At 37.8% G+C, this 144179-nt stretch overlaps 1 protein-coding gene across 1 annotated transcript; it reads right to left on the reverse strand.

Annotated features, from left to right (window-relative positions):
* Positions 1-2748: 2748 nt before the first annotated feature.
* On the reverse strand, positions 2749-116717 carry COL21A1 (collagen type XXI alpha 1 chain). Its single transcript, XM_055811220.1, has 30 exons — positions 116604-116717; positions 86591-86710; positions 84110-84661; positions 79918-80086; positions 79549-79765; positions 77300-77473; positions 74585-74662; positions 72268-72276; positions 70790-70873; positions 68411-68473; positions 58080-58133; positions 57114-57167; positions 54508-54561; positions 53614-53667; positions 51980-52033; positions 51848-51901; positions 48058-48111; positions 29545-29589; positions 29112-29165; positions 20568-20621; positions 19244-19297; positions 18656-18727; positions 13776-13811; positions 13030-13074; positions 10892-10924; positions 7081-7227; positions 6929-6983; positions 6411-6611; positions 4840-4917; positions 2749-4135 (listed from the first exon to the last, which is right to left on the reverse strand). The coding sequence occupies exons 2-30, from the start codon at positions 86676-86678 to the stop codon at positions 3948-3950; spliced, it is 2874 nt and encodes a 957-aa protein (XP_055667195.1). The 5' UTR covers positions 86679-86710; positions 116604-116717; the 3' UTR covers positions 2749-3947.
* Positions 116718-144179: the final 27462 nt, after the last annotated feature.

Consider the following 144179-nt stretch of genomic DNA (forward strand, 5'->3'; position numbering starts at 1 on the left):
GTGGGGAACTGGCTGGCCGTGCCCAGAGCGGGGTGGTGAACAGCTCCTTTTCAAACTGGCAGCTTGTCACAACTCGGGTCCCCAGGGATCGGTAGTGGGCCTAACACCGTTAAATATCTGCATAAGTTATTGGGTGGTGGGATCAAGTGCACCCAAATGAAGTTTGCCAATGATACCTAACTGAGTGGGCAAGTGAGAGCCACCCTGCAGGAAGACCTGCACAGGCTGGAGGAGTGAGCTAACAAGAACCTTAAGAAGTTCAACAAAGACAGATCTAAGGTCTTGCACCTGGGAAAACATAATCCAGGAGTGCAGTGCAGGCTGGGGTCTACCTGACTGGGGAGCAGCTCTGTGGAAAGGGACCTGGGGGTCCTGGGGGACAACAAGCTCCATACGAGTGAACAGTGTGCTGCCAGGGCAAAGAGAGCAACAGGATGCTGGGTTGTGTCAACAAGGGCATCACCAGCAGAGATAAAGAAGTCAGTATCCCACCCTACTCAGCACTTGCCAGGCCACACCTGGAATACCATGTTCAGTTTTGGTCCCTGCCATACAGAAAAGATGTGGACAGGCTGGAGAGGGTCCAGAGAAGGGCCACAGAGATGATCCAAGGACTGGGAAGCCTGCCGCATGAGGAAAGGCTGAAAGAACTGGGTTTGTTCAGCCTTGAGAAAAAAAGGCTTACAGGAGACCTTACCACCATGTTCAGTATTTAAAGTGTGGCTGCAAAGAAGATGGAAACTCCCTTTTTACAAGGAGTCACATGGAAGAGATGAGGGATAATGGGTACAAGTTACTCCTGGGGAGACTCTGATTGGACACAAGAATAAATTTTTTCTCAATGGAAATACACATTTCCAATTAAGGGAACAATAAAATTAATATGAAAATAAGGTGGATGAGAGGTATTAAATGAAAATATTGGCATAGGCAACTGGCTTTTGGATTAACAACACTGTTTTCTGTAGTAACCTTGACAAAAAAAGCAGGAGCATGCTAATGAAGACTGGCTCAAAAAACCACAGAATGAGAGCAGAAGAATTTGTTTGAAGCTCATACAATAAAGAACTAATAAGCACAGCTACTTAAAGTTGAGGTCCTCTCCACTCTGATTTGCCCTATCCTACAGGAGCTCATCAGCTACATGATTGGAAAAAGCCACTATGGAGTTACCACGGGTAAAAAATAGAAGAAGGAATATATCTGGATAATACTAATTCATCAGAGAAGACCTACATGACTAGTGCATAACTTACCCAAGAATTAAGAAGACGAGAAGCTGAACAGAGCTACATGCTTTGAATAAGTATCAGCACTACCAAGGTATGACTGAGGTTCCTTACCTAGAATTATGGACATATTTCTAGAATCCCCCTCAAAAAAGTGAAGCAGAGAACTATAAGGATAAACAGGGAGTGGAGAGCCTTTCAAAGAGGTGGAAAACAACAGGTTTGCTTGTCTAACCTTGCAGATGAAAGGCTGCCAGGGAACACTGGTTTTCTAAAAAACGCCAAAAGAAAAGGAGTACACAAGCCAAAGACAATGTTAGCATAAGAACAAAAGTATATAAAATGGCTATTAATAGATGCAAAGTGGAAATTACATATAGATCCTCAGAGTTATTCAGAAATGACCCTTTAGTAGGACTAATGGGGTGACAAAACCACCACTACTTTTAAAATTGAAGCTTGTGTGGATTTGATCAAATGAAATCATAACCTAAGCTACCAATCAGACTGGCTGATAAAGCAAGACTTTTTTCCTGTCAAATGCACTACATCAAAATTTTTCTTCCTTTTGATAAAACTGAAATGTTTGGCTGTAGGAGAAAATGTTTTGCCTAAATGAATGCAAAAAAAAAAAAAAAAAAGAGTGGAATATTAGAAGTGTCCAACTTTTCCACCATGCTTCTGGTATGAAAGAATATATGTGTCTTATTTTAAATTATAAAGTAAACAAATACTGGGTTTTTCTACAAGTAAGGAATTTTTGTTTGTATTTGCTGCAGCTCTTTTTTTGTTTCTTTTTGCTTCCTGTGAGGCTTGCAGTCACACCATCATGTATCTTACTGAGAAAGAGGTCTTAAATGTGGATTTAAATTGGCATGCAGTGTGGACAGCTCGGAAAGGTTCTGCAAACATGCTGGGATCCTGATTCCTTCCTGATCTAGCGCCATATTTCACTTCCAGCTCTCAAAAAATGAGTGTGAGACTGAATGCAACAAAATAAGAGGTTTCTAGATTCTTTCTTCCACAGATTCTATCAATGCTTGTTCACATGAGCGAAGTCCTACAGTGTGTAGTGAGGAGCACTCCTCTGGGGAGAAAACTTCATGCCTAGCTTCATTTCTCAGGTCCATGTCAGTTATCTTTCAAGAATTGTCTTGGAGGTTTTTAGACTAGGTTTTATGAGATGCTAATGATTGCAGTCCGCTATAACCAAGACTGGGGTTTGGCTGAACTACTCAGTGCAAGCACCCTTCCGCAGGCCTCCGTGCTGGGTGGGCAGCAGCCACTGCGCCCAGTGCAGCTGGCTGCTCCAGCACACCCTGCCCCGCAGGCGGCGGGAGCCCAGTGGGAAAGTGCTGCTCCCAGGGATGGTGCTTTCTCCAGAAGAAATGGAAGGACATTGGGGGGAAAAAAGCACAGATGTAAGGTGGAACTATCCCTCCAGATATTACAGGCATCACTCTTTTCTGCAACGCAAGACACAGGCGACTCTTGAGATCACTCATTAAACTACCACTAGTTCTTTACAAAATTTTATTATACCTTGAATGTCAAGCATATTACCCATCTCTGATAGTAGGACAACAGAAAACCAACACATTAGAAAAAGCCACTTATAAAGCATTGGTTAAGTTCAATACAAGACTCTGCCTTAATTTAAGAAACAGGTTTTAAGTTCTTATGGGAACTGTGCCTTTCTTCCTTATGCAAAAACAAGCAATACACCTCATTAGCAAAGCATACAATGAGAATTACACATAGCTTGCTTAAAATGAAAAAAGAAACAGCATAACAAACATTGCAGCTAGTCAGCCAGCAGTTAGACCTTTCTCCTTGTAAACCTGCTTCTTCAGTTTGACAACTGCAGTCCTTGGGGAGAAACAGCAAAGGGTATATAACTTAATTACACAGAACTGTTACAATGGGGTTGTGTAAACATTTTTTAATTTTTATTTTTGTCAGATCATAGCTGCAAGCCAGCTATACCAGTTTTTTCTTATTTTTTAAATGCTATTTTCATATAAGCTGAATTGCCCACATGGAACCTTTTGACCTTCTGTAGCTGACAGTACAACCTGCAATAAAACCTTGGCTCTTCTTGAACCAGTAGTTCTACCCTTGCATTTCACGTTGGTTTTAAGCAAAGAATCACAAGGCAAAAAAGGTCATATTATTTCCAGATTTTTCTCTTAATTTTATAGAAATCTGATATATGCTTTTGCTCACAGAACACTTGGAGCTATGACATATGAAATGTACACAAGCCAATGAGATTCACACACACGTGAAGTCAAAGCCAGCCACATTCTTTCAAAATCAAATATGGTATGTGTTGACTGCATGTGAAAAATTTCACAGTAATTTATACCTGACCAATACCATTTAAGGCCTAATCCTGCTTCCAGTGGCATCTCCAGCAATTTTGCAGAAGAATTCAGTGGTAACAGGAGTATGATAGGACACTTAAATACTGAATATTGTATATTACAGTTAATCTTATTCCTATTAAAACTGATGATCTCTAAAATCAATGCAAGTTATAAAAAAATTATTGGAGTTTCTTTTCTAAAGGAATGTGTAACCTTTGGGATCGTTATTCATAATATCAGAGGTACTTTTGTTCCTGCTTATGGGATTATTGCTGGTCACCTTCCTGAGACTTGAAAGACCACAAAAGACAAGCACCATACCTATTCCTCTAAAGTACTGTATCACAAATTAGTAATTTGGTCCCTTTCTAAATGGATCTCTCCCCACAATTACACTAAAACATAATGATGGGTCACAAATTCCAGGGGGTCCAACCGGTCCTGGCATTCCTGGACTGCCACGATCTCCATCTTTACCAGGCTGCCCACGCTCTCCAGGACGTCCTTCCTTACTCATACCAGGTGGACCTTCAGGACCTTAATGGTACACAAGCAATAAACAAATACATTACAGAGTGTTCTTACTGAAATGAAAACAAGAGCAAGTAAGGACACACAAACTCCCTGCTCTTTGGTGAAGTATGCAGATAAAACTTCATTTTCTGAAAAAGACACTTCTTGTCTCATACTGCGTGCATATTTATATAAACCACATGGTACCTTATTAAGATTAAAAGGAAATATAAAAAATCTACTTTAGTATATTGTTTTACTTTATCATATAAACACGAACCACCATGGCATGAATCAGAGTCCTCCTCTTTCTATTCACTTCTCTTGCTTTGGATCAAGCCCTAATAGCTCTTCCAAAAGCTCAGCTTTGCGTTTTGCATGAATACGCTGCTGTTCAGAAAAATATTTTCCTTCACTAAGCAATGCTTACAAGTCACATGATTATATTAGGGCTCAGTTTTCAGTTAATGGTTGACTTGAAGATCTATCTATCAAGAAACAGCAGTCTCAGGTACCAATCTCTACAAGACCTGTCTTATAAAACAATGTATTATATGACATTTTACAAGGCATGCAAGAGACAGGCATTAGCCAGAAGACATACATGGTAATTAAGATGTGTAAAAACTATCTACATTTTTCCAAATTATATCAATATTTTTCCTAAACCACAGTTTTTTAGAAATTATTAGAATGTACTGAATCTGCATAGCTGAACCATCCCTCACCTGGAGGTCCTGGGGGGCCTTGGATGCCAGGAACCCCAATTCCTTGATTGCCTTTTGCACCATTTTTTCCTGGAAGTCCTGTGAATTAGCAAACATAAGTATATCTTTGCACACTAAGAAAAGAATATTTTCATCCAATGAATTAGGAATTCTACATCTGATAATATTTATTGAATAAAAAAATTTAATGCTTCAAAAGCAAATAATGGCATGTAAAAGAAGCATTTCCTTGTAACCTGCACAGAGTAGCAGGATTCTAAATTATCCCCATTTTTACTGAATTAAGAGCTGATGTAGCACCTGTTAAGCAGACAGCTACTATGATTTGTGGGAATAGATGATGGACAATTAAGAAATTTACTGTCATTACCTTTCCATTGGCAAAATTTTTAAGTTGTATGAAGGAAGTGTAAGTATTCACCACAGTTCCCATGTAATACAGAATAATAGACAATCTTCCGCAACATACGGCAGAACTACATCTCTACCAAAGAAATACTGAGAGGGGCAAGGTATGTGCTCTCTTACACTAGTAAAACCCAATAAATTCAGTTTCTTCATAGAAACAAGTATCTATTTTTCCAGCTCTTACAGAATAGCTGGAAAGGTTAATGTCCTCTCCAGAGTAAAACTGCACGTTCTTCTATTGGAGATGAAATTATAAAAGCACTATAGACAAATCATCATTACATCCAGAACAGATTTGATGTGCTAGGTCACAGTCAGTAAGTCACAAAGAAAATAAATATTTACCAATCGTTTGCCTACCTACCTACCCCTGGCAAGTTACCTATATTTCATACAGCTTTCCTGATTATTTTGATGCTATAGTTAACGGGCACTGCTGGAAGTAATTACCAAATTGTGGACTTCACCCAGTCTCTTGGTCTAGTTCCAGACCATATATACATACTTAGGTGTGCAAATACATCACAGAAATCAGTTGGAATGCTTAGGTGGATGAGTTACCTGAAAGCATAAATCTTAGCTTGCCTAGAATGAAACCAGAATGTTTAAGAAAAGCATAAAAAAAAGAAGAAGCAAAAATCCTTACGAGATAAAAACAAAAGGAGAAAACCCTAGGAAATCAGAGGGAGTATAGAGGTTATCACATTCCAAAAATAAGCCTAGAGGGTGGTAGATTGTAAATAGCCAGTGAATAAATACTGTTCTTCAAAACAGCAGAAACAAAGTTTGGAAGAAAAGAAACCACAAAACATATAAATACATTGAAATCCAGGCCTAAGCATATTTGATCTAAAAAAAAAATAATAATAAAATGCAGTTAAAAACATTTACATGAGACTAAGAACTCTCTAAAAAGATCAAACTGAAGTTTGACTACAGTAGAACTGAACACTAGCTGTCTTGCCGTGCTCCTGTATTTTCTCTTCTTCTGACATGGATTCCTCATAAGCAGGGAAATATTCATGTTGCACCGTGTCCCCAATTACACTCTGAGATACAAACCCAGCTATTCCCTTACTCCACCTGCACTGATCCCATTCAAAACTGGAAGCAGAAAACGAAGCCATAAAAGCCATTAGCATTGTGACAAACGCACGCAGTACCTCTTGTCCCACGAGCCCCAGGGCGACCGGGGATGCCTGTCAGCCCCGGAATGCCATCATTTCCTGGTAAACCAGGAAACCCTCTTGGGCCTTCAGGGCCTCTTGGACCTGGTGGTCCTGGAAGTCCTGGGGAAGCGCTTTGGGATTGACAGTGGTTACAGTTTTGTAGCCTTCCACTCTGGAGGATGGCAGGCAACTGGGCTGGGAGAATTCAAACAAAAAATTGTTTAGAGTGTTATAACAATAAAATAGAAAAATATTGCCCCCTAGCCACTAATACAAAAACTAACAAAAAAATATTCTTTAGAGAATATTATAACCTTTAGGAAAGAAGTTGGTAAAGTATGGAACCTTTTTGATGAAAGAAATAAATAAACATGGAAATACATTTCCACACCTGTAGGTGATAAATCAGCAACATCAATCTCGCTTTCAAGAAAGCATCTTTATAACTATCAAGAAACTTCTTTAGCACTTTAAACAAGGAAAGAACAGTCTAAAGAGGCTTTCAAACTTACTTCTCAGTACATCTGAACACACCTGTCGAATAAATTCTTCTGAAAATTCTCGAGCCTGAATTGAACAGAGAACAATTAAAAGAACAGAGAACATGCATTTGTTTGGGGTTTTTAAAGTACCCAAAATGACAAGTTTGAGGTCCTATACATACAGGTTTTCCATCTGATCCAGGTGGTCCTGGGGGTCCTCTATCTCCTGGCTGACCTCTGAGACCAGGAGGTCCAACCAAACCCTGGATACCGGATTCTCCTTTTTGCCCACTGATGCCTCGAATGCCCGGATCTCCTTTCTCACCTTTCTGGAATGAAAACCAATGAAAAACCAATTGTTTCTTCACAGCCAGTTTGGAAGCTGGGTAGCACCAAGTAAACATGTTCTGAGAAAATCTTCACTGATGATTTTCATAAAATGAATAGAAGTTGTCACTGAAAATTAACTTGATACTAATGAGGCCTATTTTACTAAAATATCCTGGAATTTTCAGGATTTCTTCTTTAGTAACTGTTTCCAGATACGATTATTTACCAAATATAATTAGAAATAAATTAGCTTTTTTTTTCTCTTTTAAAATTTAAGGACCCATTTTACTTATAATTAATAAAAAACAAAATAACCTTCCTTATTAAAATATGGAAGGAAAGGCTTTATTCACTTTTTTCAGGAGAATTTAATGATCTGTTACAGTACATTAAAACCCTTAGAAGGCTGGAAAAATTAGAAGTGAAATCCTGTCATCACTGAGGTTGGTGGCAAGCGTCTTATAATAATCAAGGCTTTTACCCTGTGTCTGTAGTGTAGAACGCAAAGGAAAAAAATAGTTTGATTTCAGTTAAGATTTTTTTTTGGGGGGGTGGGGGTGGGGGTGTCGTATGATTGATAAGAAGTGTATTCCATTTGTTTTACTGGAAATGGTTAAAACAATACTGGAAAATACTTTGACATATCTTCATCAAAGCAACGGTTCTTCTATGTATGGAATTATCTACTCCATTAGTTCATGTGGAACTTTCCTATGCTGGAGCCAACAAAACATCACTACAATGCAATTTGGTGCATGCCCAGGATTGAAGTATACTGTTTGCACCCTGATGAGCCTTTCCTTCCATTTTTGCACAGCTTCTGGATAATTTCACCAGTTGCTTCAAAATTTTCTTTTACTCTTTCCAACCGTTTTAGATGGAATTATGAAAACAAGGCAGCAGAATTACTATATATGACAAAACTTACTGGAGAAAATAATGCAAGTTTAGGAAGCACTCAGGCATACAGTCTTCATAGACTTACACTGAATTTTAAAGTATGGTTATTTATATTACTTTTTATCATTTTATATACTACTTACCAAAATTCTTTACAGCAAAAAAATTCAAAGCTGTCTGGCTTGGTCTGAAGCAGTAACACTGCCCAGAGCTCTCCACATGAATTATTAGAGTAGCAACCTTCAAATTCAGTATTGGATTACTCAGTTTGATGCAGGGGTTACTTGGTTGTATGCAGAGAGCCAGACACTAAAATGAGGCAGGTAGTTTTTCCTCTTAAAAAAGCCAGAGGAATTAGACAAAATGTGACAGATGTCTGTCAGGTGCCTAAGAGTACTGCTGGAAAGATGGTCCACCAGTAAGATGTCATGCGTGAACTGAACAGCAGTCCATACCCTCTTCCCACTTGAAAAGTTATACACCAATTCAGAACTGACTTTTTCCAAGGTTGTAATTGTATTTTATTTTCCAGATACTGTCAACTTGAACGTTGTAGACACTGAGAACTGATACTTAGTTACACCAGGTAGGCTTGTACTTGTTAATTTCTATTACATAATTACAAAAGTGGGGTTTTTTTTCATTAAATAGGGTCAGCAAAGCTCAGAGATAAATATACGGAGCGTGTGTAGCTGCCTGTGGCTATACTAGCAGCTCTGTGTGCTGGGATCTGAGAATCATGCTGTTTGTTCTCATAGCTAGAAGTTATTTGTTTCAGTTTTAATTACTTTTGCAGCTATGGGCTGTGTTTACTTGTGAGTTGATTTATTTGGACTAGATGTTAAAGGGGCTAGAAAGCATTAAGAACCAGTGAAATATTGGGAAAATGGCATCTACTGTAGGAAAACATCACAGGCAAGAAGCCAGTATGAAAACACCAGGACAAAACTATGGAAGCATCAGCACAACTGCCTGCAGAACATGCCAAAAAGCAAATGAAACTGCTGATGGAACATTTTCTGCTGTATATCTTGGTTTTGTAATGCTTAGCCACATCCCATGTGTGGCCTTGTTTGTAGACACTTGCTGTTGGAAAAGAAAATAATAAAAAATAAAAAAAAAAAAGGAAAAGAGCTTAATAAGTGCTGAGAATTACAGACTGAAAGGATTTTTTCTTGAGGACATAGTCTAACAAAAGACAGCATATTTTATAAAAATAGAAAATAAACTAATTTTATAGGTCTGATAAGTGAACACAATAACATCACTATATCTTAGCATATAACAAAAATATTATTAAAAGGATTTTCCAGAAGAAATATATGATGACCATGATGTACAATATTTAAAAAGGCTAGTTCAATAGTGTACAAGGAAGCTTTTGCCAATTTTGGCAATGATTTAGGAAAACACCTATAAGCCAAACTGTAGATTTAAGTATTTCATAGAACCACAGCAGCATATAGGGTGATTTATATGCATAAATATGTAAAGTTATTTAATTATCAGAATTGAGCTTCCAACTAATATGTCCAGTTACTGATATGCAACAATGCTTTCATGAAAAAGGGCTGAACAAAGAAATCTCTAGATAAAGTTGAAATATGTTAATGGGATGGTGTATACCCTGATTTAACAAAATATTGGGATAAAAAAAATAGCTGACAAAGTTAATCTTTTAAATACCAATTTTTAAACTACATGCAATACAAAAATTAAAAGGTTTGGTCATAAAGGTATCTACGTTTGCCAAACACAAAGGTTTGGTCATAAAGGTATCTACGTTTGCCAAACACAAGGGGAAAAAAAAAAAAAAAAAGACGGGACTTCTAAAAATATCAGAGAGTAACAAATGTGCAGCTTCTGACAGACCATGAGCAGTCCAAGCAGGCTTCCCTTTATGCCCAAGTTTCAGGCTGAGTTGAATTATTTCTGTATAAACTTAGTAGTAGAAAGAATGCTGCCTTGCATTTTCTGAGTCAGTCTCAAAGACAGAATTGTCTAACATTTTTTTTTTTATAAAGGCTTCACTACATTCCTTTTCATTAGCTTTGAACTAAAGGCACACAAAGAAATCTTACTGGTGAATGTTAAAACACACAACAGTTCAGCTGTGGAAGTCCTTCCTACAAACTTTTATGGAAGCTGAAAGTACAGTGTATCAGCACAGTTCAAAAGGAATTAGGCAAATTCAAGATTGACATTAAATGTGAGGGTCTTATCTCCAGCTTAAATGCCCCTTATTTCTTGACTGCGAAAAAAAGCAAAGGATTACAAGATCAAGGATCTTTTTTGTATATCCTGTTACATTTGTATCCTACCCTGCTATTACTGGCTGCTGCTGAACAACACAAAATTTTCTTATCAAGTATTCTGTATCTTTCCATTAATATATTTTTACTTTTCAATGAACTTAGAACCTCTAGATTTCTTTTATTTGCTCTCCAACCAGTTCCTTCCTTTGTTGTTTTTTTTTTCTTTACTTTGGTTTGTTGTTTTTTTAAATTCTCTTAAAGTATATACTTGGCTTTAATCTTTTTTTTTTAATGTTTCATTTCATAAAATATATATTTTCCTATGTCCCTAACTAAAACCTATACTTCTTTCTCTTTTCTGATGTTTCTTAAGTAACTTCTTTTCTGTTTCTTATAGAGATATGCGTAGAGAAATAAGACTATAAATACACATTTTACAGATCACATAATTTGCAGAAGCAGATGGAATAATTTTGTAATACTATACTTGCCATTACAAATTACTTACCTCTCCTTGTTCTCCACTCAATCCTTCTACTCCCTTCAGAAATTAATATGAAAAAAAAATTTAAAAAAGCAAGTTGAGCCAAATTACTTGGAATCAAAAGTTAATATTTTCGACCTTTGTTTCCAATAATTAATTACAAATGTAAACATTTAAATATTCTCTGATTGCTAATTGTACAAAAAAACAAACGGCATATAAGGATGAAAATTGTGTATCACGGAGAATTAACACTTTAATAATACTTTTAATATCATATACTGAAAGGGTAAATTGGGAATATATAATGAATATTAGAAACCTTAAATTTATTATAGACATATACACAAAACTGTATTCACTCTACAAAAGACAAAAGACATAAAATTTTATGTTCTAGCAAAAGGAAACTCCTGATTCTACCTGTTTAATACTGTCTTACTAGACAGAAATCAAGTTCAGAACCTTTGAAATACAAATTCAGTTTGTAAGCCAGACCTTGCATGTTGGCAAATGGTTTCAGTTTCATTTCTGCCAAATGGTTCAGTGGTTTTATATTGATTAAGTTCCATGGCAAGATGGCAGTTCAGTGCTGCCTTTTTCGCTTTTTTGATGGACTTTTATGGGGTAGGAAATCTGTATTGTATCTTGAGAAGTCCTGGAGGCTTTAGAAACCTTGGAATGATTTAGTGCTGTCTACCATAAGTATCTGAATGACTGTTTTTTTGGTTGCTGACCAAACTAGATAAGCATAGCAAACAATTTTAGACCAAGCCTGTATTATTTCTTCAGCTTTCTCAAAAAAAAAAAAAAAAAAAAGCAACTGCAATTCAGTTGCATCATCCTATCTGAAAAAGAAGTATCTTCTTTCACTATCACTTTATTTTATCGTATGATTAAAATAATAAATATATGAAAATTTGTCCATTATTTGAAAAACAAACAAACAGAAAACATCAAAAAAACCAAAACAAAACCAAATCAGAAAGTTTAATTCGTAAAATGTTAGAGTAAGGCATAACATTTGGTTAAAACCGATGACTGGCCTTCTAGTTTAAATTATTTCTTTTCAAAAATATCTGCTCAGCTCTACTACCAGACTCCTGCATGTCCCTGAGAGTGATAAAACTAGGCTAACATACAACCTAGATCTCCCGCCCATGCTCCTCTGGAATCAGCTCCTTCTGGCTAGACAGGCAGCTGTATTGGTGTCGTAATTCTGAAAAAAGCAACTGTGAGCTCCTTCCAAGTCTACTTTTAGATATGTACCTCTAACAAATACTTCTCTGTTCAGACACAACATAGATTATGACTTAACAAGTATTTATAAATACTAACAGTTATTTTCTGTGGTATAACAAGATAGCCAACTATGACACAATCAGAATACATTGGCCCAGAGTTAAAGAGAAACAACTGGATCTCACTGATTTGCAGCTGAAACAGGAAACATCTGTAATTTATGAGCACAGAATACGTCAATAAAGACCCCCAGTACAGTTTAGGAGGTAATGAACTACACGAAAGTGAAGCATGGCACATGCACAATCTTAACATTTCAAGTATCACTCTTATAACCTTTACAAAAAAGCCACTTTGTGCTGTTATCTGCATTTTATATTATGTATAATTGTTTCATGAAAATTTTCCATAATTAAGGATTTAATAAAACAATCCACAAAAATGTACTTCTGTACCATTTCTCAATATATAGTATCCCAGAACCACAGAAACATGTAGGTTGGAAGGGACCTCCACGGGTTAAACTTCCTTTTCAGAACAGATCCAGCTAGAGCAGGCTGCTCGGTGCCCTGTCATAATCTCTGTGAGCAGCCTGCTCCAGTGTTTGATCACCCTCAGCGCAAAATGCTTTTCCCATATATCAGGTTGGGATTTTCTGCATTCAAATTTGTGTCCATTTCCTCTCATCCTTCCACTGTGCACAGCTGAGAAAAGTGTGGTTCCATCTTCTCTATATGTGTTGTATTTCTTATTTTAAAAATACTAAGGTTCTTTAAGAGGTACTTTATATAACTATATAATCATGTTATACATAAATATATTTCACCTGATGCAAATAACTATCCATGTTGATGGAAGTAATCTTAAGAAACAGATATGAATCATGGCTCTCTTGAACTAGGATCACTTTATAAAAGTACCTGTAAGCCTGGATTTCCTTGTCTTCCTTTTTCTCCTTTCAGTCCCTTCAAAAAAGAAGCACATTTTCTTAAAATATACTTTTATCTGGGAGATGTAATTAAGCTACTGAAAATAACACAAAGAGATAAACCCTAAAATCTCATCCCAAACCAGGCCAAATCAATCTGAAAAGTTATTCTACGAGAGTTCAGAGCAGAAACTGCGCAGAAGGATATAATTCCTACTCTGAACACAGGGGAATCAAGTTAGGATTTGAGTAGTGACATGATACTCCTCTTTTTCTTGTAAGTGTTACCATGACTTTTTGATAACAAGGAGGAAAATCCCACTTGTTATAATCTAGTAAGTAGGCAGAGGCCAGGTGGCATTACTTTGACTATGTGCATTTACGTGATCCCACAGTGCCTGGTGCAGGCAGGGAGAGAAGCCACCCCTGGAAAGTGCTGGGTCATGTCCCAGTCCCCTAGGGCAGCAGCACAACCTACATCCCTGAGACCATGCCATTGCTAGGACCACACAGCTCTGCACCAAATGACAACAGCCTGCTCAGCCCCAGAAACACAGCCACAACTATGTCCTGGGCATACTGGGCAGTTTTCCTTGAAGAAGAGTTAGGGTGCACTGCTGCTAATTTTCAAGCAAACCTTCTGTGGAGCCCAGTCTTAAAAAAATCTCCTGAATTAACACCTAAGACTTGCATTAATAGTGTTGCCAGATGATCTCATTAGAAACAAAGTTGATATACCTGGATGCCACTTTCACCTTGGTTTCCTTTGTCCCCCTGTAAAAGAATTAAAGTCTCCATTGTAACATGATTAATCTCAAAGACATTTAGTCTGTCTTTTAATTCAACTCAGGAAATACAAGAGAAGCACCTTAATAGCTTTTATTTATACTGAATGAAAACAAATCACTTTATCCTCATGTACACAATCATTGAGAAAAGTACAGAAAGTTACATTAAGGAGTGAATCTGTCACAGAAAGAACTATCAAAAAGAAAAGCGGATACTTATCCAGCAAGTTAAAATTTAAAAAATGCAACATAATGAGATGGCAAATCCAGCAGGATTTTATCTACTCAGTGTATGGGAGTGGAGAAGATGTAGGTAGGTACTGGGGTAGTATTTCTGATGAGTTAAAATTCATCTGAATGCTAAGTATGCTTGCCTTCACCCACAGGGAACACAGTATAATTTCTGTAACACTATAAACCCATTGAATGTAAATAAACATCTGTGGAGTGACTGGTAAATGGTACTTAAAAGACAAGTATCTAAATTTATCAAGTTGTTTGAACACCACCTAACTGACACTGAAGAAAAACAAGCAGCTCTTGAAAACGATTCAAGCACATTAATGACAGGGGTATAAAATATGTACTCCCAGAATGTGCCTATCTCTCTTTCTTGACTGAAAAGGAAACTTAAAGTTATAGGAGATGGCTCCTGCCCTAACTTTGACCTCTTAAATCAGTGTGACTGTTTAAATAGAAATGAATCAAAGTGTTGGGCCAAGAACATAGCAACTCATTAAACAAAAGACAGATCTGTGGGGGGTTGTGCAAATCTGCATTTAATAAAGAGAAGAAAAAGGATGGATTTTTTTTTTATCTGTTTTGCCAGTTTTCTTGTAGGAGCCAAACGTGTGTGTGTGGTCATTTTTCAAAAAAGAGAATGTTTAATTAAATGCTAAACAGTAGTAAAGATGAGATTTTGACCATGGCAAATATTTGCCTGATAGAAAAACCCAGAACATAAAAGGTTATTTATGCCAGCTGTATTTGGTTATATTGTACTTGAATGTAAAATACACCGTTTGGTGTCAAGTTTTAAAATAAGTTATAGCTGAAAGGCTTCACTTTTACTGTTAGTTGCCCAAACTGCACTTTTTTTCCTGAATAGTTCAAAAATTTGTCGTACTTGTAATTCCAGTTAACCAGCAATATATGTTCTGACTTGCATCTTCATATAAAATGAATAATGACAAAGCTTCTTCAGTTTAAAATTTAGAGAGGTTGCACACATTTTAACAAAATCTTCCTTCTTAAAATCAGTAGTCTCAGTACATGTACCTTACATGACCCATAGATATTGAAACAATATATGGTGATAATGAAACTAATTAAACTATTGTTATGACACTGATTCAACTCAAGTCACTCTTCCATTTGGCTTCAATACATTCTGAAAGCCTTAAGCCAGGAAATCTTTGTCCTTATGCTCTTTGGGAATCACTGTTTTGAAACTGGTCAGAAGACTGATTTTTCTACATCTTGTCTTGGAAAATGGAACTCAGGTTCCATCATCTCATTTAGCTAAGAGAATCTCATCTAAATTTGGATCATTCTCTAGCCTCCATTGACAGGGACTTGCTTCAGTTGTCTAAACATAGACCATTTAAGATGCTGTAGGCAACACAAGGCATCCCCATACATGTCTACTGACATCTGAAATACTCTAGCGTACCTAAGCCATCCATACGTGGCTGGCATATATGACACTGGACATACAGGAAACCAGTGCCCTTCTGGAGCAGAAGGTGAAGTTTAGTAGAATTCCTCTCCATGGGGTTTTAATAAAACTTTAAATATACCACCACCCTTCTAACTTACTGCTTCTTTGCCCTTCAACCTTTCTTTCCATAGTGAAGTACCTGATTCAACTCTATTTCTGTAATGTCGTTACTGGGTCTGGCCGAGATGGAGTTAACATTCCCCATGGCAGCTCTCACAGCGCTGTGCTTGTATGGGTAGCTAGAAAGGTGTTGGTAACACACCAGTGTTCTGGCTGCTGCTGAGCAGCGCTCGCACAGCACCAAGCCTGTTTCTCCAACATTCCCCCCCTCACCACCAGCAGGGTGGTGGTGGGCAAGATCCTGGGAGGGAACATAGCCAGGACAGCTGGCCTAAAGTGACCAAACAGATATTCCATACCATATGGTATCTGCTCAGCAATAAAAGGTAAGAGAAAGGAGAGGGGGGTTGCACTTAGTATTAAAACATTTGTCTTCCAGATCAACTGCTACGTATATTGAAGCCCTACTTCCCAGAAAGTGGTTAGCCATCACCTGTTAATAGGAAGTAAAGAATAAATATTTTGTTTTCCTTTGTTTCTGTGTATGGCTTTTGCTTTATTAAACTACCTTTTAATATTGACTCACAATTCTTTTTACCCATTTTCTCCCCTCCCTGTCCTGCTGAGGAGGCGCTTGGTGGGCACCTGGTGTCAAGCCAAGGTCAGTTCCCACAGACTCCTTTAGATGAAGGGCTTCATCCTTCAGTGATCCTCTACATGGCTGGTAACACTGCACAGATGAATTTTGAGTTTTTACTGACTGTTTATTTCTATCTGACACCCTACCTGAGCTTCCTTTGCTTTTACAAGATTTCCTGTTTATTCTGAAATCGGTAATTTGAATATGTAATGGAGGAATTTTTGCCCTAGTTGGGACTTTAGTATTTCCCAGGAAACACTGCTAGATTTTCAACAGAAGTGTCAGATACATTACCTAAACACACTTAATTTATTTTTACATAATTTTTGCTATACATTTAAATTTTAAATTATTATTGAATCAGTTTAAATAAGATTTAAAATTTGATTTAACTTCATAATTTGTGTTAATTTAATTAAAGTAACACTGCACTTTTAAACTTAAAATTTAAATTTAAATATTGAATTTGGGCTGATAGCAAATATAGCAACATTTTTAGTCTTGACAACTTGCTCCTTGACTAAATACCTAGTTTGAATAGTTGCAGGTAAAGCTTGTTAGTTATAATAAACTATATCCTAAGGAAACAAGTCTATCTGTTACATGACATCAGATCACTTATATTGCTCCAAAGAAACAGTATAACAATTAAATAAGCTTTATACTTGTATATGCCAATGAAGAAACTCACCGCAAAAAAAAATATCGTCATGTTTTCCCATAAAAATACAATAAAAAAATGAAACATTATCTTACAAAGCAATGAAACATTTAAATTTTCAGGATGCACATATCATTGCTTTAAAAGTGCCCAGAATAAAGAAATCTTAATTAAAATTTAGACTAAAAATGTAATGGATACAAATCAGAGCTTTAATTATAATTAGAATTCTTTGATTTACAGCAATGGAAATAATTTTACTTTAACCACTTTCGAACCATGACAGCTGATAAGTGTTCAACCCTGAAATTCTCCTCAAATCATGTTATTGAAGATTACAGTAAATAGTTTCTCCCCAGCTGTTTCAAATAAACATGTAGCATTTCCTTCACATAAATTTAACTAATAGCATATGTAAAATATAAATTCTTGGTCTTGCTCTGTTTCTTCATTAAGTTACACAGAAGAAAGGGGCTTGCTGTCCTGAAAAAACATCATCTAGAATACACAACTCTGTTAAGTCCTTTGCAGATACCCACAGGTTACGAAGAGTAATGATTTTCAGGTTCTCAAATCCCATTCTGTATTCAAACCATAGCTTATTTTTCCACAACAGACTCAGTTCACTCCAATGAATTCTGTGAGTTGTAGCAAGATAAAAATAAGTCAATATTTTAAAACAAGAAATATTCTAGGGGCTTTCCAGTTTCCAGTCAAATAAAAAGTTCTGTCTTATAGGCTGAGACAAAGCTGAGAGGTTTCAACCACACAGGAGATTTTTAGTAGAATGCTGTCATCTTATAGAAGAAAATCTCTAGGAAACATTTAATATAATGTTAGTTACAGGTTTAAGTTATGCAAAAAGCTGCGTTCTTCAATTTCAAAACATATCAAAGAACAATATTGCCTATAATCTTTTCAGTCTGGGACTCCTTAAAGTCATGTGACTGTCAGAAAATCCTACATACCTTCACTTTAAAAATAAGGATGACTATCCTGGTAAGTCAAACACCAATATGAAATTTTACAGTGTGTTCACAAACAGTTCTTCAGCAACCACGTCTATACCAGTGTTTGATAAACGTGAGCCTGCACTAAGAGATGCTGAGATCCTTGAAAGCAAGATCTTTATGAGAACTCAGTTTGCAAGAGGAATAAACGTGGGTTCACCTGAAAGGAAGAAATTATTTTCAACCGGTACAGTAGAAGTAGGATCCATCTAACCTGACTTTTGCCATCTAGAATGTCAACATTTAATTTAGCTGCCTAGGCTTCAGTTACAGTCAAAGAAAGGTGTAGAGATGTGAATTAATGACTCCCCAGAATGCTCAGACTCTCTCAGCTAAATATGGAGAGAACCTGGACAGCTTGGTTAGATCAGGTAACTCTTAATGGCTGAGGCCAACTAAGCTGAATCTGCCTAGGGTCAACTGCTCCACAAAAGACTTTGTACAACAGACTTTATAGATGCAGCACTTGCTATAAGATATAAGAGTAAGTAAATATAGAATCATGGATCATATCATTACACACTGCAATTCATAATGGAAATTTCATTAATACCTTTGTCTCAGTATTTTATGTTAAGTTTCTCCTTTTTGGCCATTCTCTCCTCCCTATGGAAAATGATTGTTTTTCTAAAGAATGGGCATTCCAAAATATACCAACTATTCTCTAATAATAATGATCACTTATGGGAAAAGCACTTTTAAAAGATGCAATTAATGTAAAACTGGGGAAAATACTTACCTTTATACCCTGGGTACCAGGAATGCCTGGGTAGCCTGGTTCACCTGGAGCACCTGGTACTCCTAGTTCTCCCTGAGTAATACAATAGCTCTGTGTCAGTGATGTGCTGAAAAACATATACTGCATTTTTCTCAAGGTCACATGATATGCTTTGGCTACGGCATTTTGAAATTTTATAACTGAGGATGACTGAAAAGTCTGGAGAATTTGTGAAGAGGTGTTAAACACAGAGAACACACAAAAGGAACTCCTAATTCTTAATCTCATTTTTCCAGTATCCATCTTCTTTAATTGCCCTTTAATACAGATGACGCTGATTTTTCAAAATTACACAAATAAAACTGTCTGAAGTAATGGCAATGTTTGCAGTTTTGAACTTCATGAACAGTTGATTTACACTGCTTAAAATCTGGTATAAAATTAGTAAAAATAAGCTATCAAATGGATTCTGATGCAATTTTATGTTAACTACCACTTTATTTTGAAACTGTCTTGTGACTAATCATGGAAAATCATGGAAAATCAGCAAATCATGGAAAAGTAAAGCAGTCCCTTCTTTAACTAGAATACCTCCAGATTCATACTTACCTTGGCTCCTGATGATCCTGGTTTCCCCTGTATTCCAGGTTCACCTTTATCACCCTATATAACAATATAAAAGTGTGGCTGACATATCAGTATCTTTTGTCAGATGTTGTTTGACTAGCAAATGTAAACATAAACCGCTGGGAAATCGGTCCTTACGGGAAACCTGAAGTTTCAATTTCTCTAAGGAAAGAATAGATACTGATGACAAAGTGTGATTTGCCAGCCTCTGCTCACTTGTCCCTTCCCCACTTGCCAAATATCCCTTGCCCAGTCACACCATGTTTGTGCGTACCGATTTCATATTTCCACCATCTTACTTAATAAAACTCTGAGACTCCTTCAACCCGTCTGAGCCAATATATTTATTTATGGTTTGTTTTTTATTGTAGCCTATGGAATTAGGCATATATTCAGCATGAGGATTTTCATTAAAATTTAAGAATTATTATTTCATGGTGCTCTTCTGTAGGAATGAGCTTAAGAATGATTCTGTAAGAACCAACTTATATTCAGAATGACAGATAAATATACAAAACAACAGCACTTTTCACAAAGGAAAATAAAGCTAATTAATTTTAAGTCATTTCATAGGTATTCGATCTTCTTGACCATAGCAAACATCAACACGTTAAAAAATGTTACCTTCAGCATACAATTTTAAATCAATAGATACGTAATTTTGAATATAAAATAATGTATGGGTGGAAAAGCAGTTAAATGTACATACAAAGCTTGGGAAATGAATAAAATATTCCTAAATATTCTCTAGGACATACCATTGAGTGCTCACCGGCCAAAATTCCTCTGGGATTAAATTAAAAGGTTACACTAACAGATCTGGATTTTTAGTATCTATTTTAGTTTCTGAGAGCATGGGTCAAATTAATTCTTGCTGTAGCTGCAGTGTAATCAATAAAGTCACATCTGAAATAAATTTGGCTCCTCGGGTGGAAAAAGCAGCACGTAACATTATTTAACACAATTAAAATATAAATAAATATAACATGGGCAGAAAGTTCCGATGTATACTGAGAATTATCTGGCTCCCAGCACTGCAGAACATTTTCCAGAACTGCAAAGCTGAAACAAAGTCTCATGACTATTTCTGCAATTGTTCCAAACCTCATGGGATGACAGGCACCCTTTCCGGAGCTATATTACGCTTTATTAAGGCTGAACTATCATATAAGGTAATATAGGGAAAATGATACATCTACTCACCAATGTTCAATATATCAAAAAAATAGGTGCAAAATCCTGGCATTTTTTAATCCATAAAGCAGTCATTTAGCAAAATCACAAGGAAATAAACACAAACACTTACCTTAGGCCCAGGAGCTCCAGGCAGGCCAAATGAGCCTTCTGGTCCCATCAAACCCTATGTGTATTTGTGAAAAAGGCAGAGATATTTTTGTACTAAGCTAGAGAAATAATGGCTTCAGTATAGTGTATTAGCATTATTAGTATTATTAGTATCATATTTCTACAGTGAAATAAATAAGATAGGAAATATAATGTCTTCCATCACATTACTGTCCAGGCTGTAGCTCTGATACAGCACAGTGGGTTATTTAGATCTTCTATGGCCAAAGGAAGGGCTACTGTGCAATGGGAAAAAAAAGATGCAGGAAAAAAGCACAATGCTGACATGAAATGCTCCTGAGAGAAAAAATTCTGCAACTCAAAACCCCATCTGTGTGATCTAATCTTAAACTTATCTTTAATATGTCCTTAGCTATAATTGAAAGTGACACAAGAGTTTCTCAGTTTCCATTTAGGTTTTCCAAAACCAGCAAAAGTATATGTGGCATTTCATAATTCTCTTCCTTCTCTTCTGACTGTGTGTCCCTCAAAGGCTTCCATGCTTTGACTCCTTTTGCAAACTTTGTGGAGATCTATGGGGAGCGGTTAACTTTGAGGCCACATCTTTGCACCTTCTGCATAATCTTCAGGATCAAACTGTTCATTCAAGAATTCAATAGCTTCTGCCATTTCAGACCATGACACTTCGGCACATGTACAAAGCCAGATCACACAATTGCCAAAACAGTCCCTTGGTTTCCTCTCATGGAAATGTGTTGATAAAGGCATGTTTAGTTGTCTTTGTTCCACATCTTAAATAAGAGCTAAAGTCTGTTAAACCATCAAATGGCTGCTTTTCTTAATTTCTGTTTAAAGCTACTCTCAAGTATACATCAGAAAAAGATCTTTTTTCAAAAGTATATTTTCCAGGAAGGAATTCCCATTTATAGTATTTTCCACATCTGTTGTTAATATATGTCTTTCTCACCACTTCATCTCATTTCTCTTTGACTGTAGAACTGCATGCATCAATAAAAACAATATATAATTATTGTTTTATTTGGACTTGCATATATACTCTGAAATCAGATCTGCTACAAGAATGTACTGAAGACAGAGCATAAAATAAAAGCATAATAATACAGAAAGTCAAACAATGAAATAAGGCCTGGAAATCTAACTTGTCAGAGATTAAGTTTTATCAATGATTCTAACTGGTAGTATTTTCAGAAACTACTGTTGTTGTTGTTATTTAATCTTTGCTTTCATATAGATAAAAATGACCACATTACATTTAGTACTAAATGTTAGGAACTATTCAGTTCCATGACGTTATCTCAGACCTCCTTCAAAAGTTGTATGTGATCAAAAATAAATGTATGTCTACTGTGATATTTTACACAGACTGTAATTCAGTTTTGCCAAAGAAAATTTATAACTTTCTTTTCTAAAACTAAAAGGATGGCTTTGTTTTTGCAAATACAAGAGAAAATTCAGAATATTTGGAACAAGAAGCAATTCTCTGTACCCAGGGTTTTCAGCATTTCACCAATTTTCTGGTATTTCACCTGTGTTTTACTGTTAACCAAGGCAAGCACAGATTAACTTAGGTTTCTTTTCTGCTGTGTTGTAAGAAACTACTGGTCACCAAAACTTTCCATCAATAAATGTAACAACTTGCTCTTTAAGCCACAGTCACAGGTCTATGAATACAAATACATGGTATCAGTCACAAAACTAAACCTTGAGTAACTTTGCTGCCAATTTTCCTCAGCCTCAGACTTCTGCTGTTCAGTCAGTTGCACATGAAAATTCTTCTATTAAACTTCCATTTCTCTAAAATAGCTAATAATATCATATATTCTCTTTGCTGAACTTTGAAGATTAGCTCTGCTTGTTGTTAGCTAGATAGAAAACCAGACAGTTTACCAAAGATGATGCAGTTAATCTGGTGTAATCTATTAATTGGTAAATAAAGGTTTACTGTACCCTATGACATTTTTTTCATAATTTTGGAACAGAAATTACTAATTCCTCTCCAGATGGAGTGGAGTTTCTGAGATCTGCTTCCACTCATAACATAAGAGACAATGCATTCCCATTAACCATTTGCTTACGGCCTATGTTCAGCTTTGTTACAGCAAGAGTAAGAAAATATTAATTTGGTTTTGGAACCTAAACTTGGTTATATTAAGACTGTCTTAATTCACTTACACATCAGGTCTGCTTCACTTTTTCTCTTTTTATTTACATAGCAAAATAAGGTTTTATTAATTTTCATTTAACTGTAATGCTTAATTCAATTTGGTTGGTTTAAATCAAATTTCATGTTATCTATTGACCTCCTCACTTCTGAAATACAACTCTCTTCATTATGTGATCTCTTTTGCATTCCTTGAGGGCTACCTTCCTTTTCCAAAAACAATTGTGAAATTATTATTTTCTTCTCCTTGGATTCTTGTTCTGTGCTCATTACTAGCACGTTAATCAGTAGAGAAAAGCAAGCACAAGCTTTGGGAGGGATGGTGGGAAGGGATGAGAAATATGACTGGGGGATTTCTGGCTCCTTTCACATTGCCAGCTAAGCGTAGCCCTGTGTTTCAAGTCATGTAACATGCTGTGAGCCTACCCTCTACCAGCTCCACCCTAGATCCCTTCTAGTTTATGCCCACACCAGTCCTTGGATTGTAGAAGTGGTAATCATAAATCATCAGAAGTTCATCACAAATGTCCCTTATTCATTTTATCTTATACAAAGTGGAAATACTATGTGTACAGAAGAGCTTTTATTATTTTTTTTTAATCAGGTATTAGTACATATCCACATTGATATGCAAACATATACTAGAGAAGGCAAATCAGAACATAGGTTTAGTATAACTAAAGGTCAGGAATACATCTGCAGGAAAGGAAGAAATAAAATCCAGTTGTCCTGGCTTCCTTTCTTGCACTTTCATTATTAGTCCATATTTAACATATTTCATTTAAAAATTACAGGAAGATGACTACAAGAAAGGAGTACACTGCAAGAAGAAAACTTTCAGATGCAATACAGGAAAAGCTTGAGAACATAATCTGAAAACTATGGCATGTAAAATTAAAAGTAAAAGAACAATTCAAAGACAAAATGTAGCATTACTCTCTCATTTTCCAGAGCTGACACTATTTACGTGGCAGATAAATTATAGTAAATTACTGTTGTTGGCAATGTAATAGGGATAGTTATTACTGAAGAAGAACTTGTTACTGAGGAATTTTCCCAAGGTATTAATAGACTATCCACCAGCTTTCCATCTGTTTTTTCTGGAACAAACATATTCAGTGTGACTAATACAAGGAAAATCCCACTATCTTTTCTGGTTGAAATTCCCTAGTGCCATATAACGCATTCAAATATTCCATGCATCAATTTCCTACTTATTTTATCAGGTGACAAAAGATACATTAAATGAGTTGATAGGAAACATGAATAAATTATTTTCAAGTGTATCAAGTACCAGATGTTATTTATCTAAATATAATTTGAAGAAAACATGGTAGGTGAGTTACTGCAATAAATACGTACACTTTGGAATCCCACATGGCTTTATTATAGCTGACGTTACAGCTTTCCTGCCAGCATTTTGTTCAATTTTGCTCAGAAAGAAATGGAGAAAAAAAAATTCCATCAACAGGCACTAAAAATGATTAGAGGCACAGGTGAGAGACCAAATGTGCATGCATTACCTAGGAATAGGCACATCTGAACTTCCAGTTCAGGCAACGTTTCATCCAAATGTGATCTAAACAACTGCAGTAACTGGCTGTCAAGGAAATTTATTCTTTCCAGAGAAGATCTTTAGGTGGCTGAAAAAGTCCTTTAAGATCATGAAAAGAAAACCAACCAGTGTACTTATTTTATACAAAAGGGCGTAATGTAGTGGTCATGCCTGTGGTAGAGTCAGGCAAGGAGGAGCTGCTGGCTGGATGCAGGGTAGCTGCATATTGTGCAGGAAATTCTCAATGTATTGGGTGACAGAGTAGCCCAGAATTTGTAAACCCCAAAAACTGGTTTCAATCTTTCTCTCCAGGATCACATTGATTTTAATTGATCATATATTTTGTTAAGGAACTATAAACATGAAAAAAGATGTAAGGTCTTAAATACATTTATAGACATTCATATGCCTATATATAATCTTTATTATCTGGAAACCAGAGTAAAGGTATTTTAAACCTAACATTATTCAGAAAGCAAGACAGACACATAGCAAGCCTTGACTTACAGGGTATGTGGTCATTCCTCCCTTTGGAGGTCTAAACAAATTGATTGGAGGTCTAAACTGACTGATTACAAATGAAGTCTAGCACCTGATTTAAGTGCAATTCAGGTGCAAGAATAAATAGAAAGTTGGGAGTGGTCTGCAACAGATAAGTAAAGTTAGTCTACTATTCAGCCTTAAGCATTTGAAGTTCATCTACCTTCTGACTGGAGAGAAAAGGCAACCTTCACAGAAAAACTGAGAACAAATGGCCAGTGAAAACCAAGTCTTCCCACAATGGACATAACATTCTATTAAATCAGATTATCTCACCAAATAATCAACCAAAAAATCCCATACAAAATGACAAAATCCCAATAAATTTGGGGCAGAAAAAAATACAGACATACTTTCAGGGAGAGGACGGTGGGAAGTACAGAAACTGAAAGGACTTTAACTGAACTGATGCACATAATCAAAACTTCAACACTAAGACATAATAAAAACTAGCAAGGATAGAGAGGACTCATATTTAGATATGCCTTAGGCAAAGTCCAGGCTCCATTTAGCCAGGTAGGCACATAGTGTTCTTATTACCAGGAGAAACTGGAGAAGAACAGGCTCTTTCTAGAAATAAAGAGCCATCCAGCATTCACATGTGTTGTAACTGGAGCACGCAGTCTTCTCTAAATCCTTTTTTGTCAGGTCTGCTCGGTGTGAGAAAAGCATGGGACTCCTAATCACCAACCTCAGAAAATCCATAAACCAAAACTGTCTCAGCTGGCCAGATGTAGGCAAAATCTGGTAAACTACATCTGACTTTGTCTTTTGGTGGTCCTTATATAGCCATGGCAAAGACATAAAGCATTACCTCTCTGTGACTTCAACGCAAATGTGTAGAACTCTAAAGGAGAGCAGACTGTATGTCCAGTTGAAAGAAAAAGAGATATAATTTTGGAACCCCATTTACTAAAATGATAACATGAACAAATTTTCCAGTCCTGATTCGATATTCTGTGACTGAGAATGTCTGACATCATGTTCAAGACTCATATGTGACTCAGATATCTGACAAAATAACTGCTCTGTCTTCCATGAAAAGAAGAAAAACCCTTTCATTACTTTGCTTGGGGATGAAAACGATCATGTTTTCAGTCACTAGCGAGCTCTTAACCTGGGTTCCCCATAAATATACTCCTCCTAAATCTCTGAAATCCAATATGTCAATGTGTATTTTCTTTTTCTCTGGAGAAATAAAAGACTTCTGCTTTTGGGTACCCTTTCTGTCTTAGGAGGGAAACATGCACCAGTAACAATCTGGACAGAGAAGTGCCATACCCTGAGGAACATTCCATTCCAGCACTAGTATATGAATAACCCTTCGGATAGTAGTTATCTTCATACTCAGAAAGTTAATTTGGCATGCAGGAACATGCAGTTACACCAGACTGCATGAATCAAGACGTTCAGACATACTTGTTGCTAACCTCCATCTAAACAAGGATTGTCTTTAGAATGGGGAATGATACAGCGGGATGTAAGCCCCAAATAATTTTTATGCCACGTTCGCCCTTATGTACTCTAGAAGATGTTAACCTTAACTAGGATTTTAGAGGTATTCAGCAAGAAAGACAGAGGATCAAAGGGTCCACACGGAGATCCTTGGCATGCTCTTTCTTCCAAGGTTCCTGCCACCCACCAAAATGAGGCACAAGCTACCACAACAGCCTGGGTAAACGCCACTGGAGTCACTGAGAGCAGAAAAGAAAGGTCCCTTAAAAGACTATTCCTGTCCTGCAATGAGAGGTTGATACTGACAGTAAAATGGCCTTAGTGATGTGACAGTAGGCATCCTGATGACTGAGGAATGAACATCAAGCCCATTCTAGAGAGCTACTGCCTATTCTGTATTTGGCCTTGCAGATATAAGTATGGATTTCTTTAAGTTCAGAATGAGTCATCTCCTTTTCTTCCACTTTTAACACTACAAAGTGGCATTCGAAACCCCTTTGTCTTTTGGAATGGATGAAATCCAGCCTAATGGCTGGATATCAAGAGGAAGTTCACTACTGATGAAGCATTTTCATAGGGAAAGATCCTGAAAAGAGATGGGGTAGATAAATTGAGAGAGACAATTTATGAAACTGAACAATACAATCTGTTAACAATTGCCAAAATCCAAGAACCTACAGCAACGTTCTCTCACCTGCTGCCAAAATAACAAGAAGCTTAACACAACGGCAAGGGCAGCAGAGAAAACAGTTCACAGCTTTCATCCACAATTTGCACTCCTCAAATATGTCACTGGGCTGAAAACTTATATTTGCCATAGCCTCGTCTTTTGCTGCTGGTAGGAGAAATATCACAACTTCTAACCATACCTTCCCTATTTAGGAATAAAATGGTCAGCTCCAATTGTACCTACAATGCAGGCATCACTATCTAAGCTTCTTAGTCTCTTCTTCCATGTCATGAATGCCATCTGCTTGTTTCTAATGATTTTTCTGAAGCTCTATCCAGACCATTTCCTTCTTGCTGCTATTCCAATCCCTCAGCTTTGTCCCAATAATTTCATCTACTACTTCCTTTTATTCTCCCATTTCAGGCAGAATTAATTAGAAAGGGAATTATTGCTCTGAGATTATTTTTTTTAAAAAATTGTTTTTATGTTAGTCTCTTATTTATCAAAGCAATGCTATTAAAGCATTTGTAAGAATCTGATACTTCTTGCTTCAAATCTTAGAAAACTCATCCCTGTTATCAAAATCAAACTAACAGAGTTGGACTCAGTGAATATTTATCTTCAAAAATGGAGCAGTATCTTACAGTTCCCCATGTAATCATATTTATCCCAGTAGTAACACTACAGAAATGCTGAAATTTCCCAATATTTTCACTGAACTCCTTTTTGGCTTCCTGAGAAACTGAAGTTCCTTCTGTTTGGACTGGGCATGGACAAGACTGTTACACGCACAATATATAGTGAATCTCAAGATGAGGCAACAAGGCAAGAAAAAAGCATGTGATCATCTTCCCATTGTTGTCACACATTAAAAAATTTGCAAATGCCATTTAGCTACAAATCAAGAAGTATTATCTAATTTTTTCCCTAACAAGTGTTACTAATTCTGTAGCCTGAATACAATTGCATAAAATCTCTTATACTACCATATGGCTGTATACACTAAGAATAAACAACAAATTTTTTAGAAGGTTAAAACTTTTTGGTCATGTAGCGCTCCACTGTGCATAGAGATAATAGCATCAGTCTTCATTCTGTACTTAATTCTCTACAGTATTTATTTAAATCTAGTAGTAATAGTATATATTGATCTGCTTGAGGTCAAATACAGGGTGCAACATAAGTTCTTTAACTAAATGAAAAATCACTGTAAACAGCTTATTTATGAATGCTAAGCCAATGTGTTTCTCAGGAAAGTCAGAAGCATTTTAGTGAAGAAGATAAAATATCTCATGCATTAAATGAAAATTGCAAAAAGGCATATTAACAGTGAGGATGATTAATAATGAGACCATCTAAACATTGCTGAACTTTTCAAAAGAAAAATAATATTTTTTTAAGGCAGCATTATACATCAATGTGAATATATATACACATACCTGATGAATTTCCTACTAATTAATGAAAGCTCTGTAGTTTTAAACAGCTGTCCATTTGCCTTTAAAATTTCTGTGTTTTAAAAGTCTATATATACTTGCACCAACTTACAGAACAATTATTTTTCTACTGTGATTTCTAAGGGATTATAAACAACACAGAAACCACCCTACTCACACAGCCACAAAGATGTGGTAAGGTGGACTGTCCAAAAAGAATCAATTATTTTCAGTTTTCTATATTCCAAAATAAAAATCTCTCTTTAAGTAGTTTGGGAATTCAGTAACCTCAGCTATTCTCAGAGTGTTTGTCAAAAGAGCACCACCACAAAACCAACCTGAAATTCATCTTCAGAAATCCATTGCGTAGTGTGACAATATTTATGTCAGTCTTAGCTTTCAAAATAAATTTACATGAGTACTTTCAAAATTAATTCACAGTTAATTAATTCAGAGAGTAAATTCAGACTAACATATTTCCTGGATTTGTTTATCAAACATGCAGTCAGAAAATGATCAATATTAAAAGAAAAGTGGGTATATAATATTTCAGGGGGAAATCAGAGATTAGATTCAGTCTGATCATCTTCGCCAGTCTGAAAATGCTAGGTTGCTACTGTATTTGCCATTGCTTGTTTGCTTTTGAGAAGCAGAGAATGACAGTATCAGAATTATTTGTTCAAAATAACACCATTTTGCAAACTTACAGTATCCCCTGGTGACCCTTTTGCTCCTGGTTGACCCGGTGGTCCAATTTCACCCTATTTTTTACATAAAGAGAAGAATTCTGTGATTAATGTATGTTAACAATTTAAATATTCTTTATTTTTATGTTGTTAAATATCTTAAATTAAGCAGATTTATTTATTTAGGATTATTTCTCAAAGTATTATGAAGTTAACTTTGTTACTTTAAAATTATTAATTCCTTCTGGAATATTGAAATTAAACCTAATGAGAGATTTTTGAACATGACTCAAAGAATTTGGAGCATGTCTCCATTCATTTTGCAGCATTATTTGATGTCCTGAATCCCCACTGTGAAAACTCTTCTCTGAGCACAGACTGAACCCTTACTTTGGAATGGGTATATATATATATACGTACAGGTTTTAACTGTGGTTTGAACTGTTAATAATACCTTTTGTCCTTTTGCTCCTTGATTTCCAGGGATTCCAGGAATTCCCTGAGGGGGGAAAAGAAAACCTTTTAAATACATGGAATAGTTTCTCCAGAAAATAATATATAACACACACCCCCCCTTCATGTTCTCATAAATTTAGCATTTGCCATATGATTTGTGTTCAGAAATAGTCAGGAAATAGAAAATTTAAAAAAAAAAACCACAAGAGAAAAGAGCTTCAGCTGGAAACGAGAACTATTTGATCTGGGGATACAGTGAAACACTAATGTTCACTCACTCCCCAGTGCTTTCACGCCAGGAGTCCACGTCTGCTGCTGGGTAGGCTTACATACTCCCAGGTGCCCACCAAGGGCTTCAGTGCTTTACTGAAAACCCTGACACAGGGAAAGAAACCACTTTTCATTATCTGTAAGAATTTCCACATAAGTGAGAGCAAAAGTCCCGGTCAATAGAACTATGAGTATGACAAATTCTGTTTTCCTAAAATACAGCAATTGGAACAACACAAGAGAGAACTACGATTGTATTTGATGTATGCTAGCTTCCACCTCCATAAATACTTGAAGACCTCTTGTCATTTCCTCAGCATCATTGCACATTTAACTCTACAGTCTCCTCGGTTTTCATACAGTGATCAGTTAATTTAACACCATTCCATTTTAAAACAAAACTCCACATCTACTTGAAACTGTAGTCTACATTCAGTTAATCTATTTTTTTCTCTCAAGTAAAACTACCCAAATTTATTGGACAGACACTGTTCTTGTACCCTGATTAATCTGCAGCAAGATTGTGGCTTACAGACTTTGCGTTTTCATCTAATATTGAAATAAATATGCTGCAGTGAAAACCAGAGCACTGTTCTAGACACCACCAAAACAAATGCATTCTGTGGGAAAAAAATTTAACATGAACATAACAACCAGGAATAACCTGATAGTTTCCATATGGATTACATCTGTGCAATGCTGGCTTGGAAAAGATAGTTCCATTGTTTTGCACTTTACACCCAGCTTCTAGTTAATAATGAGCCCATCAAGCAGAAACAGTTCATTGGCCAATGGCACATGAGTTAACAATTACATCCTGAGCATTTTACAGATCATCAAAATTCCAATGTACCTATCATTAAAAGAAGAGATCAAAGAATATAACAAAAAAAACCCTGGAACACAATGCTTCACTCTGAGACTTCTACTCACATTGTATAGCATAACTCTTCTTGCTAAACTTATGTCCAAAACCACCTTAGATCTTTCGCACAAAGAGATGGGAAACAGGGATATTTATTTATCATCACATTTAGAAAATTCCAGACCTGTCCATGAGTTCTCAGTATAATTATTTAACAGTTAATTTCTGTAGCAGTAAAATATAAAACTGAATTATAAAGATCTGTATCTGTAATACAAAACAGGATTTCACACATGCTGAAAAACCTCCCACTAGGCAGCAACCCTCTTGTACTGAAGGGATATACCAAAGCCTTCCATGGTTACATTTCCATGCTATTTGCAGGGCTAAGAGAAGATGGTTTCACATAATTGTCCAACACAGCATTTGCATCCAACACAACAATTCACCATCATATAAGCATGCCTAAATGAAGAAACAATATCCCACTGCGCTGTGTTGAACTTCCTTGGCTAAAAGAAATTGTCGATACATTTAACTTTACATCAGTGGCAAAGAAAGATAAAACTCAAACAATAATTGTAAAACTAAGTCATATTTCCTTTTTTTTAAATCTGTCTTTTCTTCTGATTAACTCTGCACTACTGAAGTACATGGAACTTAGGCTCTTACTTCAGTGGAAGCTGGTCCAGACCCTTAACATCCTCTTAGAGCTCATTAACATTCACTCAGCTAAGAAAGAATCTATCACTTATGCTGATGTGAGTGATTCCCAGAGTGGAATATTTTCAGTTATTCTCCACACGTCAGTTGGCACAAGAGGAGAAGAATGAAGTGGCTAATTTGGTCATAAAGAATGAGTTTTTCCCATGGGATTTATTTTTATGTATAGCTTCCATGGTTCAGAAATTACAAAACCTAATTTCTGTAGGATCAGCTCCAGGACACCTAAAAAAATTAAATTTGGCTTCCTTCTCATTATCTATTCCCAATCTATTATTTCCTTTTACATGGATGGTCTCTGGTTATGCCAATTAGAATTATTTGCACTTTCCCAAAAGACAAGGTTAAAAAGTAGTATAAATATCCCGAGTTTCTTCCCTAAATTCTAGGTCAAAAGTCAAGCCAAGCTTTGGAAATGTGTCGTGTTCCTAAACAGAGCTTTCACATGCAGTACAAATCATCAGAATCTGACCTGTTTGTCCACTACGAGTAATAAGGCACTTTTAATAGGAAGTTATATTTAATAGGGTAACATAAAAGTAAACTATCAAAGAAACCTTACTCTAATTGTCAAAATTATCAAAAATGTATTCTTACTTTAAAGCATGAGGTGAAGCAACTAGTTTTACTCCCATTTGTACGATAAAAATGTAACTTTTGTGAAGAGTATATTGCAACTAAAGTTATCACAAATGTCTGTGTTTAATCAAAATTAATATGAAACAGATTCATCATGCAATTTTCTACCACTAAGGGAAACACAATGTTTGGAACTACTACAGATGGGAAAACTGCCACCCACTGGGAGTAATAGAATCAATGCTATGGAATAATTCATGAGTCACTGGCCTATGGAAAAAAATTTCCTTCGGGGATGTCCTTTGCAAAGCTATCAAGCAACATTTTGTTCATATTAAATAAGAAAAAAAATTGTAATTATAGATTTTCTTTGTCTTTCTAGAAACTTGTTTTAAATGGTTTGTATTTATCATATATGCAGTTATAATGCCAATGAAAAAGGATTACATTTCTAGCCAGAACAGCTAAAAATCAAAGTATCTACTGTGCTTTAGTCATCTCTGTCTTTACATGTTGGACCTTCTTACATTTCTGAATCAGTTAATTTTTTCTCCTTCTTTTATATCAAATTTCATGTAAGGTTTATTAATCATTTCTTCATATTTAAAAATGAAGTTTATTGCAAGCCTTACCATTGCCTTAGTTCTTTCAGCATCATCAGTCTGACTTTCTCAATTACCTTTATTTCATTCAAATGTCTTCCTCCTTTCACTGAAATCTTCCTTTAAACGGGAAGTTTTCCCTAACACCATAAAAGCCTGTAATACTATTTTTTTATCCTTAATCAGAAAATACTATAATCACATGAAATTTAAGGCCAGCAAGATAGCCTAGTAAACCTAATTCCTTGGTTGAAAATCATGTCTAATCTAAAGAGTCTCAACTGCAGTTTTATTACACGCTGCTGCTCTTGTGCCTAAAAACTAATGTGATCATGTATCAGTCCAGCAGCTAACCAAGATTTGTTACGTATTGAGTCCCTGCTGTCTCTGCACTTTATTCAGCCTCCTTTGCCTGTTTAACCCCTTCTCTTTCACCCTGTGTTACATATGTGTACCTAGAAGCCTGTCAGCTTTCTAAGCTCTTGCTACAGACCTGGGGAGGCTTTGCAGAGTACCCCCAAGATCTAAAGTGACACTTAAATGCCATGTAGGTAACTCAAATTGTCTCTGGCGCCACTGAAGGTGCTGTGGAATAGCTGATCTACCCTTTGAAAAAGATGGTGGTGTGCTCTAAGTACTGTGTTGTATGTGCCAGATGTTGCAGTTGCGCTCATACATCTCAAATGGCTCTCAGAGTCAATGCTTAGGCAACCAAATCCCACGTCTCATTCTCTGGAGCAAAACTTATCTCTTTTTCTTTGCTTTTCTTGTTAGTATATGCCTGGTGTGATAGACCTCTATAGGCTCATATAGCAAAAGCTTCTGACAGAGTCTTCACATTGGCTAGGAATCACAAGACGTATAGGTGTGAAGTAGGATATCCAAAGGTAAAGGGAGCTATGACTATGCTTTTCTTGCAAGAAATAGCAATGCTCAGCCATGGGTCTCACCACTTCATCACAGAATGAAGCTCATCTGGGTATGTAATTAAATCCCCCGCTGCAGTCTTCCTCAGCTGCAGCCCCCACAGCTGGGACTCCAGAACACCCAAAAGCACGAATTTGTTTCTATTGTGATGATGAGCTTCAATGATGACACTTAGAAAATTCTGTATAACTATTCTTCTTTATCCCAGTTCTAGCAATTTAAATAAATCTTCCATTCTTTGATAATATCTGGCAGATATAATGGACTTAACTATAAAAGGAACACGATTTCACAATCCCTGGAAAACCTTTCTTGTAGCTTTCATTAATCATAAAGTGTCTATTTTGTTTTGGATGATATTAAACAGCTGGATTTTTTTTCCATGCAGTCCCACAAAAAATCCATTAAGTAAATTGCCTGAGGCCTTATATACAGATCAACTAGGTGTAAGCATTTTTACTTCAGCCACAAGCTACATTTCTCAAAATATTTTTTCCCACTTTTCTAGCTAGTGTTATGGCTCATTTGTATCTCCCTCACATTTAACTTTACTCCTAAAATTAATAACTATTAGACTAATATATTCTTTATTTTCTGCTACTGTCTATAATATTCCCATCTCTTCAGTGCCTGGTAGGTCTTCATTCTTCAGTACGGGCTGATAGCCCTAGTATGGAAAGTAGGAGTTTCTAGACTACAGATATAACGGATCAGAAAACTCTGTCTCTGGAAGATGCAAAATTTCCAAAAGCTTCTCTGTTATGAGCAAACACTATTGCAGTCAATTTCCCAAGTAGATGGAGAGAACATGACTACAATTACCTTATTATCTTATTTTCTTAGGGTAGGTATACAAAATTGTACTCTTTCAACATACTGCTTTAAACAGGCTCCTCACTGAATACAGTATATCTGGATTTTTTAATGTGTCAAACATTTGATAAAAACTGTCTAGACAAATCACTACGGAAGAGTTTTTCAAACTATCCACTCTTCTTTCAACATCAAGACAAAAATAATTGAAATAATATAACATTTTTCTCTAGTAAAAATTTTAAGTTATAATAAAGCAATAGTTCCTGTTTAAAAAGTGAGACCTTCTGAAAAAATGAGAAAGTAGTAAAACATAAGATAAGCACAAACCCTTTAATTCAGAGGTCATCATCTGGGGGTGGGAAATCTACCAGCTTCTCTACTACTATTGTTGAATATTAGTAAATATTATAGTTTATTTTATGGCTTAAGATAGTATCTGCTTTTAGTTTATTTTTTTTAATGAGGATGATCGGTGAGCATATTTTGCTGTGACTCCACCTTGTTTAAATTATATTAATTTAAAAAAACTCATCCATTGAGTAAGATTTAGACAGTTTTGTTAAGAGATGGTCAACATTCTAGGCTGATGCACATTTACACAACAAAAATTCAAACTGTATCCCTAATGATTGCTTATAATTCAGACAGTGACACAAGCCTCACAAAAGGCTCCCACCAAGGCACTGAGAAATTGTTATCAGAGTTTCAGTCTTAAAAAATCCATAGGCATTTAAAGAAGATTGCTAGAATGGTGCTAATTTTTACCCTACTCTTCCTTCAACAGGGTAACAGTTAATCAGGGTCAGCTGAAGGGTCGGGTTTAAAGCAGATAACTACAGACAAAAAGATGGTTTTTCTAGTATATAAGATTTTTCTGAATTATGTTTCAATCAAATGGCTCCTTCCACTCTGAAAAAACTGCAGTTCTGATTCTAGGAAGACACTAAAGGACATTACATGAATTACAGCAACAGAAGAAGATTCACTAAAGATATCTATCTACCCAGATGTTCCCATGATCCCTTTAAACACTCAAAAAATATGACTGTTTATATATCCTTACTTGAAAAAGCATACTTGATGACACATGAGAGATTTACCAGAGGTATGTAAAAAGTACAAGTCAAGCCATAATTTGGATAAAAGTACAACAGTCAAGATACTTTTTAAAAGATTACAGCAAATCCTTGATAATCCTAATAGAATGAAAGATACAAACCAAATTTGGATAGTGGATAAAACTTTCCATTGGGGAAAATAGCAAAACATGTAAAAGAAATTCAATGAAGCTGCATCTGCCACTACAGAATAGTCAGAATTAGTGACAAAGAAAAATACAAAGAAGCTTTCCCAGAGACATAATGAGCATCCACTTCACTAGAACAGCAACTTTAAATTAAATGCAAGACAAGATCTTTGTGGTTTTAAGACCAGAGTTTGCAAACTTTTTTTTTTTTTTTTTTTTGGCAAATGAGTTATTAAAAATAAAATACACATATGTTAAATGTGGAACACAGTGACCCCTGTTGCATTGCCAACAATACAGACATTGGAAAAGTGCAACTTGAAAGCTGGAAATACTAACAGGAAACGAAAACTGTGTATATCCTTCTACAGGCTGCAACTGGTGTCACTGTTTCTTGTAAATACCCTTCAAAATAATGCATCAGACTTGTCTGATCTTTGTGGATCCAAAGCTAGCCAGAGCAAGCTCGAGCCCCCAGCCCAGCAGGTGATACTATGATGCCTTTCCTCTGCCTGACATGCCAGGCACCAGCCTTACAGACTGTGCAAACCAACATCTAATCTCTAAACTCTAAAGAGTTTACACTGACTTCTAACAGCTGACAAACTGACCCATCTTTGACACACATAAACACACTGATATTTAAGCAGTTAAATGCTTTCAAAATGTTTTAAAATTTATCCATTACTTAAATTATAGAGAAAAACTTGTGATGTGTCACACAATCTGAGTACCTTGCATATAAATAAGAGAGCAGGCTGAGGATGGCAGAGCTGCCTTGAAGGACACTGACAGCTGCTCTGCTCCTTGTACTCAACATGCCCAGCTGCCTGACGCTACAAAAATCGTAGTTCTGTTCACACAGGTCACATTGGTGTACAAGAATGCAATTTTCAGCCATCCCCCTCTCCTGTAGTAAAAAGCCACTCAGTTAATTTAGCAGTGAGTAGGTTTAACAACAAATCATGCACTTTTTTCCATATGGTGCATACTGTGAAATTTGTTACAGGATGTAGCAAATGAAAATAGTAAAACTGTGTTCCAAAAAGGATTGTAAAATTGCTAGGGAATTAGTCCATTGCTGGCTATTAAGTAGGATAAACCAGCATTCATTTTTGGCTAAGGAAGTCCCAAAAGCTCTGACAGACAGAATTTGGCAGTAAATTACAGGCAAAAAAAATCATTTTCTACATACTCCTATCCATTGTCAGAGAAAAAGTTCTGTGATAACTCTTTTAGCCTGAGTCTGCTTGGCAATTCTTATCTGTTTAAGAAAAAGCTAAGAAATCTTGGTGCAGAGACTGGGATCAAGCCCTTCCAGAGTGGAAAGAAGGAAAATCACACCTTGACTCACAAAGCAATCACTTAGACTAAATTTAATTACTAAAACCAATTTACTAAAGCAAAAATGAATTTGCACAATAAGAGTCAAAGGTTGTTTCTTAAATGGTTTAATATTTCTGTAGTACCTTTCTTTATTCTTGGTCTTAGTGGATCTAATAACCTTGATTTTGCTGGTCCTGTAGTAATTTATTCCATATTGGTCCACTATGAGTAAAATGTGTCAAAATCCTAAAGTCAGTCTTTTTTAACCATGACCTAAGAACAGGATCTGCATTCCTTCTGCTTCATCAGCCCAGAGTACTATTGATTTGTGATACATAACTTTTTTAGAACAATGGCTAAGCACAAATATACAATGTATTAACATTATCTATCTGAAAGATAAACAAATGCTGGTCATAACACACATAATAATGAAGACTTCCAATACAACATGATGTGGTACAAATGAAAAAATAAGTATTTTTGTCATATTCTTTTTTCATTTTGGGAAGGAGAGATCATGATATATTAATCTTAGCAGAAACATTAATTAAACCTTACAAATGGACTTAAATTCACTCTGATTAAATAGTTTTGGGTTTTGTTTCCTTATGGATAGCAAGCCAGCTTGTATTCTGACAAGACTTTCCATATCTTCAATTCACTGTAATTTTAATACATAAAGATTATAAAAATGAAAACATTAATTGCTCCAAATTTCCCCAAATTTGGCAGCACTGTATCCACTTGAGTGCCTGAGCCTTGAGTATCAACTTCACAATTTCAGGCTTAAAGCTCTTTGAGGACAGGGACTGTCTTTATGGTTTTCTTAGCAGAGATGAACCAATTATCTCAGTTACAAAACTATATCACAAGAATATTGAGCATAAGCAATACTAACATGGTTTCTCTGATGAAAGAACCTTTAAGACTCATGAATAGTGCAGATCTCCCTTATTTAACTTTACTACATCTTTTCCTGTTTCTAAACTATAAAGTATGTGACAATCTATATTAAGCAAAGAGCACGCTGTACAAGAATAACACAGTGCTACTAATCATGAAGGACACATGGAAGAAGCATAACAAGAAACTAGTTACTCTGACAGTCTGGCTACCACCTGACCACAAAAATAACAAAGAAACCTCGCTTTGTTTGCTTGGTTTTTTCTTTCACATTTTGTGGAAGGTTTCAATTCAAATAACTTTAATTTAAAAATCTAAACAGTCTAAGCCAGTTAAAAGAAACAGGCAACTTCAGAAAAAACGACCCCTTCTGTTTGAGACAAGTATTTCATGATGGGATGAATAATCCTATGCAAATATTAATTTTGTATCAGAGAAGAACCATAACAGAGAGATAGACTAAATATGTCTACTTGACTATACAAGGTGAAAACCATTCTGGATAATTATCAGAGTATAGACTGTAGATTAGATGCCCAGATACAGTACTTGGTGCCCCAAAGGAGTTATAGCTAGATTGCCTCATATCACTACCCTGACCACTGTTCTCAAGGAGGCTGTAACTCGGACCCTCTGAGGACACAGGTACAGCTCATCATTTCTCTGGCTTGTCCCACATGTCGAAGAATGATGACTAGCAACAAAACTAGTTACCCTGGTACTACCCTGCTGAAGTTGGATCAGAAAGAGGAAAGGCAAATATCCTTTTGCTAGTCCTCTTTGTACTTGTGGTTAAGTAACTCCCCATAAACATGCTGAGAAGCACAGGATAGAACAGCAATATGTAAATGAAATCAACTGAAATAATAAATATTTATGGCTGCTACATTCTAAGTGTCTTCTCCATTGATAGCCTACTGCCTATATTTGGTTTCTAAGTATAGCAATCAGCTGAGGGAATCTGTTTGGTCTCCAGAGATAGTTACCTAAGCTGTAAATCAAAATGCAAATTTCTAGTGTTCATAGTGTATTAGAAAAGGAAGACAGAAATATAGGGGGTGTGTTAAAGGCATTCAGATGTCTCTTATTTTGATTATTCTCTGGTATGATCATTAACAGAGAAACAATTCATACCAAGAAGAGGGCACTACCCCAGAAATCTGAAACACTATGTCCCTGTGTTCTGTAGAGCAACATTTTTTTGGTGTTTTTAGGAATTTGTCCTTGAGTCATACTACCAAGATTCAAATCTAATTTTATATTACTGTTGTATCAAAATGCAATGATACAAACCAGTGACAATCAATAATGTGTATGCCTAAAAATGAAATACAAAATTGCACACAGTCAGCAATTGCATTGCGAACCATTAGCTCCCACAGCATTGCCCTTGACTACAGCGAATTACCAATGTACAGTTTAAAAAGCTTTGCCTGAATTTTGCATTTATACACCATAATTGTGGGGGGTGGGGGGAACCCATACTTGCTCTGCTTTTATTCACAATAAATGATAATCTTAGAGCTAAAACTTTATTGTCTGACAAATATTTAAAGATTGAAAACATTTCCATTTTGCAGCACATGTTAAAACGACGCCAAAACGTCCAGATCCATCTTGGTTTTCTATAGCTGGCTTCTGAGATCAAACAAAATGAAAGACCATAGTAGTACAGTGTTCACTGACTTGCCACTTAGGACAGGCATATTTTAATTACATATTCATGCATTTTGCAGTCAAACATAGTCTAACATACATGACACTGTGTGGTTGAAGACAGTTGCTGAGCAATAATCTTGAACACAAGTACTGTGAATTACAGATGAGAGCAATGCAAAAATTACATTCTTATTTATAATCTGGTAAACAAAATTAATACGTTTTATGCCTTGTATTTTTTGCATAAAACCTACGGTCTAAATGACTGTTTATTGTTACAAAAAATATTTTTAATTCTATCAGCACAGATACTAGAAACTGAGGTATTTTATATACTACCTCTGCAATATGTGCGAGAGCAGAACATTAGCATAGACAAATACACAAATAATAAAGCTGGCATTGCTGCAAAATATTTGAACACAAAGAGAAAAGGGTATCTTGCCTATTATTTACTTGTAAATCCTCTGCCACAATCCACAAACGGGATCTTTACTCCAATGGCTGTCAAATATATTCTCCTTTAAAAAAGAACTTTTTTCTTTTTTCTTTTTTTTCTCTTTTTTCCCAATAAACTGCAAAAATGCTACTTCAATGAATTCAAATACTTTCTCATATCGTACTTTGGTTAAAAGGTGATGCATATACAGCTAAATCAGGCCAAAATCATGTGATGATACTGCCACCCAGTAGACACTGTTGGGTACTTTGGCCATCAGAAGTTCATCCAAATTTGTAAGTATTTCACTATGCATATATTTATTTTTCTGATCCTAGGCATAACGTGTTTGTTGAGGAATATACAAAATTAATTTTGTTAAAGATGTAATTTCTAACATGTTAGCTATATTACTGAAGGATTTGATGATGTCTTGCAGTGTTCCTTGAAAGCTGTGGGAGTTAAGAAGAAAACTGGGGGAAAAATAATGGACAGATGTTGCTGCTTCAAGATTAATCAGCACATGTGAAACGTTATTTACTGGAAGTATAAACACCAACTTTCCTGGCGCTTAAATGGCAGACATCAGCCCAATACACAACATCAGTCCAACATTCTCTTCAAGCATTTCCTACTTCAGAAAATTTTTTCTTGAATGTATGAAATTAGCACACGAGTTCAGGAATGCCCTAAGTATTACTATTGACATCAAGTGGATCCAAAAGAATGCAAATGAGTCCTTTTTTAAGTATCACATGTCAAAGGGAGTGAATGTTAATCACTTAATGCATACCTATTTTATTCCAGTTCTATAGTAAAATTTTCAAGAACTTTAGTGGTTATTCTCAGCGGGGTGAATTAACCCGTTAAGCCTAGAAAGTATTAGATCAGATCAAATTACATTAAACACTTAAGGAAACACACATACACTCTATAGTTTTAATTCTTTAATCTTAGTCAGTTCAGCAACCAATCACATTTTTAACTGAGATTTGGGAGTAAAGAAACTTCTAATAAAGAATACAGGATCAATTTAAAGTTGTGTGGATTTGCCTGTTCAGGTCCTCAAAAATCTCCACCTCATTAAGTTCAGTAATTTTTTAGAATGTCTTTTTTTTTTTCAGTCCAGGCAGTAACAAGTTAGCTAATATACTTTAATTGTATCTATATATCATTTGATCAAAATAACATAATACAACTCATGGAAATGCTTCTGAATGATAATCAGTTACATTAAACTGACTTTTTCCCACTTAAAAATACATTAAAGGTCAAATTGTATAGCTATAATGGTCAAATACTGATAAACCATCTCTATAGAAAGGACTACTGCAATATGAATACTAAGACAATCTAGTTTCTAGTAGTTATGTTTGTAAGCGTGTGCATATTGCAGTCTCTGCAACTGATGTGAAGGTCTCCAGTCTCTGAAATGCATAAGCATTTAAATGGGCAAACATTTATATGTATTTTTGAGTACTATTACCATGAGACAGAATATCTGATCTGTATTGTATAAATCCATACTGCCAATTTGTTTCACTTAGTTTCATAGCAGATCTCTAGACTCCATCTTAGCCAAGCTTAGAACATGACAGCTGAAGGCTGAAGCTGCAGTACGAAGTGAATATGATCATTCCCGCAGTGGGAAATACCACAAGTGGAACAATGTGTGTCACAGCTCTTACTCTACAGACAGTATAAGCTTATGCCAAAGCACTTCATCTGGGAATTAAAGCTCACTTTCAAGTACAGATAACTAAGAAGTATAATACCAAGTTTAAAATCTCTACATGAAAATTTCCAATATCAATGCATAGAAGAAATTACACTGTTCACAAGAGTTTGTGGGTTTGTGTATAAACAGGACTAGTTCACTGGAATCACTTACGGAATACAACAAAATAAGCACTACCACTACAACTTCCTGCTTAAAAGATAGTTACTGCAGTCTTTAATGAAGCTGCACCTTCAAGTGTTTGCTGCAGAACATTTATTTCAGAACCACACTGCTCTAACATATTTTTTAATTTATACAAGATGAACAAATTATTAAGAAACATTTTGACAAATTACAAGGATCTGGTTATTGTAATACAGCTCAGCAAGTCCACAGGGAGATTTCAAATTGCTCAGAGGTATTTCCATCACGATGTTTACAAACCAGATGCAGTGGAGGAGGAAGGCTGGTATGGAACTTCTATCACACATGAATTAGTAAGAAAAGCGCCAGCACAGCCATAAAAAGGTCAATATAGCATACAAGCATAAAACAGACTACTACGAGTATTGTTTATAACTATTTATAGCAGATGCCAATCATGTCCATAGCAGGCTTACAACTACAGCTCCTTTCATAATTCCTTACATCTTTTAAGAAATTGCCTTTGTTAACATTGCATCTATAAAATAGTCTTAAATAAATAGCAGCAAGGTATACCACCTATTCTCCACTTGATTTCCCAAAGTTATCTCATTGAAAATGGTAGTGACTGAAAACCCCCCAAAATAATACTTTTCTAAGTCTCTGTAGACAAAATAATAAAACAATATATACTATATAATTATAGAAAATTAATATAATTAATGTAATTGCATAGTGTGTGAAGACAGAAATTCAAAAATTAGAAATCATGAGGGACAGACAGAAAGTAAGAATTAGATGGGAAAGAACTGTTAGTTTTACAACTTAGAAAAGCAGGAATTATTTTCCAAGTTCCATTAGGTCAGTGGGTCCAAGTTTATTACAGCATCCATTGTGGCCCCAGTCCAGACTGAATTCAATGGGAATCTTTCCATATGCTTTGGATCAGCCACTATGCTGTCATGCCTTATATCATCTTTGTCAACTGGGAATAACAGAGTAGTTCGTTCAGACTAGTCTGCCTGAAGTTCCAGAAGTCTTTAATTACCTGTTTATTTATAAGACCATTCTTATATTTATCTTCTTAACAGAAATTAACTCTGCTGAAAATGTAGTATGGAATGAATTTAGTTAACTTGTCAGTCAGAATGAAGAAGATAACGCAGGTTGCAAATAAAGTCTGTTAAAAATACATACACCTAAAGTGGACATAAAATTTGTAGTTGACAGGAAAACCTGCATTCAGTCTAAAAAATATGGTTGAGCCTACAGCAAGCACTGTGTAATAAAGAATGATTATTGCAAGTCTTGTGCTGCCAAAGCTGTCATCTTCCTCTTCCTAAAGTGGGAACAAGACTAACAACATCTGTTATAGTAGCTACAGTAATCAGAAAGTCATCAGCAAGACTCTGCCCTTTCTACTCCAACTATTCAGAAATTAGAAGAAACAAAGAAACAATCACTAAAAAACTAATTCAACTAGCCAAACCTATTTGTAAAGAAATACGGATATATGGCATATGCCTACCAAAGTCTTACTGCATCAGCTGTTTATGTCGAAAAAACCACCCCACCTGAATAACCATTTCACCTTATTCATAAATTTATTTACAGGCGAAAGCCAGAATTTTCAACAAATGAATCAGGCATTCTTTTGAGACCCACAAGACATGATTTGCAGAACAAATACTAGTCCTTACTTCTCTTATGACTGTATGGTGACACCTTTGAAAAGCAGGCCATCAGTATTCAGAGTTCAGCTGCTACTATCAAGGCATCTCAGATTAGTGGAAAAGAATTAATATTAGAGTTGAAGCTAAGAGTTTTGATAGACTCACACCAACCAGTTTGCTGAGTCTCTTGATCACTTTTCTTTTAAAGAATGACGGGAAGTAATTTGTTCTAAATATATTACTTAGAAAGAGAGTGTTATTTCATAGCAGTGCCTACTTTAAGGCAATATAAAACTTGAATGAGAATGTAGTACTCGGCAACATTTTCACAAGTATTAAACCCATACAACACATGATCTTTTGAGCACTGGAAATCCAACAGGATTTTTATGCTAAGAGATTAAAAATAGAAATACAACAATAATCAGACTAGGCGCGTTAAAAAATAAACTGAAAACCACACATTTTTCAGAGAATGCATCGATCTAGATCTGGCATTCCTGATGCAGTTATAAGAGATCAACAGGCAAACCGGAAGTGTATAACAGTGGGAGTCAGGTCAGAAGCTGAAAGCCATGTTACGCTGTTATCACTGGCATAAATGAGGCCACATCTGAAGTCTTGTGATGTGACCTAAATATTAAGGACAACCTCTACCATTTTAAGTGTTTGCAGCTGTATTTCTGAAAAATAGGATTTCTGGAGAGTAAACATGAACAGTTGCAAACATTTAGACATACTACCTGTGGCAGGACAGCATATGTTAGGCCTAGAAGAGTACTATAAGCATCCTGCCAGCTTCACCCACAAGCACTCACTTCAGAGTTCCCATCTGCATAACTGTAAACACAAGAAGTCGTCTAACACAGCTTCCACTGAAACCAAACTCTGACAAAATTCTACCTATGTTAAAAAGGATAGCCAGGTTGAAACTAAGCTCAAACAAATATTGATTTATTGTATCCTTGAGACAGTTACCCCCTCAAAAAACTGTATTTATCAAAACTGTCATCAGCAAGACAGATGACTAGTCATTAAACTGCTCAAGTGACAGCATGGCCTATTTTTGTCATCAGTAAAATGAGCCTGATTAGTGGCTTTATTAAATGCTATCTAAATTATTCTGTCCATACTGTCAAACTTTATTCTTACACAGAGTGGGTAGAATTGGATGGTCTGACTATTTAGGGAAAACAACCACATCAGTTGGAATTATTTACTTAACTTTATAACCTACTTTTTCCTGTTCATAAATTTGGGGATTAATAAGAGTAACAATATACCAGAAAGTATGTTGTCCAGAAAACAACCACACCTCCCAGAGGCTGGAGGCAAAGGGAGTTTAGTTCAACTGGGCTCTTCATCCTAGACAGTTGCTGCTTCTTAGATGCTGTCTCAAGATGCATTCATTTTGCAACCAAGCTCTCTTTATTTGCTAAAGCCAGAGGGATCATAAGATGGCTATTTCTAAAAAGACCAACCTAACAAATTAGGACATGCCTAATGCTATTGTGGCTGAATGGAAGAAATAAAGGCTGTTTGCATGTATGTTTGTGTGGGTGGGGTATCCTTGCGACCTGCTGAGCCGTCCCAGGGCCGCAGTTGCCTCTGGCTGGTTAATGATACAGTCACACAGTTTAAATAGTATTATCCAAGGCCTGTCTTGAGCTTAGCCAGCCTATTTGGTGATCACAGGGAGAGCACAGCAGAGTCCAGTCCCTCTGTTCCACATCACTGCCCTAACTACTAGGGTATCCCACCAGAGAAGATCACACTGAATTGCACAGAACAGGAGCAGAGAGGAGGTGTTTACACATTATAGATCAAATACACATTGGAGGAACAACAGAAACAACAGAAGCAGTAAGTTGCACAAGACATCCCTCACAGCCCCCACAATCCATCTTACTTTCCAGCAGATGGAAATCCAGCTACCCTCTACGTCAATAGGGGAGCCCACATATCCCATAGCTGAGGATAGTGTTCATTTTGCACAGCCGAAGTACACTTTTACCACAAAGTTGCTGCACAGAAATGCCCTTTGCTCCTCCTCCAGGCTCTAAATAGATGGGAGTACCATGTCTGCACACACAGTCTGGTGCTACAACATTAATAGAGGTAGACAAGCAGGTATGACTAGGTGTTGTGGTTTCCAGCAACTAAGTACTACACAGCTATTCACTCACCCCCACCCCATCCCTGCCCAGTTGGATGAAGAGGAGAATTAGAAAAAGGTAAAACCTGTCAAAAGAACAGTTTAATAATTGAAATAAAGTAAATAATAACAACAACAACAATCATTGTAATGAAGAGGAGAGAAAGAGACAGAAATAAAACCCAAGGGGAAAAAAAAGGTGATACACAACACAATTGCTCACCATGCACTGACTGATATCCAGCCAGTCCCTGAGCAGTAATTGGCAGCTCCCAGCCAATTCCCCCCAGTCTATACACTGAGCGTAAGGTTCTAAGGTATGAAATATCCCTGTGGCTAGTTCAGATCAGCTGTCCTGGCTATGCTCCCTCCTGGCTTCTTGTGAACCTCCTCACAGGCAGAGCCCAGGAAACTGAAAAGTCCCTGACGTTGGGTATGCACTACTTAGCAAAACTAAAACATCAGCGTGTTATCGACATTTTTCTCACACTAAATCCAAAACACAGCACTGTACCTGCTACTAAGAAAAGTAATCCTATCCCAGCTGAACTCAGGACACTAGATGTCTGACACTTCCTACTGGTTACCTTGAGGCAATTTCCTGGTCAGCATGTAGACTTTCAGATCTTCAGAAGAATTTCCTCTGATTATAAACAAAGCATATAGTGCAGTCTGGTTTGCCCTTGTTAGGACTGTGTAAATCTTTTGTAGTTGTTTATATATTGGAAGTCTTCCTCTATATTATGTTGTGGTGATTTTAAAAGACTTAGTGATTTTAATGTCTTACATCTGCCACTTCATTTCTTTTTAAAGCAAAAGTATGGGACTTAAGTGATGGGTTTAAATTGCTGTTTAAGTTGTTATATTGTGAAGCATTTACATTAATTTTAAACAAAATTATATTTCTTTAGTAGGTACAGGTCAGACTTAACCAAAGCTATCAGATCAGAAAGACAGCTATTAAAGTATTAAATACTTAGTTTTCCCTAAGTCAGAAAGGCCCTCTCCTTGTTATTTTTTAGATTATTTTTTAAGAAAATCACGACTAGCTAACATTTTTTTCTAAAAATGAAAAGAGATAAAAAAAGGCTAGAGACAACAGAAGAAGTCTTTTTACTATCTCAACACATTTGTTATGGCATACTAATAATATACCAAAACCTTTTCACTTTTATTTTATGTTTTTTAATTAATATGCACTTTCAGCCTTTCTTACATATGAAGATACCATAGATCATAAAAGGTTAATACATCTCACAGTTATCTGCAGCAGAAAAAGAGGAAAAAATAAAGCCAAGTAAGGAATTATGTGCGTTCTTCACTTAAGCCAGCCAAGTAGGAAAAAAGTCTCTTGGGAGTGATTGTCCAGCTTTTTTCAGTCTAGTCACAAAGTTTTATGAGGTTTTGGTGAATATATAAAACACTTAAATGAAAAAGCTTGAGAACTTTTCAGCCGGGAGTGTTATTTCCATCTCCTAGATGTCAAAACTCTCTACCAAATTTCAGTACCACGTAACACATACTGCCTCTCATTATATTCAATACCACAAAATTTTCAGAATTTATAAATCTGTACCTCCTTATCTTACAATTGAAAAGGTAATTCAAAATGTAATTCATCTGGAAGGCAGCATTCCACCAACTGAGCTCCATTTACTGATCTTGGCCTACAGAAGAATTACTGATGGTTTGAAGACAGCTGTCTCTCTCTCGGCACTCAAGGCTTTCAGCTGTTTCTACAGATATCTTGGCTCCTCTGCTTCAAGCAAAGTCTGGTGGCCTTCAAGAGCCAAACAAGGAAACAAGGAGGAGAAAGCCTAGCTATCACATATAAAAAGAAGGAAAAATCAGCTGCCCTGAGGAGTTGCCCAAATGTCAGTAGAGGAACAATGTCTTTGGGAACAAGCAAAGCAAAAATGCAGCAGCATGTACCCCAGCTAAGCAAGAAGAAGAGAGATACAGATAACATGGACAGTGTCACAAGATGCAAGGAATTAAAAGGCCAATAAAACTTAACAAAGGAGAGGGGGAGACAGTGAAAAATAAACCTTTAAAAGCACAATTAACAAATATATGAAAAAACATATAACATTTGCAGAAATTAGAGTTAAAAACACCCAAAATCTTTCCTTATATAAGTAACTATCAATATTTAACCACACCATTCTAATAATAGGAAAGAAGTCAATAATAAGACCATTTTATAAAATATATACAAATTGGCATATAACAGCAAAATAGTTAAGGTATCTTTGACTTTAAAGGCTTCTTTATTTCTTTTACTAAATCCAAATTTAAAGATGAACACCAGAAAATAAAAAAGCACTTTTTCAAAAATGTATGTATCAACCAATTCAAATCAACATGGATGAAACATGATGTACAGCATCTATTAACTAAAAAAAACCCACAAACCAAACAAATCAGTACATAAGGATATGTCAGCTATTTAACCACTTACGGGCTCTCCCCGATGTCCTTCTAGGCCTGGAGATCCAGGCTGTCCGGCTTCTCCCTTTAAAATAAAAAAGGCTGTTAAATACTTTATTATTAAAAAAAAAAATCTTCCTTAGGATAATAAAAATAATTATTACAAATAGTATATTATAAGTAAAATGTAAACCCAATAAAAATGATCAGGCTTCATCAACAAACATCTCTTAAAAACAGCCTCAAATACATAAGTGTTGTCAATCTGATATTCCCTCATGCTGCATCCTACAGACAGCTGTCAGTTTGCAAAAGGAGAGACAATTGTCTTTTGAATCAGAATAGCAATTACTGGTTGAAGAAGCACGTAAAACAGTAATAAATTGCTGTTGTCTAATTGTTAGTACAATAGTCTGAAAACTATTCCAAAGCACTTCAGAACATAACAGTACCAGACGTGATCAAACCTTTATGTCCTTACTCAAAACATGTATAACAGTAAAAATATTGTGAAAAACTGAAAAATAATTCCAGAAATAAAAGCACATAAAACAAATTCAAAGATAATTGCATATATATATATATAAATAATATGGTAATAATTAACTTAAAATTACAAGAACTGGACTTGACATAACAATGGGTAGCATCTGGGTTTAAGCTATGCTTTTTTTCCACATTCTTTCCCAGAATGAATATTGTAAGAAAACAGGAAAGCTCCAGCAGAAATTTCCTTCAAAGACAGCCTGTTTGGTAAGGCTCTGAATTTGATTACAGACATAGAATAAAACATTGTTTTATAGCAAGCAGATGGTGACGTCAAGCTGACAAAATGTTTGAATGAAGACTATGGCTTCTGTTAACTACTATAACATAAAATTAATAAATCTAATGAGTATGTCATATTTCTGTACTATAATACTTAAGAAAATAGTCAAGAAAATGTCTTTCAGTTTAAATGTACACAGGTTGACACAACTAATATACCGAATTATCTGTATACTGTTTACAAGTGTAAAACCAGATTAAAATACTCTCCAAATTCATGCTTTATTAACATAATACTTCACTTCAAAGGGCCACCAGTGACACTTAAAATTTTATGTTAAACAACTGCAACTATTACTTGTCCATGTTATTAAATACCAGAGAGGAAAAAAATCTATTTTTTTTTCTACTTTCTATAGCACCAGAAAAGGAATTTCTCCACCAACTCATCAGAGAGAGAGGGGGGGGGGGGGGGGGGGCGGGGGGGGATGTCTGTGTGTCTGTCTGTCTGTCTGTCTGTCTGTCTGTCTGTGTGTTTTAATAAATTCATGTAGGCAACTAAGCTCCTATCACAGAAGGCAAGACAATTGATGAAGACTTGATTCAGCTGACCAGCCATCAGGAGCTCAATTTCATTGCCTGCACACAGAGATTTGCTCATATTTCAGATACCCAAGGGTGTCTTGTTTGGATTCCTACTCCCACTCCAGAAAGGCATTTGCTTTCCATACAATCTATGACATATTTGTCAGCTCCCTTAGGATGCTTTGTACACTAATGCATCTCAAATGCACCAGACACTTTTATATACACAACTAAACTGGCGGTACCTACAAGTTTGCCTTGTTTGATCTGTATTACTCTCCAGGCTCCACTGGCATTACATTGACATTAATGGCAACATAAGTAGCTACTACATCCATAGACGCAAACTCAGCTGAGTGTTTTCAGAATGTCTGTTAAATTCTCTTTGCTTGATATATTGCAAATGTCAGTGATAAATGCTCTTGTAGATATATATTAATAATGACAATTTGTAGGCAGGTACCAATGAGATTTGAAGATCAAAATGGAATTAATCTAGCAGTAGTTAAAACTAAATCAAGTAACACATAAAGAAGTCCTCCAGGATCATAAAAATAATCTGCTGACGGTTGCTGAAGGTAACTTCAGAAAAATGAGCAATAAGAAAATATTTTTTTCCATAATTAAGATTTACAACTTCTTTTGCTAACATATTTTAAGGGTGTAAACTTCAGGGCAGTTAAAAAAAAACAGTACACCAATTTGACATAAAATAAAGTTACGCCATTACCTTTAAGCACAGTCTCATTTGGCCTTCCAAAGAGAACAAATAAAACAAGAAATATTCAGTTTACCTACATTAAAAGGTAAAATTTTATACATACTTTTAAAGGCTGTTATTTTAGATGAGTTTTCCTAATAAATTTTTCAATTGCTTAGTTATACATTGAAGTTGGGCAATTTTTAGAATAACAGTGCTGTAGTGTTGCATGTAAGTTTTAAGTTCCCCCTGTAATTTCAAATTAAGATACCTATGTGTGTTTTTCTACCTGAAGTTGTCTAGAGATATGTTAGGGATCTAAGATCCCATTACAGTGAACAGGGCCTTGATTCAGATACCTAATCACAAATGCCTGGTGCTGTCTGAGGTGCTCTAGGGCAGCCAAGGCTTTCACATTCAGCTGGCAGGTACCACCTACAGGAAACCTGTGTCCTTCTGAAATGGCACTTACAGGTCACCTGGGGTACCCAAAACCAGCAAATAGGACTGCAAACTTATGAGTGGTCTCGCAAAAGTTATAGCAGCTAATAGTCAGCAACTTTATAGAATTACTTTAGAGGCTCCATTTATTATATTTACTAAAAGCTTGGTTCAGTTGTTGACACATGGATGTGTAGAGTTATTTGCTGCTGCAAATTAGGGTGAAAAATTCTTCACCATGAAGACAGTCAAGGATGGAATGAGCTGCCCAGTTGTGCAGCCTCCATCCTTGGAGGTTTCAAGACCCAGCTGAGCAACCTGGTATGGATTTAGTGCTGTCCTGTCTGTGAGATGCCCCAAAGTCCCCTCCAGCCTGAGTGAGGCTGGGATACTTCTGGATCCACCTTGTTGTCAGCTGCTGCCTGGAAGGGTTTAGGTCTCATAGGTCTTGTGTCATATCTCCTTGCTGCAGCAGGTGTCACAGATATGCCATGGTATCCCCAACTGCTCCAGACAAGCATAGTCACAAAATGGAAGACCCAGATCTCCAACAGCAGCAATAGGAATTCAGACAAATGCACTTAAAAGTACACTTGCATTTTTGGACACTGAAGCAACGTTAATCTTGAGCAGCCCTACATAATTTATTATTATTGTTGTTGTTGTTGTTAAAATATTATAGGAACAAAGCTGCTGTTGAAAAGCTTCTTTAGAACAATTCAACTGAACATTTACATCTCATATTAATATTTTTTTTCTGTGAACTTAAAACTCATACTGTTAAAGTCCATCTTTTCACAGATTAGAACAGTGCAAACAACTGGGTACACAAAAAAATACCTGATCCTGTAGTCTTTTCTACAGTAGAAAGACACTTAGAACACTTCAAAACTGTTCTAAATTAAATATAAAGGGCACTGCACCGTGAAGAGAATACAAACATAAATATGAATGCAACACTGAAGATGTTTTCCCCTATCTTTCATCCAGCTCCCTTCAAAAGCAATAATAATAATTAGATTACTTCCTTCTTAACTTTCCGCAGCGTATGCTTGTATATAAATCTCATTAACAGATTCACAGAGCTAAACACAAACAGGCTAAGGGACATGAAGTATAAACAATCTCTGATAATCACTAATACACTCTTAATAAAAGCTTTGCACCTATGCACAATCCAACAGAAGTCTGCCTATGGAGGGCAGTAACCTTTGGCGTTGCCCAGTAACACACATTATTTTAACCTCACAGAATAAAGTGGGTATATTTAGACCAATAGAGATGCTATTGAAGACTTTGCCAAGATATGAATATACATTGTACATACCTTGAAACCAGGACTTCCCGGTAATCCATCTTTCCCACTTCTGCCAGGGTCTCCCTGTGGGAACAGTTAACAGTCATCAGTAGGTGAATTAACAAGCAAAAGTTAAAGCTAAATTGTCTTTGCAAAACTTACGGATCGCCCAGGCATTCCTGGAAACCCCGTATCACCTTTCTCTCCTTTTGAACCCTGAGAAATACAGCAAACAAAAACTAAGTAGTGCTGCAAATTCAGTGTATTTAACCTATTAATCATGTATATTATTTCTTATTTTGAAAATATGGAAGATCTGTTTCTTTTTCAATTCAGGCAGTGGTCAATTAATAACTACACCCTGTTACAGAAACGTAAATGTGCTCTAAAATTACAGAAATGTGAAGACAGACCCTCTACCAAATTGCTTAAAACTCTAGACCAATAAATAGATGAAGAAAACATAAGGATAGGTGAAAACTGTTAACATTGGATGACCAAAATATGCTCTCTGAAACACAAACATTTACATACAAGCACACCCTGCTTTATATAAATTACATGTTAAAACAACATCTCTCTTCCAGGCCACTATCTGTCTCAATCCATTCGTGTGCTCCTCTCCTCACTCCCCATACTCCTCTCCCTCTTCCCCTTTGGTTAAGTGGTTCATGTACATTTCTATGTATTAAAAAGCACAGGCTTCTTTTCAATGTAAGTATTACATATACCCCATATTAAAAGCACAGACACATTTGCAAATAATATAAGCATTTTGTATTCTGTTAAAATGAATTACATCGATCCATTAACAGAAGGATGAACAGAGTTCTCAGAATATCCAAATAAGCAGAGCATGAGCTGAATGTTACTAGACATAAGTATATCCAGCAAACTTCAGTGGAAATTTTTCTGAGTTAGGACTGCAGAATTAAGTTCTTTGTGAATACACATATTAAAAAAATATAAATAATATTGTATGAGGTGCAGGCACCCTGCACTGGCGGGGGCTGCAGGGCCCCGTGAGGGGTGGCCAGGGCTGCCCCAGGCCAGGCACAACCGGTTCCAGCCGGCTCCAACCAGCCCCCGCAGGGCTGGGTGGTGGTGCCTCGAGGGGAATGTATTTAAGAAAGGGCAAAACCATGACACAGGCAAAGTAAGGAGTGAGGGGAAAAGTGAGAAACACAGCCCTGCAGACACCCAGGTCAGTGCAGAAGGACAGGAGGAGGTGCTCCAGGTGCTGGAGCAGAGATTCTCCTGCAGCCCGTGGGGAGAACCATGGTGGAGCTGTGGTAATCGAGCTGCAGCCCTCAGGGGCCCCACGCAGGAGCATGTTTATCCTGAAGGACTGCAGCCTGCGGGAAGGACCCATGCTGGAGCAGGGGAGAAGTGCGAGGAGGAAGGAAAGCAGAGAGGAACTGTTATGGGCTGGCCATCCCACCTTGCTGCCTGTTCCCCACCCCATCAAGGAGTGAAGTTGAGCCTGGGAAAAAGCAGGGTGGAGGCGAAGGTGTTTTAGTCTTTGTCCTTTGTTTCTCACTATCCAAACCTATTTTAGTTGGCAATAAATTTAACTTTTCCCCAAGTCAAGTCTGTTTTGCCTAAGACTGTAGTCAGTAGGTGATCTCCCTGTCCTTATCTGGACCCACAAGCTTTTCCATCTTATTTTCTCCCCCATACTGTGGACGAGGGGGAATGAGAGAGTGGCTGGGAGGGCATGAGCTGGCCAGCCAAGGTCACTGCACAACAGATACCAATAATATTTTGCTTTATTTTATGATTATAAATTGACTTGCCTTTTTGCCATATATCCCTGGCACTCCTTGATCTCCTTTAGGACCCCTTTCTCCCTAGACAAAATGTGTGTGAATAAATTAATTTTTAAAATAGAAGTCGTTACATACAGATATGTATACAAAGTGTACACGTATAGCAGACACCAAATGAGGAAGGCAAAGAGCTCCATCTGATATATAAAAGAATATGCTTAAGACAGTAAATGCAAATCTTGAATTTCCCAATCTCTCCTAGGGGAGAAGCCCAGAATGTCCAACACTGCTGATGAGACAATCCACACTTTGCAGGCTTAATGCTTCTATTTTCAATGGAGAAGGCACTTTGACTTTCTTATCGCGTCAATATAGGTATGTACCTACATGAAAATTCAGCTCTTTCAAAAGTGCTGCACTCTTCTGAAGACCTTATTTGAAAAGTTTAAAACACAGATTTGGAAAAACTAAGAAGTAAATTCAGTTGTGTACTAACACAGAAGAGCAAAAGATATTGTTGATATTTTAGGAAACATACAAGTGGAATAAACTCATTGGGTTAGACCAGAACTATCCATCAAGATACTGTCACTTGAATGGCTTCAAGAAAATTATGTATTTTTTGACATATTATTTGCCATGAAGAGGATTCTAAGTAGTAGTAAAATCAAAGTTCAAAGTTAATATAGAATCCCATAGAACAGAACAAAAATGAAAAAAACAGGCAGCTTCCATTGCTTAATATGTATGTAATGAAGTCCCATGGCCTATATCTTCCTTCAATTTCAGCATCACATCTATTCATTTTATGTAGTTTATCAAATGCACTGGCATAATATTGCATATAAACTTGTTTTCCCTCTAAACTATAGAGCAAGCTGAAACACACGAGTATTGTAACAAGAAATATTTAATTGGAACCTTTGGTGCTGGCATCCCATGTAATCCAGGAAAACCAGGTAGTCCACGGTCACCCTAGAAGAGCAAACATATTTTAATTCCTTATACCTAAAACAGTAGTAATATACTATAATAAAACTCATCTTTTCAATGATCAACAAATACTTGAAAGACATTTATACATCAACATATCAGCTACCTAACATCAGTATGCTGACTGATGAGTTTGTTGATCTTTAAAAAAGATTCAACATATAAAAGCAAAAAAATACACAATCACTAATTTTTTTAGAATACATTTTACTGTAATCTCTCAATAAGGCTTTATGGAGGTTCAAAAGTTGCAATTTAGCTCTGACAAGAGGAAAAAAAATCTTTGAAAGGAGCTTTTAAAATCTCTGTAGGACCTGTAATAATTCTACCATCCATTCCTAATTCCCAAAGAATAAGGAAATTCCCTAAATCTGCGAAGGCTTTGCTCCTACATTTTACTGAAAAGATCAAAGACCTGCTGACCTTGTCAAATTTCTCACCAGCTTACTTTGGATGAGTGAAGTACTGAAAAATAAGGTATTAAGTACTTTTTCTAAACAAACAAAGTTAAACCAAAACACGCTGATAAAACAACTCTGGCACTTTGACAAATGAGTTCTTATTTCGCAGTTAGCAATTAAAAGCAAAAGCCAAAACATCAGTTCTTTTTATTTTCCTCACAGGTGTCAGATACCAGGAATTCAAAAACTTTTGCTATTGATACTCAAGTAATTTGTCTGACAATTTGTCTGCAAGCTCCCTTGAGCAACTACAACAAAAGGCTAAATTATAATTTGGTACTATCTGATTTGAAACAATAAAATCAAGATTGAGTTATTGTCTCAGTAGACGAGATCTACTTCACTCATGACAAAAAGCCTACCACCAAACACTTTTTGGACCATCATAGTATTTTCTCTCTGTCAATATCTAACTTTATATTGAGCAATATATTTCCATTTGTTTAATAAATTATATAATAAGTAATTATTTATATCAGTATTATTTAATAAGTAATATATTCTTTGTAAGTAAATTATGCTCAGGAAGTTAGGTCTTGGTACTCTCCAAGACAAAGGGTAAAAAAACATGTCTCAGTTGTATTTATCAAAACCATTCATCTCTAATCAGATTTGGAGAGGTCTGTCACATATTCACAGAAGACAGGAACATGACCACAGTAACGACAGCTTGTGGGTTAATGCTATCAAAATATCTCTCAACAAATAAGTATTCAAAACAGGCAATGGAATGGGGTTCAAAAAATCAGCAAAACTTGTAAAATAAATTCATACATCCATCGCTCCTTGATGAAAAAAAAACGCAGCCTCAATTTCTGCTCGTAAGCAGTGATTCAATTATTGGATAACCTAAAACATTTGGCAATGGAAACAGTTTTAAATTAGTTGCTACAGAAACATTACAAGTAATGGGATGAAATTAAGAGATGAAAATTTGGGCTGAATCATCAGGAAAATAATTCTAATTGCAAGACCTATTTTACAATGGAAGAAGTTTTAGAAAATGGTGGTGGAAGCCCTATTTTTTGGCACATTTTAAACAAGGCTGGACTGAGCATTAGGAAATATTCTGTCTGTCACAACCCTGCACTGCCAGGAGAATAGTTTTTCATCATCAGTATCTCACTTTCTGCACATGATCCAATATCGACTGATCAATTAGATTAACATCTAAGATCTATTAGATTAAGATGCCTAAAGCACAGAACACATAAGCACATTTTTGAGTTCTAATCGTGCATTTGAGAATTCTGCTGAATAGTGATGAATTTAAGGACCTGCTTTTAATATTGGAAACTTGAAAAGAAGGAAATTCTACAGTAAAATCTATTTATAAAACAAGTGTTTGTTTTACAGGAAAGGCCTTGAAGTTTTAATAACCCCAAACCAAACCACTTTTTTGTCACAATAAACTTAGAACTTTTCTAAACACAGGGCAAAATTATGACAGAAGGGTGGACACAGATGTTTACAGATCAATTGGATCTGCCAATAGCCAATGGCTAGTTTATTCATGGTATGTATAGGAGATCCAGATTCAAGATTACCCTGATTACCAAAAGGGAATTATATACAAGCTTCCACATTTGTCTGGAGCTCCAAGCTACTAGCTACACCTCGGACAGAATTTTTCCACAAAAATCTTTGGTTTCAATTAGTCAGTGTTTTTTGATAAAAAGTGCCATCCAAAAATTCCTACCTAGCTCATCTGGTTGCTCGCTAAAGGGAAAAAGGTTGAAGAGACAGAAAGAAATCATTCTGGCAGGTGTCTGTATTATGCTTTCAGGTATGTATATTTAGATATGCTTTCCAAATATAAATTATTCAGTGCAATAAAGTTGTTACTGGCAGTGGTAAAGCATATATAAACTTTATTAAATAAAGCAGACCAGATTCAGAAATGAACTAACATTCTAAATTTAGGATTCCTATTCCTCCTTTATTACCTTTTTAGTAAACAATTCTCACAGAAGCTTCATGTGAAAATATTGATACTATTAACTGTACAACCAAAAATGAGAAATGCTAATAGTAAAATCTTCTTATCTATTACATTTATTATTTTTTTTTTACCTTAGCCCCATTTTTCCCTGGCTCTCCCTTGATACCTGGTAAGCCACGTGGTCCCTAAGAGAGAAAAAATGAAAACCAGCTTAAATAGTAATACAATCTGATACAGAATGAGACACAGAAATGTAATACAATGTGACCTGGGGACTGATGAGTCAGCTGGCTGACCATAACATTTTAGTAACTGGATAGAAAACCAGAACCAAGCATAAAATATATTAACATGTACAAATAAGGCACACTACCATAACTCATGACTGGGAACAACAAAACAATTCTTTGCTTTAACCAAGGACCACCCCAGGAAAAAAGGACATCACACAGCCTGTACTAGTCCAGAGATATCCCCTTCCTTTCAAATGTCCATCAGACAAGCCTTCACATATGCCATGTTGGAGGCTCACTCTTCACCCCAGCACGCTCTCAGATATTTAATTCAACAAATTACTAAGTCCTCAACTATCCAGCCAGACTGGATAAAGCAAAATACAGCACTGGTTTCCAGTAACTGTCCCAGGAAGGGCTACTAAATTAATAAAGTGAAGACAGAAAAATAATTCTCCTCCATCAGTCTGGGATTTATCTGAAACCTACTTTTGGATGTGTGAATTGTAGGTAATCAATCACCATGACAAGATCACTGTTACTAATACATAGAAAAATGGAAGAAACTACTGTTTGGCTTCTGGATCAGGATGAAAATATCTAAGCCCCAGGTGAATTCTGCTCCTACAGGCCTTACCTAGGAATGATTAGGTTTGGGAGCCTAATTGTCAGCCTAACTGCAAACCTCAAAGCCGCGTGAGTTCCAAAGAAATTCACCCAAGCATGGCCCCTGACTTCATGCCATCCACTAAGCCCTTTTCATTCCCCAGATCTCAACTCTCAGTGACAAACAATGGATATTGGGAGAGAGTTGGTGGGATTTGTCTCAGATTTTAAAATTCTAGGAATGAAACAGAAACTTACTTGAACCCCCGGAGTTCCTGGAATACCTGGAGTTCCTGCTGATCCCTGATATCCCTAAGGAAAAGAAACTAAGACTTGTGACTTTTCCTAAGTTACATTTACAAATTTCCAAACAGCTATTTAAGGAAAAAACAATCTTCCTGATTACTAGAAAACTGCTGTCACATCTCTGTCATTTTAGGTCACAAATTTTAGTAACTGCTGTAAAAATCACACATTTGAGATTTAGATAGCAGCTTTCAGAAGCTTTCACCTCTGCATGTGAAGTTTGTGGCCACCAGACTTTATGCTAAAATCTGTTATTTTAGAATTGTTACATGAGAATGTAACAAATATATTGTTTTGTTCCCCACTGGGGAAAGAAAAAACAAAACAACAACAAATGAACCCATATACATAGACATTTTCTCTCTCTCTAAAGAAAAATAGCTCAAAGATGCCAGGACTTTTAAAGGCTTATTTCCAGTTACAGGAATAAGCTTTAACAAACAAGGCATGTTCTAATACATTATGCAGCTAGTTTTATAATATCTCTAAATAATAAAAATTCCATTCTCAATACTAAGCACTCCACTGTGAGCTCCAAGGTATATAACAGGCTATGCAAGTAAAAGAATAATTTGAATGACTGGAACTACGAAAAGAAATACTAAATAATTCATGAGTTGAAAAGAGAATTTCAGGAATGCTTTACTAGAAATCAACATTGGCAGAACAAGAGAACCTTTGCAGAACCCCAAATATATGCCTGAGGTGTTTTGGTAGATTGGATTCAATGAGTACAGCAAAGTTAGCCATTTTTAATGCAAAATTAAAAAGTGCTTTAGAAGAATCCTTTAACAGAGGCAAGTAACTGAAGAATAGGACTTTTACTTAGCTCCATTAAACCCAAGTCATTCCAACAGACAAAATGAGTTACAAAGAAGTTTGGGTTTGTTTTTTTTGAAAACATACAAAACAAGAAGAGAAATTGTCCTATAAAACTGTGAGGCTATTTGGCTCAGACCTTTTAACAGGCATCCCAAATTAAACTTGATAAATCCTATAAAATGGGCTATCCAATTTCAAATACCCAAAATTTGATCTTGATTTGAACTGAAAGGACTAATAATCCTATTTCTAAATGAGTTTCAGTCTTAAAAACTTAGGACAAAATTTAATGAGGGGATTTTGACACTGGTAAAAAGGAGCTAATAAAACCTTTTCAATACAAGGAAGGCAATGTGTATGTCTGATTTCTTCTTTCAATCAGTGAGAATTTCCTAACAGAGCTAAAATTATTTGCTGGGTTAGATACAAGAGAGTACTTGCTGTGCCCTCTTCTCAAAAGACATTTGAGCAGATGTCCGACGAGCCAGCTGGTAATGTTTAGTGTAGAAGTAAACAGAATTCTAGGTCTCTGTCATACATGGATCCTTTATCAAGCATTTCACTTTTAGTGCTCAAGGCAGTTCTAGCAATATCAGCTTTAACTGTAAATGGTGTAGCATTCCCAGATTGCTTATAGGCCTCCTGGGCAGCTGAAACAATTCACCAAGTCAAAAAATGCCTTTAAAAGTTTATCATTTTAGTTCTTCCCCATAAAAAGCAAAGTTTGTATGACTTCCTGCAGGATGTAATTCTATATCAATAAAACTTACTTTCATATTTTAGATGTCTGAAATGCAATTTCCCTTCCTTCTCCTTCTAACTGAGTAGGGGAAGCATTAGAGGAGGACAATTTCCTGGATGAACTGAATTTCAAAATTCACGAGATGAGTTCAGGATGACAAAAATATTTTCAGCTCACAAAACTGTATTTAGCTCAGAGCTAGATCTTGTAATGTGATTTCCAAGCAAATCAAATGCATTGACGTGTTTTTTTAATGGAAAGACAGAACACAGAAGATTCAAAAGGACATTCACAGAAAGTCAGAAAAATGAGAATCACTGCCTGGTACAAATAACATAGCAATTGTTTGAACAAGTTTAAAACGCCTTCTATAAATTATGAAAAACAGCCTTCATAAAAACTGAGCATGTATTTGTATCATTACTCCTTCTGCAGTATGGATCATCAGTCTGCATCCCATAATCATAGAATCATAGAATGGTTGGGGTTGGAAGGGACCTTAAAGGTCTTCTAGTTCCAACCCCCCTGCCAGGGGCAGGGACACTTTCCACCAGACCAGGCTGCTCAAAGCCCCATCCAGCCTGGCCTTGAACACTTCCAGGGATGGGGCATCCACAGCTTCTCTGAGCAACCTGTGCCAATGTCTCACCACCCTCACAGTAAAGAATTTCTTCCTAATATCTAACCTAAATCTACCCTCTTTCAGCTTAAAATAATTCCCCCTTGTCCTATCACTACATGGCCTAGTAAAAAGTCCCTCTCCAGCTTTCTTGCAGGCCTCCTTTAGGTACTGTATGCTACCTCTATATACATAGTACCCTTATATCTATATTTATATATAATATTGTGTGTATATATATACAGTACCTTTAGGTATTATATGCAAACATATACATTTTTTTTTTGCACTAAAGTCAGCACAAGCCCTCTTTTCCTAACCTCAAAGCCCTCAATAAGAGTAGGTATGTGACATACATACATACGCTCCAAGAACTGCTGTGCAATAGCTGACATCTTATGTAAAAGGGACAGAAGAGAAAATTCCCTTTTCAATTGACACAGACAAGTTCAGGACTGACGGTTCACTTTCAAATAAGGTGAAAACGCTAATTTTGCCACCAAAAAGAATTTCTCACAAACTTTACAGAAGACACACAAATGCTGTAGAAAGTACTCTAGCTAACCCTGAATTTGATACTGTTTTGAATGCAGTTGCCTAAACATAGGCAGCTCCTGCCTTTTGACATTTCCTAGATACCCACCCAGTGCACAAAAATGTTTGGGAGGAATTCATCCTTTTGAAGCAGCAGCATGGGCTAGACAAAATACCTTACAGCATAGGAATCCCATACCTCTTGAAGTATATTAGTTCAATATCTGTTGACTAATATGGAAATTTAGACATCCAGTGTCTCTGTACACATGTAAGCACTAAATGTAGGTGTCTTAAACCCCACCTATAATGTTTCATGAATGTTGTCCATCAGCACTCCTCCACAGCACTTTGTTTATATTCTCATTCATTATTTTACATCAGTGCAACTGAAATCAGGATTGTACAAAATCTCTCTCTCAATTTGTTGTGGGTGGGAACAGTATTGATAAATTTATAGTGCCTGAAAAATCTGTAAAGGCAAAGTGATAAGCAGAAAGATACTGAGATGCTTAGTTTTGTACCGGATGGCTGGGTAATTACAATAATCACAGATAAACTGTAACTTTGGAATTTAAGGAAAACAGCAATAATTTACAAATAATTCTAAGGGAAAATGTTGAACAGACTTCTTAGGCCAAATGACTTACATAAAGGACACAGACAAATTAGCTATACTGTCATTATCAGTGAATTAAGAGCCTTGCTGGAAAATGAATGTTAGTTTACCTGTAAGGAAAAAAAAAATGTGCAAGAAGGACTTATGACAAGCATTAATTCCAAAGAACTTTTAGATGCAATAGCAGAGTAAACCTCAGAAGTATATCTTCAATGCACTTGCACGCCTAAAGGACAAAAGTTCAGACAGCATTCACAGGTGTATCACATCAGACAAACATAAAATAAAAATAAAAGTAAATAAAAGTACATACTGATAAGGCAATGACAACTGCAGTGCATGCCTCCTCATTGAAAAACTTTTGGAGTGACCGAACAACATAAATGTCAAAAGCATGACAACAGGACTACTTCGGAAAGACAAGGGAGAAGTAAACAAGCTCAATTTGGCTGAGAAATACGCAAGTATCAACAGTAATGGTCTAAAGATATTTAAGGACTGTAAACACTAAGTAAACAGAACTATTTAGAGTGATGTAGCTAACCATAATGGAATTCAACTGCAAAATAAGAATTTGACTTGGTGTTAAGAAAACCTCCTGACAGAGAGGTCTGCAGACCTCTTGTGGAAGTCTCTTGCAAGAATCTTTAGTACATCTAAAGCACAAACATCTAAAGCATTACAAAAGAAGTTTTCAAAACCTTTTTCATAAAATATATTACATCTTAAAGGACAGAAATTCTCATAGCTATTCAGACATGTATCCACACCAACACTCAAATTCGCAGTAATGCTATGACCTCCCTCACCGTCAGTATCAGTAACTAAAAACCTGCAAGGTAACAGAAATGTTAGAAAGTACTTGATGTTTTTGAATTCAGTGGTTTAGTCTTTCCCTGAGAAGTTGTTTATCACCTAATGTTTTTGCCTCAGGTCCTTCTTCCTCCTTTTCTTAAGATGCTTTTTTTCCCATCCCACTCCCACCTAACCTTCTCTAACACCTCACTATGCATGTACTCATCTGCCCCCTGCTTTTCTTTTTCCTGCCCCTTTGGACATGTCCTCTCCAGCAGGTTTGTGTATAGCCTGTGCCTTACACCTTTCTCTGGAACTTTCTTGAGCAGTGGTAACTCCAGAGCTAGAACAAGTGTAATCTCCTCTCTCCTCCCTCTGTTAAATAGCAAGGCCCTGCAGAAGGACTTTTCATGACATCTGTTTCTGCAGGCTACCAAACTGTCTGCAGTGAAGCCCCTGTGTCTACACATACCAAAACATGAAAATGAAGGGCAGATACAGCATTAGATCACAAAGGTAACTAAATGCAGCTTTTACCCTCCAACATAGACTTGGGGATGACCCCTGATCAAAGATTTGTAATCACATGAGCATTATTATGGGAGAAGTACAGAAAAGAGTTTTTGTTGCCTGGTCTGTTGCCTTTTTTTGCTTTGTTTTGTTTTGGCTTGTTTAAGCCTTTCTCCATTTTTTTAACACTTCCTTCCACTGGCTACTCCATCATCTTCCAAGGCTTTCATAGCTCAGAGCCCCTAGCAATATATTTTAACAGAGCATGATGTTCTGGGCTCAAATACCACAGAGGGGGAAAAAAAATATCCATCAAGATTATTAAATACAAGGTCATGAATCCAGCTTTAAAAGTTCCAGAACCTCAGACTTCTGGGATACAGGATGATGTACCAAGGGAGTACAACTTCCTGCTTTCTGGTTAGATGGTCGTCCTTATCATCTGCCCTTAGCCACTGCTGAAGATAGTCATATGGTTTTCTGTCTAAAATGTTCAGCTGTATTCAACACGTCAGCATCAGGCATCGCCCTGATATCAAAGTAGGAGGTCTCACTGAAGCTATTACATGACTCCATTAGTCAGAACGGAGCAAACATACTTCCTCTAAGAATAACAAGCTCACAGTGTTACTGAGCAATATGTATTTTTCTGGAATTGAGAGCAGCATTTTACAGCTGAATTATGAACTATGTCTTTGAAAGTTTCCTGAGAAAATTATCTGCAAAGTTCATATGAACTTAAGCCCCCAGGAAAACCATCCGATAGCACAGGTAATCCTATGTATACATGAAACTATTATCCATTTTTATTCCAAAAGTACTGTTGAAATAGCTGGCCATTGCCATTATACGAAGTTCATCATAAAAGATTAGGCCTTAAGTTGGTCACAAATTATTATTATACTCTAGGTAATATTACAGCTGTAATAACGTTCTGTAGGGGTTTTTTTTAAATAAATATTGGAATGATCAGAAATTACTTATTATGTGAGGTTTTTGATACCTTATGAACTCTGTATCTGGGTATATCAGTAGAGACAGTCCCATCAGATTATTTTTAAACTGCTTATTTCTTGTGGACACTGTAAAGACAAGGCAAATGGTTCCAAACTTCCATGAATGAAACTAGATGGAATACTGGAAAATTGTCCAAATTTGCCAGCTGTGTGGTTCAAGGTTCAAAATTGACAAATAATTGTATTTTTAAATTTCTTTCAGCAGACCAATAACTTAACACCTCTGTTAGCCACAAGTGATCACCACACGGAGTCCGTTCATTTATTTTTCCTCTGAATTTGAGTTTTTCCCCAGTATGTGTAAAATGTCCTCTGGAATAAAAAATGGCTTTGTGATTGCACAGTCAGGCCAATGAGCATTCTCAGGGCCAGGAACCACTCCAGCTGCTTCGTTCTGATGACTAATGCCCAATAAAATGAGTTCCAGTTGAGATTCAAATACTATTTTTACCCTTGTACTTATTTACCAGTGCTATTTCTCCTGACAAGACAATTAAATCATTTCAGGTCCCAAATGACATTTTTTATTGAAAAAAATGTTGGGTTTTTTTATTTTTCTTTATTATTATGCTTCTTTTGTGCTTTTCTTCAGTTACTTCACTTGCTTCTTTCTGTATGTAGCAGAGTATGGAAAATAAACAGAGGTGTCAATTAAAGGGAAAAAACAAAGAACCTATAAAAAAAGCTGTTTTAAAAAAAAACAACAAAAGAATGATTGAAAATGAGTCATGTTTATATTCCCTTCCCCAAATATTACAGCAAACAATTCTACTGGGCAACACCAGGTTAACAATTATTTTTGAGTAATACTGAAGATATTCATGGGAATTGTTTTGATTTTTTCTGCACTAAAAATAACTTTGCATATTACAACAGTCCAGCTAGCCCACAACTAATAAACTAAACTTTCTTCAATGTTTTACTTTAAAAATCAGTTACACATATTAATATAAATGCACGCCTAAAACCTTTCTGAGAGGAAGAAACATTTTGTTGATCAGTTCAAAGAAAATGAATACCAGATAGGCAAATTGGAATAACTTTAGAGAAGAACATAAAAATGTGTTTGGGAACAGAAAAGACTGACTTTCCAGGAAAAGCTTTTCATGCAAAATCCATTTGATTAAACACTGACTGCACAACTACCTGTAAGCCTATTGTGCTGCTTGAATTAAGAGCTTGCTTTTCAGAGTTCCCCACGGTATACAGCTAAAAGATTCATATGAGCAAAGATATCTCAAACAAGGAAAACCACTGACAGCACAGAAAATATGCAAGTTTTGTTAGCAAATAAATAAATAAAATGAAAAGAAAAAGACAGAGACAGGAATCTGTTGTCATGCATAGTGTATGTAAAGGGTCTCCCATTTTTCGTGGCTAAAAGCTAGCCTGGAAAGCACTCAATAATCCACTGTAAGGAACAATAATGTACTGGCCAGAGCTGCAGATGATCTAATAGGTTTGCAATTATATCCTTACAAAGAACAAGTGCAAAAAGCTACAGCTGATATTTCAAAAAAATTAGTCAGTTAATAAAGCTATAGGATTTAACTGTAAGCACTTCCAATAACACATGAACTTCAATTCAGCAAAATGGTAAAATTTCTCCTTTAGCAAGGCTTTTTGATTCTCTTTGGATTGTCTGAGATACTTTTATTAATCTTTTTTGTGTTCAGACAATGCCCATCTACTATCTATGTATGTTATGACTCACTCTCAGGAAAAAACTGTTGCAGAAACAAAGTCTCAGGAACAAAGTTGCAGAAAGACTACAGTACCAATTTATTTTTCCTTCATGATTCACACTGTTACAAATTTCAGTACTGGAAAGATACATAACACTGAAGTAGAAATCTGTTAATAAAAGTATGAAAAAGTCATAACAAATTGTTTCTAAAACAATACTGTTGAAATTGACTGGACACTTTAGAAATAGTGTCTTAATCTATTTTCTAAAAGAGAGAATGGAAACTGACGGTTCCCTACCAATTTCCAGTCCATTCTGGCTTCTCTAAAGCTTACACAATATCACTTTATTTTTTGAAATATCAGAGTTATCTGGATTAAAGACAGCTCTGCTATGTTTATCCATACTGCAAGTCTACTTCTAGCAATTGGCATGGTCAAACTGTGATGGACAACTCCGGGTTGAGACAGTTTGTGTACCTTTGTATAGAACAGGCCTGCTCTTCAGAAGCTTAAGCACCATCAAAAATTAACTGAAAACTTATTCTGACTCGATCACACTTCCCCAGCTCAGAATCCACCTATTCCTATTTTAAAACTCGTATTTCCACCATTGTCTGGAACCAAAATCTATTTTATAGCACTGAATTTCCATTCAGATTGTTTTCTCTATTCCTAGTTCAAAAAAACTCCAAAGATAATAGCTATCAAAAACTGCTTAAGACAAAAGCAAAAGGATAAAATTTTTTCTTATATCACAAAGGAAATGAGGATCTTTGCTTTTGGAACTAATGAAAAATTCCTGTACTCAGTGCTCTGCTGGGTCATCAGGGCTACCACGGCCAGGTCTTAATATCCCAAGTGCCACATTTTAAAGCTGCCATTTTCAATTGTTAGAAACAATTGCTTTTCTTGTTTTCAGTGCCAATTTTTCTGCTATCAAAGTAAATCTGCTTCCAAAAGGAATCACCACAGTTGATGCACACAAATGAACCATATGCTATCCCTACGAAAAGGCCAACGCACAACTAAGCAACAACATTTTGTAATGTGTGTAGCACAGAGCTTTCTCTTTGTAACTGGTAGTATTTATTACTGTTACAACATACGCACTTCCAAGTAAGTATCAATCTCACTGTTTCCATCTTTAGCTGACATAGAAATGAAATGTATTACTAGTATTAAAAATTATTAACAAAAATTGAACATTAGGTGTTTTTATAAAGCTATCCTTTGTAGGATGCGCCTCTTCAATAGGAGTAAGATTCTAGAGGTACTAAATTTAATAAGCAAGATTAGATTTGGGAAAGACCTTTGATAAGTCACAATATCCTCATGAATCTTTCCATAGGACAGTAGATTACTAAAAAGGTGAAGTTGAAAGGTCCAGTCCAGCCCTTCTCTTAAGTCTCTCTAGTTTGTCAAGTGTGGAACAAAGTGGTCCAAAATAACTTAATATCCTTCTAAGTCTTAACCAAACCCATATATTATTAGTTCCCCAGTCCATAATCCAATGTTTCTTTCATAAACCATTTTGTCTTCTCTGCACTCATCCACCTGTATTTTCAAAAGTTTTGGGACACGTTCTTATATTTTTATTCTCAATAGTATTTGGGACTCCTCCCTAATTGTATTTCCTGTGATTTCAAGACATGATGCTTACCTCCTCTTCTGCTTCACCACGGAGACTTCAAAATAACACTACAACCTAGGTACTCAACCATAAAACTCAGTCCTCACAATAAGAATGAAAAACTACAATGAATTAATTTCCGGTATGTGCATGCACTTTATTTTCCTGCTTTTGGTATCCAAGCAGAGAAATAATCTTCTTTTCAGAAGCAGATTATTTGTAATGCTCCCAGCTGCCTTTTACCTTTTTTTTTTTTCTTATTTTATTTTTAAATATAAATAAAACAGCTTCTAGTGAATAGTAAGAAACATCAGAGGCCACGTTCTTAGAAAGGAAACATGGGTGGTCGAGTCTCCCAGCTTTTGGCCTGCTCTCTCTTAACACAAGAGGCACAGGACCACCACCACTTTGGTGATACAGAGACTGCAGGCTGTTAACAAAACCTTGCTCAACAGATAAGCTTGGCCGTCAATATCTTAGAAGCTTCTAATTACATTCAAAGTTGTAATATATTTTTTCAATGAAACCTTAAACTATTTTTATATATTTATTTGCTTTCATTACAATAAAAAATGTTAACCATGAAGGCCAGACAAGCCATTGCCAAACCCGTCATTTTTATTTTAGGGATGTATATTATTAATATACTTTCTTTCAGTCTTTACCATCCATATTAATGGAATGCCAGATTAAAAAGTAAAATGTAGAGTAAGAGAAAAATGCAGGTATTTTTTATGATGTAACGATTAGGACTGCACAATATTTGTATATTTAACATTCTATACACATATCTACTTGTATATCTGTGTATATGTATATGTATTTTCTAGAACTATATATGCATATCTACTATTTGGTGGACTACTTGAGGCATCCTAAAAAGAAATTAAATTAACTAAGCTTAAACATGAGAAGCAATCCCTAAAACAAAATAGACAAAATAGAATTTTAGCTCCCTAAAGTGCTTTCTAATGCAAAAAGTTCTTAAGCAGTAAAGACTGAAGGTCAGAAGGTGTTAACTGATGCAGACTGATGCAAAGACCAACAGGAGCAGTCATAGCCTGCTTATTATTATTATATACATATAATAGTGCCTAACTCATGCTATCATATATACAATATTTTAGCCTGAAACAAAAATACTATGATTAACATATATGAACATTCAGATAGCACTTAAGTGACATTCACATTTTCAAAGAATGGAGACAAAATCATCTAAATTTGAAAATCTGATCTCAGTAGTATGTGTTTTTTCTCCTGTTAGTTTTGCATTTACAATATATGACTAAGTTTTCAGTACTCACAGGCTTACCATCTGGACCAGGCTGACCAGGATAACCATGATTCCCAGGCTGCCCAGGGTCACCCTATAGAGAAGCAACATGTTAACACACAAAAGATATGAAAGAGCATTTTAATATTAGCACAGAGCAACCTTAAGCCTAACACATTCCATGAAACAGTGGCTGCAAGCCCAGATACCTGCTATTGAGGAATAATTCCTATAGCAAAAAAGAAATTATCTTGTAACTCCCTCCCCAGGAAAATTCTCCCCAACTTCTTGTGCAGAACTTGGAGAAGTGAGCCCACACTCAGTTACAGCACAAATTTAACCCGTCATCTCAAAAGCTTTCAAGCTTTTCAATACCTTAATCACAGAAAAAAAAAACCCACCCAAAACAAACCTTTCTTTTCATCAAATAGATGAATAAAAATCTTTATGAAAACCTTCTTAACCTAGTAGTACTACTCTGAAGAAAACTCTCACCTGCTTTGGCTGAGTCTACTTCTTAAAACAAAAGGACCAAAAAGGCAGGAGCCAGGATTAAAACCTACTAAATACTAAACTCCTCTCCACACACTGCTGTTTAAAGAAGATATTATTTTAGATTTCTTCTTATAAGGCCTTTGCAATTATTCTGACAATTTCTGTTACAACCATAACATTGAAGGGAAAATTGGTTCCCTGGGCTTCATGTTTATGGTAAGAAAGCAGGAAATTAACTTCCTAATCAATATATCCTTACTACTGGATTTGATTTGAGCCCAGCAAAATCCTGTAAGACTTGATCTATAAAATCGTTTTACTTTTACAAGACCTTTAAGCAGGTACCACTTTCTTCAGCTTGAACCATCAACAGACCTGTGGGTCAGTTACAACTGCAGAATTGTTAATAAACTGGGAGGACATTAGGAGGGAAATAGGAAACTAGCTTTCAATGTGACTTTAAAAAAACATCTTTTCATATATCAACCATAGAAATGTGATGCTGAACTAAATGGGAAAAGATATAGGATAATATCTCTAGAAAAGCATAACTGTCATAATTTGCTACATTCATAATAGGTTTATCCAGAATTATTATTGTCCAAATTAAGAAGTCCAGGTTTGAGATCTGAGTGAAAATAAATTTGTTTTCAAATATGCTATCTAAACTATGAAATTTTACACCTTTAACTTGAAAAGGCTAAAACATGTTACCTCTATTTTTAAATTGGTTTAATTTAATTAATTTTATTGTACTCCATTAATATCATAAACACACAAATTACATTTAAATTTATATGGTTCCGAAGCCCAATATTCAAAAATTAAGAAATACCATAACTAAGATAACCTATACAATGTTAACTTGGCTTCCTTTTCACTCTTTCTGCAATCTTTTGTGTTAGGCATCATCTTGTTACCTGTATTATTCAATTACCCCCAAACAAATACTATACTGCAATATAATGGAAAGACTGCACATGAAGCCAGGATCTAAATAAAATCCTGTAAGTCACCCTAATTCTGACATTTCATACTCTTTCATACTTTACAGGATATGGCTTTCCATTTTTACAAATTATAAATACTTTCTTCTCTTTTTTTTTTTTTCCTAATATGCTAAAGAGAAAAAAAAAAAGACCAGAAAAATTCTATTACATGAAATAATAATGATCTCCTACTTGTGGATTCCAATTCCCTGATTAGAAACCTTTACCACAGTAGCAAAAATGCCCTTTGACTTGAGGTAGCTGCAGCACGCTGTTAACCCGTTATATGATGACAGTAGAGTTTTTTTAATCATCTGCTTAATGAAAGACAAAAGGTTTGGGCTTTTCTTGTCTACCCTTATAAGGCAAGCTAGTAACTAGAAGCACTGCTCAGCACAATTATTGAGAAAGGTACTACAGCAAAACATTAGGGATTTGAATTTGCCATATTTAGACATCTGAGACTCAAGTCTGCTTCTCATATTAATCTTTCACCAACACTGGGTGGAGGCCATCGGAACAGCTAAGGTGGAACTCTCCCCGTAAGCATCTTGTCCATTCTTTAACAAAAAAAAAAAATAAAAATCTCTCCATTAAAAGACTTCCATTATCAAAGCAATTCACTCTCAAAAAATTAACAGTGCGAGATCATTTGCTGAAGAGTAGCAAGGAAACATAGTTTTATATCCATGAGCGTTTTTCTTAAAAAAATAAAAGCTATTTTAGTGTCATTAGGAGTTGTGGCACCAAAATCTGGCCTTGAAGATCCTATCACTGCATTAATGCACTGGAAACCAGAACTAGGAAAACTTGTCTCCTACTTTTTTAATCTGCTTGACTATGACTGGAGAACATAAGATCTGCAAAAAAAAGAAAAATGAAAAAAGGAAGTCGTATACACTCAATAAGACAGAATGGAAACTTACTTTGGGGCCTGGAGGTCCTTGCTTTCCTGGTGGGCAAATGCAGGGGGCAGGTGTTGAGCCAACATCACTAGGACCATTCATGCACTACCAAGAGTAAAACCAGCCATCAATGCACATGCCAAAAGCATTCAACAAACATATCATAGCATTATATGAATCTGATTTTCCTTAGATTGCATAGGTCCTGGCTTTCACTCTCTTGTTCAGCTGGAACTTCTGCTTACCTGAACATTGCCCTCCAGCTACTTTGCATGCATGAGTTCATCATTTTACCCAGAAGAAAAATAAATAAAAAATTAAATACCAATACTGGGCTGATACATGAAACTATTTGCTTTTCCACAAATATTTCGCCATATAGTTTGATAATTTTAAATAATTTTAATATAATTTTAAATAATTTCAAATCTGGCAATATGCAAAACTCTTCTTAAAAACTAACTGATATTCACTATTTGAAGTGTGATCAGTTATCAAATATAACTATTTAATTGAAGTTTGTGAAAAGAATGTAATAAATATTATGTTTAGTATAATAACCACAACTCATGGGCATGCTATCATGTGTAGCAAGCCTGAAAAGAACATAAAGCCCAAGCCTCCTACCTCCTGGGCATGTGTCCCAACTACGAAGCTACTTGAGGAAAGATGGGGCATGGCTGCTACCACCGACTCCTACAAGTCACTAGTCCTGACCCCCAGGGTGCCCATCCTGGAAAACCATCAGGTGTCATCTTCCAACCTGTGCTCTCTATACAAAGAGCTGTAAATACTAAACCTTGGCAGTCCACATCACCCTCTAGAGATATCTGGGGTTTTTTAGAGGCATTTACTTCTCACCATTGAGAACATATGAAAACCCAGCAATTTCTTAGAGCTATGGAAAAGGCAAAAACTTAAGAATCCAAGATACAAAAAAGCAGAATTTGTATTTATTATCTAAAACACTTTCTATAACATTTTATACATATTTCCTAAAATAATGCAGACTTCTTACAATGTTCTCCGAATGTAATTCTTTCTCAGGGTCAAATGACTGATCAAAACACAAATCCACATTTCCTTTGCAATGGTACCAAGTGTAGTTACAAGGATGGTTAGGGAAGCTATCGTATTAAGCCTTCAAACAAGCTCCTCCTTAGGGAGCTCCCATTAGCATGATGCAGGTAACAGGCACGTGACTGTGCATATCCCCATACACTTTGCAACAGCAGCCAACCCTGCAAATAATAGTAATTGAATTGAAACAGGGGGGGAAATCAGGCCTTTTATTCCAATAAATACGGGTTTCTTCAGAAAACTGATTTTTAATTCGTCTATTGACTAGAGTTCAATTAATGGAAATCCAGCACTTTTACACTTAGCAAACCTCTGTCCACTTTTCAAAACAAAGTGTATACTCCCTAGAGTAATAAGAAATGTATATAAAGTCAAATACTACCTTAAACTGAGTTTGAGCAGTTTAGGATTGAGCCTACCTCTCCATTCTGAAACAAGATGAAACACAATTTAAGAATACAGCAATATTTGTAATAAGCAAAATCCATTCATTTGTAAATGTTTCACCAAAACCAATCATAAATTTAGGGCTGTAACTGTCAAGGAACTGTAATTAAAAACTTTTATTTTTTCTCAGACTTATGTGCAGCTGCTATCGATGAAGATGAATTTTTTGTTCATTTCTTTAAAGGTCTTTCAACAGCAGCTAGCAGTAGCAATTTTTAAAAGGCAATGACAAAACTAGAATTAATACTGAACAATCTAAATATTTACACACTAATGCTTAGATTTGTGTCAAACCTTTTGCCAGGAGTACTTTTCATAAAAAAAATTTCTCTGCTTACTCATTCATGTCAGAGAATGTACCAAAATATTTCTAAAATCTCTGATCTCTGCCTGAATCCAGCATCTGGGAAAACATACAGCAGCACAGAGGGAAGGCTGGCTATTCTCACTTTCCTGTATGACTGCATTAGACTCTGCTGTCAACTCACTTGAGTTTTCCAGTATCTGCAACACCACAGAACAATCCATCCCCAAATATTTCAGCATACTAACGGTGAAATTGTCTGTCTTAATGGTTTAGTAGCCGCCATTAGCTAAGCACCATGTACAAGTTTTCTAACATACAGAATCACCACAGACTTTGTACACAGTCTGTGGAGAGAGGCAGCTTCCTCTGTATTGAAATTCCATCTTAGGCAACCTCTAGAGGAGGTTGTCCTTCTCTATGGATCATAGAGGGAGCTTAAAATTGCATGCAGATAATTATCTCAGGAAAGGGGACTAATTCAGGCTGTAATTAGTACATATAGCACCTGCTTAGTGCAGGAGCTCTGACACAACCACACTCTTGACACAATACAACCACAAATCACATATTCCTACTTGGAGATCATCCAACGTTTTTATTTTCTGACAGAGTCCAGAATCACATGTGTAACATCCAAATTTAATTTATAACAGCAAGTGAAACTAAACTAGCAAAAATCAATCTTTTTGCTAGGACTTCTTGCCAAATTGCAGACAACACAAGATACGATGGACTTTTTAGTGCTTGCTTTCTTTAAGCAATCTTTTTTTCATTTGTTTACTTTTCATATCCTCCTTCCAATTTGTAAAAAGCAAAAAGGTACGTGCTGCAGTTAAATAGCCAAATACTACATTTACTTCAGGCTTTAAAGCTAACTTTAAAAAGGTGTTCCTGACCCCATTAGTTCTTGCCACACACAGTTAGATTTCAGAACAGCTAACAATCCAGCCACCTACTCATTGCTTAAATGAAAGCTGTGAGTTCTGAAAAAGCCTAATAAGGGTGCTGTCTGTAATGAACACATTGGCCCCAAATAAACAGCAGGAAAACAGACTAGCTGGGCCTCTGTGCAAGTCTGATAAAAAATAAAATATCTGGATGTTGAAAATTCACAGGTTCTATTATCGAACTGGCAAAATGGTCCTAACACTAAAGCAAATCACAACATGAAGAATATGGCTTCACATAGTAAAGACACTGTTGTCTGATTATCTTTAGCTCAGTTTGTTTCAGACACCAAAGGAGGATATTTTGAAGGAAATTGTATGTATAAAACAATATCTTGCTTATATTTTGAGATGGGAGCTGAATGCTTTTAAAATCTGGCTCCACCTGTGTGTCATGAATTGTTTCCAAATCTGTTTGCATGTGATTTACATTTCATTGCATAATTAACTGTAAGTAAGAGGGCAAAGAGAGGGTCAAAGGATCCCCATAAGCTTCCTAAATCATAAAATCCTGAACGGGATTATATTTTTGTCTTATCCGTAATATACTTAATGAAAACTTAGCAACATTTCAGTTAACAGGGCATTTAACACAGACATCGCTATAGCTATATCTGATAGGAAAAGGCAATTTAAAAATATAGGGTTATGAATAAAAATTCCAGAGATTAAATGACCTGACATGTAGCAAGAAGTGTATCAGATAAGTTAAAAAGTAATATTTAAAGTATTTTACACAATTGTAACCTAGTAGTTTCATTAAATTGTAACAGAAGATCCTGAGATTCTTCTAGACCACTGTCAAATTTCCACCATCAAATATCTAAACTAAAGCCAACTTTCAAAATATGTTAGTGCAAAAGTAAGGCTGATAACAGACAAGTTCTTGTCACTTGATACTGTACAGATAACAAGCACTTGTTTGCACTAGCTGAATCAATGTACCATTTACTTATTTTAAGAGTTAAGTCAGCTTTAAACAGTCATTTGTAAAAAATGCCAAGTAGTCCTCAAAAGTTCATCTATCATACTCACAAATCCTGGGATCTCACAGACTGTTTCTCGATTATTTTGCTCCGGGTCACAGTAGATTCGCAGTTTTTGTATATCAAACTACAATTCAAAACATAAAATACCTTTTTAGAGAAAGTGTTATTAGCCTGACATTGTTAATTTTAACTATACACTTCTTAAATTGCATCATCCACAAGTTCAAAAAAAATGAACAAAACATTAAAAAGTGAGAGAAACTGGAAGCTCTGTGTGTCCACAATGGTTAACAACCAATTCTAGATGTAGAAATATTTTTAGTCAGGCTAATCATGATGATTAATATGTGCAACTAATTCAGTTTAAAGAATCCAAGGTTTTCTTTTCTAAAATAAAAGAAATCACCACCCTTAATCCTCGACAACAAATCAAAACACGCACAGCACAAATTACACTGGCTGCCATTATCATTGGGAAACAAGTTACAACCGCACAGGCAAAACCAACCTTTTCCTTTTTACCTTAACAGTCCTACAAAGAAGTTTCTACATTGGCCTGTCGCTACTAGACGTAAGATTTGTAAGTTTTGGTGAAGCATTAGAAGGCATCCCCAACACCTGAAAGAATTTGGTTTAGAGTTTAGCTGTATAACATAAAGCTTTAAAAAGCAACCAATGAAAACACTGGCACCGGGTAAGCAAAAGTTTGTGCCATTCTGCTCTGTTGTGATACTCCAGAAAAATAAGACCACTGAAGTCAGTTTTTCTAGCATAAACTATCATGACTGCAAAGAGAAAAAAGGCCTGTAACACTTATTTGAAATCACGGACTATAAGTTGGACTAGTGGACTAGCTGGACTATATATAGTCAATACCATGCCTAATAATACAAGCTTTCAAATTTAAAATGTCTACAATTCACAACAATGAAGTATGTACAGAATTTATCATCACTATACTGGAAAGCACTTCAGTCAGCAAGATCCTAATTAATTCAAGAACACTTGCAAAATATCACCAGAAAACATCTGAATCAGAGCACAAAAAGATAATGAAAATTCACCAAAGAATCTCTGAAGAAGATTCTTGTATCATACTTTGTATCCAGCTCCAACTGATTTCTTTTAAGGATTTCACAATACCTTTTCACTGAAAGGCAGTATGCAATTTCATCAAAATATTTCTCCATAATCATAGTTTAAAGAGAAATGTCCTTGCAAAGTTTGATTCTTAGTGCTTTGCAGAATGCATCACCATCTGACAAAGTGGAGAAAGGCAACACTTTTCTTAGATTACAGAAATCATCTGGAAATATAAAATTGCAACGTGTGGCAGATTTTCTACTTTTGTTCTAGTCCACTATCAGAATAGGATCTTGTACAATCTGACATTCCTTAAATGTTTTCATCTCTGTTTTAGACAACATGTCTTGCTACTAACATTGTTTAACTCAGAAACTGAATTACTGGGAACCTATAAATGTCCCATTTCTGCAGTGACTTAAGAGAAAAAACAAGGCACAACAACAATAAGCAAGCAACCCTCTAAACCTAGAATGCACAAAACTATAAAAATAGGATAATCCTGCACAGACAGAGAAAATGCATGAGATGATTACAATTCTGCAATCTCTACTTTCATTGCAGTAAGTGCTTGAAATACTATCAGAAATCTGTGGGAAACATTCAGTAGATTTTGCAAAGGGGGACTTCAGTATACAGACCATGTTGCAACCAGAAATGCTGAGTCACACACACACACTGCCTCATCCAAGTTTCCATGTACACTTTTAGAATACGGTAATAGAGCTGAAGCCTGGCTATAAATAGAATTCAGGAGTAACTGAGTAAAGACAACTGAAGAGAGTTAGCAAAGATGATGCAAAACACATTAATGTATTTTAGTAGGAGCAGTAAAAATCGTGAAATTAGAGTACAAAAAAAGCATAGCTTTCAAAATAACTAAAAATAATGTCTACTTATGTCATTCAGTATTTCTTAGTATTGTTGCCATTACTATCAGTTTAATTAGTAATGTCATTACCGCATTGCTATAAAGATAAGGAAATAATCTATTCAGCCAACATCTGGAACAGTCAACATAATAGTCTTCACCACTGGTCTACTCAGCCTTTACCTATACAGCCTGAGTTATAACCAGCTTTTTGGTGTCTGCAAAGAGCTGAAGGCAGGACTTTAACATTCCTCAGAACAGAGGAGAACCTTGGCACAGGGTTCTTAAGTGGGGGGGCTTCCAGCATAGAAGAATCAAACTGTGGCAGTCTTGACTATGAAATATTTGCAGTACAACAGAAACAGAGTTGATACACCTTGCACTTTTCATGACAGCTAGTGATTAGAAAGAAACATTTTGTTCTCTCCCTCTCTTACCCCCATAACCGATACACAGAAGGAAGGAAAGGAAATCATATGCAAGTGTCCAGCACGTAGGAAAACCCCTGCTTTGAGACAGTTTCCCAGATTTGGGTGACCACATTGCATCAGATTTGTGTTTCAGCAAAAATGAATGCCCCTTGAAATCAGTGACACCAATTAAGCATCCATCACACAGGATATATCGGTTGTGCTGTGTCCTCCTGAATACTTATGTTCCCACTTAATTATTACAAAACTTTACACATATTAAAAATTAAAAACCTACAAATATGAAATGTTAGGGTAGTGTAAATTAGAAGATTAAGTTCAATAAAAACAGAAAACACCAATGCAATGTTATCCTGCAGTATTAGCATATGCTTACCTGTACAGTTTCCTCCTTTCCAGAATACTTTCCTATTTGGGTTAGGCCACTGATGTAAATACCTAAAACAGGATGTAATGGCTTCGTTTCAATTTCTTGGTCATCTATATACAAAGTTACAAAGTCTTCAGTTACTAAGAGACGAATTTGATGCCAGCCTTCATCAAACAATGTCTAAGAAAATGGAAGAAAATATAATTGTTTAAAATAAATTGTCTTCAATTTAAATAACAATAAGACTAATTTCAACATTTAAACTGCTGTTAATGGCTGAGATGATCCAGGTCCCAGATTCTGTCATACAGAAAATTGTGAACTGTATAGGTAAAAAAGTATTTGCCAAGCAATATTAGAATTAAGAACATGGTATCTGGTAATAATTAATGCCTATTTCAGAATTATTTCATAACTCACACAGATTTTTTTCAGTCTATGATCTGCAACATGCTCAAACCTGTATTTGTTGAAAACATGAAGCCAGAGGCCTTTTTTTTAGCAGTGGCATGTCTCAAACACTTCAGATATTAAATCAAGGTGAAAAGAAATAGATACTTGAAAAGTCCTTCTACTTATTCTCTTACAAAAAAAAATCTTAAAGACAACATGATACTGGCAGAAATAGTCACACTATTGCAACGAATAAACCAAATATTACGTTCATCATCTCACAAAACCTCAGGTTTCTAAAGCTTAAGATTTAGTTTCAACAAATGGCATAGTTCTACTAGTAGTAGAAAACGAGAGATACCTTTAAAGAAGTATTGATCTCACCTACCTTAGAAATTAAATTCAACATGGGAAGATATACCTTCTTCTTGAGCCTACCCATTAATTTCAAAAACAATTCAGCTCTTTAGCCTAGACTAGACTAGATGCTTATCTTTTATACAGCTAAATCCCATACTAAATTAAATCATTAAGGTTAATTAAATGAAAGAGTTAATTAAAAGCAGTAGCATTTATAGTGTGTTTAGAGACATACAGATCTAAAAAGGTCATAAACCCTTGTAGTCCATAATAGCAATACAAGCATGAGAAACACAAAAGTAAAAAAAGCAAAAGTCTTCTTTTCAAAGTGAAGTTCATGGATATCTGGGACTGCAGGAATAAGACTGATTTGCCACTATAGCTACCAGAAACAATTAAATACAAATTTTCAGATTTACTTGAAACTGAATTTGCTAGCTGCCTTTTAAAAAAGAAAAAAAATATTATTTCACCTACAAATAAATATAAAAGTGCAGAGGAAATTTGGAAAGAAAAAGAAAAATTCTCTATCCAATAACAGAAGAATGAAAAACCTCTTTCTAGCAAAAGCTTAGTAGTTAAGACCTTCTTTCAGATAGGAGTCCTTCCTTCTCTGAGGATTTATATTTCAAATACCTTCAGCCTGATTTGGAGTAAGCTTTTGAATGCAGGCCACCACTTCCCAGAAAAGTTGAACCCACTTGGCCATTAAGTGCTCCAGCAATAAATCTTTCCCACTCTTTGTCTGCTGAACATCCCTCTTTGTTCACTTAAATAATACTGCAGTAGGTATGGGAATCTCTGGGCTGCATACTCCTATACTGCCCCAACTGCAAAAGTAGAGGCATTCAGCCTCCTTCCGTCTGTCTCGCCTGCAACCGAGACAATCTCTCTTAGAAGAGCTGAATACTTCACTGGAAATTACTGAAGACAGATTGAAAGGAAACCTTCAGGTTACACTAGAAGAAAATAAAAACGGTTTGCACAAAGAGGGCAATGCCTTCAATGAGAAAAATAAGTAGCTGAAAGGAATTTTTATTCAACAGAGAACTAGACAAATCCAAACTGAACTCTCAATTTCTAAGCTGCTATTTACTGTTCTGGAGAAGAAAGTAACTTCTTTCATTATGTATTTTCAAGGAATTTAGACACTTAACAAAAACTCTCTCTAAAAACGAACTGTTTTCATTCAAATTTTCCAGTCTCCATATCAAAGGCAGAAAACACTTTCCAGCACATATTAAGTAAAGATCTGTGTGAAAAAATGCCTCTGTGATCTTCACAATTACCTGCCAGAAACTACTGAGCAGAAAGCACCTGCAAAGCATTTACAGCAATGATCACTGTGGCCCTCTGGAAACATGGGTAAAGTACCCCCCCATCTATTTTTAAATGCCTAAGTGGGCAAAAATAATATCATGAATTTTTAAAAAAACAGAAAGGACAAAGGAATAATGTGTACTTAAATGAGTAATCCAGCATGATGATGACTTATTCCTTACCTTTACACGAGGTACAGCAAAAGTAATAACTTGTGTGCCATTTATTAAACTTGTTGTAGTGAATGATAATGTTTTCTCTTCTCCATTAATAGTGACTGCTATCTGTGGTCTCTTATCCAGACTTAGAATTCTCCACAAATCCCATGTCTTTTTTACTTTAAATCTTTGAGTGGAAACAAACACATAGGATGGAGGCAGACCTTCTGGAAACACATTCCTAAATAAGGGGAAAGAGGGGAAAATAAGGACTGTACTTCATAAATCGTACAAATCTTAAAATCTTAATATAAATCTTAAATAAGTCTCTCTCACTTTAAGCAAACAAAATAATCTTACTAAACTTACAAGTGTATTTATAAATTTAAATACCTTGTCAATTCTGACAGGTCAACACGTGAGGTTACTTCATAAGCTTTTGCATTGGTGGCTGGTATTTGAATTCTCTTTTTGACCTTTTTCTTCACACCTAATCCTACAAGAATGTCAAATCCTTTTTCATCTCGAGCTGCCACTGGAATTCTTGTCGGACAAACAGATTCTGCAAAGTAATAAATGCAAGCATAGTTCAAAATACGACTTAAAACTTTCAAAAAGTAACTTCTCACCTTCCTAATTTTTTGAAGCTGCCTTTCAAGAAATAATAGAGTTGAGAACAGGCAGCTAAGTATAACAAGAGAAGTGACATGCAGAATCCTCAGACATGAAGCAAGAATACGGAGATGTATTTTACTGCAATTACATTCACAAACTATTTTGAATTGTCACTAACTGTAGTTAAAAGGTATTACAATATCTGAATAATAAAATATTTAATTTAATTTCCAAAATTATATGGTTTCGAAATGCTACAAAATTATAGAAGTTAATTTCCAAAGTGCCTTAACAATTTGGATTAATCCAGCATCCCTCCCAACTAGAAAATCAGGCTGAAAATGGACAAAGTAGAATTATCTACAATTTTTTCATCTTCTTTTGCTCAAAATGGACTCCGATCTATTTTGTGTTACACTGAAATCTGTTTGAACCTATTCTCACTGGACAAATATTGTGTGATATATTTTCTGTGGAAACTAAAGTTAGCTGAATGCTATCTCTGTTTAATGCTCTTTACACAAAACCAATACTAGGCAGTGGACCTAAATTGTCTCAAAAAAAAAAAAAAAAAAAAAAAGAAAAGAAAAAGAGATAGTAGAGTGAAATTTAATGCTAAAGCAACATTGTAGTAGAGTAATAAATCAATGAAAAGAGAGAAAACAATTTTTTAGTTATTAAAATTATGGTAAACTATTTACAATAAATTTATTTTCATCATTCATTTCCCATTGTTTCTTCAGAAAAGCATCAGTTCATAGAAAAGGAAGAGGTTAGCAACACCTTCCAAAGAAGAGATGGAGAGTTTTGGGTTGGAAAACTCGTGTTTCAGTGCCAGGGAATTACCAGTTCAAATATATAGACTGGCTTCTCTTTATAATATGAGCAATGAGCAATGCTGCACAGCTGCTCTTTCTAACTAACCCAAGGGGTCAGAAGCTACCCTGTTCTGGTGAGGGAGGTAGGATATAAAACCTCTAAGAAAATTCAGTTAAGTGCATGCACAAACTGTCTATGGTGGAAAAGGGCAATGCATCCTAAAGGGACATGCCACAGGTACTTGGAGCAGCAGCAAGAAGAAACATACATTCCCCTTAGTTTTCTTTTCCTCGCCACAGCAAAATGTCACCTGACTCCCAAATTTAAAATGTATTAAAAGTTATCCATCTGGTTCTACAAGAAAGAATTGCAAAAACTCTCTGTGTACATTTTGGAAACAAAAATGTCTACCTTCTGAATGCTCACCCCCAAAAAAAACCCAAAAAAGGAAATATAAAGTCCAACACAGCTTTCCTTCTCACTCATCTCAAAACACAGATGAAGAATTTAAGTCAACATAGTTATGATATTAAGTCAGAGTAATAACAATTTTTTTTCAGGTTTCTTCACTGTTTTTTTATCATGGAAACATTTCTAAACTCATTTATTTCAAGGCTGAATAATGGTCATAATGCCATTAATACAGATTACAAGTAGTCATACACACTGACAAGAAAATGAATGCAAGAATCTCTGACCAGTTACAGTATTAGAAATTCGGTGTAAAATCAAAAGAAATAGGATTACTTTATGTGAGAGAGCCATTATTCTGGATCAATGCCAAAGTAACCATGCCAAACCAATACAATACAAATTAAGCATGCATAAAATTATATATTAAGAAAATATTTTTTATTTCCAATGGCACGTTGCAGAATTACATAAAGACATTCCCAGTAAGGTAGTTCTTTTTTGGGCCTTCTGGATCATCTTCTTGCAGGACTATTTTGATAACTAACTAAGCCATTATACAGGATGCAGAAGTCAGTGGCAAAATTAAGAACTGTCTTCCATGGGAAACGGCGTTGTGTTTCCAGCCCATAGTACCAGTCACAGAAACTCTCTCGCCCTCTAGCCCATACTGAAAACTAGTTCCCTTTCAGTTTTTTAATATAGTTTTCAGATGGGCTTTTTTTTCTGTCCTGAAGCATGAAATAGCTTTTTGATTTTAAATGTCATTATCTAGCACAAAGGAACTTTTCTCAGCATCCTCCAGACATACTTTGAGGTCTGCATTGAGCATTGTTTTTAAATGCATTCCTGACACACAATCTTCTCTGTATTTTTGCTAGAGAAAACGAATACTACAGGAACGTTCAGCTTCCAGAATAAATATTAAATATTCCTTAAATATTTGCAGATTCTTTTAGACACATTGTTCTTTCTGGATGACAGGCTCAGCAGGTTTTTTCACCTTGCCATACTCTGAAACAAACACTAGAGTTGCCAAACGGCACATGAGAGCCCTCCATCTGCAAGGCTGTAATAGCACTGCTTGCTACACGAACCACCAAACCTCCACCTACTTCTTCCAGAAAAGAAATACTGTCCCTATGCTTTTATATCTATGTTCACATAATAACATCGTTTAAAATGGCCATAAAGACAGGTTAGCTTTCTTCTAGACATTAAAACTAAGACAACCAAGAGAGAACTGCAAAATTTTCAGGCAATTTCACATGGCTGACCACAGCCAAATCATTACTGCTTTGCCCTCATGGAACTTCCTCCCCTGCAGTCAATGAATCTTAACAATATGTATAAATTAATCCACCACTCAGGTCTAAAATTTCCAGTTTACTAGCCTTTCACTTCACCTGCTAAAGACATTGTGGCTAGAAATAAAGCTGCCAACTAGGTCTGATTGCTCTTTGAGAGAGGCATCTCAACACTAACGCAAGAGAAGAGTGCATTGTAAGAGAGTGGAACCAAAGGGTCACTAAAATAAAGCAGTAAGTACACTTTTGTATACATAGGCAACATTTGCAGATTACTGCTATAAAAGTCATGTCAAATGTCACAGTTGAATTTTAAAGGATACTAGTTAACTTAATTCTGAAAGCAGAAAATCCATCTTGATGAAATATGATGTCACTTCTAAACTGTATTTAAAGGAAACATTGTATTTATTTGGGGAAATTTCTCCCTGTGTGAAGTTTTATTAAAGAATTTAGCTGCACTTAGCTGATTTAATTTTTGGACTGATCACCTTACTACATCAGGATTTATTATGATTTTCATAAGTGTATCAAGAAATACACACCATTATCCTCAACATAAGTATCACCATATTATTTCAATGGAGTCCATAGTCAAAGTGAGTGCAAATGAAAATTATTTTTCATTCTTACTAAGTGCAGAAATATGGTACAACTGAAATAGGACTTACATCAATTCCTGATAATAAAACATGTACAAAATAGCACTGAAAAACATTCACTGTATAATACAGTCCTTTTGAGTAATACGTTTTAGAAGCATTTTGCTATCTTTTGTATATATATGGGAAAGCCATTGCATTACAAAGTTATTGGAAAACTCAATGCAGTACTGCTGCTAGCACTGTAAAGATAAAAAGTCATTTTACAATGTTGGTCTTGGCTAACTCTTCTATAAAATCCTTCTAAAAAAGATTGTAACAAGATTGTCACAATTCCAGGCACTTTTGCCAAGAGTCTTTCTTCTGCGATTTTCAACACATAGTAGCGGAAGAACTCCTGTTTGTCATGACAGGCTGTCCTCTCAACTGTCATGAAGAAATGCTAGATTGTGGATGAGTAGCAGCCACACCTAGGAAAAGGATAAAGCAAACCCTAAATTCTCAGTGCCATGAGAATTGCTCAGCTATTTTAGGGTTTCTAAACTTCACCAACACACAAAAATTGGGGCTTACAGAAAAATAGTACATACAGAAATTAAACACACATTGTGTTAAAGCATCATACTTTTCCCAAATATACCTCTTTGTTTAACAGAGAAAATAACATTTTGGGACCGATTTCCACAAGCAAGATGAAAATGAAAGAAGATCGGAGTGAAGATTATCTGATGCCTTAGGTTACATTATTCATGCATTCTGCTTCTGAAATAAAGAAATTGGGTACAGAACTACATTTTGCACACCTGAAATATTTTATAATGAATTACTTACCTTCACAGAGTTTCTGCTTTATAACTTCTTTAATTCTTGATATTGCAATATAATCTTCAACATAAAATACATAAGTTGATGAAGGCTTGTTGGCAATAGCTTTAAGTTCATCCTCCTCAATTTCTGAGCCAACACCAATAGCAAACAAAGTGATTTTATTTTTTCTTGCTTCTGCTGCTACATCTTTGACTTCATCTTGTGACTTTCCATCAGTGAGAACAACTGCTATTTTTGTTAAAAATCTTGAAGATTTTGCAAAAAGATGGTCAAAGGCAAACTGAATAGCTCTTCCTGTTCTTGTATTTCCCCCCAAGTAGTGTATGGACTCCATTTCCCTGATGAGATTCTCAGTGGATTCATGAGTTCCAAGGGGTATTTCAAGTACAGGGTAATCGCTGTACTGGACAACTCCAACTTGAATAAATTTTGGCCCTATGTCAAAATTTCTTGTAATATTGACAAGCCAGCTTTTGATTATTTCGAAGTTTTCTGGGCCAACACTGTAAGAGCCATCTAAGATAAAAACTAAATCTGCTGGAGCAGTTCTGCAACCTAACAAAAAAAAAAAAAAACAACAAAAGTCAAACAAATATTTTAATGAATCCTTCTACTTTTTTTCTTCCACCGGAAATAGTTTTCATATCAATTACTGTTAGCATTAGAATCTATACTGACAAATATATTTCATTTTTTAAAAAATCGGCTGAGTTTTCCAGACAACACAAGATTGTGTCTGTAAGCCACACGATCCAACTTGGTATCTGAAAACGATACCATTTTCTGTTTTATACATTATTACCAGAAATTACTATTAAAAAATCTGGAATTCAGTTCCTTAGCTGGCAATTGCATTTCATACAATCAGCAAAGAGGAATACATTTTGGTTTTTTTTCCATATCTCTTTGTCTGCAAAAATGATAAACATAAAACCTCATTTTTGCTAGCAAAGCAAGCGCATTGCAGACAAAGGTTATAGTCTCGACACTCCAGAATTCAGCAGTAATAGCCAATCCTTTTACAAATACATTTTGATTGACTTCTGACACTGCTGTATGGCACTTACAGAACAAGTTACTACAAAATCAATTGAATGTTGCTGGTACCATATTCTGATTTTAATAGAATCAAAATATTCAGTGAATTATCTCAACCTCCAGAATATAAGATCACGTAAGCATGCAACACATACAACGTAACTGCATAAGGACTTAGGTATGGATTCAGCTCTACTAGCTATAGTCACTTATAAATGGAGCTTTTAGACTAAATTCCCAACTACAGGCCATGGACTGACACAAGCATTTCTATAGGACAGTCCTATTCACCTTATATGCACATCCTCATATGGAGAGCATAACCCTCTAGAGGAGAGAATCACCTTCCATCGACTGTGAAAGGATCTCAGTTAGATAACTGACACATGAGATGGCCAAAACCAGCAGAGATTATTCTGATCCCACGGCACACAGGGTCATGGGGGTTGCTGCGTATTACTGTGCTTCCTGTTCTGTGGAAGGCTGCAGCTCCACCACAGGAAGGAGGGCTCTACCTTGTCCTGCTATCTGCCTATGGACACTTCTGGTCAGGTCAGCATTTTTCCTTCCTTGAAAGCAAGTGCCCACAGTCTGTCTGCTGGAGAGATGCTTTTGCAATGGTGGTGGTGGGGAAGAGAAAAGATATTGGGAGAAGGAGCATGGAGCGAGCAAAGTGTGTCACTCTGTGGTCCACAGATATGAATCACGGAGTAATTTCGGTTGCAGGGGACTTTGAACATCATTGGACTCTGCTGAAAGCAGGTTCAGCTTACAGCAGGTAGACTGGAAAAAATATATCTTTCTAGAGACCAAAAAGAATTTTATGGAGTTTGTTGTTACATACTGAAAATTGCTAGATTGAGAGCAAAACTGGAGTGAAAAGACCTACCCTGAAAGTTATCATTGTGGCCAGGGGAAATTTTTCCACACGCTTTTTATTCAGCCACTTTATCATTCAAAAAGGCACCCTGCTTTAACTTTTTCTTTACCATAAACCAGATTTAGAGTATAAAACTTGGTTTGATGGGGTTTGAGATGCTGTTTTGGAGAATACGCAAGAAGGTCTGTCCAAAACCTGGGGTTATCTCAGCTTCCGCTCATAGAACCTCTATTTTTCTTATTTAGTTTCTCACATAACATTAAGCTATTCAAAACATGACTTAGGAAGAAATGAAAATATAAATACGCAAGACACAAGTTTAAAGCTTTACAGTTCTATCTGCCCCCCTTGGGTATTTACAAGACACAAAAAGAAATTAAGTATTCCTTTCCTTAACGAGAAAAAAGATATTTAAGTTACTTATAATTTCCTGCATTTTCACCAGGAAAATTATACTGGAAAAAAATCACCATCAACAGAAGTGCATGTGGCCCGAAATTGGATACAATAAATTCAAGGCATGCTTTGAAGTTGCCCTTATCTAAAATATAAAAATTAAGACTTACTTGCTCTTGTTTCCCCATCTTCAGCTGAGATGTAATCATGAAGTAGCAGAATTAATAGCGTCTGAAAAAATTTTACAATCTGTGCCATGTGTATTCTATTTTCAAAGTCTTGAGATTAAACTAGATGGGGAAGAAATGAAAATACAGTGTTATATTACAAAACAAACCCAAGCTTCTGTGTTTTAAAACCTGTGCATGATGAACTTTGAATCAAACCTGCAAGCCCAGATGCGAGGCCAGCCTGCAATGGACCACAGACTCAAAAAATGTCAGTTAGGCACATAAGCTCAAAATTGAGATTCTAAACTCAGCAGCACCCACCACCTTTCCTATGGAAGCTCAGTTTTCAGCCAAGTATATTTATACATTGCTCCTGCTAAGTACATACATAAGTAGGTTGTATTCCCCATCCCAGTCACACTTGTCCAACTGCTATTCCACTCCGCAGCCATTATCCAAATACTTGACAGCTACTGTTCCAAAATATGGCAAGTGATTATGTATAAGATACTGGTGGGGAGACGCTGCTTCAGTCTCAACTCACGCACCTGTCTACTTCAGGGAGTCTGGGACACTTCCCACTCCTCTGTCCCAGGGCTGAGACTGTCACCAAGGGTCAGGGTCTCAGCGAGCCCCAGACCTCTCCCAGAAAAGCCAAGCCCTGCAGATTACATAATTATATGCATTTTCAATTTCTGATTTTTAACTCCGTTTGTCTCCTTTATTATCATGGTCTCTGAATTATGTCCCCTAAAGGGTCCTGAACCAAGTTTGCTTTGGTATCATGTTGCTGTCATAAATATTATTTACAAATTTACTTAAATTAAGCCATATTTATTACTTATGTTTATTGCAAAAAAAAAGCATTATAATGGGACAAGTTACATTTTTGGAGTACTGTATTAGAGATCCATTAATTTCAAGACTCTGAAAAAGAAAAAAACTATACTGAATCTCTTTTGTATTCTGTCTTCTTATCCTCCAGTGCAAAATGCAAATTTTCTAACTACATTTTATTCTCCATTACAAAACATGAACACCCTGATAGAAAAAGGGAGAATTAACTGCTGATTTGAGTAAGTGCATGCACTGGTGACTGAGAACTGGCACAGGTTTCCCAGGGAGACTGTGGAGCCTCCATCCCTGGAGATACTCAGAAGCCTTGTGGACATAGCCCTTGGCAACTGGCTTTAGGATTTGGACCAGATGACCTCCAGAGGTCCCTTTCAACCTCAACCATTTTGTGATCCTTTGACTTCTACTAAACTATGTGAAGTGGTACTTGTTCATCTAAGCAGAGGTTTCCTCAATCAAATGTAATGAATGTAACAGAGGACAGAATTTTACAATAATTTATATCTATCTTTGCATATTTTAACAGAAAATTTTTTCCCAATTGAGATATTTGGTTTGCATTCAGATCAACATTGTGTTTGTGCTGCCTAGTAACCGGCCAACCAACCTATTGCTTTTAAATTTTCCCATATTTATGGGAAGATCTGTAACCCATAAAAAAAGCTAAATTCAGGACAAATTTTCAGTAGCAGTTCAGGGTCAATTCATTGCACTACCCTTCAACGTCACTGAATTAAGCATTTTACATCTAGCTACAAGACTAATTCGTCTTTACAGGCTTTGTTTTGTCAGTCATGTTAGTCTTTATCTATTACATGTTAGTTTATCTCTAACAGTCTTGCTGCTTTTTTCAGCCCATTTCCTGGAATTGAAATGCCTTCCTTGAATAAGGCCAAGACTCCTTTCCTTTTCATGTTTTTTTCTTCTAGTCATAAACCTTTACTTATGCCCACACCAAAACAGTCTACACACACAAAGGTCAAATATAAATGAAAATATTTATTACACAACAAAATTAAAATTTAATATATGGGGGTGGGTGGGTGAAAACTATGTGTATTTTTCCTTTTTATATTGCTAATCTTTAATTCTGAATTCTTCAGGGTAGACAAGGTGTCCACCACGCTACCACTAATAAGGTATTGGCACATGTTCTGAAACTTCTGTAGTGCTGGAAAATACTGTTCTCCAAAAATAACAGCAAAACACAATTCAGCATGCCTATTGCAAGTGTCCCTTAGGAGAATAAATAAGTAAATGGAAATAAGTAACCATTTCCTTTACCAAGACTAGTCGTCAAGGGAGCAAACCAAAGAGATTGCCATTTAATCACTACAACATACTGAGCAGCAATCAAGCAGCCAGTAAACTGTTATCTGCAACAAAATTCTACAGTAATTAAACACAGATCTTACTCTCAAAAGATGTATATACCTAGCGTAATGTGTTTAGGAAAAATTACATGGGAAAAAGGGATTACAGAGTTGTGGGGTGAAGACAGTAACTAGAGAGGTAGCAATTTCAATGTCAGGTTTCTTTCTGGTAGATTCATTATCTGTATTTGCCAGACAGAAGATGTGCCACAAAATCAGTAACCTGATTCACCCTGGCTTTTCAGTCAGCTGCTTTGCTTTTTCCGCTGCTTATAAAGCACTCATTCCATTAAGACAAAAAAAAAAAAAAAAAAAAAAAAAAAATCTCCACAACCTCAAGAAACGCACAAAAGTGAATTTCCAGGAAATGATACTCCTACCTAATATAACCTCTCAAAGTTAATAGTGCAAAAATATAATTACATTATTAAATATCACTTCCAGATTACAGGTAATTGCAAGGTAACACCATACTTTATTATTATACTACCTTGTGTCAGAATGGGTGCGAAACGACATGAAGCACTTTGGAGTCTATGGGATAGGACGTAAGATGCACTGTTCCAATGATCCTACACAAATACTGGGATGTCAACTTCATTTAAATAGATTAAGTGGCAGTTTCTTGTCCCAGCCTTTTGAAAAAGGATCTGTTTAAACTATGAAATTAAGTGTGTAAGTAATAAGCACGTAATATATGAAAAAATCTTACCATAGTAGAAGTGGATAATTTACACTGATTATTTCAGACTTGATGGTTTGCAAGATTCATCATTTCAGCCTTTTCCATGGCAAGTGTTTACTGAAGGGTAAAACACATCTCTCACAAGGCCAAATTGAGCAATACCAAAAAAGAACATATGAAATTAAATCTATGTGGGAATTTAAATAGCAGGTAATTAAAGAAGGACAACGGCATTCTTTGAGAATATCAGAAAAATGTCAGCCTGTAACTGGAAAAGAAGACAGGGTACTGTACAGAGAGCTGACATACATCAGAAAACCACAATGCTGGCCCCAACAAACTATGAATTCCTATAGACTCCTCTCACCAACAGCCCCAAAAGAGAAAGGCTGAAAAAAATTATAAGGAATGGTTGTGAAAAAGACAACTGAGGAAAATATCACAACAGTACATTAACTAATTTTTGGTGTTTGTTATCGCTGTGGTTGTCTAAACGGTTATTTCTGTAAAATCCACAGAATTTATGTAAAAGGAAAATAAAACCCAAGCAACTTAGTGACTTCACTGTATCAGTCTTCACTAACAAGATTACAGGGACTGCTACCATTAACATCACACCTTTTTTTTTGAAAACAAAACAGCAGACTAAATCTACAAAATTATATTAACAGCACTCTCCCTGCACAAAACTTGTATGTGCTGTATGCCGTAAGCACAGGCATTTCAGGTCAGGCAGGGACACAGGGATCCTGCTCTCTGGTGCAGCTCTCCTTTCACCAACCCCTGCAGAAACCATTACAGTCTTCCTTAAACTGCACCACCCCCTTTCACCTCTGCTCACCCTTCTGCTAACATTTATCCACTGGTACCTCCAGGGATGAGCTCCCCAGATCAGTAGGAATGACAGAAGCTACAGGGAAGAGGAAGATGCTGAGAGCTGGCTGGGTGGGAAGGGGAGAGCAGGATGCTGCAAGGAAGCCATGTGCCTCCAGGGAAGGAGGGGCTCAACAGAAACACTACCGACTTCACTGACTTCACCGTTGGAGGGGTACATGTGACAGCACTTACTGGCTGTCCTGCAGAGAGTGCAGGGAGCCTGGTTTAGGAGCCGAAGCGAAAGGTCGTCTCAAAACCACAGCAAAGAGGAGATGAGGGGTGTTACAGGGGAACTATTAGTGAGGAAAGGAAAACTCACAGGATCATAGAATCATTTGGGTTGGAAGAGACCCTAAAGATCAACTAGTTCCAACTCCCCTGCCATGGGCAGGGACACCTTCCACTAGACCAGGTTGCTCACAGTCCCATCCATTCCCTGGGCAACCTGTTCCAGTGCCTTACCATACCCCTCACAGTAAAGAAATCATAGGGATACGCTATGCTGTCTGCACTCATACACCCAGCAGGGATGCGCTGTCCTCTGCATTTTTCAGTTTTGTGTTCTCCTATCATTAATTTGCATTCATCTCATCTATGCATATATTTTAAACAATGGCATACCCCTCACATGACCCCACTGATCAGCTGTCATCAAGCTGTCTTAAAACTCTGCAAAACAGGAGTCCAAACAGAAAAAAGGTAGAACAAGAAAGAAACATTGCAAGTTCCTCCTGGAACCAGCCCCACTGACCCAACCCGAGAGAACTGCCATTCCCCATGCAGCCCTGGCCTCGCAGGAGGCGCATATCTAAATCCACTCTCACTCCACCAGTAAAAGAAATAATACTGGAAATACTGTCACAAGCTATCAGGCATCAGTGTGTGGGGGCACAGGAGGGAATTACAGGACAAGAATCATACATATCTCATTTCCATTCTTTACTACTGAATGCTACAGCAGTCTTCAGTGTACATCTTTAATCTTGAAAGACATTAAAGTAAAGAAACTCACGTCAGAGCAAGATTTCTTTTGGTGAAAACCATGCTCCAACTTATATTTTTTAAAAAGAATCAGTAAAATAATTGGCAAAACAAGCTTATCTGATTTGCAGTATCAAATTGTATTCCCTCAATGGACCAATTTTTCCATATATTTATGAGTCCTTCTGCATTTCATTTACAGCAAAGCCTGAAAAATATGAGATACAGAACTTGAGAACTTCATTATAAGAATAAAGCCAAATAACTATTTAGTAGTCCAAAATGGACTTATTAATAGAAACCAAAATTAAAAGGATAAACCCAAGACTTAAGCAACCATCCAATGATGATTTCAGGAATTATGCAGTGTTCAATTTATCTGAAAGAAAATAATAATATAGCACTGGACTTTTAACAGTCAAAAGAGATGCCAAACCAACAACTCCAAAGACCAAACTGCTCGGTCTTGACGATATAGTAATTATAGCACAGGCAACAGAAATGTACTTGAAATTACAGAAAATATTTGCCCAAGCGCCTTATTGCTACCATGGAGAGACCACTGTTAATATCAGCCCAGGACCTCCCCGTTGGCATCACCAAAAGCCAAAATTCATCACTGCTGATCATGTCCTTTCTATCTCCAGTTTTTTTAAGAGAAACAGAGAAAGTTGTCTCTGTAAGTTCTCACTGCTCTCTTCTCTGCCCTTGAGAGCTCTGCTGGCGTCTACAAGAAGTCAGGGTCCTTGTGCCAAACTTCTGCTGCTAGAGCTGCAGGATCTGGGTCTGATTGTGCAGGGAAGCACTAAGGGATAGTAAATCTGTCCCAGCACCACACAGGCAGAGGGACACGGGATTTATGCTTGCTCCTAATGACTGCATCTGCAAACAGTAGCCAGGGCTCAATGATCCTTATGGGTTGGGTCCCTTTTAACTTGAGATATTCTATAAATCTATGACATTATGTTAAGCTATGTGAAAAGTAAAATAAATAAAAAACCCAGAAAATAATATTTTAAATAAAACTTTTACACCCTGTATTTTTGCAAGTTAATTGTTGTGAGTAGTTTGTGGGTTTACCAGATGTAACCAGGAAAATAAATTTATCAAACTGCCTTCCCATCTCTCAGTTAAACCAAAACACTTTTAGTATACGGAAGGTCATTGAAGATAAATCCATACAGGGTTACTAAATAAATACACAGATGTTGCATCCAGCTTAAGTAAAGGGCTGCGGACTGACGGAGTATTAGTGGAGAAACAGCTTATGTGATACTGTATTTTTCAAGGCATTCCCCATGGCTATTTCATTTTTCCACCTTAAATGGAACAGTTCACTTCATGCACAGGCTTTGCAATTCTGGTGATGCACAGGGTGGCAGGAGCAAGGCTTTGGCTATCTCCCAACTCCACAAAACTGTTTAAATTAAAACTGCAAGAGCCTATCAGACATTAACTGATACAGGATACTGGGCTGGGTGGACCTTCAGTGTGACTTATTATGGCCATTCTTCTGCTCTTCGGTGTATGCTTTTTATCTTGTTCTTTTACATGTTACTGATAGCAAAGGGGATGTTTAGAGTGAATGGAAACAGTCCCCTGGGGTAAAATGATCTATCTTGCACAGAGGGCTCCCAAACAGCTTACAAAAAGACCTCTACTCTGAGCGCCTAAAATGAAGAGTTGTAGAGTACACCACATACATTTTAGCACTTTTGAGACTTGTATCAAGACTCAGACAAGCTTCTGTGCATCTCACAGTAAATGAAAGGTAAAACCATAGCATGCTGCTAAGCATCAGCCCCTGAACCACGACCCACAGGGCAGCAGCGTAACACCCTGTTCTCCACCAAAGCAGAGTTATCAGAGTATTATTTCTTCACCAAAGGCAGGAGAGAAAGCAGGTACAATAAACCTTGGCTGCATCAGCCCATGCCCTATGTGTGCATGGTCAGAGACAGCTAAATCACAGTCTCTCCAATGCACATTCAGTTTTTGTGACATATAGGAAGAAAACTCAGTGAAGTTTGGAAATTGGTGACGTAGTGACTCACCTTCATGCTGTATAATTTTAGGCAGCTTTATCCAATTGCACAGTTTCTGCAACGTATTTCTTGCTTTCTTCTGGGTGCTGCAATTTTGCTGTGCAGCAGCATTTGCATGGACAGGGCCTCTGAAAACCTCCGACTGTGATGGAAATTGAACAGTGGACATATGGTACAGCCATTACTGAAACCAACAGCCTCTACTCCATTTTTGAATGAATTCAAGGCTGCCAGTGTGTTAGAGATGGCAAAGGCATGCAACTCCCAGAAGAGCTCTGCTACACAGAAGTGCACATAGGTTCAAATGACAGCACCTCTTATATGCATGCACAGCAGAAGAATTTCACATCAAAATTAAGTTTCCAGTACTTAGGAAACGTAGGTGCTTAAGCAGTTTGAGCAGTATTTCTACTTTGCATACAAGATGCCTAAAAGCATCACCTTCTGTATCTCAAAGGTGGTTTACTGATGCTGCCTTTCTACATCCAGCTTTCAAGTGCCTAGATAAGTAGATAACTTTACTTTTCCCAGAAATACTGTCTGAAGAAACTTTCCATTTAGAGCAATTTGGAACCTTCCAGAATCAAAAATAGTTGCTCTTCAGTGCAGTTTTTTCACTATTCAAGCTGGGGAATGGAGAGAGAGGGAGAGAGATTTTCCTCTCTCTGAAAATCCTGGCTTCTTTGCTGCATGAAGATTTCTTGCTGAAGAACTACACTAAAGACATATACTGAAAGGAGGAATTCCTTCACTTCTTCCCATTCCAGTTACAGCCTAAGAAGGAAGCCGGGAAGGGTATGATCTTAACCTTTTCCAGCATTCCAAGAAAATAACGAGACTAAAAGTTACATATCTACTATCTTGCCTTCCAAGTATAAATTAACACTTCTCTCATATTACCTCACTGTATAAACATCTCTTAATTCAACTATAGATCATTAGGTTTGACCTACAAAGGAACAAATATTAAAACATTACAAAAATAATGATTGAAAGGACATAATGGAGAATCTTTGTATTTCCAAAACTTACGCAACACTACAGAAACTGTACAGCAAGAGAAAAGCAACCCTGAAAATCCTGATTTATTTGCATTAAATAATGTGGAAAAGTAATGCAATATTACATCACCTTTTTATATTTGTTCTGCCTGTTCTCAAAATTAATGGGTTTTGCAAATAAAATGTTAGGACAATTTATCCCTAACTCTACCTTATACTACCAGTTCTAAGCATCCAAAAAGTCTGTAAGGTTACTCCAAGACAGTTACTTTTATTAAGTAATACAACTGAATCTGTATTTATTTCCACTTGGATTTCAGTACCATTCTGCATTCATGTTTTCCCCATATTGTTCCTCCTCATTTATTTTTCTTGGTGGGCCCAACTGATGAGGTGGTTATGCTTGCAAACATTTAAAAGAATAACAGCATTTCCTAGGAAGGGTGAGGCTGTGAACACATCATTAATTTAGTCTCAGTTTACACATACATGTACGTACATAAATGCAAGTTTGTATATAGATAGATAAAATCTCCTGCAGCGATGAATACAATACTATTCCACATACTATTTCTATTTCTACGTTGGAATGAACCATTTTGGCACAATCACCAGTATAATTACATTCATACCAGAAGTGTTCTACAACATTAAATGTATGATTACAGAGTAGTTCAGATGAGTTTTTATTAAGAGGGGTCAAGAAAGAAAATCATGTGTTTAAGTTACACATATTGCAAATTTCTTTTTTTACTTTTTTTTATAGTTACTCCTAGTGCAACAAGAATGAAAAGTAGTTGTAAAATGGTTCCATTCTGGCTAAGCAGTATCTGTACCCAGCCTGTCTAAGAATACATGGCTAGACAAAGTACACAGTTTGAGACAGTTTATATCCTAACCCTGAAATCGAGCAGAAACATGGCCTGGACTCCCTAAAAAGAAAAGGCTAATGGGGCTTTTGCTTGGGCCCTCCTCCCCTCTGCTGTCTTTCTTTTTACAACAATGGCAAGGGTAAGAGGCACAGCTTTGTTTCTCCTCCCTCTAAAAGTCTAAAAGCCTACCTGATAGGCAGACTGAAAAACAGATCTCCAGACAGAGCTGGAGAAACACATGAAAGAAGTGAGGAGAGATGCAGGCAAAGACCTATTGCAGTTGAATAAGCAAGTATATCAAGTCCACAGCTGCAACAATGGGAGCTGTGCAGTGTCAACAGCAAAGTGACCTGGGTTAGCTGAAGGTGAATGTCCAAGCGCCTACAGAAAGTAAATGAACATTGGAGACCTCAGAGAAACAGTAGCATCACATCTTGCTGGCACTTTCAGAAATAATCTCACCTGTCTCTGCATAGGTATCTGTGGTCCCTCAAGTATACACCAGCATGGTCTGTTCCTGCCACTCAAACTCCCCAAAATGGTTTTCTCTCCCAAAGCTCAGCGAAGGCACTAACAACTAACTACTTCGTTTATGTTTGATACTTCATTCCTTTGTGCCACAGCCACAGTTTAAATCCCTCATTAAAAATGTTTAACTTAACAAGTCAAAAAAAGCATTTCCCAAACAACTGACAAAGCAAACCATTTCAATGTTCACTCCAAGAGACATTTCAGGAATGGGTAAGAAAAAAAAAAGATAAATGGACCAGTAGTTTAAATGAAACTATTCTGCAACGTGATTACAATTTGAATTATAATATGAATATATTATATTCAATATAAACAAAATAAGACCACGGGGATTAGGACTACATGGTAAGATTATACTCCATATTTACAGCTCTCATATATATACTGTTCAAAGTATTATGCAGATTATATAAAGGAGCATAGTATTAAAGACATTATTACATTTTCAGCAGATTTCAAAAAGAAGGTTTTCTATCAACTGTATAAAGGCTTTATACTAACTCCAATGCTGTACTTCGAAAACCAAAGCAAGCAGTTGATAAATAGTATAACCCAAGCAAGAAGATAAATGTTTCTGAAAGCAAAGAATCCTCTTAAGTGGGATGGGCTGACTGTTTATTTTTCATATGGTTCAGTGAAGCACAGCAAACCCACAGACTCCTCCAGTCTACGGCAGAAAAAGTTTGTATTCATGCTCCAATCTCTGAAGTCACAGAAGGCTTGTATTTTTAAATCCAATTTATTCTGGAACTTTGCACTTTGTTGGATTTATTCCCACTCCAAGAGGATGCTGTGCCAGGTGCCAGCAATTACTTATTACAGGTTAAAGAAAAAGAAGGCTTACCACAGCACTTGAGCTGCTGGACTGATACATGACTGATTGGAAAACAATATAGGATGGGCAACTTATGTAAGCAACCACAGTTGGCAGCTCAGCGTTCTGGCTGCAACAAATGAATCTGAGGTCTCCCTGGAAACCATGATTTCATCCCGTCTGTGAAAAGCCCATGCTGTAATTTCTCTCTTTATCAAGCAACTTGAGATTCCACAGAATTTTCTCTCCTTGGACAGACCCAAGGAAAACAAAACAGCTAATCAATGGGATAAAATCTGACACTTAAATTGTACAGTTGAAATTAGGTAATAGGATTCTGCATAAGAAACGTTTGAACCTATTCCCACAGGATATCCAAAAGTTCAAGTTTTGAGTGTGCACACATATATGTATCTACGTTACCAAACAGGGCAACAGAAAACAATTTAATACAAATGAATGCCTGGAGTAATAGTTTGGGAGATCATTTTGTCTGAGCTAAAGAATGTAGACTTCAGTTGGGCTAGTGATAATTGTTGGTAAACAGAAGGAAAACAGTCACTGGGGCACATAATGCAATAACTAGAAATTATATACAATTATTATACATAATTACATATAATTATATTTAATTCAGCAATGAAACCACTATAGAAATCGGCTCAAGTCTGAGAGAAAGGTACAACAATCTCTAACAATGAACATTGATATAAAGAGGCATAAAGGCAACAAGCCAAGTATGAACTTCTAATGCAATTTAAAGACTCTGTTAGGATCATGCCTAGCTGACAAGAGAGACGCAAGAACTGCTCATCCATTACTGCTGTGGTCTCAGTGTCCTCAGAAAAGCAAACCAGCTGAGGATTCAGAAACATTGCCAGTGCTACCAAATTCAGCTAAGTGCTGATATCTCACCTACACATTTCTGCCAGTACCTCCTCACTCCTTTCTTTTCCCCTAACATCTATTCTCTTTCCATCTTTTTATTTTTGTTCTCCACCTAGAAAAAGGGAGAGTAGGGCTGGCTTAGACAAGATGTTATTTGCAATGCCATGACTGCAACATTTGCTGTGAAAACAAGAGAGAAGCAGTAAGAAATACACAAGTGATTTAAAGCAAGTTTGGTATCTGCAGCAAAAAGCAAGCCTATGGGCTCTGTCTGCCTCCTGCAATTATGGGCCATCATCAGAAACAGAAGTTATATTTTCTGTCTTGCTAATTTCTTCTTCTATTCATTTGTCTTGTACAGCCCTAAGACAGGTTTGGATTCCAGCATCAAGCACAACAGATCAAGCCCACTTGTGTTATTCACTGACTTCTTCCACAAATGTACTTAATGTTATTCTCCTTGTTAATTTAAGTACCATCAAATGCTGGAGGGAATAAGAATGACAGCACAGACCGCTGCTTTAGCTGAAGGTTTCAGAACTTTGTTTGAAAGCTTTGTCCTTCAAAATTCTTTACCTGTCCTCCCTCTTCTTCCTTCATTTCCAGAAACATCCAATGAATGGCAAAACAGATATTTTTTTTTTTAAATAGCAATCCATAGCCATGGGAAAAACTGGTTAAAATCTCTGTTGAAGATTCAAAACCTGATTTTTTTTACACTATAGAATGAAAGGACATTTATTCCATTTAACTTAGTACAACAGCCTTCAGACTACATATAAAGGTATCATGAAGTAGACTGACCTTTAAATATGTGATTATATGTTAGCATTTTAACAATGATATATCACAGGGGTCCTCAAACTTTCTAACCAGGGGGCCGGCACGCAGATGAAGTGGCAGGCAGTCATCTGCGGCTGCTTGGTTTCCCCCCCAACCCCCGGCGGGGGGTTCTGTAAATACCGGGGGCCGGATTGAGGACCCTGGGGGCTGTATCTGGCCTGCAGGCCTTAGTTTGAGGACCCCTGATATATAAACTCACTGACATCAAACAAAGAAGAGTAGTATCAGATAAACAAACAAAAAACACTTACAGGTTTTCCAAATTATGTTTTTTAAATGATAGGATTTTTTTACTTATTTGTAAAATAAGTAATTTTTTACTAAAATATTGACAAATCATTCAAAGGAGGCTGTGATTGCTGAAGGAATGGCAACAGAAGTTCTAGAGGAATTTAGGACGTGAACTAGTGAAAACTTTGAAAGAACCCCAGTTGTCTTCAGTGGAGACAAATCAGACCCTTAGTATTTTAAACAGGCCTTTAAAGGAAGAAAACAGAAATTTAGCACATTCGTGCTCAAAGAGGAAAACACAAATATTTGCTGTTTCAATTATATCCAAAATCTATCCAATTTATATATCCAAATTCTCATACTTTGAGAAACACTCGCAGTTCCAGATATGATATGATCCCAAGCCGAATTTAAAGCCATGCAAGATTTACAGACTTCGCTGCTTTTCTCCTGCAAGACTAAAGATATTCCAGCAAGTATTCAAGCTCACTTTCTTTACAATGTGATGACTCTTACAGCCCGTTATATGAAGACAATTACTTTTACTACATTCATAAAGTAAAAAATTTGTTCCTGGTCCGTGTCGTATATTTTCCCTTCAGTCCACCAAGCAACTAAGGACACAGTAGCGGCAGAGTAGAGTAACTAATGAACAGACAAATCACACCAAGAAGGTTTTGCAAAGATGCAGCATGGGGAGAAGGCCAGGATTGTCCAGCACTACGCAACCCATGTCTCTAGGTATTCCCTCCCAAAAAACTTCCTGTGTATTCCTCTGCTTTCAGCTTTGTTTCACACAGGTAAACACAATTAAGAAAAAATATGAAGTAAGCCAGCAGATACCATACAAACCTCACCCTGGATGTTGTAAATCACTTGCTGACATAGGAAAAACATCAGTATTTCCCAATCCCCCAGATGGGTGTCTGAACAAGGAGCTGGTTTAAGTTGTACATGGAAGAGAAATGCCATTTCAACATCCATACAGTTGTCTCTGCCACTCCTTCATCCTCAGGAGGCGGACTCCTCACACTCCTCCCCTGCTCCAGCGAGGGGTGCCTCCCATGGGAGACAGTCCTCCATGAACTTCTACAACGTGAGCACTTCCTACAGAATACAGTTCTTCACGAACTGCTCCAGCGTGGGTCCCTTCCATGTGGTGCAGCTCTTCAGGCACAGGCTGATCCAGTGTGGGTCCCCCACGGGGTCACAAGTGCTGCCAGCAAACCTGCTCCAGCCTGGGCTCCTCTCTCCATGGGGTCACAGGTCCCACCAGGAGCCTGCTCCAGCACAAGCTTCCCACTGGGTCACAGCGTCCTTTGGCCATCCACCTGCTCCAGTGCAGGGTCCTCCATAAGTGCCAGCGTTAACCTCCATGGCTGCAGGGCACAGCCTGCCTCACCGTGGGTCTTCACCACGGGCTGCAGGGGAATCTCTGCTCCGGCACTTGGAGCCCCTCCTGCCCCTCCTTCTGCACCGACCTGGGGGGCTGCAGGGCTGCTCCTCTCACATAGTCTCACTGCTCTCTCCAGATGCAGTTGCCATTGTGCAGTTTCTTTCCCTGTCTTACTTACGTTATCCCAGAGGCACCACCACTCTCCCTGATAAGCTCGGTCTTGGCCAGCGGTGGGTCCATCCTGGAGCCCCCTGGGCATGGGCTCTATTAGACACAGGAGAAGCTTCTGGCAGCTTCTCACAGAAGCCACCCCTAGCCTCCCCACTGCCAAAACCTGGCCGCGCAAACCCAGTACAGCTTCACACATCCAAACACACTGGTCTGTTTTGTCCCAGCCCTGGAGCAACAGCACATATTGAGGCGATTACCTGCTGAATAGTGACACCAAAAGAAACCAACATCTCTGAAGTAACCTACAAAGAACAAACTGATGACTGATTATTCAGGATGATTCCAGAAGCACTGCTGTTTTAAGGTATCCCTCAGTGTCTGCTAATGAACCTGTTTCTAATTTTTTAAAGAATGGTCTTTACTGAAGCAATTCAGCTCCTTGCCAGGCGTGCATTGCTACAAGTCACTAACTGAGAACCAAGAGGAAGGTCAGATGTCTTGGAGGACTCCTGGGAGTGTGGGAAGCAAGGGTGGGGAAACTACATGCAGTCCTGGCCAACATTGTTCTGAGGCTGTGGGATTCTAGTAGGAGACAGGAATAAAATCAATAAAATAGGAGTCTCTTCCTCTCTCCCCCATACCCAGCCTCCCTACCTAAAAGCAGAGAAAGCTGCAGGGAGATCTCAGTGCAGTCCACAACTACCTGGAGGGAAGGTGTAGAGGAGATGGAAGCAGACACTCCCCACAGCCGTAGGGGAAATGGGCCCACGTGGGAACAGAGGAAATGCCACCTCAATGCAAGGGAAACACTTTCTACCAGCAAGATGGCCAGACACTAGAAGAGATAGCGAAGTCTCCATCTTTGCAGTTATTCGAATCTGATCTGAACAAGACCCTAGCCAGCCTATGCTAACTGGGTCTGCTTTGAGCAAAAGCCAGACCAGATGATCCCAGGAGGTCCCTTCCAACCTCCATGTTTCTGTATCTCTGCAGTTCTTTTCCAGCATCCCTCCTTCTCACTCTTCAGAGTACAATTTCCAGGGCACTTGCCCTCAAGGTGTACAGCCTCCATCCTGCAGGTGTATCACCCTCTTCCAAGCTGCTTTTCTGAGCTATTCTGTTGCAGAACAGGGCCTATAAAGGTAAGAGGAAGAGCAGACAGGAGGAAGAGGTGGGATAGGGTGAGGAGAGGAAGCCCAGACATCCCTGCCCTCCTGCTGCCCCGGAGAGCAGTATGGGGCTTCAGAAGCAGCCAGTGCCACCCCTTGTATCTTGACCTCTCCTCTTGGCAACAAGACCAGCAGACAGCTGAGTAACCAGGAGACAAAGTTTAGGTATTCAGAGTACACCCCACACTGTGGGTATTCAGAGTAAACCCAGCAGCTACTCTGTATCTCCCCCATCACAGGCACAGAATACACAGCCATATTCCTTCATGTGAGATGTCTACCCAACAACTTCCAGTTTGAAGTCAGCAATGACAAACCAGTATTTTTTGATGATGATGATGATGATGATGATTGATGATGATTGATGATGATTGATGATGATTGATGATGATTGATGATGATGATGATTGATGATGATGATGATTGATGATGATGATGATTGATGATGATGATGATTGATGATTGATGATGATGATGATTGATGATGATGATGATGATGATGATGATGATACCTCAGAGGTCCTTAGGAAGGAATTCATCTTGTGGGCAGAGGCAATAGGAACCTTTGTAGGTGACATTCACCAGCTCTTCAGCTTTCAACTTTCAAAGTGGTCTTTTACTGCCTGTGATTCTTTAACAAGTAGTGGTGGCTTTCCTCCTTTCATGAGTAACTCCAGCTCTTCTCTTTTGTTGCTTAGGGGTCAACGTTTGTATTAACATGTTAAAAATGTTCCCTACAGGTGTCTGTGTGCTTGAATTTTCACATATGGTACTTCATCATTGGATACATAGCTCCATATCTGTATCATAACTGTCTAGCTACCACATTCTTGGTTTACGATGAGCCATACCCTTGGTAATGCTGGTAAGTGATTTCCCTCTACTAAGCTTGCAGAAGTACTCTCTCATCTCTGCCTATGAAAACGTCCCTGAATCCTGTAATACCACTATAACCATTTACTTCCAGTATCTTTGCCTCTTCTTTTCCCTCACTCCAAACAACTGCGATATCAGCCACTATTTTAATCTTCAGACATTCACTGATCAGGATTTAATACTACCACAGGATTACAACTCCAAATCTGCACGATACCATGAGGAGTACCCCTCTCCATTCTGAGAGGTGTTTGCTTTTCCAATTAGAACAGTTGGGGCCATGCAGGTTTGCTATGCATTTGGAAATTCTCAGAAATCTCCATGTACGAAACTGCAGCCATTGCAGACAATTCCCCGCAAGCTGGCACTGCAAGGATGGAGTGGGGGTGGAAGGCAGTGCAGCATCCTGTTCCATCTTGCCAGGTTACAGCACATGGAAAGAAGGCAAATTCTTTCCTCCCACTCTATGTCTATGAAGAAATCTTCAGTATATGGGTCAGAGAGTCATCTGGGCCCCAGGGATGAGATTTGCTACTATACTCATCAGTGATCCCAAACAGTCATAAGCACTCGTCACCCACACACCTCTTAGGTTTTCACCAGGAAACCAGAAGAAATAAGGCACTTCTTTTTTCCCCTCTTTTGAGCAATAATTAAATATTATTTAGCACAAAAAGCATACTACCTCAGACTACTCTGACATTATACCTTTTACAATATTATAGTCCATACAGTAAATAGCTGAAGACTTCCTCATTCTGCCTCCTTTGTGCCATTCCACTTGCAACTTTTCTGTCCAGCTTCTGCCCTTTGCTCCTTTTTGACATTATGGGGCCTAGAATTTGTTAATAATTCAGGACTATCACATTTCTGAATCAGACAACTCGATTTAAATTAGCAATAGGTGAATTAAATGGCCATTACAAGTTACAGCAGTTTAGGCAACATTTTTTCTTTCAAAAGCACAGATCAACTTTTCCAAAGCAGTTCCCATATCTCAAAACACACAAAACATTTGTAACTTATTTTCCATATAATCCATTAAGAAATATCTACTGTCACCAAGGTAGGTTGCAAAAGAAAGAATAAAACAACATGGTGCACTTGCTAGGACCTATGACAAGTTGCTTATGCTGTATATTGATGGTATCAGAAAGGTAATGCTTTCTTGCATAAACAGGTATATAACCTACCTTTCAGAGGAATCCCACAAATTAAAAAAGCCGATTTTATAATGTCATAAATCTTAATTCATGGTGTTTAAAAACAAAAAAGTTAAAGAAATACAATATGTTATTATTCATGCCAGAAATTTGACATTTCTAAAGATGCCAGATGCATTTTCAGACATATTCCAGAGTTATTCAAGTTGAGATGTTTGGGGGTTTTTAAATGTCAAACCGGTGCCCTTAGAAAAATGGGTAAACTTGGGGTTCAATTGTTTGTTTTAAAAAGCTGAATTTATATACAAAAGAGAATTCTAACATACTCTGTGTTCCCAAGAACACTAAATCTTGAGCATCACTTACACTATTTCAGAGCAAACACAGTGTTTCCAGGGTTTAGTCTGGCACTTAAAGCTAAGGATTATACAGCTGGACACAAGCACCATGCATGAAGTCTTAGTGACTTCATGTAAAGAAGGCTTGTGAAGATAAATTAATCTGTTAAATGTCAGTTCCAATTTGTATTTCTTACAGTAAATGAAAAGCCATGGTCAAAAAGTATTAATAGCACAGATTTTTCAGACCATGGCGTTCTGCAGCCTCCCTTTTGGAAGCGATCCTTTTTAATTATATCCAATCCTTAACCTTCTGCAAGCACTCCTAAGAGTTTGACCATTTATCACCAGAACACTGAAGATGCTGGAGGTAATATCAGGTTTTTACATTTTTTGTTCCAGTTAATTTTTAAATATTTGATGCAAAGTAGGTACTTATAAAATGAGGTGGTGCTAGTGCTTGTCGCAATACAAACCAAAACCTTCAGATTAATCTGAGTTCAATGCCTGCATTTATGCTGTGGAGCACCAACATAGAATTATATTTTTATATTTGCTCTCCACGATGCATAAGACTTGTGTTCATTTCTATAGAGTTATTGGAAAATATCTCTTAGCTTTTAAATTGTGGGATTCATAAACAGTCAAAAATATAGTAAGCCAGCAGCATGAACAACCATTAAACAAATACAGAACAAGATAAAGTAAAAAAGTTCTATACCCAAATTATCCAACATATAGCAATAAACAATTTATGTTAGACAACATACACAAAAAGAGATCAAAATGGATCCAGGTGAAGAGTTTCCAAACATAGTCCCTTTTATATGATGTTCCCTATCAATGAGGTTTGTTTCTGAGACAAAGTTTTAGTAGACTTAATTAACATGAATTTAAAAAGACAGGTTCAAAAATGCATTAAAGCTTGAATTCTATATTTCAGTCCTCTACTAAGGTAAGAGGTAAGAACATGGTATGACTCACAGGGGTTAAAACCTCTGTACCAGAAGGCAACCTCCTGGTGGTGAAGGATAGTCTGGAGTCAGGCACAGCCTTTGCTGAGTAAGTCTTGTCTCTCAGTGCTACAGAGCATTGCTGAGGGGCAGAGAGACACTTCTTCAGTTCTGCTCAGAGTCATCTTGAATAGGAAAACCCTGAAGAAGCTATGGAGTGTGCTACTGCTCAAAGCAGTATGAACAATGAATTTGAGTGCTTTAGTCTTGCAGCTTTCTTTCTAATACAGCAACACACACACACAATGTTTGCCATTACCCTTGACTGAATAAATCAGACTTTTCACGCAGCTTTCCTCTTCATCTAGTAAGAAGCCTAATCTCCACCATAGCTGACACATACGTATCTCACTTCAGTCCACTGTAAACAACAAATGCTTCCTGAGTGATGTGGCTTGCTTTTAGAGACCTAACACCCAAAACAAATCAGAGATCTCTAGCGTTGATGAACATCAGTTAAGCCGCAAGGATCACTTTAGAAACTGAAAATGTGATACCTACCTGAAGGCTCTTTGCAGTGCTGGCAAAAAAGGGCTTGAAACACATAATACCACCCATAGTTACACCATACCTCATACTTCTTCCCTCTCCTCTATCTAGAAGCTTACTGTTTAAACATTTACTAGAAATGTAAGGTAAATGGTTCAAACTGCTTCAGATTGAGGAAGGAACTAAACCTCAGTCTTCTTTTCTGACTAATTTTCTAACCACGTGATATAAAGAGTAAAACATACTGCTTTTCATGGAGCTTGTTCAAAAAACATGTCTTAAAAATTCCTGCTGGATCAGGATCCACAGACAAGAGAAGAATTTCTACTCTGTAAACCCTTCTAGGAATCAGGCTTGTGCTAGGTACCTACTGGGAGACACGGTTCTAGACATGCCTAGCATCACACATACAGGTGTGTAGGAACTTTTATTGACGGAAACGCAGGCATAATGACTTCCATTACCCCTGGGGTTGAGTGGAAGCAAGAGTCTCTATGGCATTTAAGTGTCAGACTTAGGCATCTAAAGTAAAAGTTACAGACTAAAGTCCTTAGGCCTTTGAGGAATGATACAGTCAAGACTCATTTCTTTATCAGAGAGCAGCCCTAAAGAAGCCAGAATGTACTAGTAATGCAGAACGCAGATGCTCTGCAGTAGATTCTGTGCTTTGAAACAGAGATGCAAAATTTAACTTAGGTGCTGTTTGCTGAAAGCTGCATTCACAGAAACCAGCGGTCTCTGCTTCTCAGTTTCATTCTTCCCATTTTTCTGTGTTCCCATGTGTCCCATGGAAGCCTGAAAATCAAGTTTCTTTATTGTGACTTGGAAATATCACTCATTTAACTTCAGCTGCATCACTGTGCTCCTTACTGTCTGCCCACAAGTAAGACCAAAGAAATTTGTCATCTCTCACCCAAAGCACTTCACTGGTTTCAGTTCCACACAGATTTTGATCGTCCATTCATTAACAGTTCACTTGTTAGCACAAGCCAATAGCAATATTACCTGATCAGAACCAAAGTACATAGAAAATTTTGTACAGAATTTAATACTAAGGGAGATCGACAATTTTGTTTTCAGTAAAGTTCAACATATTTTTCTATAGTAAAATATATTACAGCCTACGTTCTGTGCTGAAGTATAAAAAATATGTAAACTATAAAATAAAAATGTAAAATAAATACAGTATTTACCTGCAAGATGTAAAACAAGCACCTATGGGTTTAGACAAAACCAATCATTGTACAGGTACAGTGTCACTCCTTCAACTTAAAATGACTAGGTGGACTTCTGTTTCCACTCAAAAAAAGGCCCAAATAAATTAATAGCCATCTGAACTTTCACAAAATTTGCACCTGGACTGTAATCAGCTGCATTCAGGCCTAAATAAACACTGCATGTTCTGTAGGACTGGGCCTCCAAACAAAACAAGTCAGGATGTCATCAAAATAAATAAGCATACATGTTACATTGTAACTTTAAGTAACAGCTGTTCTATTTCCAGTTACAGAATTACATGCTGTGCTCTAACCACCACGTAACATTGCTTTTCACGTAAAAGAAACAACCACAGTTCAAAAAGTATTCTTTGAAATTCTAGTCCCTTAATTTTGATACTTTATTCACCAAATACTAAACTACTGAAATACTGAATAAAATGTTAATATGTTCAGGCACATTTTATAGAAGCTACATTTGCCAGTGCAACAGCGGTGGTATTTGCAGGTCCTTTAAGACCACAATAGTTATATAAGTAATCTGTGAAATCTAGACACTCCACACAATGAAATAATTAATTTCATACATTTACTTACCATGTTAGAAAGATTTTGTATAAAAATGTAATCTCCTTAAACAAAAAGGTCTAATCGGAGGAATCACTGGGATGTAGCATCAACATCCAAAGACGGTGTGCATAATATCATATATTGTTCTCTTACATCTGTAAGATATTGATCCACTGTTTAACTAAAACAGATTTTCTTGGTTCTAAGCCTGATTCCAAAATGTGTGATTATATTCTCTGTTCTTATACAGGCTGTACAATTAATCAGCATTCACAATCAATTTGCAAGTAACAGGATTTAGCTATCATTTAGTCATAATAACTAGCAACTATTTCATAATCCACAAGCATTGCTTTATAGTTTAGATCCTTAAAATCAAATGCTGTCATGTGTATTTTGGATCGACCTTGTTAAAGATGAACTCTGTACCTAGACACATGATTATTGGTTGTCAGATACTAAAAGGTGAAAAGAGCATATATACAAACACAGAAAGTCAATTACTTTTCAGCCATATTGTAAAATACGCTTTCATAACAATGAAACTAAGTTTAAAATATCAACCAGTGGCAATATATAAGCAAACAAGACTAGAAAATGATCACTTTGGGGAAAAGGTGGCAAAATGTCTATGTCACAAAAAATGTAATAGGATTATTTCATAATAATTGTCATAATACTTATGAGTATTTTCCATAGTATCAAAATACTCTCTCCATCTTGGCCTAATCGTTTTCAGGAGAGAAAAGCTGCCTACTGCTTATTCAAACAAGTAAACAGGCTAATGATTTAAAGTGATTATATAGTTACTTCAGGTGTCAATCATCTGTGCTTGAGTTCTATTTCGGTGTTAGTGTAGTGTAGTTTTCAGGATGAAATCACCATATAATGAAATTTTCATATCACTTTGATTTCTGAACTGGATTTCATTCCCTGCATTTGCCCAACTCTCCAAAGGCATCCTACAAATAATTCTGCCGGAGCAGAAGACATACGTTACCCCAGCTCTGCTTAAAAATCCAAAACTGCATGTAGTCAAGTGCTGAGGAGCAGAGAGAATCAGGTCCTCTGCAAAGCACCGAAACTTTTGACGAAACAAAATGCTCTGTATTGGACAGCTCCAGGACAGTTTTGTTGAATGACTTTTTCTTGCTATTATCAGGCACCATCAAACCACAAACTACTGATTACCTATAGTGAGTACTTCACATAAGGAGGCACACTTATGCATACACAAAGAAGAAAGTCTCCTTTGATAGAAACACCTCTTCTCAGGGCAGATGCCTCATTTAAACCCATACTGGAAAAGAAAATAAGAGACAAAATAAATGGAATTACTTTACTCTTTAGGAACTAAAAATTAAGCTTTTTTTCTTGGTACTGCTTGGCTTCCTCGAAGACAACTATGCGCTTCTGAAAATTAGGTGCAGCTGTCCTCTCTTTAGAGCTCCTTAATGGAATCCTCTGCATCCTCGCTTCCTTCTCCCTTTTGGCAAAAGTTGTTAATGATGGTTTCAGCTGAGTCATTGAGCATGCCATGACCATTCGGGCCTCTTTGCACAGCAAATGGACTTAATCACAGGGGCATACAATTACATTCCTTTCTCCTCATTGCAAATTCATCAGGGAATAACAAACATAAAACTCCATTGTCTGGGTCTTCAAGAAAACAAAACCACTGTTACTCCTATTCAGCAAATCTTCCTCCCATTCCCCACCCCTCATTTTTTCCATGGTGGTAAAAAGGCAAAAAACTCCTTTATCACTTTATCATCTATTATACTGCAACAGTACGTTTTTCACAGTTTAATATATTGCCAGCATTTAGATACATTTTATCTTCAGTGATTTCTCATGATTTGTGCAATTCTACATAGGACCTGAAGGACTCTCAATTTTGCTTTTCAGGAACAGAAAGAATCTCCTCCAGGTGCCTTACTTGCCATTATTTTCCCATTTTTTTTTCTCTCAACTTGCAGCCACAGCTATTAAAAAAGCCATTTAATTGATTGGGTTGGTTTGCTTGGGGTTGACATTTGATTCTCACTTTCTCTGCAAGTGACAAGGAGTTCCTGAAAGACAAAGATGACTTCTTTTCAGCAGGTGAGGGTTTCAGTTTCCCTTAAGTAAGATAATTAGGGGGGTCGTCTCTGAAAATTCCCCTCGACATGTTAACACCTTTTATTTTTGCATTTCCACCTAAAGCTTCCTTTGTTTTAAGTTGCTATGAAGGGCTCCAGTTTTTACATAGTCCCAATGTTCTTGGCTGTGCTTTTCCACATTGTTCTATCTCATGGAGTATCTCAAAAATTGTCTCACTTCTGCCCACCCAGTTCTGCTCCCTCCTAATGGAAACCTTTTAAACAAAATGTGGTGGCTACACAGATACCATTCCACTTGGGAAAGGAGGGCACACAGTTCCTCACCAAGACACTGACATTCAGGTCAGTGATATCCTGCCAGGAGTCATCTACTTTATCTTTCAGTCCTGTGCTATCAAGGCTAAGATTTTAAGAGCTGCAGACTCCCATGTCCACTTCCCATAAGCAATCAATCCTCCAATTGTATGGAAATTCAGCATTATATAAATTCACCTGGGTTTTTGATTTGGGCATAAAGCCTAATCTCAGAGAGCTATTTCCCACAGAGTGGCTTTTTGTTTGGAAACATTTGCCACAGCTCAGAAAGGAATGAATTCATGACCCAAACAGTCCAGCAATGGTCCACTCCTTCTTCTTCCATCTTCAAGTCATATTCTACATAACTCACCCACCCTCTGAGTTTTTGCACAGATATGCCTGCCTCCTCCACATAGGACACTGCAGCTACACTTCTAGTGTTTATTTTCTCCTCTGCCTTTTTATTTAACTGTTAATATTATTCTAACTTCTCTACTTGCAATAAGGAAAGGGGAAATAGAAAATCAGGGTCAGGCCCCATGTGCAAGTAAGTAGGAACATGCTGATCTGGTCAAAGAGAGCCGCAATTAAAGGAAGAGACGTTTATTTAAACAGCCTTGCTTGGATCTCTAATGGAGTCTGTCTGGGTAAGAGCTCCAAGAGAGCCACCCAGGAGATCCCAGGTGGTTAAAAGACTAAGAAAAAGAAATTATCACATCTGAGGACACTGAAGGCAGTAGGTACTTTTCTAATTGCACCTCTAATTTGAACCTTTTTAAGCGTCTGATATGAAGAAAAGAATTAAAGTGCTGCTTCATACATCTTCCCTCAAGTGTACACATTACATGGATAGTCTAGAAAGCTCATCATGGGACTGTGTGGTCCCTGGCAGCTCCCCTGCTAGTCTGGCAAAAGTTCACACAATTTTGCACACTTTAGTGAAGATAAGGTTATACCACAAGATTTTAAACTGAGCTCAATAATCTGGTATGTTAATAAATTGTACTGTTGATACAACTATGTAATGTTATCTCAAGCTCTCCACATAAGATACTGCAAGCTGTTGTGGAATTAGGGAACTCATAAGGGGACAAAGCTTGGAATTACCTATTGAGACCAAAAGAAGCACAAGGTACTCTTGACAACAAAGGCTTCCCAAGTGTCTGTTAAAGGCTGAGCCTAGACATACTCCTGCTGTTATACCAACTACAGTACTCTTATGTGTCTTCAAATCACCTTAATCGGTCTCATTTTTATATGCTGCAACAGTTTCGTCTAAAAAGAAAACTTTTGGAAATCATTAACTCTGCTTAATGAAGAAAGTACAGATTGTTATAAAACATTTTGGAAAATACAAGCTGGCATGCTTTAAAAACTGTTGGATTAATCTCAAACTAGAGCTCCGGGGTTTTTTTTCCACTTCCTGTTGATGTAGGATATAAATGAGTTCAGGCAAGTTATAACATGTTTTATCATCACCATGGCTCTGAAGACTTACGGAAAAGAAAGGGGATAAGAATTGACAGTTTGGATAATGCAAATCAATACTGTACATTTGATAAGTTGGACAAAATATTAAAAATATAGAAAGCTTCGGGTAGAGTAAATGGTTTTTAAAATATACAAAAATGTTCTGAGCTACCAGTTATCAGTGTTAATGTACACTCCAACCACAGAAGTTGGGACACTTCATTTCAACAGCTCATTTTCTCCCTTTCAACAACAGCTTGGATAAAGATGCTTTTCTAGTATATTCCAAAGGTAAAACCTTTACAAAAATCCTGCAAGTTTTGTCACATCAGCAAATATACAGTGTACTACAGCTGCTTCAGATGTGGATATGCCATGTCCAGACCAACAATTTTAGAGCCATCCCAGATAATCTTAACTTCCCAACTAGAACATACAAAACCCAACAATCACTTCTTTGTTCAAGGTCTTTTACACCCAACAAACCTGCACACTTGTAAGCAAGTAGTCTACTTCTATCAGCAGATTTTACCTATGCAAAAGAAGACGGGGATGACAGACCTGCATCCCAAACCGTTGATTAGCACCTCCTAATTTATACAGTACTTCAAGAGGAGTGTAAATGAGGCAGCAGCAGGATCTGCTGTACATCTCTCTCATGTCACACAGGTCAGCAGGAGAAGCAAACCTTGCTCTTCAAGGTCACTGGGGTGCTGTCTTCACCTCTGCACAGTCCCCTCATTTCTCTTCATATAGCCCTTTATCACCTTCCCAACAGCCAGAACAAATGATACTGAGACCCCAGCTCTTTTCCCAAACCTGAGAGGGGGAGGAGAGTTGGCAGTGGCCAATGAAGAGGGAAAGGAAAACTGTTAGCTTGAGAAAAAATGGATGGCCACAAAGGTGACAAGAGGCACCCACAACATGGGACAGTGGAGAAGACAATGAGGAGACACGGTTTGGGTGGAAAGCGTGAAGGAATAAGAGAGATCTTGCTGCCACAAACCTCCTCAAACCTTCCCTGTCCTAAAAATACCCTGAGCCTTCCTCATACCTCTGTCCCCATGTCTATTCCCAGCAGACCCCCGCCCCTAGTGCCACAGCCAAAGGCAGATGGTCCTTACATCTCAAACCCCTCCTGCCCCAGAAGAGTTGCGATTGATCCCAACCTCTCGTCTTCCCCCTGCGATCTGCAGAACCCGCTCATTTTGCCACAAAGCTATTTATTTCTGTCTACACTGCTAAGAAGCCTCCAGCCACTCTTTGTTATTAGCTCAGTGTCTCATGCCTCAAACCAGAGTTTCAGAGCAAGCTACTGGAACTAATCATGGGAAAGAGAAAAATCTTGGAATATAGAAGTCTGAATTATGAAGAGGCCTTAAAGTACCAATATATGAGACAGAAATTTAGATTTCCTATGTGCTAATGCGGCACTCTTAACAGGCTTACTTTGAACTGACAGAGAATTCAAGGAAGAATGTAAATCTTTCACTGGCTTGAACAATAGTTTTATTTTTCACCACATCAAGTTCAAACAAACTTCCCTGCAATTTTTGCATGTTCTTGGTTATAGAGAATGTGTCTCATTCCAGTGCCTGTGTGTTTTACTTATAGCAGCTATTAACTTCTCACTATTTAGATCCAGTTTCATTACAGCATAAAACACACCAATAAAAAGATCAATTACTCAATCCAACACTGAAACGATATAAATCACACAAAATTCCAAAAGGTTGACATGTATTTACTTTGTACTCTTATTTCCATTCATAACATTATTCAGTATGATCAACATTGCTCATCTCCCTGGTTTCTATCTGCTGTTAATCACGAATAGCGTGCCTGACATCTACCCTAGAAGGCTAAATCAATCAGCGCTGCTTTAAAACAATGTCTGTGCACATTAGTGGTAACTTAGAAAAGTTTATTTTGTAAGTTTCACAGTACCCCAGTACCACAGAAACTAGAAAGAGGCAAAAAACCTCTCAAGCAATTTTGCCTATGCCCCCACGGGTCTTAAGTTTTCTTCTACCATATACTGCTTTTTTCCACAGCCAGTCCAGTTCTAAATGAAGGAACACAGAAACCTTGCAGGGCTCAGCCTGTTTTTCATGGGCAAAAGCAGGGAAGAAATGCCAAACCCCGATTATATTTTTTATTTAACAAAGCAGGATGTATTGCTATGGTGCAGCAACCTCCTGAACAATTTGCTGCTTACCCCAGAATTTTACTTTGGACTAGTGGAGTTGGCTATTTACAGGCAGTCCCTGGCTAACAGAGCCATCTCCAATGCATAGATCTGTGCATGGTGGCTGCACTGGATCCTCCAGGCAGAGGGTGCCCTGGGGGCATCAAAGCCTGCGCCACTACATGCTCCAGCGCAGCCAAGCCAAGGACCTGCTGCAGGACAGGGTGCTGAACCACACACACCTCTAAAACACTCTTCTAGAGACCTTGCTGTTTTGAGTATCTGGGGGAGATAAACTCTCTGGCAATCTCCTTGTGTCCTGTCAGCCTGGGATACATGGCAAAGTTTGCCTTCTAGTCTCTGCAGGCTCATGCTTCCCAAAACCCACATCTTTGGATACTTCAGATACCCTCCACTGTGCTAATGGGTAATTGCACACATCTTCAACACAAAGTTTGGATCAGAGAAGCTTTGAAATGTGTCAGAGCACTCACAGCACTAACAGGCCTTTACTGGTCCCTTCCCACATCCCAGGCCCCATGTCAGCCCCCAGGGCCACCAGGCCCTGCCCCAGTGACACCACAGCAGGGCCACTCTCCAGCTCCCCACAGCCCAGCCACCGGCCCTGGCGAAGGTCCACGGCCTGGGTGGCCGCAGCCTGTGCCCAGGGAGGTGCCCGATGCCCGGGGCTGGGGCTGCCCCATTGCTGCTGGGGCAGTGGGACAGGCCCTGGCTGTGGGCCCTTCCCTGCCGCCCCGCCATGGGCAGCCCCCACTGCTGTGCCCTGACAAAACGCATCCTTTCAGATGATTCAGGGAAACTCTGAGGGCGTACAGGGCAACAAACCCACATCAGAAAAACAGAATGCAAGACAGTGCATTTCATAAGGTGCATTTTTGTCTCTTCGAGCACTCCAGACTGCTGTGCCACCGCGAGCATGCTGGGAAGCAAGGGAAGCAGCCGAGGAGGAAGCAGCAGAAGATGCCTCAGGAACAGCGCGTTTTTGGCAGGATTACTGGGCTCAGCTCTGGTCATGTCAGCTCAAGGAAGAGAAAAAAGGCAGAAACAAAGACATCTTAATAATAGAGATGACTAAGAGCATTAAAAAGGCCTGTCCTATAAAGAGACACTGGAAAGACTGAATCAGCTTTATTCAATGCCTTTCTAAAGTAGTAAGGGCAGAACACAGGGACACGAAATAATAACAAATCACCTAGAGAGGTTAGGCCTTGTCTGTTCCCACTCTTATAAAACAGGGATGTTCAAAAAACTTAAGTGATCCTATTTTGGACTGTAAGATAATTTCACAACCACTCACTGGAAGCGAAGAATGTGGTAGAATTTTTAAAATAAATAATATGTAAATTGATAATAATAACGCAAAGAATAACATAATAAAAGAATAAAACTTGAGCTAAAGAGTAAAAGCTTCTAGGTAACGGAGGCAAGGGAAGAAAAGCACCAAGTCTCATTCCAGGCCTAATAACTGGAGTGTACAAAACCCATGTTTAATGCAGTAGGACAAACTACACTTTTCAAAATATGATTAAAAACTGAATTATAATCGAAGTAATTTCAAAGATGATGATCACAGCCAAGATAGCTATAAATTAAACTGAAGCAGTTTTGCCTCAGGGACTGCCTGAGACACACCTGTAATATGGAGGACCTGAAGGGAGCAGTGTGATACAGCTTACAGAACTGCACTTTGAAACTAACCTCAAATCTCCTAACCTTTACCCGTAAGCTGATTCACTGGTTGTGATGGTGCAAAACCAAGGTGTGATGTTCTTCAGCAGATCATCCACTGCGGCTCTTAGAACAACTGTAAATGCAGTCTGAGCAGAAGGAAGAAGAATCACAAGATCTAGCATAAAAGTCAGGCTGTGAGTTAAATATTATAAATAGATTACTGAGCTGTGTTTACCTTACAAACCTGCTTCTTTGATATGCATTATCATCACCAAGAGTGTGAGTTCACAGGCTGGTGTCCTGGTAGGCTCTGGCACCCCAGGAGCCTGTAAGGGACCTGGAGAGGTCATGTAGTGGCTCTCACTGTTAACAGAAAGGCAGGGTCACCTTTGCCCTAAGCATTTCTAGTAAATGTTTGTTAGATCTGATCTTAAAAAGCTCCAGCAAAGGAGATTCCACACCCTACCTGGTCAACCCAATGCTCAATTACCTGTACAGTCAGACAGGACTTTCCCTACCATTTAACCTAACGCCTCCTGCTGCAGTTCAGCATGCTGGTGCTTGTTACATCTCCACTGGATGTGGAAAACAGCTTGGTTCCCGCCACTCTGCAGCAACCACTTACACAGTTGAAGATTATTATCACATCTCTCATCAGTCTTTGCTTCCTAGACTGTAACATTCCAGTCCATTCACTATTTTCTCATAGGTTATGTTTTCTAGATCTCTGATCACCTCTGATTACCTTTGCTACTCATCTCCTGCCTAACTGGTAAGACTCTGCTGGAACCATAATGTCCAAAATCCCAGACAGTACCGTTACCTGACACAGACCCCAAAGTCACAGCTACCAAAAGATGCCATCACACATCTGCAACACTCCTGTTATGCAACCCAGAATGACGTTTGCCTTAATTTTGTGCATCTTTAATACACTGTATCCTATCAAAGTCTTCATGATGAAAACTGAATTTCCTAAGGAAAATACTTATCATAGCTCTTCAAATAAATGTTTTATGCCCATTACTTACTTCAGTATTATGTATCTGTATAAATACTTGAGATATATACAATAAGCACCCCCACAATCAATAAGGTTTGGAGAGAATTTCCAACTAAGTCTGCTAAGTCTAATAAACCCACAAGGCTTTCTCAGGTGCCTGAAAGCCAGGAAACTTTCAGAATCAACCAGTGGACTGGTTTCCCAGCCTGTAAAACCCTTGAATGGAAGACCAGACCCCTTCAGCACAGTAAGTCCCCCATGCACACCTAAGCATTACCCAGCTGAAGAGTATCATCACAAGTGGCCCACAGAGCAAATTTTTCTTCCCAGGTATGGAAACAAGCATAATTGCAGTTACTACAAACTCTTCTACTTTATTTACTAAGCGTAAATTCCCATGCCAGAAACTATCAAAGAAGTTAATACACGAAGTCAGTAGCTCACTTCAGCCGTGGTACGAGAACGCAGCGGATCTCTGTACAGTGCTGAAGGACATGCCGTGCCATAAAGGATTTCACCCCGTGCCAACAAACTAAGCGAGGATTCCAAGCCAGTACAACCGGCCGGCACGCACCGCAATCGCATTGCAAAAAAAACCCGCATCGGCGGCAGCTCCCTGCTCAAAAGGGGGGCAACAACCCTCGGCACCTCAGACCCCCGGCTTTCCGGCGCCCACCGCCCCCACGCCCGGGCTCCCGCGGAGGCAGCCGAGGCCGCCCCTGTGCCGCACCTGCCCGCTGCCCCCGCTCCCCCGCCCCGGCCGCCCCCCGGCCGCGCCCCCTCGAGCGACGGGAGCCCCGCAGGGGTGACGCGCGCCGGGGAGCCCGCACCTCCCCCCGCTCGCCCCGCGGAGCCCCCGCTGACCTGCAGGCGGCCGCACGCCCTCCCGCCGCCAGCCGCCGCGCCCCACCTGCCGCAGGGCTCTGCTCGCTGCGGCGCGGCTCTGCCCCACGCCAGCGCGGCGGCGGCGGCCCCGGCCCCGCGCCCGCCAGCGGGAGCCCGCCCCGCCGGCAGCACCGCCCCCCGCCCGCCTCTCCGCCGGCTGCCCCCCGCCCGGCCCCGCGTCCTGCCACGGCCCTGCCGCGGCCGGGGCCGCCGCTTTGCCGCTGCCCTGCTGCCCCGCGAGGTGCGCGTCCCCGCCACCCCCCGCTCCCCGGCAAGGGGTCGGGCGGGCGCGCCTTCCCCCGTCTGGAAGGGCACCCCTGCGCCGGGCTGCATCTGCGGTTGGCCGGTTGTTTCCTGCAAGAGGGGCGGACCCGTAGCTCGAAGTAACTTGGTGACAGGCACCTTCATCTCAGAAGCACTTGGTTTGGGGCGCTTTCTGCAAGAGTAGCGATTATTTGGCCGCACGCCTCAGCACTCCTGTTGCTCGTGTGGTTTCACACTTTCTGTAGCGAGGCTGTCCCGCAAAGCTCCAGCAATCACGGCATGTCCCCCGCAGCCGTGTCCGCAGTACCACCAGAGCTCGGATGCAGAAGCCCTTCAGCTGTCCATGCAAAACTACCGGCACTTGCTGCCCAAATGCCTCCCTCCCATTCACCCCTCTGGACAACACACGCTGCAAGGTGTTGTGACGGATTGATCAAATAGTGCAAAAGCAATGCCCGGGTGGACACCTGGAAAAAATTCCTGCCCATCTTCCAGCAGTTCTTTTTCCAGGTGAAGGGACAGGATGACTTCTGCAAGCCCTGGCCACAGTGACTGCTGTGTCCAGGAGACGAGCTGGTGGGAATACCCTCTGCCTTTGGGAATTGGATCACCAGCCAGTGAGCACATGACTCTCTTATGTGGAGAGGTGTTACCAAAGCCAGGAGCTGGTGTCCTTCACTCTAGCTTCAAGAACCCCCACACTTGAGAGAGGTGTGGCAAGCCTGGCACAGGGAAAGCAGTATCAAAGACCTCTGGGGCCATTCCCTAATTGCTCTTTATTCACAGGTTGTACCTAGATAATGCTCCTCATATCTACCCCTGCGTGTCCATGAAGGTCCTGGAGAAACCTGAGAGCTGTGCCACACGGGCCCTGTCCTCCTGTGAAGGAATGCATAGCGTATGGAGAAAAACATCAATTAAATAACACAGAAGTGGCAGCTTTCATCAGACTAGATGCCTGGCTAACACAGGTCCAAGGCTGGCAGGTAGGAAGCGGAATGCAGTTTCACTGATTCTCTGTGAATAATATATATGTTCTTCCAAATATAACAGACACCTACGTTAGAAAGCAGTATGGGTTACGGATGCCAGCAGTCCCAAACAGCAGCTCCTTGCTTTCAAGCTGAAGGTCTTCACCCCCCACTGCCATTGCCAGGATCTGAGGCTGTCTTGTCTTCCTGATGCTAGATGTGCTTTTCACAGCAGTACCCATGACCAGTTCATCTATTTTGTAGTCAGGGTGCACACTGCTAAGAGACCTCAGCTTCTCTCCTCCCACAGACCTTTCCAGCTTGCCTTATACCCGTGCCTGTGTCAAACCTTGTGTTTGCATAGTTGATCCAGCCAGGAGGCAAATCTGGATTCAAACACAACCCCAATATGCGTTGACATGTAGCCTTTTTTGGGGATCACTGAACAGCAGCAGATTTTTGTGAAGGAGCAAGGCAGTAAGTGCGTGCATTGCACTCTCATACACAGAGGCAAAGTGCAGGCAAACACCTCCACACTTGACACTTGCAAATAAGAAAGAAAGAAACTAAAATAATAATAATAATAATAAAAAAATCCTAATCCTGCCATCTGCCTATCCAAACACAGCAAAGGATCAAAAGATGCTTTTCATTCTACATCATATCCTAGAAAGGCACTATTTGGGAACATCTGAAAGGAACATCTTTGATAGCAATTCCTTGTTTCCCATCCTTGCTCTGACCACGCATTTGGAAAACTGAGCAGCTCAGCAATGAAGTAATGTGTATCTCAGTTTCTGATGATGCAGTTTGATTGCAGTCAATGAATTCATCCACATATATGTGTGTTTATATATATATATACACCTAAAGGCATAAACATATGTATATATTTTTTTTCCTGTGTAAGACCCTCTAGAAAATAGGTGTTTAAGGGATTCTGCTATGAACTGTCATAGAGTAGACAATACCTATTTTAGCTTAAGAAGTTCAATAAGGAAAAAAATATTAATAACTTTTAACTATACCATGAACAGAGAACATAATAGCAAATACCAGCTCTAAAGAGGGCTTAAATCTAAAAGAATCAATACTTTTTAATGTGTAGCATCTCTGGGCTATTTTTTATATGAAGATAATATTTCTATTAACAGCATGAACAATTTCCCACCATTCAGGGCCAATGTATTGTGGCTTCTTGAACATGAATCATTTGCAACTTTTGATGATGCTCTGTTTAATAAATCTGTTTCTTGAGAATCAATTTAGGAACATTAGAATTATGTATATATAAACTTTACCTTTAACAGTATCTACAATTAAGTCTGAAAAATTACAGTAGTAAAGCAGTGGTCTTAATCACAACTAGCTATCATGTGACTTAAATCCACCAGTGATCACCCAGGCTTCACTAATAATTTTTTTGTTTGACTTACACAAAAAATAGGATAGGTAAGTAAGTCTTGTTAGCCCTTAGGCTGGTCATGTTAGAAGAAGAGATATACAAAAGTAGACGTGAACACAGACCCCGATCCCAATAGATCATTGTTTCGACATTATGGTGTTTATTCACTCATCAAGACTCTTCCTACATCAAAACTACCATTAAATTATGAAAATGGTGAATTTTTAGCTGATTACCTATCCATAATACTTGATATTATTTCCTAGATGGTGAGACTGAAGAGGAGGAAAAAGTAATATTCTTATGTAAAGCATAAAAAAAAAAAAGGTATGGTGCCCAGCGGGGCCATGTAAAAGAGAAATGAAATGAAAACACAGACTAAAATCTAGGCATGAATTGTGTCCAAATTAGTCATTTTGAGGTCTCTGCTACAGTCCCATCTTGCTCCAGGCAATCAGAAATTGTGTCATCCTCCTCCCACACTGTGAAAGCTCTCGATGTCTTTCTTTGTCTCAGGATTCTGTGGTTTCAAATGAAATTTCTGGTTATTCTACATCAAGTTGCATTAGCCAAGTCTATGTAGAGAGAAAACTGTTTCCCAGTGGAAACTCTCAGGAATTACACTGAGCTAAATCCATATTACATTAATATGTTAAAGATTAGATTGTTACTGACTGAGATTAAAAAAAGTACCTTTCAAAACCTATTCTTCTATGTCTATTTTTCTCCTTCTCAAACAGGAATCGCATTCTGCAGCCCTTATTCTTCCTTGCTCAGGAAAAATTTTAATTTTGCCATTTTTTCTTCAGTGAAGTTTTAAGGAACAGAATAAACAGGAACATAGCTTTGCCGTCTTAACTGAAGAGAAACATTTAGAAAAAATAAAATGTACATTAAAGAACAGTTCTTTATTACACAGGTCTGTTTCTGTAATGACTTGCACACTAATAGCTTTGCTCAAAAGAATTACATGGTGTACATACTGGTGTGCATATTAGTATTTGCAGGGCATAGTCCTGAGGATGTGAGTCATGGAGGTAGCATGACTCATCATTGTCGAAATCATATGAAGGTCAATTCTCCCAAGACCCATTTCACCAGTCACAAATTTCCCTTCTTCTTCCCTTGCAGCACCAACACAGGGCCCTCTCCCATGCCCTTTGGTGTGGGACAAACAGGGTGGATGAAGTGGCAGGGCATGAAAGACTGGTCACGAAACAGCATCTTTAAATTCATAAACTGTTCCACACAACGTTAAGAAAATACATACATTTAGATCATTTCTAATGTAATACAGTGTTCAGGTCATGTAATCTGAGTTATGTACATCAATTTCTGTATTTGTTACCAGTGATCACATGTAAAATAGTGACATTTCAATGTATTGTAGAAGGCTAGGCTGATATTACTCATACAGTCAAGCTTAAGAATATTTTCTGCTAGCTTCAAACATAATTTCTAGTCTTCAGATTTGGCTGGCCTGAAATTCTGTGCCTATGATTACTTTTGGACACCCCTACAACTAGCCAATAAATAGTAGGACGCCAGCCAGGAACCAGTAAGCTCAGAGGTAACTGCTGATGCTGAACCAGCTCAATTTACACCTGTGTATAATAGATAATTTTCATGGGACCAGTCCCACTCCTGGTAAATAGCAATACTTCTTTTCACCTCAGCAGATGCCAAATAAATAAAGTGTAATTACACCTCTGATAAACATATGCTTCCCTGTGAATAGCAATGTTTAATAAGTGTTTAGGCTATGTTTAGGACACCAGGATCACACCTCACACCCTAATGAGGGTGTGTTTTAGAGAACTTTAAGCTGTATATGATGTCCTAAGAAATACAGGAGCTATAGTAATCACACTACTTAGAATTTACACTGTAGAATCTAGCAATGCAAGACATTTACTTAATTCTGCTGTCAGCAACCACAGCACATTCTTAAATCATCTCTGCAAGATCAGGTTGTTTTTTAAGGGAGAGAAGTTCAACAACCTCATTGCATACCAACGTTTTTGTATTTTGCATCACTTCTCTAATAAATATACTTTGGTTTACCATATTGGCATAGCCAAGATTTTGAAATGAATTCTGCATTATCATGATGAGAGTTGGGAAAAGAAAAACTAGAGCTAATGCATGAGAAATAAACAACTGGAAAATAATAGCTGGAGCCCAGGATTTGCAAAACAGAAGTTTCCACAATCCCTGTCATTTAAGCCATTGCTTTAAAAAAACCTTCATGTTTGGAAAGTTGTATTTCCATAGTTAAAGTGATACCTCTTCATAGTTTAATGATGATAATGTAGGCACTCTGGTCAATAGATACAAACACCTAAGTTAGGTGTCCACTTTAGGAGCCCTGTGTCTTTACATAAACACTGAAAAGAGAGAGACTGCTCAAAGATACACATAAGAATATTCAGACTATGTCTTTATCCTCCATTAATAATATGAATCTGGAATGAAGTTACATGATGTGAATAGCCTGCATGGATGAAATAGGTCTTTCAAAAATGTATTTAAAATGCACAGAAACTTCAGAACGTGGAAAAACTTTAACTCCTTGGTCTTGCAAGATTTTAGAGATGTCTTATAGATTTCTATTCACACAAAAAAAGTAATTAAGAAGTAGGCTCCCCTCTTTTTGCTGCATAGTCTTATACCAATTCAGTAGGCTCATCTACACCTTTAGACCTTTTCATAATATCACACCCAGCATGACCCAGGATACAGAATCTGGTCCCACATACATAATTTTCATACAGTTGGGTCATACAGAAAGTTTTGCCAGATAAAATCATTCTGATTTGCCTTGTGCAAAAAGAAGAAAAGAACAAAAGTAGAATTTATCCAGATAGAAGGCTGCATGTAGCAGACTCCAGTACCCTAGTGCATGGGATGGGGAACTTCCAGATTCAACAGCTGTCCTGTAACTCAGGCATCTTGTAAACCAGACCATGAACTATTTTCTTCTCTTGTGAATTAATATAAACCCTGTTGATCAGCTGAAGCTCAGAACTGAATTTAGATGTGCTTTAGGCAAAAATTGTTTCCAATATATTTGCACTGGCTAATACTCAAGAATGTTTCTGTGATGTGATCATTAACTTACAGCAGCTTGATAACATGAAGGTCCCAAAATCTAATTTTGACCTTGCAAGTTATATAAAAATCATTCTAGGAAGCACCTCCATGGAGAAGTGCTTCATTTTAACAGTGATTTCACTGTTGCTGCTTTAGATATAAAGAGAGTAAAAGGAAAGTTCAGTCCTGCCTCAAAATGCTGCCCAGACATTCACAACAGTTATGGCTGGTGACTTCCGCACAAAAAAGAAACAAACAAGTCAGATAAGCCTCGGATTTCTGATCTAGCCCATTCAAGAAGAACTGAAACAAAAAGCAGCATTCCGAAAGTACTGTATACAAGTAGTACGTTTAAATATTAGTCCTTCTAACCTTAATTTACAGATGCTTCTCAATATGGAAAGGCTGTACCTTTAATGAATGCCATCGTTACAGCAAGCAGAAAACAGGATGCACAGGAAGGCAGCTGGTTGATTGGGCAATTCCTCTAACAGTCTGCTCGAGAGATGGACTCTCAAGACGGAGCAAGAAGTCATTTTGCAAATAGCTTCTGGTGAAGAGAGAACACAGTGCATAAAGCAATGATAAAGCAATGAGCAGAAACTGTTGTGGAAACTTCGTGGAAGCAATTTTCTTTCCAGAGGTGACACATACTGATTGTCAATGTAATTGGAAAATACTGAAGGACTTCAAGGTGCAGAAATCTGACAAAAAGGTCACTGGGCAGATGAGTGAGAAAACTTTTTTCTTAGCTGGCTCCAGTTCACATTTACAAGGAGCAGTAAACTTAAGAGGCATCATATAGTAGAACAGCCACCTTACAGGAGAAAGAAGATCTGCAGGGATGGCAGCAGTTTTTGGAAGGATCTGGGCAACGCCAGAGCTTCTGGGTTTCCTCTAACACTTTTCTACAGATATCCATGGCTCAGAAGTAGCAGAGCTGTTGGACTGGTAACTGATCTGCACATAAGAAGCAGTGCTCAGGTGGAGGGGCTGAAGAAATTGTGCTTAATACTAATCCTCTGCCACTGCAGACAAGAAGCGCAGTCTACTTTGTGTGCTTTCTTTTGCAGTAAATTTTTTTGTGCCGTTATAGTGTTAACATTTCTAATCAAGGTGTTTTGGTAAGGGATTTGATCCAAGTCATGGGAATCCCCAGGGTGCTAATAGAAAACGTGGTTTCTGGATAATATTTGCATGCTCAGTGTCATTGGGAATGGCCTTGTATGCAGGGTGACAAGGAGGATGTTCTCTCATTACTCTCATTCTAAGCAAGGGCTCATAACAGAGTTAGAAAGATAATAAATCATCATGCAAACACATCTGTAAGGCTAAGAACCGCTCTTTGAACCTGGAACTGTTGTTCTGCAGAACTTTGTTTCAAGATAGATGAAGGAACAAGCTCTGAGGGAAAGGAATGACTAGGGGCAAGTGCAGGTAAAGAAGCAGCCAGTCATGGGGAGAGTGTGCAATGGGGCTGGTAGTTCAGAGCTTCTTACAAAGGCAAAACTCAAAAGCAGTGGAGCAACATAAGAATCAAAAGATCTGGGAACAGACCCAAGAGAAATGTCCATAGAAAGCAGTGAAAGGAAGTGAAAAGAGCAATTATTTTGTACTTTGTGTTCTCCAAGTATAATGAAGAGCCGGGCACATATGATGAGGAGCAGCAGTGAAACATAATTCATGGAATATTCCTGGGATGCAGCAGCCCTGCTCCTACTGGGTTTCTTAGCATATCACATAGTACTTTAAAAGAAATTAAGTTTCATGCTAGAGGATGTCTTGAAGCAATAATCAGCATGATCTTCCACACTTGTATTTGTATCAAACATCTGATAGAAACAGGAAGGAACATTTTTCTGTTTAGAAAAATCTTCATTCTCAGAAAGGCCAAGATCATCCACCTTACTATACAAGAGACACTTCGCAGAAAAGGTAAGGAACAGAATATATTCACGGTTTTAATTCTTTCAGCACGTGGATATCCTTCAAGTTGAGTTGTCATTCAGAGATGGAGGGGAGAATAAAAACAGCTGTTATGATAACCTATGGATTGCTTCAGTGGTGCAGAATTCCTTTTAGACTCTTGAATGCACCAGGGACATTTCAGATGTTTTTGAAGAGTATAACCCAAGTTCTGAGGATCAAAAAACATCCTCACATCCTTAAATGACTTCATCTGTTCCCATAAAACATGGGTGGAACATCTGGTAGAAGTGGAAAGTACTCCAAAACTTTTTAAGAGCCAGGGTTTAAATTTGTAAGAAATAATGCTCATTTACAAAGGATCACACAATTTTCCTGGGACAAAAAGTCAGTGATGGTGGGCCGGAGCCTTGTGTCCAAAAACATGGAGAGTAAAATCATGGAAAGTTGGAAAGTTCCTACATATAGGAGGAGGGCACAGTGACTTCTACAGCAGCTTTGTACAAAAGTTTTACAGAGCAGAAAATACAAGCTACTCTTCTGGACTGAGAAATAGTCAAAAAATGAATCCTGAAGGAAGCAGGGACTTATAAATTTTGCTGTGCCTGAATCATCCCAACTACTTGCCATACACCTGTGATAAGTCAAAGTTTTCTGTTAAATTTATACTTTGGCAAAAATTAAAAAAGGGTCAAGTTCAACAGGCACAGAACAAAAATTGTTGAAGGCCAAAACTTACAGAACTACAAAAGTTCATTTACTTAATTACTATGGAGGTCCTCCATTTTTGTCACAGTTTTACTTACTGGATATAGAATTCACAGGTACACAGACCACAGACTGAAGTAACTCCAAGGATGTTTCTGAGTTCACAAGCTGCCTAAACATGCATTCAAATAGCACCACAATGCTGGAAAGTGAAAAGTGGTTATTTACTCAGATTCAACTACAGACCTAGTGAGAGTAACTTCATCCCTAACTCGGGATGACTTCTAAGAAAGACAATTACTTTGTAAAGTGTTTTTTCAGCAGCACTGGAGAAAGCTTTCAAGCTGACCAAGTCATTTGTGCTACCTGAGCAGCTGTACTCTGTCTCCTCTAAAGAAATGTCCACTAAACAAATAGAAATATTCAAAGAATTTCAAGTTAGATCACATCAGTCTCAGTCCAACTACAGGCTAAACCTATAATCAAATGCTGAACCTGACTGGGCAGATGAGTGTGGCTGCACGTGCCAGATGGCAGACAATGTAGATTCCTAAGGATTTCATGAAGAAAACAGTTTGAAAAATAAATTTCTGCTAATTATTAAAATGATTAGTGAAAGTCAATTAAAAAGTCATCTGTCACTCTTAATTCCTGAAAAAGATAGCTTAGGGCAAGCTGAAGGCACAGAAATCAGTGAATTATAAACCAAGGGAGGGGGGGAAGAAACAAAGACGCTGTCACGAGTCTCAAGAAATCATAGTCCCTGACATAAGTTATTTCCACGAAGTATTTGCCTAATTTGCTCTTAAAGATGTCCAGCAACACAGAATTCCCACTTTACACAAGCAATCTCTTATGAACTGTATTTACCATTATTGTTAAAAGCTTTCTTCTTTATCTAACCTTATTTTTTGTGTATTGCATGTTATGCCCACTACTATTATCTTATTATTTTTTTTACTTCAAGAGCAGATTATCTTTAATTTTTTTTCAGCTTCCCAATTTTAAGACCAATAAAATAGCTCCATTTGCTATGTACCTTTGCAAATATCAAATAAAAAATACTGGTCTGCATTTTAAGAGAAACATTTTTTTGTGTGTTAATTAAGAATCAATAACATTTACGTTCTTATCATTCACCAATGTGCCACTGTCTTAAAGCTGCGGCAGCCGAAGTAAGTAAAGACAAAGTCAGACTTTGAAAAATACTACATCTGTGCTATAACCTGGTCAATACTAGAAATTTATTCCTGATGTAGAGAAAGAATTTATATGGATGAGATCTGGCCCTCTTGAAAATCAGTGACAAAACTGCCATAGGTTTCCTTAGGGCTAGGATTTCAGGAAGAGGAATGTACTTCCCTGCCAATGACTTGATTTAAACAAAGGGTCATCTTCCACATTTTTTCCTCCCTCTTTGTCACATGGTGGTGTTTTGTGGTTGTTTGGGTTTTTTTCAGAAGGACCTTTTTTTTCTCTGTATATTATTTTTCTGCTTATGCCTTTCTTCAGGTTTTTCAAATATCTGCAAGTTGTAAGCAAGTGAGAAAATAACGTTAAGCATTACATTGCTACCTAACTAAACTGTTTAGTTCATGTTCTAGTCTTCCATATAAAAGGTCTACAATTACTAATGGATAATAGAAGTTTGTGAAAAGTACTCCCATCATATTGTACAATCCATCAGATTAAGATATTATATATTTACTTTCCACTGAAAAATTCATATATACCTGTAATTTTATATCAAATAAAGTACAACTCATGATTTCCAGTACAATAGATAATAGTGCTGGGAATTATACAAGGTTTGCATTGTTTTCCAGTAGATTTTATAACTGAAACAGGCTTTTTATTCTCATTCCATTATACTAATACTACATATTTAAGCACCCAGTTTTTATTAGGCTCCTCTTGCCAGCTCCAAGAAACAGCCACTGTAAGTTAATTCTATACTGAATGCTTCTACTCTTAACAATTTTTCAACTGTTCACTTAACATAATTTTATTAACATAAAGACAGCTGTCAAAGTACAATAAACAGCAGAATAACTATATTACAAAAATTAGATAATTGAGATTTTTTGTCAAAGGATGTTATAAATTTAACTTAATCAGAAATGTTCAAGGTAAGTCTAAAATTCAGTGTATATTTTTAACAGAAATACCTGGAACAACTCCATGATATCAGATTTGTGGCATCTCCAGAAATGGCTATTTTCCCCCCTCATTCTGCCTAACACACACAAATTCCCACTAAGTAAATTAATTATTCCCTCGTCTCTTTCAAGAGCTAAAATGTGAACACAGAGCCAGTAAAACACAGAAAGCATGGTGGGAAGGTAGGAAAAAAAACAGGAAATGGTACATAAAATCAAATTGCATTTGAGGAAATACAGACTCCTGAAACGACACACTGACTCAGTGCCGTAAGGCTTGCCTGGCTCCCCAATGGCTCGCTGCGATGTCTTGATGAATTTCTGACTCCTTTTTGAGTCTGCTGGGTAGTCCAGAGAACAGACATGGATTTTCTTTCCAGTACTGTAGTTTCAAGGGCTACTGCTGAACGTATAATCAAGTCCATCCTGCTATTAACACAAGGTTCAGCAATAAACTGGTGCAATCAAATTGTGACTCTAGCATAAAATCTGATCCCAGTGTCTTTGGGAAATTGACTTCTGGAAATTTAGGAAGTGAAGCAACAATAATACTTTCCTTCAAGATTAACAGATATTAATATTCTTGTTATCATCACAGGTTACTGCCCTTTGGTATACAAGAAAAAGATGATAGATTCCGTTTTGTGTGACACTGAGCTGTTTTTCCTTGGCAGTACAAGCATCATGGCAAACTGGCATCAAATAATTAAAAGAATGGTAGTTGAGAAGCCAAAACTCCACTGAAACTTCAGAAAAATGTGTTGAAAATGAACCTCAAAGAAGAAGAGGAGTGAGAATGAGCTCCTTTTTGAAAGGGTGTAAATTTACATTGCAATACACTAAATTCTACCTTAACCCAAGGAAAGGGAAGGGATGGTTTTGCATAGGAGCTGAAAAAAACAACCAAAACCAAACCACCAAAATGCTGTAATGAATGAGCCAAATGAAGGTGACCGCCATTGCAACCTCTCAGCAGCCCCAAAGGGAGAGAGGGCTTGAAAGGTGCTGAGGAGGGACCGCGGGGTGAGTCATCCCAGGGTTCATTTACTGAAAGGTCAGTGGGGAACGGGACAGGGACCAACCAGCATTACTCAGTTGCTCTGTGACTTAACATTTCCCACACCCCAGCTTTCTTCTCTGGTTCCAGCATGTCCTTCCACTCAACAATTTTTATTTGGAAAATCTGGACTACTACCTTGGAAAATATATATGCTCAAGTTACTAGAAGCAGTTTTGTAAACCACCGTCCCTCCAAAGCCCATATAGCATCGTACAATGTCATTAAGACCATAACTTTTCCTGGGCTAAAGCTATTAGTACTCTACAGTTTCTGTATAAATTAACGACATTCCAATTTGGCTAAACTTTGTCTTCAGTTTATGATGTTTCTTTGAATAGTGAAGGGGAAAAAAAAGAAAAATAGCACAGAGGATAATAAAGATAATTCTGTGTGTTCCACAAATAAAAAATATTTCCATCCCAATAATTGAGTGTAGTGTGTCTTAAATTCAGATTTTCAATAAACATATTTGACCAAGCGATATTTAAATACTGTAGGGCACTCCAGGTATCCCGAGCTATAAGTTTAGAGTTAAAAAAAAGAACAAAGTGACCAAACTACAACACCAGAGTTCCATTCTTGCATATTTAATACCTTTGGGGTTTTTTCTTTTTTTTTAAGTGTTAAACTGGCACGCTCCTTTTACTTCAAGCAAATCTTGTGATGAACATTTTACACATCCTCAAAATTAAATATTGACAAGATCTGCTTGGAGTTAATTTTCTGAGGTAGTTTAATAATATTCCAATTTCCATTCAGATTTTAAACCTAAGCATTTTCTAAGTGATATCCAAGAAATATGGTGACCTGATAAATGAACTTAGCATTGATGTACAGACATAAAATATTAAAGTTATATCTAAAACTATTCAATATATCTAGTCAGATATGCATGAATATTTTGAGGTTTTATTTCTTTTGAGCAGTGCTATAGCCTTGCTGTGCCACAACTCCCAGGACTGGAACTGGCTGGGAGAGCTTACTCCTGCCAGTAAATCTGGACCTGAATTAATGTGCAAGTCTTCAGTGAAAGTGCCCAGCAGACACCTTTCCTATTTTACATCTGGCACAAAAATATACAGCAAATTGGAAAACCTCCTTCTTCCCCCCCACTGCTCTTGCCTCTTTGTACCAAGATTATTACTATTCAGTAAAAAACCTCAACAAACACATTATTTGCAGATACCACATCTGTTTGCAGAGTGCTTACTTTTATTTAGAAACATCTTACTGATCTTCAAATATGGATAAAGCATGTTGTGTATAAGATATTTATAAAGCACAGAATTCTGTGTATTTCACCATGCATGTTCAGTGGTATCATATCTTCAGATTTTAACTCCAAGATTAGATAAAAATTAGCTGCAAGCAGTTTTGTCTAAAAATCTGTACCATGCAGCTCAGAAAAAACAAGTAAACTTTCATAGTGTTGAGTACATCTAGCAGTGGTATTCAAAGTGAAGTAATACTGCCATAATAAGTTTAAAAAAGGGAGTAAGATCATGCCAGATTCAACAGTTTGCTTCTTTCATCCAATTCATCGCAGAGATTTCAAAGTGTGCTGTCGAATAGCTTGGGCTTGATATAGCTGACCTCATTTTAGTTATTATGACTTGGCATGCATTGTCCTCTAAAGAAAGAACACTAGAAATATGCTGTTGGGAGCTACCTTTGTAAAAGCATTCCAGATCAATCACCCTATACACAGTTAGACATAATCCTCCAGATGCTGAGCTCAACCTGTTCCACCACATGCTCTGCCCACCTGCTAGATGGTACATCTTTCAAAGAGCCACAGTCCTCACAGCCTCAGAATAATAAAACAGATAATAAAGACGTTCTTGGACATTGAGTTTAACAGCACAAAATCATTCGTGGAGACTAACCATACTGGTTACTGCATGTTTCCCTTGCCCAGGCAGTGGAAGAAACCAGGAGCGCCAGAAAGAGTAGAGAAGGGGAACTAGAGGAAGTTTTGAAGCAGGGCTGTTTGGAGGGCAGAGAAACAGGTGGATGCAAAGAACAAATCTGGCAACAGGCCAAATCCCCTATTAAAAAAAACAAACAAACACCCAAGCAGTGACAACACTAGTTACATTTCTTTCTCACACATATTGCAGAGAGGACATTTACAAAAAAAGAACAAAAACCAACAAAACAAAACCGGAGGTGAACCAAAACAGTTCCCTTAGGATCTCTTGGGTCAGTCTTAGGATTTGAGGGCTTTACAGTGGACAGATTATTTATGCCAAATTATTTTCCAAAGAGGAATGATGTTCAGTTATTGTTAACGGGATGAGCGCACAGACGGGAAGCATACTGGATCACAATCTTAACTTAGGCTGGTCTGCTTCTGACAGAATTACATGTACAAAAGTAAACACAGAAACTGTGATTTAAATTTACTTTTATCATGAACCTTTCAAGAAGAAAACCTACCTCTTTGTTGCCTTCAAAGCCAACACGGCCATAACCTCTGCCCCCTTTACCTCCATTTTCACCATGCTCACCTAAAACATGTGAGGTACTAACCATGCTGGGGTAGGGGGTGTTAATCACTATTAAATTTACCAGCTCTGCTCTGTGTCTCTTAACTAGTCCCCCACCACTTTACAACTGGTCCAACTCCCCCCTAAAGCTGGCAAATCTGCCTTGAGTTACAAACCCAGGCAAGACAAAGAGACTTGAGCTACTGGTAAAAGAGTGATCAGCTCAAGGACCTGGATCACCTGGGAATATGTACCTTGGTAAGGGTTCTTCATATCCTCAATGCTAATAATTTCTTTCAGCTATGGTAACACTGGAGTAGGCGAAGGTTTAAAATACCTCCTCATGTCATTTTTCTGAAGCAGTGAGTCCTGCTCAAGGATGGAAAGGAGGAGCAAAGCCTCCACCTTCAGCAGCAGCACCCTCCACCAAAAGGGGTAGGAAGAAAAGGATGAGAAGGCAGGGCAGCCCAGGCCCCTTTCCCCTCTGAAAATGTTCTCCTGTAGTTCCTGAGGAAAAAAAAAAAAAAAAAGAAGGGATGAAAATGCGGGCATGCAGAAATGGACTTCTGCTTACACACAGAAAAGGGAAAAAGAATTTAAAAATCCTTTGCAATATATTAACTCATGAGATATGTGATTTTCAAATACACCCAGCTCAGGTGGAAGATTCATATAGTGTTGTTACAAAATAGTTTAAATGGTGGCTAGATGTAGGTGTCCCTCTTCTAAGTTTTTTCTGATCCACTTCTGCCACCCAGTGGATAACTCAGATGAAAACTCCCCTTAGGGTTTATTTTAAAATATAACCTAGAAAAGGTCCTTGTCTGGTGATTCTGAGCAGGTAGCGAATAGCAAGGTCTCAGCGAGCAGACACCAAGCATGAGCTTCCTAGTGCGAGTATCACATCAAAGGTCTGATCGGCAGAACAGGGAGAATGGGTTGTATAAAGCTAAGTACTCTGGAACACAAATTTCAGAAGGTTTGGTGTGGTTTTTAATGCCACAGTAGTAGCTATTTTTTCCCATCATGGTCCTTTTATTCCTCAGTTTCACATCTCTGAAAGACAGATGTAAATATTTCTTTGCAGTACAATGCGTTGTCAAATAAACTCTGTGAAACAGAGAATACACTCCAGTAACAGCTGCCTGGTAAAAGCCCTTCAGAAACGAAATGATTTCTTATCTAACAGCAGCTGAAATATCATGAAATAAGAACACTTAGAGCCACATACTGAAGGCAACAAAAGATGTAAACACTGTTTCTGAGGCAGCATTACCTATTCTGTGTTTTGAGTGATTAATTGGAAGAAAGTTGTATTATAATAAATAAATCAGGCTTGAATTGGGCTTTTCCTAACATTGGAAAATTTTACCTTACCAGCTTGGCAAATACTTTTGTGAAGAACACTTTGCATTAAAATAGAAATTAAATCCATCTTCCATCTAAAAGTCCTCTTAAAACTTACTAAAACTTATATAAATCAGTGGAACAATCCTAGCTGGTACTTTCTATTCCACCACAAATACAAGATTTAAAAAAAGAAGGCACTACAAAAGACTCTGAACAAGGTCAGGCTCTGAAATCGTCACCTAGCTCAGAAAATCTTTATGTGTGACAAGTCATAATGGTTGTTGTGTGAACAATTTAGTGTTTACAGGATTAGTACCCACAAGCAAGCCTATTGTAAGTCATATATCCACTCATTACGCATTCAGACTGAGGCCAGTCTAGGCTGAATTTTCTTCACTAAGATGGGAAAAATGGAGATGTTAAGGTGACTATTAAACTGAAGTTTAAATAGAAATCTTTCTCACTCCCATTCTCCCAAATGAATAACAGAGGACAGCCCTTTTTAGGAGAAATAATTAATAAAGCTCAGGTCACGTTACATATACTTCATTTTGTTTATATACATACCTATTCCTACAAAAGCTGAATCACTGAATGCAGCTTTATTTTCACTAGCTGTTTACTATCAGTCAGTTAAACAGGTTGTGATAGTTTTGCAGAAGACCATGGTTACACTGCACACCTTCAGGGTGTGCGGTGCATCCAGGTTAACAGGTAATTTTTTGTGTTATTTTCTTCGGCCAACCATCACATCAGTCAGTTTGACTCATTTGTAACTCAGCGGAAGGAATTGCTCCTGCAGCGTTGCTGAGGTGAGGTTAAGGGAATGAAATACATTATTCCTGGAATAAATGGCACTCACTTATGGGCGGTGCTAGCACACACACAGCAGTTCAGAGCAGACTATGCTTTTCTTAGTTCCTTCTCTGACTTCTGCTTGATCCAGAAATACAAACCTCCAAAACAGGTAACTTTGAAAAAAATCTTAGATATCCTTACCAGCCTCGTTAAAGCAACTTTAAAACCCCTGCTCTCCCCAAAACCCCACCCCCTCCTGTACCTTCCTGAACCAGCCGATTCTTCCTTCCCATTTGCTCCTAATGCCCATAACTCAAGTCTCACATCACTTCCAGTCATGTGTCTCTGGTTTGCCTTGCATCCCCAAGGGGAAAGTTTGGGAATGGTTGTTATTCCCAGCTTCCTTTCTCCCTTGATAGTCTCACTGAGGAGAGCGATGCTAAGATGGCCAGAACAGAAGCAGTTAAAAGGATTAAATCCCCATTTCCCTTTGTCCAGTAGCTTCAAGTTCATGGTTCATCAGGGAAAAACTTAACTCAAGCTAGAAGATAGACCTTAAAAGTGTGGTAACTTGGCTATACCACAAGCAACAGGTCTGGCAGCCAAAACAGTGAATAAAGTAGCCTCTCGGTTGCACGAACTTAACCCTTCCTGAAGCCCATGGCCTTGTTTCTCCAGATCTCATAGACCATGTTACAAGTATGCACTGTCTTGTTCTGCTGCAATGTAGCAGGAGATGTTGGGGAGAGTGGAGGGAGTTTGCTGCACTTTGCAGCCAAATTGACCTTTTCTTTTGTGTTTGCTGGTGTTTTACACCAGAATCACAGCAACTGGGCTGTGCAGGGTTTCAAACACCAACAGGAAGAGCAGCTTTGATATTCTCTTTGTGATAAACAGTAAGGAAAGGAAAGAAGGAAAGTCAGAAATTACTAATTCAAATAAGACAGAATTCCAGCTGAGGAATACAAAGAGATAGATTGGTCCTTCTGGACAAACAAGGATATTACATTGAATACGTACATACTCTCCTGTATGTAAGTACTTCCCTTACAGCTGTAACTGAGATTAAAAAGGTTATTTTATGGAAGAGTTTGGGGAGAGCAACCATCTGCACTTTTATATTCTACCTCCTGTGAAGATCCACAGGAACGTATCATATAAACTTCATCTTACAGACAAGTAAAGGGAGGCCAAGAACTGGTAATAACTTACCTAAAGCCATAATCTGTGGGACTGTATCTGGTAAATGATAATCAGGAATGTTAAATTTTCTGCTTTCCAGACCCATGTTCTAGAGTATAAATCTTTCTCAAAATACCTCCCTTCCTGCCCTGATACATTATGTGTTTCTTTCCCATCTACCCACCCCCAGGAGGGGATGCTGGGGTCAGGGTCCTGTGAACAGCTATGCAGACATGACCTTTCCAAGGACTTGCAGCAGGAGTGCTATGGAGAACTGAAGAAAGCTGCCAACATTTAACCACTTTGAGGATGCAAGTGTACAAAACCTGCACTGCATAAGCACAGGAATTAGCTTTCCATATATATATGCTTATTTAAAATGCTCCAACCCAGTGCACAAGCTATTTATTTGGCTGTTACTGCAATGTATCAGAGAGAAAATATATTTGTAAAGGAAATATATGATCCAGCAGACAAATGCAACCAACCTTGTGGGATGACATTGCAGTAAATGTTAGGGCATGCCTGTTGCAGAGCTGCCTCCTGGAGTACTCTCTGGGCCACGCGTAGAGCACAGCAGGCAGCATAAGCGATGTAGTCCCATGAAAATAAAGCCTACAAGTAAGAGAGAAGATCTCTGTCCTAGGGTTTCATGAAATAAATATCACAGTCACCCAAACAGATGATTTTGCTGTTGATTCCTCCCTGGTATCCAGGAAAAGAATTACAAAGCATGTAATGTGGGAAGCTCATAGCAAAGAATGCCAAGGCAAATACATTCAGCACGGCCTCTGCACGTTTATTATTCTTAATGGAAGTCCTGTGCTAGGGCTTAACTAGGAGCAAAAAATCTCTGGTTTTTTTTTTTTTTAAGGAAGCAGGCTTTTCTGGTGGGGAAATAAAAAAAAAGGAAAAAAGGAAAAAAAAAGAAAAAAAAAGGAAAAAAGGAAAACAAAAAAGGCATCTTTCCCACAAAAAAAAAAGGCAAGAGGAGACAAAAAATTTTGATCAAAAAATGCATGAGAAAAATAGGGACATGCTTGAGGTGGATCTCGGAGAACTCCAGTTTCACTGTAAACTAAATAAATCTTGTGGCTTCAGTAATAGAACATGCTGGTTTTGGCTGGGGTAGAGTTAATATTCCTCACAGTAGCTGGTACGAGGCTGTGTTTTGGATTTGTGCTGGGAACAGTGTTGATAATGCAGACACGTTTCATTACTGCTGACCAGCGCTTACACAGAGCCAGAGCCTTTAACGCTTCTCACCGCACCCCAGCAGCGAGGAGACTGGGGGTGCACAAGGAGTTGGGAGGGGACACAGCCGGGACAGCTGATCCCAGCTGGCCAAAGGGATATTCCACACCGTATGACGTCATGCTGAGCATATAAAGCTGGGGGAAGAAGAAGGAAGGGTTGAACATTTGGTGTTATGGTGTTTGTCTTCCCAAGTAACTGTTATGCATGATGGAGCCCGGCTTTCCTGGGGATGGCTGAACACCTGCCTGCCCATGGGAAGTGGTGAATGAATTCCTTGTGTTGAACTGTCTTTATCTTAACCCACCAGTATGCTCACTTTCACTCTTCCAATTCTTTCCCCCATCCCACCAAGAGGAGAATGAGCAAGCAGCTGTGTGGTGCTTAGTTGCCAGCTGAGGTTAAACCACACCACAGACCACCATACAAGGCTCTCCTTAGTACATGTATGTATACTAAGAATACCTGTATGTATGTATTCTAATATTATTTTCACATCTATCATCTTAGACATTGTTTTGCAAAACAGACAGAATTTCTTATTATAGAAGACTGTTTGTTTCCTCAACCATTAAAATTTCAAGAACAAATCTTACCTCTTGGGCCTTGGTTGCCTTCATAAACTTTGAACTTGAAATTCACTCAACAAAAGACAATACAAAAAAATGTCTTTCAATATATTCCCCATTTCAGTCTGTTATCCAAGATCACCAAAATCACCATAAAATCATTATTCCCCATACTCCCTATTAATTCCTTTCAACCCAGGTTTGCCCTGTAAAATACTTAATGTTGCTACCAATCCATGGTTTCAGTTTATATTAATTCTTCCTGGTTTAATTCCAATCTGTAACATAAAGAAAATAATTATGAGCAATAGTGAAAGTGAGTCAAAATTTTCTATGCAGAAAAAAACAAACCAACAATCTGATTATGACTAGAGATACAGTTTGTCTTTTTTTATGAATTAGACTCTTTGAAAATGCTCTTTTCTTTACACAGAAGGCACAGAAAAAAACACCTGAAGAACAACCACAGAGACCTGTAGAACTTTATAGGGGAACTTCCTAGTATCATTAGGAAGACAGAGCCAAGGATGTTTCTTCTAGATAGCAGTCATGTGAGAATAAAGGCCAAAGCATCTACAGATGCTTGCTTTATTAGGAATAGTGCTTAAACTGTGACAGCTGAGATCTGGTGGCATGGACCTGATCATGGGTTATTCTGTTGTGGACAAGGAGAGGTCCCACAGTCAGCAGTGCTGTCACCTCCCAGTATGATTCTGTGTCAGCATGATTGCTAACTGTTTCATATCTGGGCAAAGATAATGTGAAGACATTAGGGAGGTTGAGTGAGGAATGATTATTCTGCTTACACATAGATTTAACGAGTGAGATGCAGAAGGGGTGGAGATACAGGGAGAGGCATCTTCCTCTGGGGGAATAAAGCAGGGAGCCCACAGCAGCAGGCGGAGAGGGAACACTAAAACCAGTTCAGGGGGAAAAAAAAAAAAAAAAAGGTAGTAAGTACACAAAACCTGTTTAGAGGAAAGAAATTATAACATAAAGTAACTCGAAGTTTGTTTGAAAGGACAAAAACAATAAAATCCAACAAACAATAACAAAACCCCAGACATTTAACTACATGGCAAGAAAACTGAGATGACGTTGTGCACTTTCAGTTTGGCACTGTTGTCTGTATGTGCTGATATGTGTGTTGGGGGGAGTCAGAGCAAGGAGAGGAGAAGAAGAGTTAAAGGCATATGGGTAGTTTTGGTCTGGTTAAGATACTTGTAATATAGTTAGATTATCAATATGTTATGTCTCTATGAGGTGTTAACCTCAAATTCAAAAATTGAAACAAGGTTATTTCTGCCTGTTTTCCAAACCCGGCACACAGTCTCTTACCATTTCATTCCACTCTCAAAAGCGCATTTTGTCTATCTTTGGAAAGCATCACTAAAAATACCTCATTACCATGGTATTTAACTCTAGATTTAGAAAACAAATCTTACCTGTTTACAGTTCATGACACTGTAGGAAATGGTCAACAACAGAGTAGCAAAGATATATGAAGAACATGTATGAAGATATATGAAGGCAAAAAGAAAATAGCCCAGATATTTTTGCTAATAACTTTTAAAACCTCCCTGCTTCTTTTAGACCATAGGGTTTTGGCTGCAGCACAGTAATGAACACAACTCCCATAAAAGATTTGCTTTAGAATTTACTCTTCTGTGGTATTCTTTGCTGTAGGTACCAGAAAATACTAACCAACAATATATCATGAAATTACGATCCTGCAAAGATCCCTCAGGAAACAGAAAGGTAAATTATGATCCCTCAGGAAACAGAAAGGTAAATTATGATCCCTCAAGACCTTTTAGATCAGTGGGAGATGAATACTCTGGCTATGAGTCACAGTTTGCTTTCAGAGTTGTTGAAAATAGGGATACAAATAAGCTTTTAAAACTGTTGCGTATCATTCAAGAGTAGGTTTTTTAGAAGAAGTTCATTAAATTACTACTTAGCTTGTAATAGCATTAAGATGGATTTACCTAATCTTTTACCATAACTTCACTGTACGTTTCTCTAGGCTAAAGTTAATGTAGCAATGTTCTCAAGTACTTGCTTTGGGCATTTTATTTTGTTCTGCAGACTTCTAATTTATTCCATAGCTATTCTGTTGTGGTGGGCTGACCCTGGCTGGATGTCAGGTGCCCACCAAAGTTGCTCTATTACTCCCTTCCTCATCTGGGCAGGGGTGAGAAAAATATAATGAAAGGCTGGTGGATCAAGGTAAGGAGAGGGAGAGATCACTCCCCAGTTACCATAATGGGCAAAACAGACTTGACTTGGGGAAATTAGTTTAATTTGTTACTAATCAAATCAGAGTAGAGTAATGAGAAAATAAAACAAATCTTAAAAGCACTTCCCCCCCACACCTCCCTTCTTCCTGGGCTCAGCTCCATTCCCCATTTTCTCTCCCTCCTCCCTGCCAGTGCCAACAAGGGGGATGGGCAACGGGGGCTGCTGTCAGTCCACCACGAACTGTCTCTGCCGCTTGCCTCTCATCAGGGGAAGCTCCTCACACTCCTCCCCTGCTCCAGCGTGGGGTGCCTCCCACAGGACACAGTCCTCCATGAACTTCTACAACGTGAGCACTTCCCACAGACTACAGTTCTTCACGAACTGCTCCAGCGTGGGTCCCTTCCACAGGGTGCAGCCCTTCAGGCACAGGCTGCTCCAGTGTGGGTCCCCCAAGGGGTCACAAGTGCTGCCAGCAAACCTGCTCCAGCCTGGGCTCCTCTCTCCATGGGGTCACAGGTCCCACCAGGAGCCTGCTCCAGCACAGGCTTCCCACAGGGTCACAGCATCCTTCGGGCATCCACCTGCTCCAGCATGGGGTCCTCCATGGCTGCAGGTGGAGATCTGCTCCAGCGTTAACCTCCATGGCTGCAGGGCACGGCCTGCCTCACCGTGGGTCTTCACCACGGGCTGCAGGGGAATCTCTGCTCCGGTGCATGAAACACCTCCTGCCCCTCCTTCTGCACCGACCTGGGGGGCTGCAGGGCTGCTCCTCTCACATAGTCTCACTCCTCTCTCTGGCTAAAGTTGCTGTTGTGCACCAGCTTTTTCTCCTTTTTCAAATGTTACCCCAGAGGCGCTGCCACTGTCACTGATGGGCTCGGCCTTGGCCAGTGGCGGATCTGTCTTGGAACTGGCTGGCACGGGCTCTGTCGGACATAAGGGCAGCTTCTCACAGAGGCCACCCCTATAGCCCCCGCCTCAAAACCTGGCCATGCAAACCCAATACATCTGTGTTTGTTTTCCCTGCAGGAAAACAAATACCCCTGGTTCCTGTTGAAGGAAAAGGAAAACTCACTTCTTTAGTTCAGTGAGAACAAAATCAATTACATTACACCAAAGAAAGTCTTTCCTGTTCCTTATACTTCATGTTCCATGTCACTGAGCACTTCAGAGACATTTACAATTGTGAAATGGGCCTATTTTTTTTCTCCCACTACATTTAGCTCTTGTCCCAGGTATCCAGGAATATCCCTAATTAGATGGAGAAACCATCAGCATGTCTTTGGAGAAGGAGCAGCTGCTGGCACATTTCTTCCTCATGCTGTCTGCAGAAGTTGAATTTTGCTCTAATTTTCACACGCTTCTAATTACATGAGTTTCTGGAAAAGGCAGACCTTGTAGTTAGAGAGCTTTAGAAACATTAGGAAAATAAAGTAGAAACAGTTCCATCAGAAAAACCCACCAAAATGGCTCCTAAATTTCCTGAAATTATCTGGTTAACATTATTTGGCTGTACTGCTCTCTTCTCGTATCCAGCAAGAGCTGAAATGATGTTTATAGTCCAAATATTCAGGTGTGATTATTTTTAAACATGACTTTTATAAAAATAAGGAAAAATTTTACAAGGAAATGTCTGTGATCTTATCGGTTTGGATTAATATCCTTGTAAAGTTAAATTCAGATTCAGTGAGCCAGAAATCTTCCCTAATGAATTTTCACTGGCCGAAAGAATAACTTTTCACCAGTTTTATTCCCATTCTGATCCTTCTGACGTGTTTGTTATAATGATTTCCTGCTGTGTCGGCTCAATTTCATATATCTTCTCCTCACCCTAACTGTTTGGTACCTTTTATGTATTTTAGCTCAAAAAAGAACAGCAAGTCCCACAAGTGGTCCCATGGATGGAGTGGTGCCAGGCAGACTGCTGGCTCCAGGAGCACCTTTGTCCCTGGGGTGGCCTTGGCATCCAGTCTTCCCTGTTCTGCTTCATCCGTAGTACCTTCAAGCTTGTGCAGTCCTTTGTCTCCTTTCCTAAACAAATAACTCACTTTTAGTAGCACTTTGTAAATTATGGCTTGCCATAGCACCATTGGAACAGTTATTTAGCTCTTCCTGGCTTTATTCAATTGTTTTTGCAAGGAGTTCGGGTTAGATGAATGCAACAGGAGTGGGGAGAAAGGAACAAATGGATCAAATCCATTACCTTACAGTTCCTTCAATGCCATTCTCTCCCTTTAAAATAAAACATAACTGTTGATATTGCATCTAATTTCAAAGCCCAATTACTTCCCACTGGTTTACATACCAGCTTTTAGTATATGTAATTAGTATTTTACAGTTTATTAGCATCTTCATTGAGATCCAAGCAACCTACACATTACCCATCATGATGATGAAGGTAGTGGAAGATCACTGATATTTTATTCAGAATTCTTGGCTGTACAAGGTGAAAAATATAATAAATACATGTGGTTGACAAAAAAAACCACAGGAGAACAGAAAGTCTGAAAAGCTAGTAAAAATTATAAGCATGAAACAGTTAAAAATATTTTGAGTTTAATTTCTTTACAAGCATGTATAGCAAACTACCTTTTCAACTCTTAACATATAGACCTGGAAAACCAAATTGTCCTAACAGCTAGAAGCTTGCATAGGAAACATTTCAAAGTCTCCATAAATGCTCATCTTTTTAATTTTTTAGAAATCTTAATTATTGTAGTCGTTTCAAATTCAAATAATGCATGTTTTTTCTCTTTGATATTGATTACAATAACAATCCTAATGGCTTTTATTCACTAAAATTTTTGAAAACAATAAATTTTATTTAACATCTTAATAAACTAACTATCTAGCTTTTAATTGGCAAGTTTAATTTGTAAATGTCATAACATTTTAACATGTACTATCTATATTTATTCCTATTTCTTGATATATCCACATACATTTGATACATTTATTCCTATTATACATACAGGAAAACCAAATCACAAAATGTATCGTGACTTACCCATATCTATTCTTAATTCATAGTTGAGCAGCAGAGGCTAAGAATTCTTCAGTTCTTGTCCCTAGTTGTTAGGCTATGACATTTCAAAGAACAGATGCTGAGGACGGGCATTGGTGGACTACAAATCGAACTAAACAGACTGTTAGATACTCAAAACCAAGAGGTACCATTCGGCCTCAGACAAAAGATTTACACCCTAAATGATGGTGTTAGAGTTGTGTCTGCATCACCAATTCAAGCAAAATAATCCTCTCCACAACTCTTTTGACACCAGTTTTCAAGTTGCACTTTGAGCCTGGCCTTAGTGCCCTGGCACGAACACCAGGAGCCTGCTGCCTGCTCGTGTGCACACGCTGACGGCATCGCACAGGGCGTCAGTGCCAACAGCACGTTACTCATGCCGTTACCAGGTTATCTGGAGATAGGAGAAAAAACCACCAACCCAGACATTTTCAAAGCACAGAGAACTGAAGCTCTCTGAACCTCTGTTCACTTCTCATCATTGTAAGGCAAATAATAAAAAGAGCTTTCCAGGGATTTACAGCCAGGTTCTGCTTGATTCCTACATATATCTATCCAGCCGTGAGAGGAGTGAGGTTTCCCCTCAACTGTGGGGAGGAAAAAACAGCCAGGAACAAATCACAGCCCTGGTGCATGTGTACCATTTCTGCTCCACAGAAGCATTTAACACCCTGACAGACATGGAAATGACTTATGGGTGTAGGAGCTCTGTGGGACCTCAGACCCAGCCAGCAGTGCTGACCTGCTGTTTGCCTGACACCATTAAGAGGACTGGCAGTGAGTGCATCCAGCTTTTCCATGCTTCAGGGAGCCCTGTGCTTGGCAGCAGAATATATGCCACAGCACATGTGTTGTGGTATGGGTTGTTCATCAATAGTACCAAGTAATCACAGCAGCACTGAAGGATTTCTCCCTTAGGGAGAATTAAAGGGAAAAAAAATCTTCAGTCTTGTCTTCTGTATTTTATGGGTGTTTTTTTTCCTACAGCCACACACATTTACACTTAGGAGTTGGACATGTTTCCAACTACCTGCTAATTTGTTTTCCATATCCATTTTTCTCTGAAATATATTTCCTCTTAACTTTAACCTTAATTGCCCTGTGCTGGCTATACAATAATAAAAACATCAAAGTGTCTAATCCTTAATTAAAGGAAAGCCTCATGAGAAATTATCTCTCTCAGTACCTTCTGTCCATGGTGTTCTGGTAGTCCTGCATAACCCTGCAGAAAGCAGCAAATTAAAATTATGCTAGTTACATTTCTTAGCTGTTTGATGGCTATCCATGTTAAGCTAAATCCCAAGTCACACATCCATGCATGTTGATTGCAAAACTGACTGACTTGATTGCACATAATTAGTTGCAATTTAAACTCAGAACTGCTCAAGGGGGACTTGTGGAATTGTTACCATTCTTTCTGGACCAGCTGCTGCGTGTTCAGATTCATATTTGGGGTTGTGTCACTTCTGTGACCAACGGCTACCAAAGGAGGAAATAAAGTTTCGCTGAAGTATCTTTTGTTGAGTATTTGTTTCAGTGGCTTTGGTGGTCCATATCACAGTGCCAGCCCACAAAGAACAGTTAGCATTTTCTTCACTTAACTCTCCATCTTTTCTAGAGCACATTCAGCTCTAAGAAAAGCTGTCCCCATGAGCTCTTTCAGAAGCCAGTGGCCACCTCCCCACCTAGAGTATGCTGTTAGCCAGATCCACAAACATCCCAGCCAGAAAACTAGTTATTCTCTATCTGTTAGCACATATACTAAGATCCACTGAAAACTCAAATCTAGATTAAAAAAAAAAAAAAAAAAAAAGAAATCATACAGCAGTGCATGCCTTCTGTGAAATAAACCAGACTTTCAGAAGGGAAAATCCCAAACATATCGCAGAACAAAATGTGTCCAAGTTATGTCTGTCACCTTTGTCTTGTTTAAAAACCCTAAACCATCTGGTCAAGAAAAATGAGCAACAAACAGGTGACAAGTGAAAATTAGTTCTTCCTCAAGATGCCACAGGAGCAGAATCTATTTGGAACATTTGCAGATCTGCAACCCTCTGCCGTTAGCAACAAGAAAGGGCTCCTCAGTGTAATGTACAGTGGCAAATTTCAGCTTTTAAAGACTAGGGCAAAAGTAACCAGAATTTGCTTGATAATAAGAAGGATGCATAGCTTGTCTATGATCCTGTTTATGATCTTGAAAAGCTGGGTAGAAGTAAAGATGCAGTCAGTCCTAGATTATCCATCAGTATGAATCAGAGCTTCACTGGGAAGAACTGCTGTTGGTCTTCTGTCATTGAGTTTGTAGACCCAAAGATAAAATGAAGACATGTTTTGGATCGCTTTCCAATTTACATTAACAAGAAAGAACACTTTGGCTTCTTTTCCTGCTCTTTCAAAACTGTCAAAATAAGTTTTGTTTAAGAGAACTATTTTGTCTATAATCAAATAAGAAAAAGTTGGCTCTGAGAGAAAAGCCTCAAAGACTGTGCAAAGCTAGGTTTAGTCACTGAAAAAAATATTTTTCCAGGCTTCTTTAGCGTTTGCACGTCCTTAGCATGGATGTACATCCTTTCCTAGTCACCTAGAGGTCTGTGGGTGCATACCAATTTCTATTTCCATTATTTTATAAGTAACTTTCAGCCATAGAGAAGATGCTGTCAGTAGGGCAGTGAAGCCCTCCTTCTTTATGTCTTTCTGTTTATGACAGGCAAGAAATCCTCTTCCCGCCAGCACAGTTCCAGCCTCAGCCATAGAACATGGTGCAGTTCTGTTGCCCTCCAGAAAAGACAAACAGCAGCAAAGCTCTTGTAGTATTTTTGTGCTTTGGATGCCCACATGAAATGGCAGTGCCACACAACCCATAGGAGGGTTTAACTTCTGCAACTGTGACAGTCAGATCCCTGTTTTCAAATTCTTACCTTCCCTGCCCTCCTCTCAGCCTTTCCCAGTCCCGCTGTCCTTTGGAAGAAGCCAGCTTTGTGTCATATTTGCATAAAGTGTTAAAAATGTCGATGCTCTATAGATATAAACAGAGTTAGCAAGTAAACAAAGGCAGCTT

The sequence above is a fragment of the Falco peregrinus genome, chromosome 7 (genome assembly GCF_023634155.1).
Source record: "Falco peregrinus isolate bFalPer1 chromosome 7, bFalPer1.pri, whole genome shotgun sequence".
Taxonomy (NCBI): domain Eukaryota; kingdom Metazoa; phylum Chordata; class Aves; order Falconiformes; family Falconidae; genus Falco; species Falco peregrinus.

Bases quoted from the DNA above. Each gene is read 5' to 3' on its own strand.
- COL21A1 (XM_055811220.1), bottom strand. From the start codon at position 86,678: ATGGCACAGATTGTAAAATTTTTTCAGACGCTATTAATTCTGCTACTT. The intron at 54,562-57,113 runs GTAAAAAAAAAA...TTGCTCTTCTAG, and splicing joins CAGGGAAAAATGGGGCTAAG to GGTGACCGTGGACTACCTGG. The intron at 6,612-6,928 runs GTAAGTTTGAAA...GAATTCTCCCAG, and splicing joins GTGTTCAGATGTACTGAGAA to CCCAGTTGCCTGCCATCCTC.